The sequence below is a fragment of the Gavia stellata genome, chromosome 5 (assembly GCF_030936135.1).
Source record: "Gavia stellata isolate bGavSte3 chromosome 5, bGavSte3.hap2, whole genome shotgun sequence".
Taxonomy (NCBI): domain Eukaryota; kingdom Metazoa; phylum Chordata; class Aves; order Gaviiformes; family Gaviidae; genus Gavia; species Gavia stellata.
The window spans coordinates 17,362,364-17,467,968 of record NC_082598.1 but is presented as its reverse complement, the minus strand read 5'-3'; the positions used below and the strand labels follow the sequence as shown (position 1 = coordinate 17,467,968).

The window sequence follows — 105,605 nt, the reverse complement described above, 5'->3', positions numbered from 1 at the left end:
AACTGCTCTGATCCTGCTGCCCTTAAACATATAAAACTCCCGCTTTAATCAATGGGAGCTGTGCATACTTAAGAGCTACTGGGTCGGGCTCATAAATGTCTGTCACTGATTGTATGACACATTGGCACTCTTACGGCTGATTAAAGGAACAGACGTGTCAACAGCAGATGAGACCTTTGCACAAATAGGATAATGACACCATGTCAATATTTTCCTAATGTGTGAATAAGTGCTGTGAGGGACAGGGCACACAATAGTCAAGAAACTGAAGTGTGGGAGATGATTGAGAAAGCTTGCTGAATTCTTGTCTAAACACAAAAAGGAAATATTAAATATTAAATCAAATTATTAATATTAGAATATGATATGTTAACATGACACTTCACCTTCTCTAAAGCAGCCTGTTACCACTTGCCCTTGATATATAATCATGAACTAAACAAATTATTTTCTGTTACTGCTTTCCAGTATGGAATAAATGGGGTGGAAAAGCTTTCTTTTTTGTCAGAGAGATAGAAATTTCCAGACAAGATTGCACGATGTGGTAACTGGAGGTGGCAGTAGCAGGCGTACATATGGAGGGCTTGGCCTTCGCAGTGTGTGGGGACAGAGGTATGAAATGGTGTTAAGCCACCCTGAAGCCCTCCAGTCCTCAGGCTCTCCAGCTCCAGGATAAGTCCTGTGCAAGAAGCAAAGCAGTGCTATTTTTCTTCTGTCTTATGCCTCGTTAAAGATGTCTTGGAAACAGCTAATTGTGTAAGCATAATTCTGCATTTTTAAGATCACAAATTGATCTAAGTCTAATTGATTTGGTATATTTATTTACTTACTTCAAGCTTAAACAGAAACGTCATCATTTAGGTGTACGAATGCTTCTGAGGAGGCTTGTCTGGTGTCTGGGACTACGCGGGGATCCTACAAACATTTTATCCTTATCCTTCCAGTACCAAAGTCAGTGTTAGAGTTTATAGGACTGATTCAGAGGAGAAAGAAGGTGGTCAGCCATGTACACAGATGAGGGCTTCCCTTCTCTGGAAAAGCTTCTCCTTGCCAGTTGTCTTGACTTAAGACTGCTTTGTAGCATCTCACAGGGCAAGAGATCTTGCCTGCTTTCTCACTAACAAAAATGTTACATGTTTATTAACTTTTTTTTGTATTGCTATTTTATTGAGGACGCTCACAGGGCACGTGCAGGACAACCAAGGGATCAGGCCCAGCCAGCACCGGTTCATGAAAGGCAGGTCCTGCTTGACCAACCTGATCTCCTTCTATGACCAGGTGACCTGCCTGGTGGGTGAGGGAAAGGCTGCGGGTGTTGTCTACCTGGACTTCAGCAAAGCCTTCGACGCTGTCTCCCACAGTATCCTCCTGGAGAAGCTGGTGGCTCGTGGCTTAGACAGGTGCACTCTTCGCTGGGTGAAAAACTGGCTGGATGGCCGAGCCCAGAGAGTTGTAGTGAATGGGGCAAAATCCAGTTGGCGGCCGGTCACAAGCAGAGTCCCCCAGCGCTCAGTTTTGGGGCCGGTCTTGTTTAATATCTTTATCGATGATCTGGATGAGGGGATTGAGTGCTCCCTCAGCAAGTTTGCAGACGACACCAAGTTGGGCAGGAGTGTTGATCTGCTTGAGGGTAGGAAGGCTCTGCAGAGGGATCTGGACAGGCTGGATCGATGGGCCCAGGCCAATTGGATGAGGTTCAACAAGGCCAAGTGCCGGGTCCTGCACTTGGGTCACAACAACCCCAGGCAACGCTACAGGCTTGGGGACGAGTGGCTGGAAAGCTCCCCCGCAGAAAAGGACCTGGGGGTGTTGATCAACAGCCGGCTGAATATGAGCCAGCAGTGTGCCCAGGTGGCCAAGAAGGCCAATGGCATCCTGGCCTGTATCAGAAATAGTGTGGCCAGCAGGAGTAGGGAGGTGATCATGCCCCTGTACTCGGCTCTGGTGAGGCCGCACCTCGAATACTGTGTTCAGTTTTGGGCCCCTCACTACAAGAAGGACATTGAGGTGCTGGAGCGTGTCCAGAGAAGGGCGACGAAGCTGGTGAGGGGTCTGGAGCACAAGTCTTATGAGGAGCGGCTGAGGGAACTGGGGTTGTTCAGTCTGGAGAAGAGGAGGCTGAGGGGAGACCTTATCACTCTCTACAGTTACCTGAAAGGGGGTTGCACAGAGGTGGGTGTTGGCCTCTTCTCCCAAGTGACTAGTGACAGGACAAGAGGAAATGGCCTCAAGTTGTGCCAGGGGAGGTTCAGGCTGGATATTAGGAAAAATTTCTTTACTGAGAGAGTGGTGACACACTGGAATAAGCTGCCCAGGGAAGTGGTGGAGTCACCATCCCTGGAGGTGTTCAAGGAACGTGTGGACGTGGCATTGTGGGACATGGTTCAGTGGGCATGGTGGTGTTAGTTGATGGTTGGACTTGATGATCTTACAGGTCTTTTCCAACCTTAATGATTCTGTGATTCTCCAGCCCAACAGAGTGAGAGTGGCTCTGGCTTACCTCATTTTTCCCCTTTGCTTGAGATGGATACACAATGCAGGAATATGAATTCATCACCAACTCAGTGTTGCCATTTGTCTTTCCTCCCTGCCAGCCCTGAGTCCTCACAGTCTTTTTTCTGACACCTCTTGTGTAAGCCATTCTCAGAGTATATAGGCTCTCTAAAGACATAAGCGGATAGCAGTGCCAGTTACCTGAGTTACCTGCTCTCTCAGTTATGACCAGTTGAGATGCTAGTCCATTTCTGTCCACAGGAAGTTTTTAAGAAGTCTTTTTATAAACTGTGTACTAGCAACCGAAAAATGAAACTAGACAAAGTGAACAAAACTAGTATTTAAGCTAGACTCCCAGGAAAAATAGAAGGGAAGCCTTATGGTTGGACCCACTCTGAGCGGGGCCTGGACCAGAGGACCTTCAGAGGTCCTGTCCAACCCGCCGGAGTCTGAGTGTGGAAGGAGGGATGAAAATGCATCAACATGCTTTTGCAATGGACAGGCCCAGCTCAGATCTTGGCTGTTCATAAGGAAAAGGAATGAGAGGCTTCATGGTGCAGAAAAGGACCCCAGACCTCCCAGAAGACTGGGTACTACTTGGCAGACTTGGATGAGCTGCATTAGTTTCAGGACATAAGCATATAGGATCAATCATTAAGTGAAAATAAAGAAGGCCTTCAAAGTGCTTGAAGTGAGCACCCGGTGTCTTAAACTCAGGCCCAAGAAGCTCTGGGGAATTTGGAAGTCCCCAGCAATCATGCAGGGGGAGCTCAGTCATTCCCATGCCAAATTAGTGATGATTACTGACAATTTCTGGGTCCTACAAGAAAACTGGTCACATGTCAGCAGTGTCTATAACAACGGGACTTTCACATCTGTGTTTTTACAGTAGAATTTGTAATTCTGTAAAGTACTTCAGTGCTTGTGAAACCCATTGCATGAATTAAAAATAATAACAGTTTGGAAACTGCAAGACATTCTGCTTCATAGCTAAGAGGACTCTAATCCTTTCATACTATGAGGACATCTTTTCTGTATTCCCTTTCTTGGGATGTTAAAGATATATTTTTCCAAAGCATTTGAACAATTTGACTGAAACCCAAGGGGAAATTCTGGATGCTTTGTGGTAGAGTAATGAGTCAGAAAGTTTTCTTGCCAGGGATTGAGAAATGCCTGACCTCATTTCTGAGAACACTGCATGCAAGGGAAAGATTTTGCCCTTAGTGGAATTCTAAATGTTTAGTGTAGACCTCTGAGCATAAGGCAACAGCATCCCTGTTCAAAAAAAATAAAGAATTTGTGATTATCTTTGTATTTACTTATAGGGAAATACAAGTTTTAGGTGAAATTTAAACCTGAACAGTACCATTAAAATCTTTGTTTTGGACTAATTTTAGGTGTCAAGAGAATACAATAGTGAAGAATTTCTGATTATTGTTTACTGAATATATAGCGTTGACGTAAACTGTAGCTTTGTATACATAGCTTTGTCTTTTAAGCCGTAAGTCCTGGAAAGCTGCTGGGGGTCCAGCCATTTGCACGAAGGCTGGGTTAGCCATATCTGTTGCATTTCTGACAAATATTTATCTGATTCCTTCTTACAGACCTCCAGCATCGAAGATGCCCCAGGCAATCTATTCCCAATGTCTAATCTGAGTTGTCCTTGCTCCAAATGTAAACCCAGTGTCTCTCAGCTGCTGTGCTATAGTTGTACAGAACAACAAGCACATATTAGCCCTGTGGCTATGCGGAACAAATTTTACTGCACTACTGGCAATTAAAATTTGGGGCATTTTTGTTTTGTTTTTATAGTCCCTGGGTCTATAATCAACATCATACATGCTCCACAAGAAGAATTACTACTGAACCTAAGTAAAATCGCATATATAATTGCCTATTTTGTATCATTTTCTTCTGCAAAGGATGCCTAATTCTTTAGGCACAGAGCAAAGCCCCTGTGGCTGGCAGCTATTCTTTGGGTGGCAGGCTGGATGAAATCCCCAGTGGATGCATGCAGCTCTCTGCTTTGCTTTATTGTTTTGCTTTGCTTTGCTTTAAGATTTACCTCACTAAGTCCATAAACAATATTATTCACTGAATTCCATTTATTTGCCACAAAACTGTCTGAACTGAGTACATCAGGGTTTGACTGCCACCTTATCTTTGTATGTCATCATCAGACAAACACACACAAGTGTGTATAAAAATCTATAGAAAAGTTACCAATGCTGAAAGCTTACAAAAGATTTTTTTATGGTAATTGTTCCAACTTATGATGTTCTACAAAGGAAGCTCCTGAATCCACAAAACTTTTTTTTAAGGTGTTTTGGGTTTTTTTTTTTTGTTGTTGTTGTTTTCTTTTCTTTTTTTTTTTTTTTAAGGCAGTGGGTACCACTGTCTTTAATGAAAATCAGTCTTTTTATCCTGGAGACTAACATAACTCCTGGCCCTGGAGTTTGAACCCTATCTCCCTAGACTGCCAGAGCATTCTCATTTTACATCCCCACTGAGAACACAGCTACAGCACATTTCCTAATTTCTATCATATGTTAGTGTGTTTCGTAAAATGCAATTCCCTTTTTTAAAATAAAAATAATCAAATAAACCACATTGCAAAGAATAGATGTTTTCCACTTTTTTACCTTACTTGATCAACTCATTTGAGAAGGCAGTAGTTATTTTCACCAGAGCTAGAATTTGTAAGACTTCAGTCAAAAATGTGACTTTTTTATATCTTATTAAATTTCATGTGGGTTATGCAGAAAATAAATTACATGCAACTGTACTACATAAGTACCATTGCTGTATTTTTTTTCACTGAGCAATTTCTGAAAGCAGTATAAATCATAGGCTAAATTCTGCTGCCCTTCCTCCAACCTCGCTGAGCCAAAATCCCATTAAAGTTAACTTCGAGATTTGGCCCCATGGCTGGATGAGTATGGGAAAGCCTGTAATTTATAAGGCCATATCCAGTCTATTATACTTCTGGAAAATGTGCAGAAATATATTTTTAAGAGACTTTTCTCTCCAAGTTCCTAAAAAAGCCTGAGTAATTTCAGGGAGGCAATCTGATAGACAGATTTGTATGAATATTTATACAACTAATAACAGAGCCAATACTTCTAAATATTTTCTAAGAATATTCAGTGAAGTAAAACAGTGAATGCATTTTGGCTGTTTGTCTTCTTTCTATTTACTTTCTTTGAATATTCCCACAGATGAGTTCACAGGCAGGAGTGTTGAAGAATAATGACACTATTCACAAAGTGGGTTTAAACTTGTAGCTCAGAGCAGTTTCATCAGAAATCTCTCCTAATTTGTGAATAGAAATAATGATACTTGGCAAGTGATGTTTGGAAGGATCTTACATTTTTAATTTTGAACAGTAAGTCTTTCAAATGTAAACAATCTACAGGTGATCTTCAGAGAACCTATTGAAAGAGCGATTTCAACTAATCCAAGAAAATTATGAAGTATCTTCAGAAAATATGCAAACAGAGAAAGGTTAAATCAATTAAGTAGGTTATTTACTACAAAATACTCATTCAGCCATGGAAACTAACCCTGAACAGATGTACACAGCTCTGATGTACACTTGTGGTCTATTTGAAGATAAATTAAAATGCTTCTCTTAATATCAAATAAATATTCTTCAAAATGCTTCTTCAGATCTTCAGTCATTACCACCAACATGTGCAGTGCAGAATTAAACACTGCAAATTTATGCATCATAAAGGTCAGGACCTGAACAGAGAAGTCTGTATTTCCACCATAGGAATTAATAAATTCCCACATATCCTATATGCTTAAGCTCAAGTTCTTCATTAAATAGCTTCAATTTTGATGACCGGGATGAAAACAGCCCAATAAAAAGTTGAGAACTGCCCTGGAAGCTATTTCAATTGTAGGCAGGGTCCCTGCTCCAAAGTCCTGCCAGGCTCTTCTCCAGAGCAACATCTTACACCTGGTTGAGTCCCCACTGCCGGGCAGACTCTAAACAAGTGAGAGGCCCCAGTTTACCTCCTCCTTACAGTTTTGAGTAAGTAATGAAACAAAATCCAGGAAAATGTACCAGTTGAGTCCATTTTTCTCCCTACTTACTGCCCACCAGCAAGGGGGAAGAGACTAAAGCTTTCCTGTCTGAACGGGCAGTATGGACACATTTGTAGGACATGCAGAAAAGCTGGCATTGACTCAGAGAGTCTCTTGGATCCACTAACAATAAAGCACAGTACAGATTTTAGAAATCATAGGCTGTTCAAGCAACGGACATTTAGTACAAGGTAACTATTTTATTCATGGAAGTTTTACATTCTTATGTGTTTAAACTGCTTGCACGAGTATGTGTAAACCATATACTTAAATGTGCACATGGTCTGCAATTGTTTCAATACCCATAACTTGTCAGACGTAGCTGGTTATTATATTTTACAAGCACTACTATGTTTGATTTATGTTGATACGTTCTGATTAAATTTACTGCTGATTAGGTGATCATCGCTTTGAACAACAAGAAATTATATTTCAGTGGTTTTATTGCACTGATTGGCATTCAGTTTATCAACCATGGCACCAATGGGAATTATCAGAACTAATTGATTTCTAATGAGGATATATTAATTAGATAGATGTGAAGAAATTCAACCATTTTTAGTCTGTTTTATTTAAAGAAAAGCAAACAAGAAACTAAGAAAAGGAAACATCCAGATCCTACAGTAATCCTTAAATTCTACACAAGTGCATTGACCTTATACTTTAGATTGATCTGCCTGTATAATGGATCTTTACTTCTGAGGGCTTTTCCTCTGATTCTGACTGAAGATTTGAAGAACTGTGTCTTTTTTCTTTTAAGTTTAACATACTGCTTTTTTCATCAAAAAATAATTCCTAATGGGAGAAATAATTGTTTTGGTTTTATGTTGTACAGCTTCATATCTTCTGGGGTAAGAAAAAATGATTTTAAATAACACTGTTATTAGTTTTAAATACATGAGTAAAAAGGAAACAAGGACATAAAATATAAAAGAAAAAAAAAATTAAAGCAATTAAAAACCTCTTCAGAGTTCTTACTTAAAATCTCATATATCTGCCTTCCCCTGCCTGTGGGTGCCAGATGAAATGTTCAACTAATTTTGCAGTTTTTAATACTAGCTTACTGGGTTTTGGTTCAAGATTCTATTACAGCCCTACTATCTGGTTCTCACATACTGATATCATCAGTGCCATTGGCCCTAATTCAACAAAGCACTTACGTATGTGTGTAAATCCCACTGACATCCATAGAGGGTTGCACTTTGTTGAATTGGGGGCTGCTGTCATCACAAAATTAAACATGGGAAAAAACCTATAGTCAAGACTTTCATACGTAACCTGAAAACTAGCAGCCACACGTGTAGACTTCTGCTTGCATTTTTCACAGTACTCTCCCAGCTAGCCTGCAGGTCTCTGCCGCACGCTTAAGCTGACCTGAAGTATGGGAATGCAACGTCCTCGCACCAATGAACTTCCCTGCCTTTGCTTCACATGTTCATTCTCCCTTTCTCTCTCTCTTTCTCTTTGTCAGATGAATTTGGTGTTTTGCAAGCCCCAGTCTCAATCCTGCCTTAATGCTTTCTGAAAGCCGCTTGTTGCAGGCTCACAATCGTATCTAAATTGTGTGCCAATATTTTCTTTAATGCTCTTGCTCACTTTTAGGCCCACTAATGAAGGCTGAAATATTTCTATGTAATATACTCCGAAGGATCTTTTTGAATGTGCTCTGGTTTGAGAGTAAGTTGAGGGTTTCTTACAAGCACATGCTCCAAGAAGAAAGCACATACACTCCATCTTTAGGGAATTGCTGGCTGTCTTAACACCTCTCCAACATGATTCATGCTAAAGCACTTAGGAATATCAGTCTGTCCATGTGTTGTTCACCAACTTCCCCAGCCTGTGTAGGAGCAGCAGGAGTGGCCTATTGGTATGAATAATTTATGGCTGGGGGTAAAGCATTTTTTCATCTTCATATGTTCACCCATTAAGTGCAATTCAAAACCCACAGGAATGCACAGAATGTGGGGACTTCACCCAGCTCCAAGAGCCTTAAAGGAAAAGAAACTCATCCTCATGTGCCAATGCTTCAAGTAAAAATAACTCAGGAAAACTGTTTCTAATGTAGCATTTCAAATGGAGGATCTTAAGACACTTAATATTTCTTAATTATTTTAGCGCCATAGTGCTGCCCATAAGATAGATGCCAAACTGACAGCACAGTTATTACCTGGATGCTAAAGTTCAGCTTTACAGATGGATGTGCTTGCAGCATGCACTCATTAAAGCACACATTTCCAAACATATTTTATTTCAGGTTCTCCTCCTTATAGTATTACAAGACTCATTATGAATAAAATCAGTTTATTATACATCGATAAGATGCTTATAAAGCACAGAGTAATGTTTATTTTTATGAATCCTTACCTCAACTCATACAGATTAATTTATCTTTACAGTAAAATAGGAACCTGACTGTCCTATTTTCAAACATGTGCAGTTTATTAAAACACTCAAATTCCATATTTAAATATGCTCCTGGTTTTTTACGGTTGAAATTCAAGTAATGGTACTTAGCCATCAGCAAACACCACATAAGTGATGTGAAAATTTAAAAGTACTCTCCCAGTATGCTGATGGGGCCTGTGACACGTTTCCAGGTGGGCTGTGTTGTTCCATGGTATGGGGAAGGTTAGGTACTTACATGCATAGCTTGGCTATTTTAAAAGTGACTAGCCAGAGCTTAAGCATCAGGTAAACAAAACCAAACCCATAAATTCAAGAAAGAGGTTCAGAGTTGACAGTCCTCACCAAACTGCTGGAAGATGCACAATCGCTATAGACCAAGAGGTCTTTCAGAAGTGGCACGTTGCTGGTATCAAAACTGCCAACATTCTCGCTGCGCAAATGCTTTCCACAGAGCTGCTGTGTTGCTGGGAAGTCTGAGCAGCCTGTAGCTCACATATTTTGGTTATCATGCTGGGGGATGGCTCAGGCACAGAGTGGTCTAACTGGCAGACAGGAGCTGTAAGAAGATGGAGCCTGCTCAGTTTAGATGAAATCTTCTGACAGTTAGCCACAAAACTCTGATGTGTCTCAACAGGGCAAGAAGAAAACACGGATGAATTTTCATACGCTTGAAAAAAAGGAATGTCATTGACACCAAAGCAACCCTCTTGGACAGATTTCAAATTCTGCTATAACTATGAGCATGATAAGAGACTTTTTTAAAAGGTAGTGTTATAACTCTAGAAAAAAATAATTTTTTTCTTAATCGTAACTCTGGAAAATCTAAAATCTGTCTTAACTCTGGAAAAGCCATCTGAAATACTGCCTCCCAAGCTCTCCAAAAAGTATCACCCTGGGGCAGAAATGAAGCACAGAAATTTCAGCCTAGCTGCTTTATATTTGGCAAAGTCATAAGATCTCATAACAGGAGTGGCCAAACAAATCATTAATGATGGAGACAGGCCTGAAGAACTCACGGTTGCGAAGCCAAACACTGAGCAGTCAGAAAACTCTGGAATTAATGTTAGATGATGAACTTTAATTTGCCATACATGGTCTTTAAACATGTTATGACATGCTTCTCTTGTTCCCTCCTGTTGAACGACTGCCTTGTCCAGTGCCCAGAATGAGCAGGGTTCAATTGATGAGCAGATCTTCTCAGGGAAAATGCGAGTTCAATGTGAGAAAGAGAAGTTTTCCCCTTGCCTTGTCTTTTGAAACGGTGCACTTGTGTTCGCTGACATAAAAAACAAGTTTTTAAAACATTCTACTTAGCCAAACATCAATGATATCAAACTGGTAATGTACAGCAATCTTAAAGGCATTGAGAAGCAGGTATTAAGTAGGAAAGTCTGAGGAACTATAACAGCAGTGAAATTAGTATTAAAAAAGAAAATGCTTTTAAAAATAACCTGAAAAACAGAAACCTACTTATTAAGAAGTACACATGCACTTTCTGACTTGCAGGTTCTTTGGTGGTAAAGAAAGCTTTTCTTACTGTTTTAATAGTCACATGAAATATGTTTATAGCTAAAAATAACATTTTGTAAACACTGTTTAAAAAAGTGAAAAAAACATTTTTCATAAAACAAAACATGTTTGACAATGTCAGCAATTTTTCAGACAATATTTTGGTTTTAAAAAGAAAGAAAATTGGTTGATAATTTTTCAACAGCTTCTTTAAACCCATTAGCCTCGGCTGCCATTCTTAAAGGAATTCATGTATTTAGAGAGGTATAGACCAGTTGTTAAATCTGGTACTTTGTGAGGTTAATGACCATACACAGTATGTCAATAGAATGGATGCTACCACGTTACTTTCTGACTTTATTGAAAAAAATACACTGGAGAATATGTTTGAAGGTAGGCAGCCCTTACGACTGAAAAGGGAATATACATCTTGGAAGATAAGCTTTGCATCAAAACAGCTTTATGAACAAAAGCTGTTTCTCTGCAGAGGTATTTCTGATTCTGGATCATTTATTGTGAAGGTCTTTGTTGCTCTCTGGTGACACTGAAATGGTTAACAGCAAACTTTTGAAATCACATTTGAAAAGCGTGATGAAAGAGCCTGATGTTTTGCCTGATTTTTCTTTTCTTTTCCTCTGTGGACAAAGGCCTTGAATGCTGAAGGCTGAAAAGCCTATTATCACCAGAAAGAAATGTAAGTAAACAAGGCATTACAATAATGAATTCTACAGTACATGACACGAAGGCAAGAACCAGTTCTGTGCAGCAAGCAGTGAAAGATTTGGCTGTATCTTGGCAATTTTTCAAAAATGATAACAATAAGAGGTTTTGTCGCTTCAGACATGTAAATCAAAAGGATATTTCAGCACTAAAAATGATACTGAGGGTTTCTAACCGTTGACCCCAAACCAGCATTCAAAAATAGACATTAAAACTAAGAAGCTATAATCCTACACGCCACGCACAATCAAACCTAAAGTGCTAAAAAGATTGAATTTTTAAAGTCCATTTGAAATCAGGTTGGCAATAACTACCCTTATCCACAGGCGAAGGAGTTCTGATATTCAAAGTTAAGATGTGCTAAAAAGGAATAATCAAAAAATTATACCAGGAGTATATTTCAAAAGCAGCATTTGAAATGGTCTGAAATTCCCCAATCTTGTTCCTAAATAAACAGCAAATACAGAGGCCATGCACACAGTTAGTTTGGACTATAAGGACTCTGAGATCTTTATTTGTAGGAAGTGAAAGTATGTGTAAGTGAAACGTGAAGATGGTGAAATTTGATATTTAGGCTTTTTATAGTGCATTAAGAAACTGTGCAAATGTGCCTAAAAGCAAATAAAACCAACAGCTTGGCCAAACTGGTGCAGTAGAGGTTTGGCAGAGCAGAAAGGACCCATTCAAAACCTCATCTACTGATACAGCTGCCTGTTAAAACTCCCACAGCAGGAGAGAGTGCCCCTATGCGTGAGCAATACCTTACAAATTCTAAATGAACGGAGAAATGAAGGCATAGTAAAGTAACCTGTTAATGGTGAATTGTGTCTTTTGCGCTGTCTGCCTCATCTGTGAGGGAGGACAGGAGCCCTTGCTGCGTCGGTGAGGTGTAGCTCTTAATGCCACTGACAGCAGAGTATTGCTGACTTATCTGGGGCGTGCTATGGGAATGAGCAGTGTCGCTTCAAGAGTCATATCCAAATAGCAGGCAGGATTGGACTGGGCACTTCTTCCTTTCCTTACCTAAGCCCTAACTACACACTCATACAAAAAAAAAGCAAACAAAGGAGAAAAAGAGGGCTATAAACAAGACACATACTCAGGTGAAGCGAAATTTCAGCACAGATGGGGTGCAGGTTGAATTCATGTATTGTCACCAACCTAACTGAGGTCAGCACCGTGCCTGGCAATCCCCAGTGCTGCGATAGTAGGGCCCCTTTTCTCCCACATTAAACTGAACAAGTGTGACAGATTCTCAGCCACTGAACGACCTTCCCTTTGGGATTTGCCCCTTGAGAAGTTTGTCAGAGCCGGCTCTCTTCTGTGCAAAAGCACAGGAAGTTCAGGCAGCAAAAACAGCACAAATCTCAGTTCCTGACTTTGTGTTCTTCTGCATCAAACTGCCCCACAAAGACAAACCCAAAAGACTCTTCTTGACAAGCCCGATGCCTGAAAGGACAGTACAGAAAAGACAGAACTGCCTCTGAGGTTGTTTTAGGGTATGACCTAGAATGGGAAGAGTAGCTCAGATGATTTGATTTGGGTGAAGATGACCTTTGGGGTAGATTGCAATACAGAGTGTGATGGGGATCAGTAACATTTTTCTAATGAGGAGTGGAAAGCAGTACCACTCCATGTGGAGGCAAGAAAAACATCTTTCTTGCATAGATTGTCACCAAAGGGTCAGCACCCAGACTGTAATGTGAAGTAGGCAATGTTAAAGAAAGGACTTGGGGCATGGGAAAAACTTTCCCTCTTGGCAGGATCAGATCGGGCTTTGATCCAAGCTTGGATCGATCCCTGGCTACCAGCATTTCTGCACAGCTCAGCTGAGTCCAGCACAAATAACCCCCAAAGCAGTGACAGTCCAAGCCTGCTCTAGGACCAGAAGCAGTAATAACACATTACAAACACAGTAAGTTCCACCACAAGTTCAGAAATTTCTGTATGGTGTTTCATTACGTAACATGGCATGCTCTTATACAGCTGTGGGTAGTTTTGAATAGAGCAGAACAGCCTGAGCATGTTCTGGATTACTGCTTACCGTTATTCCCTAAAGAGCCAAGACCTTTCAGTAACAGGAGCACATATAGCGCAAAAAAAGGAAAAAAACCCAAAACCTCCTTTGACCTCTTTAAGATCTACAGTAATCACACAAATTTATATGAATCGTGACGTTAGTAAACTGTGAAACCTTTGTTAAGGTTTCTACAAATGGGCCAGAGTGGAGCTGAAACCTGGACTCTCCAGGGAAATCTCCACTTTCCTAAAGGTCTGCCCCAGCTTCAGTGTGTGGAGCTGAACAACTGAAAAAGCAGCTCTCGGTTTCAGCTAGCACCAAAATTAGAATAAAGATCAAAGATTTGGTTCATGATCTGTCCCTGCTAGCCCAGCTTCACTGAAGGCAACAAAAGTTCATTTCAGTTAAAGCTCTGGCTCAGGGTATATAAATGAACTAAATAAAGTGTCACAAACTACAACCTTTTTCAGTGATGAACAGTCCACTTTGGGTTTTTTTTACTGATTCCATTTTGTAAATAATTTTAATGTGCATGTGAGGTAATACTTTCATGCCAATTTGAGTTGCAGAAATGAGAAAGAACTATGAAGCCAAATTAAATGGTATAAACATTTGCACTGTGAAACAAAACTTGATTATTTGATAAAACATGTAATTAGGTATTAATACTTCATAACATGTAAACATTTATCTAAAAATCAGCAAATAATAGTTCTCCCATTATTATTATAGAGACCTAATCATATAGCCCTTTCACAGGCAAAAATTACTGCCATGAATGTGTATACTCTTGTTTGAATATATGTGCCAGGCATAAAAACCATAGTTTTCCACATGGACTTGTTTATTCAGAAGCATTCAGTACCCAGTACACTTACTGGAAGCAGTGGGATTACAGGCAATCAAGCAACTTTCAGCAGTGCAAGTTACTAAACTTTCTGCTTTATCAGCATATCTCATGCAGGCAGAAAATTTATTGCTGTTATATTACAAAAGTTGTTGCACTAGCCATTGGGCTGGTATATTTTTTCTCAACTTTAAATATTTCCTCTAGAGTTTGCTACTTTCCACATACATAATTAATTCCCAATGGATTTAAGTGATTGCAGTAACACATTGACAACATCAAAATACTTTATGTATCTAGAAGTTGAACCCAATATTTTTATTAAATTACTGCATTTGGATTAAAGTATAGGTAGTGAACTACAGGTCCCAGACACATTCCACAACGTTCATGCTTAGTAGGTCACGAAACCATTAAAGCGTTATTGTAAAACTCAGAAAGGCTGGGGAGTGGGAAGGGGGGGGGTGGGGAAGGGGACAAAGCAGAGTGAGAACAACCAGACCAACCTAGACAAATTGCACTAAATTCCATAAGCCATACAAACTTAATACATGTTATTTATCCAGAGAAGACAATATTATGCAGGAATGAGGAATAACACAGTATGATATGAAGAGGAATTGCATGGCAAATTCATTTATTTTTTGTGAAAAGGAAGGAAGCTGTAAAAAGTTATCATTGGACAATTTAGTCCTAATAGGAGAGTGTAGGTTTTAGGCTCAGTATTACATGTGGCAGGATGTTTACCTGTAAAAGCTATTGAGTGAGTTGCAAGAGGAAAGCATGAAATATCCATAATATTCGTGTTTTGGTGGCTATAATTGTATTTAATTTCCAGCCTGGCAACAGACACATGAAACATGGGAGCTTTGTTGAGCATTATGCCGAAATTAAAAAATTATAATGATCTTTTTTTCACTATAAACCTGTTCCTAGAAATATTTTCCCATTGTGGGAACCCCTTTTGGCTCACAGTGAACACTCCCCTTCTGACAGAAGCTTCATCTGGTGCCTGTTTAGGTAGCACCCAGGGCTCTAAGCTTCCTGGCACTGTCAGGATATATTTCATGCTTAATGTGAACACATGTGATGGGTACGCTCCCTGTTCACCGCATGTCCAGTGCCTGGTCTAATAGCTAATTCTGACTACCTCAGATAGTAGTGGTGTTTGTTCTACTTTTGCTCAGCTTTTCTTTCCATTGGCCAGGGCCTTAAATTACACCTGTCTACTTCATATACCCTACTGGGTTACTGCTATGTGCAGCTGCACCTGAGAGACCAAAACCCTATTAGACTACGTGCTGTACCAACATCAGTTTAAAAAAAAGAAGATTGATTGAGCCTGACATAAAGAATAAGGCAGAAATGGAGAAAGAGTATGCCTGAGGAGATGTAGTAATGCTAACAGGTGTTTGCACATTTTATAAGACCTCCTCATAGAGCTTTTTGAAAGTAAGTCTATTTGCCAAAGTTAGGTCAGAAGAGATGACAAGAAAAGAAAAATCAAGACAAAAAAAAGGAACGAACCGGTGCAGATGGGACTGACCACAAAATGAAATCAGGCTGGTTTAGCTAATCCAAGAATACACACTAATGCACTTAGATCTAGTCTGCCTGGGAATACATCCACTTGCGTTATTTGTAACAACGCAGCCTCTATTAATGTTTAGATAATAAGGTATTAATGATTAGCTAATAAAGTTCTACATGCCCTACAGCAGCAGTCCTCTGCAGCTGAACATCTGTGATTGTCGAGGTCCTCACCTACAGGGCAGAAAGGTCCTCACTCTCTCATACCTTAACAGCAAAAGCTTGGACAAGATTTACTCCCAATTGGCTAGCCATCTATTAATGGGGTTTACGTCCTTTAAGAAGAATTTTGGTGTTAGGCTTCTTTCTGTTACATTTATAAAATTACGCTGCTCTTTTACCTCTTCTATTCAGTATTTTTGTTACACAAATTGATTTACAGCAGTCCATTATTAATATTTTCAGTGAACTACTTCTAAAATCAGTGCTCTGCAGCACTTTTATTTTTTCAGACACTGGTTGCTGGAAAGCCACCTGTGATTCCCAGCTCAGGTCTGGAAGTCTTCTGTCCCTTCTGGGAACATGTGTTTAGTGACTGACTCTTCCAGTACATAATCCTGTACCTCAGGTCTCTGAGACGGCAGGGTAGCAAGGTTAGGTGCTGCAACCTTCAGCACTACAGCACTGAAGGTCTCACCATGTAAACACCGACTAACCACAGCAAAGGTCCTTGAACGAATCCTACTACCCAGGCAAGCTGGGATAGCTGAGGGTCTCTCTAAAGACTGGATGCTGCCAGCTTTCTGGATGTCAGATAACTCAAACATCAGGGGACCTTATGTTCTACATCCCAATAGTCTTTTTTTCCCCTGCTATTCCTCAGGCTTACTCAAAAATTCTCTGCAGACATTTTTTACTTATATAATCAATTTATGGGTCAAACTCAGCAAGAAATAAAGAATAGGTATCGTATCAACAATTCACTTTTGCAGTAAATTACATTTGTTAAAATTAGAAACTTGTTGAATAAGGCCTTGATGATAATTGCTAAAGTTGAGTATTTACGGTAAAGTGACACAGACTTAGTCATTAGAAAAGCAAAATTCAGCATTTTCAAAGCACTGGTTTTCACTGACTATTGAAATTCAATATGCTATCACTGGAATTATTTATTGATCTATTTAACAGTTTTACAGACCATTGCCATATACTTGTTAACATTTGAAAAGCAAAACCAAACCAGCTATCTTTTATGTTCAGTCCGCCTTGTACTATGGCACATTTCCTGCATGAACTATGAGCAATAAAGTCCATGTTTGCTACGTGTTTTTGCAAAACTATAAAATCTACAGAGGCATCAAAAATAAAATTTAATAACACAGATGATGCCCAGACATTCCTTTCCCATTGAAACTCCTAAGGACTGACTTGCAGAGGAATCTAGATGTGCATTTCCCACTGATTTTAGTAAAAGCTATGAATAAATCCTCAAAGTAACTTAGTCACTGAAATACCTTGCTCATAGATGATTGCCATCTAATACCATCTCCATTTCTGATTTAGGAGCCTGTGGGAGCAGAGAGCACTTCTGGAAGAAGAGAGAGCTGCTTTACCAGATACAATTGCAGTTCAGATGAGAGGACAAGCCCCGGGAGCCAAAGCAGCCGACTCAGTGCTCTCCCAGCAGGATCCTGAGGAGTGAGACACATCCTGCAACCATGCTCTGCTCTTGGTCACAGCAAGAACTTTAACCAACATTTTTCAACATTTTCCATCCCCTTGGTCAGTTTAGGATGAAACTTCCCCTCTGTCCCACTGGTGCTGTTCCACTTCATATAGTTACCACAGGAATAAAAAGAGGCAGTACACACAGAATACTGGTTAATTAACATGAACAGAATATCCCTGCTCCAAGGGATATCTTTTATTTATTCGTAACAGAATATCTCTAAGAAGAAACATTTGGACAGAGCAGAGTAACCAAATAACTTGGCCATTGGGGATCTGGTACAGCTGAGTTTAAGCAAGTTTCTCGGATCATACAGAAGAATATGAGCCTTGGTCCTTCATCTTCCTAATGGATGCTCTAACTGCTTAACTCCTCTGGACATATGCACGCAGTCTCTCCTCCGCTCACTCCTTCTCCCTCCTTCTGTTTCATGCTTCAAGCCCACCCGCTGGCTGTCCTCCTGTTTCTTTGCACAGATTGAGATGTTGGCTTTGGTGCTGGGCAGCAGTAATAGCAAACCATATGTAAGTTTCTATATGCTAAAGAATGGAAACATTTTCTTCTTAGTGTACCTGGTTCAAGAAGGAATGAAATCAGAATGCACTGAATATAGCTCTATGATACAATTTGCACCCTAAAACTACTAACAGTTAAGTCTTGTCCTAAAAACTGTTCATCAAATACAATTCTGTTATTTCTGAAAGAATTGCTAGAGTTTCCCCATGATATTTTTTGCAAATCTTAATAGAAACACTAAAAAAAAGTTGAAAGATGTAGATGCAACTAAAAATGTTTTGAGAAGATGAAGTTTTACAGTCCAGTACCTAAATTCAGCTAAGACATACTTGGACTGTGACAATTAAATTGCCACACTGTCTGACTTCAAAAAAAGATATTATTCAGGACAAAAGCTAGGATAAGTAGAAAAGGAAAGCTTTATGTTTAGAACTATAAATTTTGGAACAAAAGGACACAGTTTCATTTGCTTAGTTTTTCATACTTATTCAACCATATATTTTTTCAAAGGTGTGATACCATGTAAAAATAACTGTTTGTGTACAGTATCTACGTATGTATCTCCATTGTAATATTAAATGACCAAATTAGGGAAAAAAAAAGAGTTTAGATGTAAAAAAATGTTCTTTTACCCACGCTGGCTAATGATGGATAACACACCATCAGTATTAGACTTGCTTGGAATTGAAGAACAAGATCTTCGGACGTGTGTAAAAGAGAGGTTAAGCATTTTACCTTTAGATCTGGTACTAAAAGCTAAAGAGAAAATCTTGCAGAAGAAAATGAGAGATGAGTCACTGTTACCCATGCGGGCAGGTTTTCACCATCATCTGCTTTTCCTCAGTCCTGGTGCTCAGTGAGGACCAGGAAAGCAAGACCGGCGACACTTACATCCACTCGTGGGGCTTTATGTTGGGACTGTGCTTAGCAGCTGGGCCGGGCAAAACAGTCAGCTAGGCTATGGCCAAAGTAGCTTACCCTGAAATCTGAAGCAGGAACAGCCAGGTACATGCCGAGCTGTCCTCTAAACCTGAAAATACATGACCATTTGCCACAGCCTCCAGGGAAGTATAGCTATAAGCAGCTATATGATCTTTTACTTGCAACACTTGACAATCCTTTGGTAACCTTATAAGTGCACTGACACCTCACTGTTTTTCTGTCGGTACACCCAGCTACAAACTGACCAGAATTTAGTCCTCAATATTTTAAGGTACCACAGTTAACGGCAAATCTTTTCCAATAACAAAAAAAAACCATTTTCACCCTTTGGTCAATAAACATTTTCAAGTGCTGCAAAAGCTAAACAAGAGAGCTCTAAAGGTTTGGGAATACTAAGCCCTGATTGATTAAAATTAATCATTTATAATGAAGGAAGCAATTGCTTCATTCATGCCTCAGAGTCTTGCAGGATTTCACGAGGTATTTGAGGGATGCAGGTTTTAAACAAAACTATGACATTTTAAAATGTAAAATTCAACAGAGTAGTTGCAGCTAAGAAGTCCGAATTAGCCAAGTAGGCATTCTCCCATTCTGTCATTTTATTTGTAAAGCTATCTTCTCTTTGGTGGGTCAGGTTTTGTGTTAACGAATTTGAATATTGTGGCACATCACAAATATTGTAAGACTGGGCTTAACTGCTAGAATGGAAGAGTGTTGATTTTATGCCATGCCTTGTGATAGATGCGCCTTTGTGTAAAGCACTAAAAATTGGTAGAGATGGGATACAAGTAGCAGTAAAAAGAAAAATGTTGAGACTTTTTCTTTTAAAATACATCCTGCAGTTTAGCTATAAAGCTCCTTATTTTTAGAAAACCAGTAGAATTGTTCAGGCTCTGCCCCTGCAGTTTCAATAGCAGTCTAGTGCTTTAAAACCCTGACCTTGAAAAGAAAGCGTTTACATTGTAAATGTACTGGCAGTATGTAGACTATTCTATGACTGAGTATCCAACTGCGGCAAAAAGTTCAGAAGCAGGTTTTCTTTATTCTGAAAGGCCTAATCCGTGGGGCTTTTTTAGAGTAAAAGCACTTGGCACTAATTGTGACTTAGTTCTAGCAGTGAACCTGTATAATTCTCAAATTTCACACAGCCAATTAATTCCCATGAATACCAGAAATCACAGACTCTGATAGGTGTTGATATGCAGCATTTTTTGATGCTTAGATATTCTGCAAACATAGGGGACATCTCAAAACTGGTTCTTGTGTCTAAAATGCAGGACGGTTTCATAGCTTGGGATCGTACACTGGTTTTTGATGACCAGAGTTCTTAAAGGATAAGCAGAAAACAATCTGTGAAGTTAACACAGGGATGAAGTGTGGCACTAGAGGGATGTGCTCTTGGGGCTGCCTGCCGGAGGCAGTATGATGGAGAAGAGGCAAAGCACAACTGCACAGACACCCTGCATTGGGTCCAATTCACAGCAAATCTTTTGTAAAAAGTCTCACCTTCAAGAATCTCTTTGAAAAAGGCTCACTTCCCCCACCTCACCACAAAGTTATCGGATTCTCTGTTCTGGTACGGAGGCCCCGGTCACAACCCTACAGTTTAGGGAGACCTCTCTTGCTTCTGAAGCAGAGATTCACCATTTTTATGATATATGAAAAATGAGCATACCTTCTCCAGACTTACAGTTTTCAGCCTTTAAAAACAGGTTGAGTGTTCTGAGCATTAATAAACAAATCTGTTAATTTGTGCTAAAATTAAACTGGTCATTTAAAGAATTTAGCATCTGTTCTTTGTCCTGAATAATCTTAAAACAACAGACTCTCTCAACTCTCCATGTAGTTAAAATTAATTGAAAACTTGTGCACAAGCTGTACTTTATAAAAATAGGTTGTAATTAAGATAAGTTACTAATTATTGTTTGATTTAGTTGTAATTATACAGGATCCAAAGAGGGTCTGGTCAATAGTTCAGTTAACTCTGAAGTGGAGCTACATCAGAGATGTAGCTGGTCACCATCCTCCTCTACAGCTGGTCTTGACCAAACAAGTCTGCTAGATATGACAGTGATTCAGTGGTAGGAGGTAGACTGGGCATGTCAAGAGTCCCCAGTATTAGTAGGTTTTTTGGCACAAGTACCACTGGCTGAAGCTGGCATAAATGAATCCTCATGTCATAGTTGCCTGAACTCAACAGCAGGTTGAAAAAGCCCTATCAGGGAAACTGAGGCACCAGTAGAAGGGGATCCCTTCAGTTGCACTGGCACCACGACTGTGCTAAATAAGTCTAATGAAGGCCATTAGTGGGCAAGACCTAGATATTTCATTAGCTGATCATACCCTGCTACATTGGATGAAGTAACTGACGAAAATATTAAGAATAAAAACCCTCCAATTGTGGGCATGTTCCATTAATTTGCACTAAAGTTGATATAAACATGACCCTCTAGAGCAGTCTTGTGAAAATTTGAGGTTGGGACACCTTCAGAAAGGCTACCTAGGCAGCAGTTACTGCTATACAGGCTCTCAGGTCTTTCAAACATCCTCAGCACCGTATGTTATGCTGCTTAAGTAAATAATTGCTGCAGTCTCCACATCACAGCTGGACAGTTTAATACAGAGCTGGTTATACTCCAGTGTCAATGGCAGCTTGATAGTTATGTCCAGGGACTCCATTTGACAAGATAAATAATCAGGTCAGTGTACACTGCTTGTTACACATCCGATTGAATCCCACCTGCAAGATTTCATCAAATGGAGCCAACAAGACAATATCTTTCTAGCATTTGATATCCTGAAGTAAAACGGTGTCAACTCAAAGGTCCTGGTTCTTCTTCAGCATATCCATCAAACAATCAATGAAGACCTCAAACAAATTATTGTAGAAGGTCATGGCCTTGCCAAATATAACCACCTTGTTAACACGGAAAGCACAAAATAGCTATACATTTTTAGGGTTTTATAAATAAACCAGGGTAGTCAGTTTGGGAGTTAATTTTAATTTAAAAGTGTATCTTGAATAAAAGTAATACTCTTTTCCTCTGATTATGTGATCTTATTAAAATAGGTGATTCTTTACACTCTTCAAGTAGTTAAAACCATGGAAGTCTGTGTCCTAAACTTCAAGACAGTGTTGTAGGATTAACAACCATTTCCCCTCTTAAATACTGTTATTTTTAGAAGTTCTTCTGCAGAAAATCTCATGGAGAATGTAGGAAGCTTGTCTTTCAAAATGGTTGCTTTCTCCTAAGTGGAAGTGAAGTCCCAATACGATGCTGCATCTATACTCTGCTTGCATTAAGTGGTCATATGAGCAGAATACAGCCCACCATACTCCCTGACCTGGCTCTCTGAGGGCATATTTATGGAGACAGGATGATTACAGCTGAGCTCCCAGTGTCCACAGTATGCAAATCTTAGGCTGCCCATCAGTTCCAGCTACCTTTGTAGCATATGGTATGAGATAGGGGATGAGTGCCCTTCTAGGAAAGATGCCAAGAAATCTGGTCTACAGGCTGTCGGCCAGACCATGGCACCAGCGTGGCAAAAGCAATGCAGAACAGCAGCCTAGTCATCCTGCAGCTCAGCCTGCAGACACCATGAGCGCATACCCAGCCTGCGCCAAGTGACGGAGGTACCCAGAAATCCAGTCTGACCTCGCTCTTCCCTGGCTGCTTTGAGGCTTGCGGCGCTGGTGTGAAGAGAGTTTATGATGAAAAAGCAGAGCAGAAGAAGCCTATATCCACAGGAGCATTTTGAGAAGAACAGCATGTTTCCATTGTTCTTCCTGAGGCTGAGATCACAGGCTTCTCTTAACGAAAGTAGCTGCTGGCTATATTCTTAATGGGAACACTATGATGACACAAAAAAAAAAAAAAAAAAAAGATAATTTCTATTTTTAGGCAATAATTTGAATCTGGAACTAGAAACACAAAAATGCCCCTCATTGGATAATTTTATTTCGTAATGTTGTTATACAGCAGAGCTGAGGTTCCTTGGATGCCAGTTCTGAGCATTTCTCATGCTATATTCTATGCATTTTCTTAAAATTTCACCTTCCCTTGGCGTTTTAGATATTATTCATGTTTTATTTTTGATAATTACATGATTCCTATAGATTTCTTGTTTAGCTTTAGGTTAAGTTGAACTTTATTTCAACACAGTTGGTCTTTTTATTTTGACACAGAATATTTTCTGCATTTAAGCACCTATAGCTAGTCTCACACAAGTCCTAGAAAACAGAGTAAATAGGTCATCTCCTCTATTCCTCTGCCTCAAGGGAGAATCAACTATACCTATGTCATCCCTGACAGATATTTGTCCAACTTGTTCTAAACAGCTCTAATGATCAAATTTCCATGTTCTCCTTATCTATTCCAACGCTTAAATTTCTTCACAAAATTGAAATACTTATGAGATTATTAAGAATGAAACTATTCCATCACATTTTGCAGTAGAGTCCTTTAAATTAATGTGAAATGACATCTTAATGTAAAAATGAACAACTGTGTCTAGCGGTTTGTTCAAGATGGGTGCCCTCCCACTCACGCAGTAAGAGATAAAGAATGATCACTAACCTTCCAGCTCTACAAGCAATGGCAAATCCCTTCTCTTCATTTCAGTTTTCCTAATTCTAGGAGCAGACATTGCATATCTGAACTACCCGCACATCTTCCGAGGTACTTCAGAAGGTCTTTGCTGGAGAGATGTTGGGTGTTTATGCAGGAGACAATCTGGTGCTATGATTATAATTATACTGTAAGCATCTAGATAGCGTATCATGAACACAGATCTTCCAATTTTATGTACTTGCTGTTTCAAGCATGTTCTCTAACTGAGCTATAGTTGAGATTTGAAACCTTAGCAGTAATCTCTTGTATCTGGGACTTACTCCACTATTGCATGCAGTATATAGCTTACAAGTGAGGGACAGCTTTCCATAGACTGACTTAGTCTGCTTTCTGTCATCTTTCCTGCATGACCATACTCTGACTGTGAGGTCCTAGAGAAAAGCTGTCTTCTCGCCACACGTTGCTATGCCTTGTTGAGAAACGCCTTGATCCTTTCACAGTGCTGGTAATAAATACTAACAAAGCATAACTAAATTCAAAATAATGACAGTATATCATCAAAAGCTGTTTCAGTAATAACAGTAACAAACGGTGGTGGGTATTTCATGTAAATAGGCAATCTCTTAAATTACACTGCTCTTCAGAAGCATATTGCATTTCTTCAGAGATTCACAAAACAGTGCTTCCATTTAAGAAATCTCTGGTCCATATTACACAGGTTCTGAGGCAATTTCAACGTAGACATATCAAAGTTTCACCGTTGTTGTTTTTTTCCACAATAGGCGCAATAGCTGGCATGGTCCCTTCATTCATCCTCCTGCCAGCTGCTTTATTAGCCATTTTAACTGTCGCGGCGCAGGACAAACAAGCCACCAGAGAGACTGGTTGAAAGGTAGGTTAAACAGCTGAATGAAAGAGGGCTGGAGGAACAGGGGAGCATAAAGCAAATACCTAAAAAAATTATTTTAAACATTTTAATCTGCTTTTCTTTAAAGTAAAAAACACTGTGGGAATTACTGCAGCACTCTGATTTTCTGAAAGGCTGGAGACTGAAGAAATCACCCGCACTTGTGGCCCGAGCAAAGACTGCCCCTGTCCTAGGAATATTTTTCTCTACAAGTTTTAACAACCAAAGCTTGTATCGGTTTGTTATTATTGTGCAGGCACAAAGTAAGTGAATGAGGGAGGAAAAATAAGAGATCTTTTCCTGCTGCCATTATTGCTGGCTGCTGGGTCACCTTCTCCAGTCCCCTGCAAGACAGTGGCGGGTCTGCAGCACTCCCCCTGCTCCAGCCAGCGCTGCCTGGGGTCCCGCGTCGGGTTTCCCTCGGGCACCCCGGGAACCGCTGCAACTCCGCACAGCTAAAATCGCTGCCGTCTTTACTTGCAGAGCACAGTGAGAAGTCCAAAGGGACTTCTGCTGCTTCAGAAAAAGGGCCCGACCCTTTATGGAGTACATGAAGCCAAGCGTCCCAACTGGTATTGAAACCCACTTTATAAAGAGAGGCTTTAGAAAAGCGGACTCAGCTCTCCGAAGAATGAGTCCTATTAGAGTTCTCCTGAATCTCCGACACAGTAAGGCACCTCCTCGTCCCGGCAGAGTGGCTCAGAGGCAGATTACTCTGCTGCTACACTCGCACAGCCGAGCACGACTCCAACATATGTTTTTTGCTTTCTTGGCTGAAGTTACGGTTGTCTTTCCTTTCCTCTCTTTCTCTCCCCCCCTACTCACCCTCGCTCTGACTCTCACAGGAGCAATAAATGCCAGCAGTAAATATTCTCAGCCTTACAAGGATTTCAGTAAATTAAGGTTCACATCCAAGCTTTGGGCAACTTCCCGTATTCTAAATGGGATCCAAATGAAGGTTTTCCAAAGTCTATACAGTATAATAATAATAAAAAACATATCTAAATCATTAAAATGAGTGACAGCATTCCCTATACCAGTTCTGGGCTCTATAAATAATGTATAAAACCAATCTGCATTATATTAGCAAAAGATAAAAATTAGAAAAGGGTGAGAGTAAAAACATTTCATTTTTCGATAACACAAAGAAGATCCTCCCTGCTCCTGAGCTGAGAGCTCCATCTTGTGGGTGACGGTGGATGAGGAGTCACTTTCTGCTTAATGCAGTATTTTTTTAAAAAATTTTCACTCATTTAAAAAAACATTATGGGAATATAAGCTCTTTATTGACAAATAACAGAAAACCCAAAGAGGTAAAGCAAACCAGCACCACCACCCTCTGCAGCCCCTCTGAAGTTCTGCCTCATCTCATGTTTTCTCCCAAACTGTCATTAGGAATGGGCTGATAATTTGTTCTCATCACTTACGGTGGTTATAGCCTAAATAATTAACGTACACTGACATCCGCGGTCTGCTTTGCGTCCCCGCTCACGAGCCGAGCGTTGCCCACCGTGCACGCCAGGGTCAGTGCGTGGTGCCTCCCCTGCCCTCCCTGCCGCTGGCGTGATGCCCGTGGAAGCGGTGACAGGCTCCCATGGAGCCAGCTGGGCCTTGGACCAAGTGCTTCATGGAGACATCTGCGCCAAACCCTGTTCCTGGTCCTACCCTGGGGGTTTTTTTGCCAGTATGAGGTGGAGCCTTGTAATAGCTTTTGGGCTCAGCTCGGCTTTACAGGGGTCAGGGCTTCCAGCAGGTTCCTTGGGGAGTGACGCCCCATGGCACGCAGCCCGACCCGCTCCGGGGTGGCAGAGGGCTGTGCAGGAGCCAGTGCTGTGCCAGCTGGGGCAAGGGTGCCATTCAGCCCCCCCTTCCACCTTCCCCTCCCCGCCTAGCCAGCCCACACCTGGCAGATCTCGCTGGTAGGAATCCTCCCCAAAAAACGTTTGCAATCGCTACTGCATTTATGAACATTTGCAACATACTTCCAGGATGGAAGACTGCTTATCTGGTTAGCATCATTGCCTAATTTCATCCCATTATGGCTCGTTATACACCCTTTGATGCCAGGAGTTCCTGTAGGGCAGCGCTATCTCTTCAAGTTACCCTTCAAATATTTGTGAATACATCCCTCATTCTCTTACCAAGAGAGGTGAAATAAAGCATTAAAAACCCTAGCTTTTCTAGCAGTTGGCTTTTTCTTTTTTTGTTCTTAATGCACTCTTCAGAATTTGAGATGCTTTAAATCTCACCATTATTTTCTAGACACCATTAACCAACAAAGAGTGCTTGTTACAAGCAATGGTGAATAGCGTGTTACAGTTTACAAAGCAATATCCTCCTAAACGCTACTGAATACAGCAATCTGCTGCACTGCCATAGGTTTGTGATTAATAGAAATTTGGACGTAACCTTGGCTTTTAAAAGTTGCAGACCAGAGCACAGAGGGGGCTTAAGGAATGAGACAACATCGAGAAAGGGAGGACACAGATATTTCATCAAAAATGGGCAGAATTCCCCAGGAGAGCAGACCGCAAGAGAAAACCCCCAGAGAGTGAGCGCATTCACGAAGCGTGCGGGTTTCCCTCGCCGCCGTGTCACCGCAGGTGCGTACCCATAGGGAGCCTCTTCCTGCCACACACTGGTGAGACTGGAGCCCGATGCCTTTGGACTCAAGACTCGCTCCTTGTTTCTAAGGGCAGGGCTGAGGAGGGACATCTCTTTGACCCCCAGGTGTTTCTACATGATGGTTCAAGCTGAGTATCCCACCTCTCAGGCACCTGCTAAAGAACAAAATGCAAATCTAGTCCCCTTCCTTTTTCTTCCTAAGCGACTATGTGAAGTAGAGTTTGGCCATACTGGGGACTCATGCCCAAAAGAATCTGCATCAGGTCTTGAAATCCCAAATTTCACGTGAAACTCATGGGACGAGAGGAAAACTACTGAGAGAAGAAGGAAAATAGTCTTGAGGACCGTGCCGTTTCTTGCTCAGCTGGGACAGGCGCTCACCCTGATAGTACTGGAAGGTAGAAGTGTGCTGATCCTGCTCCAGCAAAGCCCAGAATTTTAAGCAAGGTGGTGAGCTGGGGGTCTGAGGTCAGCAATGCATTTTCTGATGGAGGAGGAAAGAGTGAGACATGAAAACCAGACCAAAGAGTGGCGAAAATGAGGGAGCTTACAAAATTAACCTTGTACGTATTAGATGGAATATAATGTCAGTGTTCTGTAACATTTATACTCAAGGCAGAAGGAAGTAGAACATACTGTTTGGTGGATTGCTGCAGTTCAATGGCCATCAGCTGTTCATAAATCAAGTACACAGACAGACTGCAAACTGCCTTGCTGCCATGACAAAGACACAGTGATTAATGCTTCCATTATGGATTAGGGAGGCACTGAGGTAATATTATATTTAACTCTAAGATGTTACCTTTTTTTTACTTCTCAGCTGAAGGCCAAGCAAAGTTTAGTCAATATTACTCAGAATTAAACTGCTAAGAGAGTGCCGTATGTTTTATTTTATAACATACACACATGTGTCCTTGCAAGTGGCTCTTTGAATTTTCTTGTAAATTCAATAGCTATTGCACAGTAACTTTGTCAGTATTTTCTTACACTTGTTTCCCTATTTTGTGCTATGTAAGTTTCTGTAAAGGCTGTATTTTAGCATATATGTATATGTAATTCTCTTCTTTTTGCTGAGGCGGTTTTTCAGTCTCTGCAGTGTGGCATCAATCCAGTATCTACAAATCATCTAGTCTCCTCAGCCAGCAGAAGAAAGGAATCACTAGAAACTCCCCAAATTCCTCAGGAAGAACAAGAAAAAGAGAGTCCGAAGACTCTCCGCAGGAAGAATCGCGGGGCCCCAGTCTGCATGGAACCAGATCCTCCACTGCCAGGAGGATCAGGATGGATCTGGGACACGGTGGGTATTGCACACACGGCTCTCCTGCATCATCTGTCCCCTCCAGACCATAAGGCTATCTCCTCTCATATTCCTCTTGTATACAAACTCCTGCTAGTAAACTCAGATTAGCTCAGCTGTCGGACAGGGAATACATGGGTGTAGCTGGACTGTTTTTCCACGATAGATAAGTTCTGAAAACCCTCAAGGAACTGTAAGGCCTGTAAGAACCCCTCCTCCCCAACGCCTTTCTGTGCTCCCTGCTATTTTCTCTGCCTATGTGCAAAGACACAGAGGATTCATTAATGGGATTTACTAATCTCATTAATTGACCAAGTGTGGGGAAAAAAAGTCACAAACAGTGATAAAGCTAATATGTGACTCTGGATTCCCACATTTGAAATTAGACCTATGTTTTTGGTTTTCTTATGCAGCTGACCTGCAGCACTGGCTATTCTGTTTCTACCCATAGCATCTGTCTAACACTCATGCTTGTGTGATTCCAGTGTTTTTAGCTGAATGCACTGCCTGACGGATGGCAGTATTCTAACCTAAATTGAAATATATTTGTTGGAATCACTGTTAGGAAAAATGTCTAACTCAATTAAAAAATATACTCCTCTATGGTTTCATTTGCCAATGAAAGAAATAAGTGAAATGAAATGAGCCAAAATGCAAAACACATCCCTACATTCATAGAAAAAGTAATTTGCTGCTATTTTAGCAAAATGCTCATGAACAGAACTCATACAACACATTTCCTCAGTTTCTTGTTATTATAGGGCAATTGTTCCACATTTATCGAAATACTTAGAGACACATAATGTTCTTGTCTGAGAAAAGTGTAATGTTAGTGGACAAACTGTTCACTTGATTTTATTTGGCTTCACAAAAAAAGAAGCTGTTGTATTTTGATTAACAAAAGATACCCACCATGCTTCCAATACATTGCTGTATGCACATCTCACTATTTGCCTGCTTCATTCTGTCAGTAGATATTTTATGAAGGGTACGGACTGGTGCAAAGGACACACCACCAAATACTTTGAAATATATTCACCCCTTTGTTTTCGTCATTATTCATTAAGAATGCACGGACACTTGTCTTCCAAATCTTTTACTAGACTTTCATAGTTCAGATTTTATGAAGCACAGTTTCCATGAGAAAGGCTCATCAAAGTCATTCATATTGTATATTTATTTGCATTGATCAATCATCAATTAGCCTTTTAAATGTATGAAATTCTTCTTCATGTTCCTCTATTATTTATTTCTCCCTTATACAACTGACGAGTCTTTTTGTTTAACCTTTCAAGGCAAAACCAAGACTTTTCATAATCTTACAGAGGCTCAAAATTAAAAACAACATTAATGATTCTGGTTTTTCCCCCAGTAAAATATTAAGAGATATTTTATTCACATTGATCTTCCTTTGCATACATTTTCTGGTTCAGTAGGTTTCAGCTATTTGCGTTATGATTCTAAATAAAGCTTTTCAGTACAAATATTTCTTTCAGACTATTCAAATCTTTTAGCGTGATAAACAGGCATTGCAATTTGACTGAATTGCTGTATAGGTAAACAGTTCTTTATTCCACAAAAATTACAGAAAGTGTTGTGACAAGTATTTTCATTCTTCATATACATTTCTAGCTCTTTCAGGCACCAGAAAAAGTATTTATACTAAAAGCCTTGCAGTTAAGTCATAGTAAAGGCTCTTTGCTAGGCATGAGTCTCATTTCAGAATGTCTCTCATTTGGGAATAACTCTATCACATTAGGTTAGTTAATCAGATAGGTCTGATTTTAAGTAACTTCAGAGCCTAAGAAGACAAAATAGTCAGGTTTTGCACTGGCTGTGGATGCACGAAAATCTGCCTCAGGCTTCTCATATGACCTTTAAGTACCTGTTCATGGCCTGCGGGGGTGCATGGAGGTGCAGGGTTTGGAAGCATGCCTCAAATCCTGCTTTTGTGGGTCTTAGCATTGTGCTTGGGATCCTTAAGCTCTAATTCCTACCTTAGAAACTGTGGTAATCAACGGTTCTGTCCAGTTTCCGATAGGCAGAAAGTGTCAGTGTACATTTGCAGGGTGTGGATACGGCCAGCTGTTACCCACTGGCTCGTTGCTGCAGAGCTTGGAGGTCTGGCTGCATGGCACGGCTTTAAATGGACACTCAGCTTTCCAAGGGTATAGGATTCTCTGCTTACACGGTAACAGTCACTCAGTCCATCAAACTAGGCACAGCAAACACTAAATAGGGGTAGGAAGGATGTTGAGTGTTTTTTTGTTGTTCTTACCACCACCTAGTTAACTAGTGGTTTATTGCAAGACGAATATACAGTGAATAAAAGTGGTTCCTAAAAATGTGATGGATATGAGGTAGCAAGTGCAAAAAAATGAACAATAATATTTCTCAGTTGGCTTTTTCCAGGGGAAGAGGAGCTTCCCCTTGGAAGTTTCTTTTCCTGAATTAAAGATGGTGCTCTGCTGGCTGGGGTCTCGCTGGCCTTTGCCTTTTTAAATTTTCCTTTGGCAAAGATGTGCCCTTGAATCTGTGTGCCTTGACTAATGTGAGGGGTGTGGACTATGGATCTTCTTCCTTCTTCAAGAGGTGGAACTTCTGATGTGGTTTAAAACTACAAGTATGAAAATCTGATGAGCAAATCTTAGCAGCTACACATTTTGATTATTGTGACTCAAAGTCTGGTGATATCTTACATCAAAGAATAAAGACATTTACAAAACCCCAGGTCTTTATGGTAATGATCAATGAATGATCAATGAATGATCAATAAATACAGAAAACAGTTCCCCCTGATGTAAAAACAATGGCCCAGAGGAGACCAATAGTTCAGTGACATTAAACTGCAGCTTTCCTCATTAGAGCTCTTGGTAAGGTGTGCCCTGTGATTAATGACAGATCATTTATACAGCATTACCAGCAGGCAAATAATTCTAATTACCAATAACATTAAATCATAATCACTATGCAAATAATTTACATAATGTAATGGAATATCTGGTCATTACAGGGCAAACAAATCACAATGTTAACTGAGGTTAGTCAGTTATCGCAGAGTAAATAACATTAGAAATTAAACAAAGCCAAGCTAATGTCAGGTTTTATCCAGTTAATAACCAGTGAGCGTATCCCTAGCAAAACACATCAGATCATGTAAAGATGTTAAGTACTAACTTCAGTGTCTAATACAATGCAAATTGGATAAAACATGTAAGCGGGATGTTACTGGCTACCCAGAGGTGTGTGAATGAGTGGTTGGGGGGGATTCACGGTTGAAGCTTACTGATTTTTATTGCTTCATCGATGATATTTTTCTGTCTTTGAAGGGTTAAGTCTTCAGAAGCTGGCCACAAGGATCCTGCTTACAAAGTGGAGGATAAAGCACTGTGGCAGTCAAAACCAGCCCAGATGAGGCCAGTCGGTGTTCACACACTTGAAAGATAGCTGTAGAAGTATCATTATTCTAAATCTGGCATTAATCTAAATCTATTAACAGAGATATTTACAACCATGGAATCAGATAATGCTCTCATCCAGCACACAGGGCGTGCAATGTGCCTGAAATATGGTGGGAAGGAAGAGAGCATGACATACAGGAGGTAATAATATACCTTGGAAAAAAGCAAATGGCAGCCCAGAGAATGCTGGATTACCACAGCTGTGAAAACATGGATGCGATGCCTGAGTTATATACTTGACTAAGGAGATGAAAACATTAGATGTTGGGGAGAGGTAACAAGAACAGTTGTTTTTTCAGCTTTTCATTTTCCTATTGAGAGAAAAATCTAAAAGGCAGACATTGCTGCTGCGAATAATGCCTGAAAGCTAACAGATGTATTTGTGAACTTTAATACAGATGATTTTTTACTGAAGAGAGATTACATTTCATTTGCTTGTTCTCATTTTCTTTTGTCTTCTGAAATCATAAAGCAGAAGAGGGTACTTGGGTTACAAAGCTGGACACTCAGGCACTGTTGTTAATTTTAGGGGCATTAAAGACTTTTTCATGAGGGACTAGTCTCCTTGTGATGCTGAAGGACATTTGGACATCAGCAGTGAATTCTAGTTGAAATCGCCATCCATGGTAAATAAATCAGAGACAAACCCTTGATTTGGACTCTATCCTTATTCAGGGTTACTCTTGTGACTTATTTTTGTTTTCCCAGTGTCTCAGATAACTCCACGTTAGGCCATGGACAGACGTCCTCCTCAAGATCACAAGTGTCTGTTCAACCATTCTACCCCCAGCTGTTTGCACAGCCAGCAGCTGGAAGCTGCCCCCACGGCTCTGCTCCTGGAAGGGATCTTGGGCGGATTTGCTAAAATGCTTCAGGCAAACTTAGCCCTGCTAGCCCACACCACTTTCATCAGCTGTTTAAATTAACCCAACTGTGGTTGTCTGAAGCAGATTAGCAACTGCTGACAAGATTCCTCCTGGGGACAGTAATCTGTAGCATAAGCAAGTAGCATACAGCTGGGGGAGGGAGAGTATTTCCAATGGGCAGAGCTGTGTGAATGTTCATGCCTGATCTTGGGTGGCTGTAATGACGAGCTGGACAGTAACTGAGTGTATTGAAGGCAGGTTAGCCCCACCGAGGACACTCAAAGGGATGGGAAGTGTGGGGCACAGTCTCAGGTTTTGGCATGTTCAAGTACCTACATAGAGCTTAGTTTTCACACGTGCTGCCTGGTTTCTGCTCTTATGGAAGTTAACGTTAGTGGCAGATGCTCAGCACCTGTGGGATCACCGATTTATTCAGGTACCTCACTCTTTATTAAAGTACCAACTTTAATCTTAGCTTTGGAAGTTTTTCTCCTGTACATAGACCTTCTGGGTTTTTCATAAATTCTCTTTAAAGCAATCCTAATCTTGGTTCCTTCAGTTCTTCTATTACCAGGAACAATATTTAGAGTATGAAGGAGGCTGGGAGAGAGATTGGCCAGTCCTGTAACAGGTAACCAAAGTGGTTTTGCTGTAGTTCTCTAGTAAAGCATCAAACTAATATCACATGTTGTGACTATGCAGTACAGATGTGTGTTTGCCAGTCAACTGCTTTGCCTGTGTATGCACAAAAAGGAATTCTTTAAGTGACATGAGGAACTGTTCAAGCCTTTGTAAATCCAGACATCATAAGAAAAGTGAGTAAGATGGTATTGAATGAACTATTTTGATATTAAGACTGTAGAACATTATGGTGTGATAGGGCTTAAATTGAGAGAAGGGCAATAAATTAGTCTTATCCTATTTGAAATACTAAAATTAGATATAATAATAGATAATACAGAGGTTTCAAATGTAGTTGTGCAGTGATGAATTCTGCCCATGGTTGGTTTATTGGAAGTTAGATATAATGTATTGCTGAAGAGTGGGTTGTGAGAGTCACCTTCAACTTGTTAGCCCTAATCAGGAGTGCAGATGTGACCCTTCCAGCTTAGAAAGATGAGGAATAGCCTTCTGTCAAGGCAGAGGCATGAGATCCAGGCAAGCAATGCCGTAACTGTCCCCCAAATTACTCTGTGAACCAGCAAAGGAGATTTCTTCCTGCTGCAGTTCTGGTGAATTCAAAGTCCTTAGCTTATGCTTTTTTACTTTTAATGCTTACTTCTGCCCTGCTCTTCACCACGTGGCTTGCTCTTTTCTAACTGTGTACCTGCATCACTTGCTACCTCTGCAGTGAGTTACTTCAGTGAAACAACTGGGGCATCAGTAGGTAGTCCTTGATCACCATGGTTATTAAAACAAATTCATTTCTTCATCGAGATTAATGAATCCATGTTATTCCAGGCTCCTTAACTTCTCAAAATTTTTTTCCTTGGTAGTGAAATATCTCCTGATCACACTGATTTAACCTCTAATATGCCTAGCATCAGAGCCTGCGTGCATCAGTGGTTCATGCAGGGGGTTCAGATCCTGTGGCCCAGGTCAGCCCGGGTGGGGCACAGCTGTGCGCCCCTGGCTCAGGCTGCTGTGAAAACAGCTACCTGTGAGAAAGAGCTGCAACAAGTCTTGCCTGGGATAACCCCTACGTACTTTCTGCCCAGGGTCTGGCACCTGCATTTAAGCTCTGGGGTGGTGGGACTGAGCGCATGCTGGCGAGGCCCCTGCCCTGATGCCTGGCTGGTGCCCGCAGCTCCGGAGCACAAAGGCTTGCTGGTCCCTGATGCCTAATGTAGCAGAGTATCTGACAGCAACCTGCTACCTGCTCCAGGGCCAGATCAAGCAGCTCGTGCTGGATGTATTTTCAAAACACTTAGGTTATATCTGATTTTATTTGAAAGAATTGCTTCCTATTTCACTTGAAAGGGATTTTTAATCTCACATGCAGATTTATGTCCCTTCAGAGGAATAAAATGGTACTTGAGAGATTAGGTCTTTGTGTCTCAACTAGATGAGAAAATAAGAGCAAATCCTCCTTCTCTACCTGAGAGGAATGAATGAAACAGAGCTATTCAAGTTTGATACTCATGCTTGGCCACACTGCTATATCAGAATTCATTTTTCATCAGTGGGCATAGCAAAACCCTGTTCTGAGGCTAGATGGTCCTTCCTTAATTTGGGTTGTTAATAAGGTTAGAGGCATGGTCACTGGATTTACCTGAATTTACTGAATATTCTGTTAGGTACACTAGCTGAGTGCATTTAAACTCAACATTCTACACTAGTGCAGGCTGTAACAGTGATAGGATGTAACATGCTGTTGTATGCAACCAAGTATTTCTCCACCTTTAGTCCATGTTCCAGCATCACCTAAGATGACAAAATATGTACGGTCCTTGGAGGCTTAGAGAATTTACCAAGTAGCTGACTGGCCCAAAACCTTCCTGGTGACATTCCCCCCTCTCTGAGTACAGTAGGTACCTTGGTATAGTGATGAATTAGCCTCATTGCAGCTTACTTGGACAAGATATGTTTCCCAGGTGCTGTTATGGTTCTACAGTGAGAAGGCTCTATTCCCCACCTGTCACTGGAGCACTGCCACTCCAACTGGACCTTTACTTCTGTTTAGATAGACCTGCTGACAGGTTCCATGCTGGCAACCCACTGGTATTTTCCTTCATTTCCACTTTCTTATTCTGGAAAGTTGCTCTCCTCCTGGGTATTGTGGGTTGAACTCAAAAGCTGCCCTTGTCTGCTCTGGTTTCTTCATATTATTCCCACAGGCAAAAGAAAAAGTCTCTCTCCCTGGTGGTCCCAAGGAAAGATCACTTACAGTGGGTGACGCAAAACTTTGTAACATGCTTGTCTTTTTTCTTACACACATTGCAGGATAGCTAACACCTCTTGGAAATGATTTACGGAAACATTGCTGCATTATGTCTGACCTGCCCATGTTGTATTCAGGCAACATAATCTAAACTGGGAAAGAATAATTCTGGGTGAATGAAAACACATTTGTATAGTATTACTGTATCAACATGCTTACTATATGACCATACTTAGCTGGTCACCAGAGAAGAGTTCTTGGACTTCATTCATATTCACATACTCCTCTTCTTAACCCTAATGTTGAGGGAATTACCTCTTTAGTTTTAATGAAAGTTGAGCAGAAGATGGAACTCTCACAAAAAGTATTTATTTGCTGACCTCCCTGAATCTGGGCAGAGGAGATAGTGCGTGATGGATTGTATGGAGTAAAAAAAATAACATTATTTGCCTCTTGCAAACTGATATGGCAAAGAGAACATAAATGAAGCAGCATTAAGGCAGCAAAGGAGAAAGGAAAGTGATAACTGACTTTAAAAGATGACTTTAGAAAGGAGAAGAAATATATAGACTGGCTATCCTTATAAAAAGGGGATGAAAGCTCTGAGCTATGGAGAAGGGAGCTGGAGTAAGAAGTGATAGAAGACTTTAGGCAAACTTCAGGTTATGGAAGTAAGCTTTACAGAAAGGCAAACACAAGCAGAAATGGAAACTCTTACCAACTTTTTATCTTGACAGAGGTATAAAAAGCAGAGCAGAGTCCTCTGTTAAATGTGCCGCTGATCAGTATTGCAAGCATTGCAAGCTTTCAGAAAACTTGAGAGAAAAGATAATTTTAACAAATAATACTCGTTTTGTGAAGTCAAGAGAATGGAAACAGTGGGACAGAAAAGACTGTGTGACCCAATCACATCATTCTGATTGAACTCGCAGGTCTTTTACCAGAATGTTGTCAGCCTTAACTATGGGTATTTAACCCACTATTAAGCAGTATCATCAATGTTTGTGGTCTTTAAAAACTGGAATAAGCTTAACCACTCCACTCTAACAACAGATTGTAATACATTAGAAAACCCTCAATTTATTTGCAACTTCATGACTGATAAAGAGTATATTACTTTGCCAAGGCTGTCCCGTTTTGGTGACTGAATTAGTCACAAAGTCCCACAGCCAAAAATCAGCCCTGCATGATTTTATTTTTCTAAAGCCAGCAGTTGCACTGAGTAAGTCAATCACAGGCCAGCTTTTCTACTGCAAGTTCAAGCTGTTATGGAAGTAGCAGAGGTAGAAGCTTCCCAGTTCTTCCAAGGTGTAGCACATCCAGCAAAAGCACAGTCTTGTTTTGCCAAAGATGCAAGGAACTCCAGTGGCAGATGTAGAGAAGCTGGGATTCTGGAGGTGGCTGCAACTTGTATGTCACCTTTCAGCACTACTGGACTCTTGAGGTACCTATAAGGTGCAGAATGAAGGAGGTGTGCAGAGCTCCCTGGCGAACGGTACAGGGTGAAGGAGAGGTTTTAGGGCCATGAGGCCTTATTAAGTGGCACCCAATCCAGTTTTCTTACCACATGGTTTTGCCTTCTAACCATAAAGTAGGTTTAGAAAAGGATGTAGATGTAGATGGTATATGGACCATGTATTTCACCACTAGCTCGCTGCTGTTCAGAGAAAGCAGGTTATGCTGGCAGCATTTGTCAAAGCAAACCTTGAGAAAGCAGGAACATCATGGCACATACAGGTTCAAGAGATTAATTTCCCACCTCTGACACCCCTCTTCAGTCTCCACCCTGCTGTTTTCTTTCTGACCACCTGTAAATGGCAGTGTATTTATTTTTACTTTGCTACATCCAGTGGAATATTCAAAAGATCTGCTAAATGCCACACCTCTCCTACACTAAACTTATATATTCTTGTGCTACAACTCAATAATTTCAAAATATCTGTTATTGCAATATCTGGCTCCTTTTAAGACTTTCCTCACCAGTCAATCTCCAATGCAGTCTCCATCTCTGCCACTCACTTAACTAGTTGCTACTGCCTTCTGCAAGCTGTCTGAAAATACCTTCTAACATAAAAAGAAATGTCACTCTGTAAATGTATACTATGTGCACAGTACATCAGCTCACAGAATCATCATGAAATGTATCATTGCATCCATTGAATTTTATCAAATGTATGCATCATGAAATAGGGGTGATACATGCACCATTTGTGTACATAAACCATGCAGTTTATTCTACACAGAGAGTGCAACATATCAAACCCGCTGCATGTGCTAAACAAACAGCTCCACCTAGTTTCTACATAATGTTATTTCTTAATTCACAGTGATCATGTACTCTTTGAACAAAACTGAAGGTGAACAACAAATTAAAATAGAAAATACTTAAAGCATTTCAATAACATGGAGTAGTCTCAGCTGGACTTCTCACCCTTCCCTATGCAAACTTCCAAACTGGAGCTACACACCGCAAATTCTTTTGACCATCAGTTCCTCCTCCTCACTACATGTGCACTTCCCTGGGAAAGAGTGAATCTGCCAGGCTTCATCAGTGTTAGAGATAAATTTAGACATACTTAGGCCCAATGATCTTGAACTAACCTTTGAATCTGCCAGTTTCAACTCAGCATGGGTAAAACAGAGGTCTCTGTTTTCTATTCAGGTCTTCCATCTCTCTTTCATTTCCTTTCCTGATAGGAAGTGGTTTCCTCTCTGTGCACATAACCCTACATCCTTCAAGCTCTCCCCTACTCCAATTCAGGCTACAACTAAATCTCTCAAGTTTTGGGGCTTTTTGGTGGTTGGTTTTTTTTTTTTTTTTACATTATTTTGTTAAGATACAGCACTTTCCGTTTGTTCATGGAACTACAATTTTTATCTGAGCTTTCAAAAGTTGGTGTCTCGTTAACTGCAGCAACCGCTGGACTGGACTGGAAGCAATCTCCTGAATTCTGGCCAGCAACCTGTCTTAAAAACATTTTCAACAACTTCAACAAGATTCATCCCATTACTAGCCAGGTAACCTTTGCTCTCCCAGATGGCCCTTTCAGAATACTGCTGATTGAGTAGTCAGAAACTTTTCTCTAAATTCTAGGCTAAATTCACTGCTGGACAATTTATGCCCTGTAATCTATTGGATGATATTTGCATAACAAATTAGGTCTTCCACCCTCAGATTTTTTTGCGTTATTGTTATTCAGTATGTCCTCTAGCTTTGAAAGTTGGTTTCTACACTACAGTGCATTGGAAGTGTTAGACATGAACATCTACTCTATCATCTACCCATTACTGTAAAGTTAGTGTGCCTTCATGTGCAAAACTTCAACCTGAGTAGCATCACCAAAATATGAGGCTTTCCAGACCGGCTCTGCTTTGTGCTGGTGATACACTGCATGGTATTGCCTATCTTACTGAGTGTTTAGCAGTTAAGAGCCGCCTCCTCTACTGGCTCTCACTCACTTGTCTTCAATAAGCTCCCCAAAGCCAAGCTGTGGGAACAGCAGAATACAATGTCCTGCAACATCTACTTATTCAACCTTGAATTCCATCCCAAGCTAAATGTCTGTTCCTCTATGTTACGGAGAGGAGAGGGAACTCACAAGCCAGCTGTTATTTCATGTTGCTTTCCCATAGTGATAGAGAAGCTAACTTGGTATTTTCTTCAGGGAGTTTTGAAGAAGGGCTGCCTGGTGGATCTGTTTACCCACAGGCAGGAATTGATTTAATGGATGCTTTCAGAAGTTACCTTCTCAGAAATGTTCATGGACAGTGACTTCACTGCGTAACCATCCTACGCGCAACGGCTGAGCCTGGGACTCCTCACTGATGACTGCATTAGCAGAAATATTGACGAAGTATTTTCTCTGTTCTTTCCCTGCTATTCGTTCAGTATGTACTGATGATGTAAGAACAGAAAGAGCACGTCCTTACCGAACTGTACAGGTGGTATTTAAAGGGCTTGGTATTCTAGCTATTATATGCCAGCAGGTCACATTTACAGTCACAAGATGGCAGCATAAAATAAGAGATTACTGGTACGTTGTATTTGTTGCTTATGTGTATTGGTTGAATTTCAGTTTGATTCTATACTATTAATGCTGAGTTTAGCAGTGCCAAAAACATTTACCTTCGGTGCTAAATTTAGTAACTATTTTCCAGAAGCATAGTCACCTTTTTATTTCACATTTTCCTACAGAATCCCAGGCCTTTCTTTCAAAATCTGCTTATCTTTGGATTTTCTTCATAGTGAGTCTTTCAAAGAGAAACTGCACTTATAAGCAGACAAGCGCAAACAATTTATATCCATGTCAGAATTATACCACAGAGCGTGATAGTTCAGCTACTGGCAAGAACTCTTCACTGGCAACTATATAGATCTGATAGACATCCACATTAAAAATAAAAATTACAGTGCAGTGAAAGATGCATTTTTAAAAAATCAAGGGATTGCTCACAAATACAAACCTGGAGGCATCAGTAAGACAGAGTAGTGAACAGAGCTCTGATCCGAAGGTCCCTGAGGTCAACAGAAAGCTAAGAAATGCCATAATTAAAAAGGATATATCCTAGCACAGGCATGTGCAGCCCCTGGAGTACACTGGCCTAGTCTAAATGTCTCCCATAACTTGTCCTGTCTGCTCGTTGTCCCCCAGAATTTGCAGGAGTCGAGCCATAGGCAGGATGACAGACTACCCAGAGCATATTTTTATCCTACTCCAAATATTCACCCAAGAACGCTTTGACACGTCCGGCAGAGACCTCTGCAAGCGGTGGGCAGACTTGGTCTGTCAATACGACTAGCTGCACCCAGGTATTTTGGGGAGCCTTTTGGTTTTGCCTTGCTGTCGTTCTTCGTTAACCTAGCTGGGGCAAGTCTCTAGAATAAAAAATATATTTAATTGCTGATTGTTTCCACAGTTCACAATGCTTTGTATTATTACTAAAGAGGTTAATCACTTAATGTCAACATAGATTGCTGGCTTGTTATCATTATTACAGGTATGCAGATTCATTAGGCTACGTCACTAATATTTCCACAATACCCATATAGAGAATGTATACTCAAACCTAATGGAATTTCTTCATCAAAGAAGTGATCAGTCTCTACACTTTTTTCTCCTTCAAAATGGCATAAATTCAGAATTTACAAATTAGGAAGGGGTGAGTGGCTGGGTGAGAGACCCAGAAGCAAAGAAAGCCACTGAGACCATGTGGAAGCAGAAGCCCAGGTGAAGTCAGATGCACTGGTGCTGCCTCCAGTTTGGACTGGGTTATGACAGCAGAGTGAGGTAGAGACCGGTGTCCACCAATAAACGAGACATGAATGATCTCTGTCAGCTTGCAATCCTTTTGTGCCAATTTTGTCAAAGCTGCAAAAGGAGGTGAAAGCATAATATAGCAGAGGGCTGAGGTGTGCCAGAGCTAGTCCTCTACTTCACCTAGCTCATTCACGGGAGTGCAAACATGGAAAGGCAGCACACAGCCACTTTGGGGTCCCTTTTGTGTTTAAGTGGATAATTCTTCTCAATTACTGGTAATTGCTCATTGTGTGGTCTTTTAAAAGACCTATCATACTGGAATCCATAAAATCTACGCATGTTTTGGATAAACAGGTAACCATGGCCACAGCCGATGAGACCTCTACTTACTATGAGGCAGTAACCTGTCTCCAGCATCCCATCTTCAACTCCAATGGATTTCTTAGGAGGAAAGAACAAGAAATCCTGAAGCGTACCAGGCTGGAATAAAAAGTGTTCCTATAGGCAGATTTTTCTAACTCCCATCAGTTAAAATTTGGTACATGTCCAAAAGAATGAAGCTTAATCCTTACCACAGAACTGAATCTTTACCAACGCAATTCTGAATATTATACCTTCATTTTCTATTTGAAGCTGTTGTGTAGCATAGCTATATGCTATTAAAAGAGCTTTTCTTTACCCCTATATTGACTGAATTTCAGTTGTGGAGATAGTCCTATGCTTTTCACCAGATTTTTTATATATAGTTATTTCCAGCAGGCATGATTACACAATCCCTAGAGGACAAAGTGAACCCTTACTAGCTTATTTCTGAGTGCTTATCCAACCAACACTGACATGAATGATCTTAGATATCACCATTCTATTTAATTAGGCTAGGATTTAGTGGTTCTTGTCAATTTATTGTAGCTATTTATATGATTCTAGGAAAAACACAAAAATAAAATTTTCATGTGGGGCCTATATATTTTAAATACAAGCTTGTGTTGATAAAAAGATTAAAAACCGCTATCATTTTCAAGAATAACTGAAAGTCATTGTGCTTTGGACAATTTAAATAATCCTACACTTACCTGTTACATCAGCAACCTTCGCATCCATCTTGTAGTGAGAAAGAAAACCTCCTTGCTTGTAGAAAGCACCTTGTCCTTTCCCTTTGTTACCTGGATGAGCTAACAAAATATGTCTATAATAGTAACTGTTTTGTTACCTCTCACAGCTATGTTCTTCATTGCCTTCTAGCTCATTCTTTTTTCATTGTTATCACTTGATTTGTTATTATTATAATCTCCAGTTTAGATAGGAAAATTCTTGGAACAAAATCTTGTTGTGCTTTATTTGTGGGGGAGATGCTATGAGTTTATATGACAGTACATAAACAACTGCAACAATCAAGCAAAGGAAATCCAGATGTAAATCAAAGTTATGGAATTTGCCTTCCTGTTGTATTTCCTGTTTGAGGATTTCAGAGATATTAACAGATGTCACTGAGTCAAGCATCACAGTTCTGTGAAAAGGTGGCATATGTAATAGTATCCTCATTTTATATATAAGGAAAAAATGCTATAGAAATAATGATTCTACTCCTGGAATAACAAAAGAGGCATGTTGATTGCCCATGCTTTAATCATAAACTGTTCTATTCTGCTCAGGTTTTAAATGGTCATTTGTAAGTCTTCTACTGCAGAGAAATCCCTTACTTAGCCCCTCTGGCTGAGAAGCAGGCATGCTTTTCATTTGTTCCAAATTGATGAGATGGCTTTTTACTAAAATAGTCTACTTTTTGTTCTGTGCATTTCATTTCTAGTTGGATTCAAATGTCAACAAATTGATCCTTGGCAAACCAAGCTTTCCACTATATAATGTCATTTCCTGATGAACTAATTACTTCACTGTATCAGTTGAAATACTGCTTTTAAAGTAATTGGGGACTTACATATCCATGTTCTTTATGCAAATTAAAATGAATAGCTATACTTAGTAAATGGGAAAACTGCCTAAGTGTTAGAGCTGTTCCCAACCTGGAAATCTATGCCCCAGAAGAGAAATTCAGTTGTTAATCCACTCCTGAATTTAAGTTACAATTTTTAAACCTGTGTGCCTAAATTGACACTCCTCAACCCAGATGTAAAATTCTAAATAACAAGTGGCTCCCTTAGAAAACTGTTTGTCACCTCCAACTGCTCTAACCCAGTAAGACTTGTCAGTGCTCTCACTTTCTCAGTGCTGAATTATCTGCTCAATTACTTCCTTGAAAGCCCACAGAAATCAGGCTTTGTTGCACAGAAAGAGCTGGCTCAGGATCAGTCTATTACTTAACTTCCCAAAACAGGCGGCTTCTAGCACCACAGTGTTTAAGCAGTCATTGCAAACAAATGGGGGGGTGGTCCTCTCTCCCAGGACACCAGTTATTTTCCAGAGTGAAACACTCAACTCCTGGCCAGACCTTCAGGACACTATTATGCTGATTGTGTGGCTGATTCAGCCAGGCATTACACCCGCTCGCTCAAGTTGGGCTAGAGGTCTAAAAGATCAACAACAATATTCAGGCAAAGTTTTAAAAATTTGGCTACTGAGGACATGAACCAAGCACAGCTAAGGAGGTGAGAACAAGATCTGCCATGGAGACACACTGTGGGAAAAAAGGGTGAATTGGCACCATGAGCAATCTTAACTCACAGCATCGGAAGCCAGGAGCCTGCTGTGAGTAGGAAAGAGTAAATCAGAAGACATAGTAGTTCTGTGAACATTATTACCTTTTTTCTGTTAATTCTCAGGTATTGCTTTATTACTTTTGCTTGTCCATATCATGGAGTCCGATTTAAATGTATGCTTGTGCTCTGCAGACACATCAGGACATATAATTGAACCATCTTACTGGAAGTGTGAAATACTTCTATTAAACAAGGTGTGCTTTGTATATTACCATAAAGTATGCTGCTTGCAATTAAGATGATAGTTCTGCATTTCATCCAAGGGGCAACACTCTGACATTCTTCTTATTTTAATTGATAATTCTCCTGATTTCATTTCACACAATCTCACTTAAGGAAAGGGGAGAACAATTGTTACGGATTGTGAAATATAGGAGTATTGGGAGGGAACTGAATGTGCCAGCTGGGAATATACAAAGGAGGGAATGAGTCATGTAACTTCCAGTCATTCGGAAAGGGGTCGTCCTGACTGGGCAGGACTGCAATTATTGAAATTTATATATCAAGCATTTATTCTTGGGTTGAATGAATAAATGATCTGCTAGCAGATCATAATGATCATAAATGATCTGCTAGCAATGCTGTGATAAAGGTTCTGTCAGCAATTATATTATAGGGATTTATAATACAGAACTAAAATAGTGCATCCTGGTCACTGAAATACCTCCAGAGTCAGACTTTGGCTCAAGTTATCATAACCAAGCAGCTGACTAATGCCCACAAAAATATCCGTATGCATAGGAATCATCTTTGTGCAAGCTGGTTGGGTAATTGCTTGTCTAGGGTTCTTTTTGCTTATAAACATCTCTATAGAATGTATGGGTACTTCATTACGTGAACACCATTTCTGTGTGCAGGTGCTCTAAACAAACACATGAACGTCAATGCATACCTGTGCAAGTTTTTTAGGCCAAAACAAGCCATTAGATTGTAAAGAAGCATATATTCTTAAGGCTGAGTTAGAAGTTACTCTAGTACTCCCCAGTAAATCCCAGTTACAGAAATGCTGACAGTACTTTAAACATAATAGTGTGAAGAGACATCATTTACAGGACTTTTTCTTAGTCAGCTGTCTGTGTTTGAAAATATCCTTTCATAAGATTTTCCAGAAAGGAATATATTTCATATTGTTTTAATTAAATTGCTGGATTCTTTAACCAGTTGACAGTTTCCCCAATACCTGTGTTCTGATATTCCAAATGTGAACTCAGCAGCTGACAGATGGAATGTCAGCTTTTACTCTTGATGACCCTCCGTGAGTTCTGTCAACTCTTAATGTGGCTTTGGTGCATATAACTTGTAAATTACAGGATCTCACAACAATAATAATTTGAAAATGGAAAGGAAAAACATGTTTAGTTAATGCTTTGCTAGTTGATGCAAATGTAGGGCAGGTAGGGTTACTTTGCAGGAATATCAAGCATTTTCACTGTAAGTGCCTTTCTTTATGATCTGCCAGGGCTGAAAGAGCAATCCCAAACGCATTCCAGTGCATCTTGTTACTCATCAAGGTAGAGCAATCCTCCTGGAGTTCCAAATGGTAATTGGATTTGTACAGAGCCTGCCAAATTAAAATTGCCTGCTTCAAAATATAAAACTTGAGCAAAAAAAGGATGGGAAATTTTGAGTTCCAGTTGACAATGTATTCTTATCTCATCATGCTACTATACAGGGTCTTTGGTGTGTGACATGAGAAATCACTCCCTTGATGCAGTAACTGTGCTATCGATAGACACAATTTGCTATCAATAGACACAGTTTGATATATTGATAGACACAGTTTGTGAATACATCAAAAATCTGCGTCTGCACACTAACATATAAAAGATCATGCAGACTACATTGGCATTACTGGAATTAAATCAGAGTTGAATTTGATCCAAATGCTGCTGTCATGTTTGTAGGAGTTAATAACAAAAACAATAACTAAAGCAAAAAACAACCTCAAGGGAAGACAGTTATTAAAAAATGTAGCACTGAACCCTTGCCTGAAAGAGACTGGCTGATTTTAGAACATTTCTAATGTTAAAACAATACTTAGCTCCTACAGTTGATCTTGATTTCAATATTCTGTTGTCATGTGTATGTAAATAAACATTTGCATGTGTTTATATATAAAAACAACATCTGTGTTCATGAAGAGCAGTTCTGTGTAAGGTTTTTCACTTTCATTATACTGTGCACAGTGGATTAGGTGATCCGTACCTATTATAGCATTGTTCAAATAGCAAATAACAATTAAATTAAACAATGAAAGATCTCTTCTTTCAAACTTCAAATAATTCAAAAGCAGTCCCAACCTCATGAAAACTGAAGTCAACTGAAGGTCATGACTTTATTTCAACTTACAATGACTGAAGGTTTGGCTCAGAGCCATTAGTTGTACATTTATAAGCAATACATCTCCTTTTCTATGTATGCTACAGTTCATGTTTTTCATGTGCAACTGTAATTACAAAATGAGCCATGATTTTCAGAAATAGGAATCTAAACTAGAGGTCCCAGACCCTCTTAACTGATTCAGTTGGTCCTACAGGAGGCTCAACATTTCTGAAGAACACATTTTTACTGCCTAAAATAAGAAAAGCACTTACCCTTATGTTTAAATTTAACACATTTGAATTCTCTCCTGAGTAGAGATGCTTTCCAGAAGTGAGAGACTTAAGATCCTATCTAGAGATCTCACAATCTAATTTTAGGCACAAAGCTTGTATGTATGTATATATCTGCATACTTTATCATAATAGAAATGCTCTTGCTGATCTGAGATTTTCAACTTATTAAAATCAATACAGCTGTTTACAGCAACTCTGATTGCTAATGATTCTTATAACAGAGATTTCCATCGCCACTTGGGTTTGGCATGACTGAAAACTCATATTGTAAAGTCAGGCACAAAACCCAGGCCTCTCTAAATTTGGAATTTCACCTATGCTCCCTGGACCTGAAAAATACGAAGAAATGGTAGACTGAAACTTACACATTAAGAAACCAATTTTTAGAGCTAACTTACTTTCTGACACCTAAACAAAGCACCAACCACCTTCTGTCTGCGGCTGGGAATTTCATTCTTAGGTACAGGAAACTCACATTTAGGTGCTGAGACCCTCTTCTGCAGGTGCCCTTCTCTTCCCAGTTCATGACTTTTGGAGCTCTTATAAACGTTTTTCCATCTGCATTTTCTCCACCGATTTCCTCCCACCTATTCCCCTCACACCTCATGTCTGGCTTAGCTCTGCTGAGGAAGCAGCTGAGGATGGAGTCAAAGGCAGCTGCACTCTTACTTTGTAACACTTAAAACCACCTTGTCATGTATAGAGCCATCTTTAAATGTTATGTAGTATAGCTACAGGTATGTAACAAGAGAAAAAGAGGAAAGAAGAGATTACAAAACCTTTCTTCCAGCACGTCAGGATGAAGATTGTGATAAAGTATCTTGAAATCAAAGAGATTTAGGAATCTCCCTGCTACTTTACTTTCCAATGTGTGAATCTTATGGGGAAATGCCCCATATATCCCTGAGTTCAGTTATGTTGATGTTGAAAAGACCATTTGCTGCTTTTCTTACACAATAGGTGTCAGAGGTTCAGGTATCTGGGCTCCAACAGAGGCAGCAGTTTAAGTATTAGTTGTGGCATTTTGCTCAAGATATAAATCCTGAAGAAATCTTGACACTGAGAAAAGGAGATCAGACCATGGGCAGGAAAAAACTGTCACTGATGGTCACAGAAAAAGTATTGACTTGATAAAAACATTCAAGATATCTGACAGGGAAAGAGCTATAAAAATATTACACTAGAGAAGTCCTAGGAGTCTTCATAAAAATGAAAGAATATTATGAAATCTATTTTTAAGGTAACGTGAGCATGTTTTTAAAAACCTGTAATACTGAACTAACCTTCTGTACCACTGCCCTTCAGTCCTCCTTGAACTATGGTCCCAGGATAAGATGCCACATAAAAGTATCTCAAAAGAATTATTTCTTCCAAAAATTTCAAAGATAGCAGGTGTGGAAAATCAGGCTGTCACTGGAAAGCACCATTGATTTTAACTGTGCAGCAGCTCCTGTGCTATATAATACAGTATCCAAAGCAAACAAATAATGGAAATGTACTAGTGAGAAGTCAAACCCGACTTTCAGGTACTGTAGTATTGCATAACATGATTTGTACTTGCATTATTCAAGGACATGCTGATGTTGAGTAATGCCCTTAGCTTACCTAGGAGTCAACCTAATCTTCAGTGAGCCTACAGCTCAGGAAAAAATATGGTAAACTCTAGCATTGTAAATTTTATACTGAGATAAGAAAAAAAATTAGTAAGTGAAACACATAGGGTGCTAGTGTCTATACAACAATTTCTTATACCAGTTATTTTTCATATGTGATGATTATTCCATGCAAAAATTCATGTGCTGCTTAGATGTTGAACATAAAATGGAGGAAAGAATCTTTACATGATTTTTCTTCTGTGGGCGTAAACAGATATTTTTAACTTCAGCTACCAAACAGAACTGACTGAGACAGAATTAGATTATACTTCCAACCAATACTTTTGTACCTTGCAAATATATGACAGCTGCAATTCTGAAAGATCTAGAACTAAGTTTGTTAATATCAGTTGTTGCTAAGAGATGCATTGCCTTTAGTAGAAGAATGAATATGCACCCACATACTAAGTGGATCGATGAACTACAAGTCCCAAACTCAATACAAAACAACTTGTTTATATTACAAAAGGGCTGGAAAATATTTTATTGTGGAAAAAAATCAGCATTATTGCACTTTGAATTCATCATGAGTTTTGTTGACTTGCCTTCTCACGGAAGGTGTATGCAGTGATGACATTTTTAAAAATGAAGAAGGATTGACAATCACATTGAAGACTGTAACTCAATATAATTCTTGCAGGAGACTCAAGAAATTAAACCATTACAGCATACATTTTTAGTATCTAGTCTTTTTTGAATGATATTGCAATGTCTAAAGAAGTTTGAGCCTCACTGACAAAAAGCTTACAATGGAAGATAGATACCAGATGTTTTCATATAGTTATGAGTATTGCAGTTACTCATAACTGTTTCCTGTTATTATAATAATTTTAACACCTGCCTCTTCTTTATTGCTAGTTAATATATTCTCCAGTTTCACTTACCTCTGCTTGGTACAGTACACTGAGTTTTCACACTTCTCTATAGAGACTTTTTCGTATTTCCTAACCTATGTCCATAATTTACTTCTCATATGGAATATAATTTTGTTGACAGATTTTTTCCATGTTTGTATTGCTCTCTAAAAAGAAGATGTTACCTGACCTCTTTTTAGCACACTTCACTGATAGACCATCTATGTCAAGAGAGGATATTTGAGTGGGTGTGGGTAAGCGACATAGATGGCAAGGTCTGAAAAGACAACAAAGTTCTGCCAGCAAAAAGCGCTACGAAAAATTATTATCCATTTTCTGAGCCTTCTTCTTAATGTCCTTTTGTTGGGTCTTGTGGGGAAAAAAATCCATTACAAAAAAGGAGTTTTAGACTGTGTAAAAATGTTCTTTAGAAAAAGACCATCCTCACTAGGAGACAGAGTAGTTGCAGCAATGAGTACTCAGGGAACTGAACTGGACACACTATAAAAGTTTTAATACTTGACAGTGCCAGAATAAACTTTCCTGATATCAAATTAGCAAAAATCCCTCTGTGATGATTATGTATAAGACACATTATAGGTCAATAAACTTTACTCCAGTATATGTATGGAAAATTTAAGGCAAAAAATGAAGCAGCTTGCGCAAGGTCCCAAAGATCAGCAGTGCTGACAGTTCTTATAAAAGTAACTCTTAATTCCCAGTCTGTATTCACTGTACGACCATCCTAATGGTTTTTGCTATTGTATGAATGAAACTGCTTTTTCTCCTTGGAGACAGTCATTACTTTGAAACAATCCTCCCTTCCCCCCCCACCTGCTAATTATCTCTTGGGGGAAAAAAGTGAAACTCCAGCTCTGGGAACATAGATAGGGCTGTGTCTTGTTCTAAGAAAATCGCTTCAGGAAAAAGATTGGTGAATGGTTATGAAACTGCAAAGTGGATTCTGACCTGCTGCAGAGTCACTTCGTAGCATGTCTCATAGCAGATAAGCTATGGAAAGCAACAAAATGCAGCTTCTCGTGCCCAAACAGCAGATGGTCCTAGATAACTCCCAACAGCAGATATCGTAATGAGCCACTATTTCCTGTATGAACACTGCTAAAATTTTTCACTAAACAGCTTTTCCCCTCTGACTTGGCTAGTTCAAGGACTCAAATATCTGAAGACTGGATTTTGCTGCAGTTGGGTTGACCTTCTGAAAGTGGCCACCGTGCCAAAATATCACATGTAATAGTTGAAATACACACATCTTTGCATGTGGAAAAGAACACATTAAAATTCTGGCCAATGATGGCTTACAAACTGGAAGTACAGAAAAAACATACAGAAAGACTCTATGGGTAGAAACTTGAGGGTAGCCACTCAATGTGCTTTTGAAGCATCAAAAATATAAGCGAATTCTTAGCTGAACTCTATTGCAGTCATACTATTATGGTGCCTTCAGCTGAACCACTTCAAGGGAAAAACTGGAAGACCTTGTAAACTACGCAAGGTTATCTTGGGTCAATGCCTGAACAGAAAATGTATGCACTGTCACAACTGGTGCTGGCAATTCATTAGATAGCTTCTCAGTGGGCCTGAAGGAAGAAGAACATAGCTGGTTGTTAGATGATGCTTGGTGCTGCAAACACCATCATTTTGGTAAGACTGATAACAAGGCTGTGACTATTTGTTGTCCTTAAATATGCAACGCATCTTGTGGATGGATATAGCTTTTATATACAGTTGGAAGGAGGGAAACAGAATATCTCTCAGGGTGTCATGTAACTTTGGATGGACTGCAACAGCACTCCTGCTGAGGGAATTTTTCAGCTCTTTTTAGAGCTCTTTGTTCTGCATCCTATTTTTCCAACTGCTTTTTACATCTGCAGAGAAAAGATGGGAGAAGAAAGCCCAAACTGATAACGTGTAGTAGCTATCACTGTTAGCTCCCTGTATGATACCCTTATTACACATTATGAGCGCCTGTAAAAAGTGCTCCACTGCCTGAAAATATCAAGACTTGGATTAATCCTACCAGATTTTAGGCATTTAGAACCACTAATGCCGATGGAAATGGGCACCTCTAGTCTATCCAAAGCCTGAAATGCTCTTTGAGACAACTGTACAATTAACTTAGAGTCATTGAAGAAGACCACTATGGGCTTCCAAAGAAAGAATAAAGCACTCTTTGTTTTCCCAGGACGAGTGGCTAAATATTAAACTGACTGAATCTGGCCTCTGAATGCATGATAAGAACATGAGAACTGAATGTGAAGGAGATCTTGTACTTGAAATTCAGGCCAGGTATTTTGTCCTCGTGCCCGTGTGAATTCCCCCTGCAAACAAGTGCTTCGCTGTTACCTTTAGCTCCCTGCTTCTTATATTCATGTTTACTCTTGTATAAATTATAAGCACTTTGAGACAGAAACAATTATTTTTCCTTAATATGGCCTCTGACAAGCCCTATCACCGCCAGTATCATGCTGCCAGTAACTAACAGCGTTGCCAGCATCAGCATTTCATGAAGGACGAGATTTCAGACCCTGGCTCCTGAGCTGGCGGGGCTGGTTGACCTTTTCAGGCTCCTCGAGCACGGCACCTGCCCTCGGGTGCCCGCCGGGGCATTGTGAGCTCCACGCGAGCCAGGTGACTACAACAGCACCCATCCCTCAGGCAGGTGGGCTCGTCCCTCGGGCAGGTGGGCTCGGCAGCAGCGACTCCTTCCAGAGGCCTCTTGCGGGAAGAGCTACACACGCCCGGGGAGCGCAAGTCTGAGACCTCAAGTGCCCGGTCTAGGCCAACACGTGTTGCGCAGTTCATTGAAATGCTGTTGGCTTTAGAGTTAATAATTCATCTCTCACTTTCCATTTCCAAACAAGGTCTTTATTTGCATTGCGCGGGGTAGATTAATCACGTTATTTGCAACTGCTTTGAACCACTGACCCCAGCCCGAGTGGCGGGTGCAACTATGGCCATTACACACTTGTTTCTTACGACAACTGCGCAGGGCCCACTAGATCTCTCCCCTAACACAGATATATTTATTTGCGCCCAGCAGTGTCTATAAAACCAGAGTACGCTTCGAGGCCGGGCAGAGGCTTCAGAAGACGCTGAAAAGAGGAGAGACTCGAGCGCGGGGGTCCCGGCACCTAAACGGTTAACGGCGGCGCTGCCGCGGCAAGATGGCGCCGCGCCGGCTTCGCCCCCGCCCCCGCCCCCCGCGCCGGGCACTCGCGCGGCGACCGGGCCTCGCCGCTGTCGCGCGGTGATGAGTCACCGCCAGGGGCGCGGCGCGGCGCGCGGCTTGGGGGCGGCGGGCGCGGAGCGGGCGGCGCTGCTGGCGGCGAACATGGCCGGTGTTGCCGAAGCCGCTGCCTCCGCCGCCGCGCCGGGCAGCGGCGGGGACGGGCGGCGCGGCGGCGCCCCGGAGCAGCAGGATAGCGGCCGAGGAGAGCCGAAAACTCTCTGGGGGAGCAGCGAGCCGCGGCCGCCTCCCGCCGGCTCGGGGCAGTCGTCCCCGCAGCAGCGAACGGAGACGCTGGGCTTCTACGAGAGCGACCGGGGCAGGAAGAAGAAGCGGAGCCTCTCGGGTGAGGGGCGGCGGCGGGGCGGGAGGCCTCCTCCCGCAGGCCGGGGCGGGTGGAGGGCAGCGAGGGCCCCCGGGCTGGGTTGCCCTCCACGGGAGACCGGGGTGGCCGCGGCGGTGTTGCCCGGGACGGGCGGCGCCTCCGGCGCGCGTCGCCAGCGCTGGCTCCTCGCAGCGCCGCCCGGCCCGGCCCGGCCCGGCCCGCTGAGGGGCCGGGGTGGGTGCCTGAGGCGGGGCTGAGGGCGCGGCGGCCGCCTGCCTGTGCAAACTCCGGCGAGCGACTTCAGAAAGTGCGCCGGGACCTCGCGGGCCTGGGGAGCGGCGCCGTTCGGCCGCCCCGGTAGCGGGGCCGGGCGGGGAGCTTCTCCGCCGGCTGCGCTGCCTCTTCGCTTCCTGTCCTCAAGTTTAGTCAGCGAACTCGCCCGTCAGTGAAGTAAAGCCCCTCGGCGTGACTGGTTGTGTCCCCGCTTTCCACACGAGCGTGTTCTGGAAGGGGAGCGGGGGCAGTGAGCCCCTGTGCCCTGGCATGCAGCATGTTAATTGGTAATTGTCAGGAGGTTATTAAGCAACAAAGGCATCATCCATCGAAGTGTCAGACGCTGAAGTTGAAACTCGGGTTGTTAGGCTTGATGCCTGCCGAGGAGTGACTGCAGGGAGTGCGTTGCACGGCGGTTTTTGACAGGAGCAGGAGCAGGGCGGTTCAGACCTGGCTCCTGCGTTTCCGGAGCCCCACGGGCCGGGAGGGCTGCGGGCTCGCTTAACTTTCTTGCCGAAGTACGAGAAATGCTTCGTCGTCTTAACTTTTCTTCTTATGTACACGTAGCTATGAGTCCAATAGGCTTTGATTCTGCGACTGAAATAACGGTGCTGTTAGAGCCTTGAAGCGGTATGCGGATTATTAGAAGTCTTTTAAACTAACTGTAGTTTACTAACTGAGGATTTTATAGGGAAAAATAAGGGAAAATGTCATGGCCTTTGCTATCAATCTGCACCTATATTTACATTTACACTTGAACTGGTTATTTCAGGTATCTACAGAGTAATTTTTGAAAATAGCCCTGCCTTTTTCGTAAAAATTGTCACTCAGTGTGGCAGGGTTGATTTAGTGTTGGTGAAGTTATAAATAACTTTATTAGCAACATGTTCTTAATTGAGTGGTTTGCTGAAAAACTGGAAAATGCTCAAAGTGCTGTTCAAATTTCCAGGCTTTCTGCCTCAGTGTTGGCTTGAATGTGATACCGCAGGTTTTATACAAAAAAAAACAAGAAAAAAAAGAAAAAAATAGGAATCGGGATTTAACTTAAATAATCTGCCAGCAATTCAGTGCTTTCCTTCTAAGCTTGACGGGTGCTATGTCCATTTCTGACATATGTCATAGGACATGCAGCATCATTGGCTGCACTTCTCTGGTATTGATCAAACTGATGTAATTTCCATAGTTGTAAGGAATTGACTTGATTATAATATTATGAATTGCTTTGTGGAGAAAAAAAGAATGGTCAAGATAAATCCTGATGTGCCTGAAAGGGAGCTGAACAAATAACTTCATGAAAAGTAAAGAAATTGTTACTTATGTGTGTGTGATTTCCTAATGATCTTCCAGCAATTGATTTTAAATTTAAAAATAGTTAAAAATCATTGGCGCTCTCTGACTCTTCAGACCAAGAAAACATTAGAAGAGCAGGCTACTTGATAGAGCAACTAAAAAGTCTAACTCATCTAATGGTAGCAATATGTTAAATAGTAGATAGAAGTAGGGTTTTTTCAAGATGGTAAAGCAGGACCACTACTGTACAGAGAAGTTGTTTAGAGGGAAGGGAATACTTGTTTTTTAAAAAAATATTGAGCTGTTCTAGTCTTGATTGATTTATTTGAGTGTTTATGGAAGAAGTGTGTATTTAGGAAGTGAAGTGAGTGCCTGGAATTGTTGCATTTAGGATTAAAGCTATGATTATATAACAATAGAAGATTATTGAGGTGCAGTGCATTTCACATTTGCACAAATTTTCCTCTCCATTTCTGGTTAATGGTTATCCTTTGTGTAGCTATGCATTGAAGTATAACTTAGGTAAATCATTATCTTTTTACCTTGAAGGAATTAGTGGCCTTTTATGTTTTGAAGATGCTAGTGCTTTTCTATCCTGAGGTGGGGAAATAAATGAGAATACTTCAAGCATTAAGAGTATGCTGTTTGAACAGTTTAAACATAGGCCACAGTCTGAAACTTTCTGACTATAAAGGAGGGAAACTTGAAGCAGGTAAGGAATTTGAAGTAGGAATTAGCGTGTTTACTTACTTTTAAAAGAAAATTATGCTTTGATAGCAGAATTAAGCTGTTTTTCAGATGATTTATTACTCTGTCCTGCCTTGGTGTCTCATCCTGTTCTTTTGCTTACCCTGTTTTTCCTACAGGGTCAGCCGCTGATCTGTTTCACAGCTGGCACAGAACTAGGGCTGATTCTGGGTGGCAGTAAGTTCTCAGAAAGGAGCTGTCTGAGCGACTGTGTGCTTCAGTGCATCCCCTGTCACTGGAGAGACTGTTTTGCAGTCACAGTCTGGAGCTTGTGTATTGATCAACCTCAGTCATAAGGAGTGATTATCTCTTAATGTCTAGGGCATTAAGGTGGAGGAAACTTAAAATCATTTGGTTTTCAACAATAGGCCCATGAACCAGTTTGTGTGAGGTAAGGAGGAGTGGGAACAAATAGCTTATTAGAATATCTCAAGTTGGAGGGGGCCCGTGAGGGACCCATATGTTACTCCAGTATGGTTGCCCATATGCGTATATTTACTTCGCAGGAAACTTCAGTTGTTTGAGATGCATTATCTTTAAGTTAGAGAAGGCTGGTTATCTGAGGTGAAAGAAAATACACCTGGGCAGTTAACAGAGTAGTTAATTCATGTGTTTATACCTAAAGTTAACTCTTTTAACTTTTTAAACAAGAAAGAATTGGGAAAACCAAAAAAAGTTACAAGTGATAGTGTTACAAAGGAAGACTCTAGAAAACAAGTTTGCAAGAGATCTGAACAATGATTTAGTGGTATGAACTTCTGCCTTATTTCACTGGAATGACCTTTGATTGAAACTTTACATGTCAATATTAGTTTTTTACTACTCATTAAACTACGTGTTGGTTTTTTTGTTTTAAAATAAATACCTTTAAGGCTTACAGTAGCTTTGGCCGACTTACCAGAAGTGGATCAGGAATATATAAATCATCAAAATCACTATCCAAACAAGCTCATACAGGGAAAAACTGTTCAGTTCACTTAGTTTAAAGCAAATTATGATTTAAATGATTTATTAACAATACATGATTAACCAGCAGTCAGTGAATTATATAGCTGTGATCAGTATCAGCAACATGATACATCACAATTCTAGACATACACAGAATGTTATTACAGCACCACAAAATGCCTGTTTGTAATCTCCAGAAGTTCTAATCACACTCAGTACATGTGCCACCCCACCCCCGCCCGGCAGTTTAGGTTGTAAGAACACCCTGCCTCTAGTTCTTTTATACTTCTGTTTGAGCTGATTCCTTCTTTGTTTTAAAACTTTGTCATTTTCTGGCTACTCTTCCAGCTAATGGTCATCATCTTCAGTGTGATGAATATCGAGAAGCCACTATATCAGACAGTTTTGGATGAACTCTTCACACGTAGCATCTATACTTGCATTCCTCTCTTAACAGCTGTTATCTAGGCTGATTTACTAAGGGTGTATTATACAGCCTCTTTCTCCCCCCGAAAATGTGGAACATTGTACCATGTAAGGTCCATCCCTGCCCCCCCCCCCCCTCCCCCCCCCCCCCCCCCCCCAGCTAGTAGTCACTAAGACTTTGGCTAAAATCTGAATTTACTGTTTATGAGCATGTTCTTGTGTCATCATAAATGTACTGTAGCTTTTCATCTGTCTGTCTAGATAAGTGATTTCCATCTTGTGGATGCTGTGTAAACATGGAGAGTTTCTATTTTTAAATGTCAATAATAACCAGAAATGTTGAACTTTATTGTCAGTTCTGAAGTGTTACCAGGAGGTAGTAATGTCAGACCTTGTCAGTGAGTGTTGAAGCTTGAGCTCAACCTCTTTGTACTGACAGCCTGAATTTTCATAATTTAATTTCGTATTTTATTTCCTTTTTGCAAGACCACTCTGCACAAGGTATTTTTTTAGAAGCCATATGAGTTGACTAAACGTAGGTCAGTCAGCTTTTGGCTTATTTACCTACAGCTATTAAAATGCAGAAGACCTGTACATGCTTGATGGCTTTTCGGTCTTGAAAGACTTTGGTCTGATGATCAGATGATCAGCATGCTTGTACTGTTTGTGCACTGAATCACTTGGGATCATGTATCCATGAACATTTTGATCTTACAAAAAGTTGTTCTGTAAAATAAAGAACAAGTTGCTAGTGTTGCTGAGTGAGAAAATAGCTTTTAAAAAGTCTAAAGTAGAGCTTAATAGATTTAGGAGGACTGTCAGTACGTTAAGGTTTAGATCCACTCAGCATATTGCATTCAGCATAGCTGCTTTGAGTAATGTTTTGGACAAGTTGGATGTCTGATGAAAATGATTGGCTGGGAAAAGTAGCTTGTTTGTTTGTTGGGAGGCAACAGGGGAATGGGAGAGCATAGGACTTGCTTCTCATATAGCTCCTTCCATACCAAATTATTTGACAGTCTGGTTACTACCAGCAGAAACCTTCTGGGTTAGATGTGATGTAAATGAAGCATGTAGCAAGTAACAAAAGCATAGCAGTCTTCTCACTCTTTTGGAGGTCATGCCTGAAGTGTCTTCTGCTTATGTGTGTTCCTGAATGTAGATCTTTCATTGCTGAGATTCATCAGTGCTGAGCTAACAAGAGGCTACTTCCTTGAACACAATGAAGCAAAATACACAGAGCGGAGAGAGAGAGTATACACGTGCATGCGGATACCAAAAGAACTGGAAAAGGTGAAGTATTCTTTAAGATTTGTTTTAATTTAGAGGTGAAACCTGTTGCATTAAATTATTTAAAGAAATACTTATTTTTCAAACACCTTTGCTACTAAAAAAGATTTAAACATTTATAATGATTAATTTTCAGTGTCAGTAACTTAAACATTTGTGTTCCAGGCTTTTTTGCCTATGCTTGCTTGTCGCTGCTGGCAACTCATGGCCACTTGTTGATGTTATTAGCAGAGATGGACATGACTAACTTTCAAGTACAGATGATGACAAATTAATTCAGATATAAAGATGTCACTGATCCTCAAAGGAACAGTCAAGCAAAAGAAAACTTTTTACTGCAAAATGTAATTTTACATTAAAAAAAATAATTGTTTTAAAATCTTTCCAGTCTAAAACGTTTTGAGGGTGGGAAGATTTCAGTCCTTTAAAAATATGGTGATGGATGAGTTTCTGTCTAAGGTTTTTGACTTAATTTTCATAGCTTTCTATTTTGCTTCTGGCCACTGTTTACTGCATCATCCCTCTCTATCCCAGTGCTATGGCCCTTCCTGAGGCATTCCTGCCACCTCCTTTATGTCTGCTTGGATATAATTTTGGCCCTGCAGTAAGTCAATTCCAGTGCTGTAATGTAGAAGAGTTTTATTCTGGCTTAACCGTTTTGAAACCCTGTAGGAGAGGGTTTCAGATTTGGGAGGTAGCAGGAATATGCTCAAGGATGAGGAGTAAGGCAACATTGGTAATAAGATTTGGTTAGGCTGCAGTGTAATGATAACATTAAGAGTAATGTTGCTAAAATTCTCAAAACATTTAGTGATGAAGTTGCATGGTAGGGCTAAATCAGTTTAACTTATGTTGAGGGAAGAGTCCTGTTTCACTTTTCCTTCCATTTCAGTCTCCTGTTTTATGCATGCTGCCTGTTTTGCATGAGCTGTGCTGCTTGTTGGAACCTTCTCAGAGTTAAATCAGCTCATAATTCAGCAGTCAATGCTTCACTTTTCTTGCTGTTTGTTCTTTGCTAGGATAGTGAGCTGAATTGCTCAGCCAATATTCCTGAGAATCCAGAGCCTACACAATGGCAGAAGGAGAGCTGTATAGCTTGGAGTAGGTGTAGAAAGATGAAAGAGCAGTGGAGGGGGGAGGGAGAGTAGGATACCCTTTGTCAGCAGCACTCAGGTTCCCCCTTCAGTATCATTAAATTCATCCTTGGACCACGATGAGACCTGGTTTTACAAAACTAAATTCCCAGTCGGCTCCTGCAGAAAAACACAGTATGGATGAGATTGGGATGGACCTCTGGAGATGATGTAGTCCAAGCCCTTGCTTAAAGCTGCGTCACTCACAACAGGTTGCTCAGGACCAGATCCTGCTGGGCTTTGAACATCTCCAGGGATGGTGTCTTCACAGCCTCACTGTTTACCCATTCCAGATTATAGTAGAATATTCCAGTTATGATACTCAGCTGAACAGTATAGCAGTTCTACATCATCTCCATTGTAATTATGTAGACTATTATGTGCCGTCTCCAAGCCACAGAAATTATTCTGAAGGATCATCACCATAGATTCCCAATAAAACTTTCAGTATGTAAGAACAAGTAAAGGCCAGCAGTCTTTTATAAATAAGGTTGATGCTGTAAGTGGTAAAATTGATGGTTTTTGCATAGTAAATCAAACTTCAGCCTGTACTTTGAATATGAAAGAATATGAAACTGAATAATAAGCATATAGATTTAAAAAGTGATAGTTACCTTTTTACAGAGAGATTATGAAATAAATTTGTTACTTCTTTGCTTAGTCCAGGTTAGTATACATACTAGCTACATCAAATTGAATCATACTCATTGAAAAAATTCAAAAAGTATGATGATGAGCAGCTAGAAAGCAAACTAAGTAGTGTACAGATCATCACCTACTGCAGGAATCACTTGATTGTGTGATTCAAAAGTCTGCTTAATTGAAATAAAGTATGTGAGACATGAGAAAAGGAAGAGAAGAGCTTTCTTAAAGGCTTGTATTGTTTGCCACCTAATTGTATAATTACAGACTAGGAATGAAAATCGTAATCAGGTGGAGTGAGAATAAACTGAAATAAATTTATCAAAGCCTAGTCTCAGGACGTATTCTGTAACATGTACTTACTACATGCACATAATTTTAGAGAGCGCTGTGATGTTAAAAGGTAGTATTTTTTTGTTTTTCTGAATACTCCTTTTTTATTTAGAAATGCTAGATAATTTCTAATATAAACGCTACTTCCACTCGAGCTTTTTGTGCAGTCTCAGTGGAAGCTCTTCATTGTAATACGTTATTTATAGTAAATGAAAAGGTGGTCTCTCTTCCTGCTGCCTAAGGGAACGCTTGTCAATTGATCTCAAAATTAAACTTCGTGCTCTTTTGCTAGAATATAGTTATGATGACTGAAAAGCTCTGTAAGCTTTTCTGTTAGCTCCTCAGTATCTGGAATGTGGCAGCAAAAATAAGATTTACAGAAATGAGTGGAAGGTTCAGTGCTGATTATAATTCAATGGGTGCATGGAAGTGTGCAAGTGCAACGTAAAAAATTAGGAAAATGAGGATATTAAACACCAAATTGCAGATATTAACATGAGCTTATAGAATGGGAGAAACAGTGATTACACTTGGGCAGAGTAAAGGTCTGTCTGAATCAAAAAGAAAATGCAGAATTGTCTTCTAGATTATAAAGATGCCCTCAAAGAATACAGGGGCAAAATGACAGGCTATCTTTCTATTTGGTTGGGTTAAGGAGTTTAAAAAAAAAAAAAAGGAAGATGCACGTTCAGCTCAGTGCTTGGATAAGTTTGAAAGTTAGCAAAGAAATAGGTAACTTGATGGTATATTAAAATGCAATGCATAAATTCGTCCATTATTTGTAATGACTGCTCCTGATAATTTTGAATGATTAATCTGAAATTTTAGAAAATGGTACCAGAGGTGAATGAATGAATATCAGGGGAGAGACCTTAATGTCATGATGGTATTGAAGTACAGACTGTAGAATTGGTAGAAATAGTGTTATAAGGGAAAGCAACAGCTCAGAGATGATAGCAGTGCTCTTACGCCTGAGTCAGTCGTCTTACGTGGCTTGCAGGTAGATGTACTGGAGTGTGGTCTGTAGGATTGCTTTCAAAGTTACAAGGATGCATGAGGAGTAAGAGAGAAAGGTACCTATCAGTGACATTAGCTCATTGGATGTTGAACTGGCTGTTGCAGGCTGACAAAGGTGTTTTGAAAGGGAAAGAGATTGTGGGAGATAAAAGTAATTTACTTGTGCTTTGGTTGACTTTTTTTTTTTCCCCCCAAGCCAGTGTCTTCCTTTCCCATCAGCAATACATACAACTTTCATATGTAAATGCGTATCTGTCATGCATATCTAGTCCTGCTTAGATGTTGCTAGTCTTAATTGTGTAGCTAGGGAAGTTTGCCTTTTTACATGATTTTCCTTGCAGGAAAAACCTCTAGCTTCTGATCTGACAGTGGCATAAAAGCATATGCCCAGAGTCCCATTCAGGTAAATCTTAGCTGCATTCAAAGAGCAGGTAAAGAAGGAATGTCATGTGGGGAGAGTCTGGTATATAAGAGCTTTCTAATTGCAGAGTTTAGGTCTAGTTTAATTATCATAGAGTTGCTTGGCTTGTGGCTATGATGAAATGGCTTTAACTGTTTCTGTAAATTAAGGATAAACCATTTAAATTGAGGGCAACTGGAAGTTTACTTTTTCATATTTTATATTCTTCTTTGTATGAAAAAGGTGGATATTCTCTGGAGGAGTACTACCACAGCTGTAATTAGCTGTGCAATAGAAAACTAATAAGGTGAAAAAAAAAATTTGTGGAAAAAAGTATGTTAAAAAGGATGTAGGCAGAAAATGGCTGTGCATGTGTACACACGGCTCTACATTCTTTTTCTAAGGTTAAAAACATTAACTTTTGTAACCTTAGAGGAAAGTCACCATTGGAAAATGAGCTACAGTTATATCCAAGTGCAGTTCATCTATTCAATAAAGACTGAATTTGGTGATCCATGGAAGTCTGCAAAAGCCTTGATGCTTGGAGCTTGTGGTGCAGAATTTTTGCTGAATAGTCTTCCAAGTGCATAGCATATTATTTTTCTTACAGTTCAGCTGATTGAACAAGTGAGAGTATTGTGCTTACTTGGTTAATTAATCTTATGTAAATGTATTTTTCATAAAATAATATAATTCTTTATAAACTTTTTGTAACTCTTTATAAACTACTAACATACTTCTGTTTTATTTTTGTAATTTAGTTGATGTTTTTTGGAATCTTTTTGTGCCTGGATGCTTTTCTGTATGTATTCACCCTACTTCCTTTGAGAGTTTTTCTGGCAATGTTCCGGTTCATCACTTTGCCTTGCTATGGCTTACGGTAAGTTGATGCAAGAGAAAGATGTTGGTACCCTTAAATAATGTTTCTCTATTTATCTGTGTTCTTAATTTTATGGCCTTTCAGTGCCATTTGAACTACTAATGACTTCTTCCACTGTAAAATAGAAATTTTGGTCTAAACTAGCCAAAGCAAAGATGCGTATGTGACCTTTAAGCTTTGCCACCAGTCACTAACTGTCGTCATTTCCTTCAGACACAACAGTTTGATAACAGCACCACTTAGGTATATTCAGGTTAGTAAAGGACAGAGATGTAGTTTTGTTTTTTTAACTAACATCTCTTTGAACAGTATTTTAAGATTTGTTAGACTTGAGTTAATGACTTGGCTCATGTCTTTGATAGACTCTTTGATATTGAAACAAAAGTTTGATTATTTTTTTTTACAACAAAAGTTTTCTTTATTTCCATTTGCCCAAAGGATCCGTGTATAAAATGTGTAATTTTCTTTCCTTCAAAGAACCTTAGAGAGTAACTGGATGGGCCTAACCAATCAGAACAATATTAAGAAATTTTAGATCTTAACCCCTTGCTTTTTTGTTCAGATCAATACTAAGAAGAAGTTGCTGATACGTAGGATTTCTGGTTTGCCTTTCTGGTGTGGGAATAAAAAATTGGATAGAATTAATTTCCTTGATAAAAGTTGCTACTTCATGGTAAAGCTGATTATGTAAGCTCTAAGTGTAGCCTAAAAGAAAAGGAGTATTTGTATTGATGTTGTAATTTCTCCTTGAATAAGTAGGGACTTCAGGGTTTTCATTCTGGATTTCCCCAAACTTTAAGTTAATTTACGGTAGCTGATTTTTTTTTTTTTTTAAATTGAGTTGCTTGCATTTACATTATTTATAGTCTTATATGTGAAGTGCTTTTAGATGCATAGTTTAGAATGTATGTTCTGATTAGAGCAAATGCTAGTCTAGTTGCATAAGAAATAATACTTTAGTCTTAAGCTGAAACGTTTGTACTTGGGTGATGCTTAACATAGGCACTAGGTGGCAGTCTCTAATGTTTTATTGTGCTGTTTATTTTGAGCTGAATCTCAGACATTCCTTATGTTAAGAGTTTTCCTAGCTGTGTAAAAAATATGACAGCTGTTTAGTTTCAACCTGATGACAAGTCAAATTCTGTGTCTATTGTAAATACCTGTACAGATGCTATTGCTAAAATATTAAAATTCAGGTAAATGTAATGGATTTTAACCTATCATTTGGGTCTTACTACTTTTTTTTTTTCTGTTTAAAAAGTGTTCTTCCCTTTTTATCAACTCAGCTTTGCTTTTGACAAACAACTTTTTTGCTCTTCTAAAATTACGATTAAAAATGTGGAAGACCACTTGCTAGGTTTGGGTATTCTTCAATATACTGAAGAAGGCAACATTGAAAATACCATATACACTCACACATGGCTGTGTGGGGGGGTGTGTGTGTATTAATATGTACACACACCTGCAATGTTAAAAGTTAGTCTGCTTGCTTGACAGTATTTTTAGTGTGTAAGGCAGGATAGAATCCAGCTTAATCTATTCAACTTGACTATGTTAACTTTAAAGTGTCATCAGGTAAGATGCAGTGAAACTGAGATCATCTTGAGTGAAGAAGGCTTTGTTTTTGTAACAATTCCTGAAGCAATTTCTTTTGTCACGGTTTCCTCAAATGTTTATGGAATTAATTTCCCTAGAATCTCTTGTTCACTACTTGAGGCTTTGTCTAATTCATTAATGCTTTAAAGTTGGTGGCTTTTTCTTGAACAGTTCACAATTCATGTTTATAGTATGTAATGGAACTTTTTCAGATGTAATGATTCATATTCCCAAATATTCAGAGCCTGCACTTTGCTTTTCGGGATTTTTTGTTGTTTTTCTAGTTATGCTGATTTGATTTATTATGGCAAAATAATGATTTTTTTTTTCTAGCTCAGGAAATACATTTTTATGTGTTTCTAAGGAAATAAGAGTTAAATAGGTAAAACACATCTGTAATTACAAAAGGTACTTATGAAGCAGGTGGCTGTTTATCTTTTAGCTTGCTCTTCCTCACAAACATCAAGTAAATGTTGAGAGACATGACTACTTGTTATTTGAACCTGACACATCATATTCCATTCTGTGTAGTAAATAAAAGTGCTCCTCCCTTCATCTTGACTTTTTTTCTCAACATATCAGTGAAGTGATTGAGCAGTGAGTGTTCTGTCTCCCTCCCAGTTTACTCTTCAGTTCGTTTATTTCCTCATAACTCTTTCTGCTCTTTTCAGTGTAGAAAAAGATTATGTTACCCATTATTTCTTTAAAACAATAAAACCACATCCTATGTAAGGTGGGCTAATTGCTGTCTATGGTATTGTGTGCAGTGCTTAAATGTAGGGGCAGCGCTTTATAGCCTCTTCTACATGTTTTAATATTCCATTTTACAGAGCTCTGAAAGGGAACAGAAAGAAATTTATTTCCTTTTTCAGCCTGGATAGTGTAAGTGCCTCGGTTTGACTGCTGAGTCGTCATTACTCCTCACTTGATCTTTCCTTTTGAGCAAACTTAGTTCTGTGTATTTGTCAGAGCTATATTGCTGTTAACTTAGCTATTTTAGAGAGACTCTAAAACTTTGAAAACTTCATTCAGAAGAATCCAAGATTCTGTTAGTAAGTAAACTAAACTGCTGGTTAAATTACTGTGGTCAAACTGGCAGAGGCTGAATCATCAGATTGTGGTGCTCTGTAAATAGTAGGGTGCTCTTAAAAAATTAACAAACACTTCACAAAATTAAATTACATCTTCTGAAATTACAAAAAAAAAAAAAGCTCTGCTATATTTTCTTCCCAGTCAAGGAAGGAAGTTTCCTAAATTATTCTCTCCGAATCTTATAAACTACTCTCATTTTATGACAGTATCCTTTGACAGCATAAAAGCACACACTTTGCTGGAACAACAAATCTAAGGTAGAGAGAGAAGTGGACCTGGTGGAGTTCTCTTCAGAATTACAGTCCTTGATGATAGGTTCCTAAAACTAACTCTACCTGTGGTTGAAAGGTACAGTTTCCTTTTACAATTCAGATACATTTTTTTTTTATTAATACCTCAGACTCAGAGATTAATATCTTTGCTTGTTTTGAAACACTTTTGTAGAGAACTTTTTGTTTTTCTTGAAAATATGTTGCACACTAATAAAAGCTCTTGTGGGAATGTGGAAAAGCTCTTCTATAGTGTTTGAAAAACACCATGATATGAAAGCTAAAATTGTATGTTAGTGAAACTCTGATGGGACTCCCAATTTAATTACGCTTAAAGGCATTTTACATCTTGTCCACAAAGCAAGTAAGGAATTATTACAGAAAGTGAGACTTTTTTCATTCCAAATTCTAGCTTTCTCAAGAAAATAATGAGTAGATTATGAATTTTCTTACATGTGAAGATTGGTTGACAAGATCTTTACATTTCTTCCATGTGGAAATAGATATAGATTATAAATGTGTTCTGTGCTCTGCTCTCTTCTCCCTGAAATACATGAAATAAGTGAATTTAGGTCCTGTCAGCAATAACATCATTAAATTCAGTTGTATTATATGTACCTCTTAAAATTCCCATTGCCCTCCTGTGAAATCAGATTCACGCTTTTCAGTAGGAAATAAATAGAACAGCATTACTTCAAGAAAACTGTAGAAAGAAAGCATCTCAGGGGAAAAAAACCAACCAAAACAAATAAATATACTGGCATTCTTATTATGGACATTATTTCTTTGTTCATATTATCAGTTTATTAAATAAATTTGAATCTTTTGCATACTTATTCCCAAGCCTAATTTTTTTTTTTGCTAAGGGCTATAGCTGTTAAATATATAAACTTCCTATTGTCTGGTTAAGTTCATTGAGAAAGTAGTGCACCTGTTGACCAAAATGTGTAGCTTTCTACCAACCAAAAAAAGGCAGGTGCATTCAGTATTTTCTCTAGTAAACTCTCAGATCAAGTACTCCTTTCTCCTTTCCATAACAGTGCATAGTGTAGCAACATTACAACCTTCTCTTTCTTTCTTTCTTGTAAATCAGACGGAAGGGAAGAGCACTTTCACTTCCTTTATAGGATGGAATGTGGTGTCACAGGGATTCCTCCTTGGTGAGTAAATCCTGATTTTCTTTTTCCTTCTATGCTGTCAGCCAAATTCACACATCTACATGTAATCAGTAAGAAGACTGATTACAAATTAATAGTATAGCTAAATTAACATACTTCAAAGGAGAGACCAACACTTAGTTTTAATAACCAGCACATGAAATTGATTCAGTGCTGTTCATGGTAGGTATATTTTCATATGTAACTTTGCATCATTGTGGAAATAGGTTGTGATCTTAATAGATTTAAAACAGTTTTTACATAAAGTGCCTGTGGACCAGTTCGGCCCAATTTAAAATAAGGTATCTTGGAAAAACTATAGCCCCTGCTGTACGTAGTTTATAGTGCCTTAAGCTTTTTTGCGTTTATTCTAGGTAACACTTCAGTTAGGTTCATAGCTATACTTTTGTGTGTACTTCAAGCAGTTTTTTGTAATGTTTAACATAAATTTTGGGGAGTTCTGAAAGTTCATTACCAGGTATATTGGTATTAGACTTGAAATTGGATCTCTGCATAATAAAATACAGCACTTTAGCATATGTTCATTTACTGACTTCAGTTATAGTTGATTCTGTTATTAAAAAAGTAAAAGCTTAATGAAAGCTAATTCTAGTTGTCACTTATTTGAAACCTTTTTTTTTTATTTATTTTGAGACAGCTCTCATCGGGGCCTAACAGCAAGGTTGGTTTCGTTTCATTCTTAGCATGGTCTCGTGCTGTCTTGTGTGCATGTAGAGGCTTTTTATTGTTTGAGAAATGAAATGCCATCTAATCTTGGCAAACTCAGCTCTCTGTATCTTAGAATTCTTCATTTGGGACATATTTTTATGAGCACTTAGTCTGTATTATCTCACAATTTTACAACAGTGAAGTCTTGCATACTGTAAGCTGTATCTCTTAAAGTCTCAAACTGAATATTAGATTTGATCAAAATAGCTTTTCTTCCTGAAGCCAAACTTAATTCCAAACTTGAGCATAATTCGAAGAAAATATTTCCAATAGATCACTTTGCACATTTTGAAAATTCTTAGCATGTAGCTATATGGGCAAGTATGCCCTTCAGACAAACTTCCTTGGGTTTTGGTTTCCCTGACATCTTTGCTTAGTGTGCTAACAGGAAAATATCCCCTTACGTGTTAATCTGATCATTCTTGTTAATACTTCATATAAGATTAGAAATTTACGATACTATAATTCATTAATGAAGGATACACTGAAGGATTAAGACTTTGATCAAGACTAAATGTCTACATGTAAAACAAAATCCCACAGTTCAGTTTTCATACAAGTATCTGTGATGTAAAAATGGAGAAAGAAAAGCTATCTAAACAGAACTTTAATTAGACCACCATTTCAATAACTGAAATACATTATTAATTAATATATAAACCTCAGTGGTTGGCTTTTTTCGAAGTGTTAATATTGAATAAATAATACAGTTAGAAAAGGTTTGCCGTAAAATACTTGCTGAAACTTGTAACCTCAGTGCTAAAACGCTTCTTCAATGCATTATTAGCCAAACAATAAACCTATATAAATGAAAAGTTTTTTTAATAGTGTAAAGTACAGTAACATTTATAGAAATAATAGTGTTATCTTAGGAGTTTATAAATGTATAAGTATGCGGGTGGTTAAGTTCATTATTTTATTAAGGTTAAAATATCCATCTAAGGCATTATTCATATCTTTAAATTACTGTATCTATGACATCAGTGTTGGAAATTCTGTCTGTGCTAACTATGAAGGAGTAATTGTTCAGAGTAATCTGAATTATTTGGAAGAGACTGTACTAAAGGAACGGATTAAAAATGCAGTCATCCTGTTGGACATCTTTAAACTGTAAACTTAAACAAGAAAACGGTGTTGAATTCCTGTTGCTTTAAAAAAACAAAAAAAAAATCCAACAAAAAAACCCCAAAACAAAACCAAACAACTCTACAAGGTGACTGGAAAACTGTATCTAATCAGACTAGTGAAGATTTGAGGAACACCAAAAAGCCTGAAAGACAAAAGTAAAGGATTCCTCTGATAGCATATGACAGTTTGTGCAGAGTTAAGTTTAAAATAATATATGCAGAGTGCTTAAGCATCAGATGCCAAGTAATTAAGTACTCAGACAAGTATACTCGTCAACAGATTACTTGTATACAATATAGTGAAAACATTGTTCATTTGGCAATGACAGTTGCTGAAAAGCGTACTATAGACTATAGTGAGATTTTTTTAGTTTTTTTATTTACAGTAAGAACAAATTCCTGTTTGTCTTGGGGTGCATTTTATGTTCCAAATGGTTTAACCACTTTACATTCAGTAAGTAAGGCTTATTAAACCACTTAACGCCCAATTTTGTTTTTTTGGCAGTCAGTCACTTAAGCAAACTTGTGCATTAGCTACTTGTGATTTGTAACATGTTAAAGCCAAATATCAGTAAACTGCGATTTATTTTTAATAATGCTCTACTTAATGCTAAGTAACTGTAATTGTACAGCTGTTGGAATAAAAAAGGGATTGGTGGGATAAATGCCAATACGCTGAAAGTCTTGAGCTGTTTTGCTTCTTTAATAACTTAAAAATACTGCGAAATCCAACATGCTGTTCAGTTGACACAGTCACAAACAACATATATTGGTAGTATGACCATTTGTATGGTCATAGCCTTTATGAATGATTCAACCTAATGTTTTTCAACCAGTAGATGGAGACAGAACTCTTACTACTGTATAAAATGTGGATCAAAAGTGGTATGGTATCAAATAGACATACCAGGAAAATGACAGTCAGGTAACTAGTTCCTTAAACTTTCACTTGTCTAAGGAGAGTGCTTATGATTAACACTGTTTTTCACACCAAATTTTTCTTCACTGGGTAGCTGGTTTACGTATATCTTGAAATAAGTTTGACTCTTAATTTTGTAATGCTTAGAGTGTATTTTCTTATGAAGGTTACAAGTAATCATGAAAAAAATTTACATTTTTTTTGTTGCTGTTCCTAAAATGTATAGAACAAATTTGTGGGTAGTCAGAATATTTGGTAGTATTCTAATTTGATAGTATTTTAATTTGATTTTATAGACTAGCAAAGTAATTATTCCTAACTGTTTATAAGGGAAGTTGCTTGTTTTTAGCTTTCTAAAGGGGGAAGACATACACAGATCCAGTGGTTTTCTAAACAGAGAAAAGACTTGGATTCCCACTTTTTCTAAATGTCTCTCAAGGTGGACAAACCATAAACTGGGAAGTTTAAAGAATGAGTATTAAACCTTGATCTTATTGTTGAAAAAAGTAATTTTTTCTGTAACAAACTGTCTTTCTGAATTCCTAGTTCTCGGCTGATGTCAGTCAGCGCACTGCATAAATATTGCCGTAGCTTCACTTTCAACTGCCTCAAACACTGTGTGATAAACATTGAGCTTGGCATGCTCCTTTTGTTAATTGACTGGGCTGAAACAGAAGCATGCTGTGGTGGAATAGGGAGGTATAATAGTAACGCTTGCACATCACTTTCTTATATTAAAATGAATAATAAGCTTGTATATCCCCTTAAGCATGCATTTGTATAATTATATTATTTGGAGACATAAGGGTTTGTTTCAGTGGAGATATTCTGTCAATTAGTAGATAGAGATATATATATAGATAGAGATAGAGATAGATATATATACACCCAAAGGCTGAGAAGTTTGAACATCTTATTCAGTACGTGCTGTAGAATATTGAAGTCCCTCCGTGTGTTTTTTCTGTGTTGTCTTAATTTGCTAGTTAGTGTTACGGTGTGAGAGAGTTACCTGTAGAGGAATACTTGGATTTTCACTCTGAATTCATGCAGGTTGAAGGATCATCTCGTGTTTAAACAGCTCGGTGTATTCAGTGGTAGTAATAGTAAAGCAATACAAGATTTTATGTAGCAGATAATAGAAAGGATGGATAAGCCTTACTCTTCACTATTAAGGTACTTTGTTTGAAGAATTCTAATTTAAAAATTTGGTTCCTTGTTAGTCTAGTCTGTACAGCTAAACGTGGGAACTCGAGGCTTAGCATAACAAAACCACTTGTAAAATTCTGTAAAGAGCATCTTGGAGAGCGTGACTTACAGCAAAAATGTTAGAAGTAATAATGGAATAATGGCAGAAAATAATTAGGTGAAAAGACAGCAATCATGTATCTTAATAAGGCGCATTTGAAGGACAGTCTAAATGCCCTGAATCAGCATATTTACTGGTTTATGAGCTGTGAAAATTGTAATTTAAATTATATTCAGCTGTGTAATTAGCCAAATTATGAAACAATTCACATAACAACATTTCTGGAATCCAGTAGGCTATTAGAGGAACTGCATCTTGGACAAAGGTTCTCATGATACTGTCTCTTAAGAGCAGAGTTCACTAAAGCTGGCAAAGTGTTAGTATTTAATTCACTTCTGCAGCATCACTGTATGCCTGGAATAGGAAGGAAAAGACCAACTGATTTTTATAGAAAGATTCTATTGCTTGCTGTTTTGTAACCGGAATGATTAAATATAAAATAAAATAGTTGTTACGCTCTTTATTTATTGTTCTTCTTTTCTCACTCATGAGAAAAACCACCCATAACTAATTTCTTGTGAAATCTTTCCTTCTGTATTCTGTCACACTTCATGCATAACTGTAAAAATACAAAGTCTTTTGAAATGAGCTAAGCTGTTTCAACTTCTCCTATCTCTGTTCAATGGTTTCTAAAGTTAGAGTTGTACAGTAGCTTAGTACCGTCTAGTTCTTACATCTTGGCTCCCTACTTTCAAATGAGATATCAAAAGTATTATCAGCACTATGCTATGGATTTCTTGTTTGTTTCTTGACCTTTGTATAGTTGTCATAGCTTGACCGATACCGGCTTTTTTCTTTGGTTTTTTGAGATTCTGTAGTACTCGTGGTGCGGATGAATACAGCATTATGAATTTGTATGTGATATTAATCACAAGGTCTGATTATTTAGTGCTTAAGATTGTTCTGAAAGTACTTCCCGGTGTTGGCACTGAGCAGTTACTGGAGACAATAAGTAGAAACACTATTGAGAAAAATGAATGCAGAGAATGTAATGTGTGTAATGGGTGGGCTAAGACTTTTTATGACAGGCATAAAATCACATCAGCCTCTGTGTGTTTATATGTATTAAACAGTTTAATGCGAATGATAGGAATGATTTGTGACAAATACAGATTGAACCTGAGCCTGATCATATACTAAAACTGTGATGTTTAGTTCTCACTGAACGCTGACTACATCATTTCGTAACTGCAGGCTTTGTAGTTAGTTCTGTGTATTTGCCAAAAGGTGACAAATCATTAGACTTAATCAGTTTACTTGATTTCCTTGTCTCTGTAGGAAATAATTATCCCTATCTCAGAGTATATTCAGAGCCACATCTCAAAATCCTTTTGTAAATGTTATTAACCAGAGCGGAAAAGGATTCTGCTGCAATAGAAGTGCTTTTGTGGATTTATGCAGTAGTCATGGTTAATCTCTCTCAATCGGGAACATGTTACTTGTAGACTATAGATTACTTGCCTAGTCAATATGAAGGTGTCTTTCTTAGTGTACAATGAAAGAACTGTGGAATATATTTTAAATACTAGGATCTTCTTACTCTTTTTACTTTCTAGAAAGCAGTTTTCTGTACTCAGCCTTTGCAGTAATCCCTTTTACTGAATAAGGGTTGGAGATTCTGTCATCAAACTGAGTAAATTGAAACTGTGAGGATATTTTTGCGACTTCTTTTAAAGATGTGTTTTCACAGAATCACTAAGGTTGGAAAAGACCTGTAAGATCATCAAGTCCAACTATCAACTAACACCACCGTGCCCATTAAACCATGTCCCACAATGCCTCGTCCACGTGTTCCTTGAACACCTCCAGGGATGGCGACTCCACCACTTCCCTGGGCAGCCCATTCCAGTGTCTCACCACTCTCTCAGTAAAGAAATTTTTCCTAATATCCAATCTGAACCTCCCCTGGTGCAACTTGAGGCCATTTCCTCTTGTCCTGTCACTCTTCACTTGGGAGAAGAGGCCAACACCCACCTCTCTGCAACCCCCTTTCAGGTAGTTGTAGAGAGCGATAAGGTCTCCCCTCAGCCTCCTCTTCTCCAGACTGAACAACCCCAGTTCCCTCAGCCACTCCTCATAAGACTTGTGCTCCAGACCCCTCACCAGCTTTGTTGCCCTTCTCTGGACACGCTCCAGCACCTCAATGTCCTTCTTGTAGTGAGGGGCCCAAAACTGAACACAGGGTTTGAGGGGCAGCCTCACCAGTGCCGAGTACAGAGGCATGATCACCTCCCTACTCCTGCTGGCCACACTGTTTCTGATACAGGCCAGGATGCCGTTGGCCTTCTTGGCCACCTGGGCACACTGCTGGCTCATATTCAGCCGGCTGTTGATCAACACCCCCAGGTCCTTTTCTGCAGGGGAGCTTTCCAGCCACTCGTCCCCAAGTGCAGGGACGAAGAACTTTTGAAGAAGTTGTCGCAGCATTACTGTTGGTTCTGCTTCTCATGTGGATAAGAAGCACAAGAAGTTAGTGCACAACTTTTAACTAAAAATACACTCTATTAATATTCTGTTAAAATGTCCAAAAAAATGGATAGAGTGTTTACTGCAGTTTTTTCCAGATATACAGACTACTGAGAAACTAAATCCAAGCCACTTTGAGAGGTAAAATTATCTAAAAACTTTATTTGAATGTACTGTCTTCTACAAAAGCTTAATTCCTGTAAGGCACAGCAGTCAAGTGTAGTTGATCGGACCCTTTTGGGCAGCCTTTGAATTGAATCATAGTGATACCCAGTTTGTCCTGTACACAGCACATTCTCAAAATATCTTCATCTTTTCAGTGTATAGGATGCTATGTGCAAGTTTGGATGCACCTTCATATTGCTTTAGTTTCCTGAGTTAGTTTTCACGGTTGAGACCACCTTTAGGAGATCAGTTGTGATCTTCATTGTGTGTAGTTTGTTCTTAGAATTTGTATTCCCCTGTGATGGTTGCTATCTGCTTTTACATTGGCTTCTCCTGAGTTGGTTTTACTGAAGTGAATGTAATCATACTGATGAAAATCAACACCAGCAGAAGAGTGATAGGGTTAACAGAATAACTGCGACTTGTGACTGTACTGGTGGTTGAGCATCTTTGATGTTATTTGTAAGCCAGAAAACCTTTAACATGATAATATTTAGTCTGTATTGATTGTGGACATCAAAGCATTTTCCTGTGAGAATTTTTCTGGACTGCTTCAGAAACTTCATAAAGAGGTTATGCTTACTAGTGCATTTCACCAAGAGACCATACCATGATAAAAATTGGTACCTTGCCAAACTTTTAAAACATAGATTTTTGAAGTGGGTGTCTCTTTTGCTAGTCAGGTTTTCTCTACCAGCTACTCACTAATTCTCTAATGATAAGGAGGGTGTTGGCTGGAAGAAAGAAAACGCTAATTTTGTAACAAATTCTGATTCTCTTTTTCAAATGCTAAGACCTGGCATTACTGTGTGGAGTAATAATACCTTTACCACTTTATCCCAATCTGTATTGCGGAGTATGGGTGTTGGCTGGGGGACTAGTACTGAAATGACTCCGAGCACACTTCCAAAATTGAAGTAGTTTGGAGAAAAAGGAACATGCTGTGTTACTCAGCATGCACGTGGTAATCATAGTCGTGGGCTTGGTTAAATCTTATAAATGTTTCAATATATGCCAAAATATTTAAATAACTATAGTCCTTTAAGTCAGATGTTGCTAGATAGGGCAATAAACTTTCAAAATGTAATTCTGCAGGTTAGAGAGGGTGCACTTTTTTGTGTGTCATGCAAAGGCATAGTCATAGGTCCTTTAAGCAGCAGGCAAATACTAGATGTGCTGGAAAATGGACACTTTCAGTTTTAAGTTCTTAAATTGGTGTTTTCGGTTAAAATGCAATGGGGGGGGGGGGACGACGGACAAAAAAGGAAGAAAATTCACTGAGGCTTTTTGTCAAGGACTTAATCTGAAATAAAATGTGGCATGGTTACTGTTACCGGATGTCTTGTGAGAGCAAGAAAATGTCTCTTAGGGTGAGAAAGCCACTCTAAGCAGTTCTGGTGTGCTGGACCAGGTTGAGTTCTATTATTCAGAATATAATTCATTTTAATACAGATTATGCAGTAAAAAGTATATAATGAAAGGAGCGGTTGCTCTCTGTTCAAAGAGTAACGCTGTAAATCTGAGTTCTGGAAACTTCCTTGCTCGTACTCATAGAATGAGCATCATCTATTTGCCCATTGTAGAACGACACTGTGTGGTTCCGTGAGTGTTATAATGCATGAATGCTCTCTTTAGGACTTTCTTCTTTTGAATGGAAGACAACAGAGAAACCCAAAGTGTAACACTCTAGCTCAGATGTTGTATTTAAATAGAATGAGTCAGGTAGCTGGGATTTTTGACTTGTCTGTAGAATGTCTTGACTCCCAGAGGTCGTAAGTAACTGGATGTTTTTTAAAAACAGCATGAATTTTTCTCAACTTACTCTAATTTTTTTTCTAAACATGTTATCAGTTTATGGGAACATGGTCTAATCTCTGGATAACCTAATAATTTAAGAATACAGTGAATGAAAATTCATAAATTAGTCCTGACTTTTGTGAAATGTTAACTTCTGCAAGAACCTTTCAGTGTATATTAAAAATAAATACATGTAATAAAAATTATTTCTCTATTTTTTGATATTTAACTCTCAAATTAAATCAGAAGGTTATCTGAAGGCTTTTAAAATGCTTTGCATGCTATTAATACCAAATTAAATAAATAGACAAGTAAATACTGCCTTGCAATTTCATTATGCTTATGGCTGCTATTGTGGCAATTGAGGTAAAGCTATTTTCTTCCTGTAGTTTTAGTTTATAGGATGAAATTGTGAAATTATTCATTTAGTCGTCTAGGTTACTTGTGGGACTGTAGATTATAGATAGAAAAGTTCTGCATTGGTTCAAGGTCGACCTCAAGCTTTGATGTCAAATTGGTTGCATTTACTGCCGCAGAGCTTAGAGCTATAAGAAGATAAGGCTTGGGGACGAGTGGCTGGAAAGCTGCCCTGCAGAAAAGGACCTGGGGGTGCTGCTTGACAGCCAGCTGAATATGAGCCAGCAGTGTGCCCAGGTGGCCAAGAAGGCCAACGGCATCCTGGCCTGTATCAGAAACAGTGTGGCCAGCAGGAGTAGGGAGGTGATCATGCCCCTGTACTCGGTGCTGGTGAGGCTGCACCTCGAATACTGTGTTCAATTTTTGGGCCCCTCACTACAAGAAGGACATTGAGGTGCTGGAGCGTGTCCAGAGAAGGGCAATGAAGCTGGTGAGGGGTCTGGAGCCCAAGTCTTACAAGGAGCGGCTGAGGGAACTGGGGTTGTTCAGTCTGGAGAAGAGGAGGCTGAGGGGAGACCTTATCGCTCTCTACAGCTACCTGAAAGGGGGTTGCAGAGAGGTGGGTGTTGGCCTCTTCTCCCAAGTGAAGAGTGACAGGACAAGAGGAAATGGCCTCAAGTTGCACCAGGGGAGGTTCAGATTGGATATTAGGAAAAATTTCTTTACTGAGAGAGTGGTGAGACACTGGAATGGGCTGCCCAGGGAAGTGGTGGAGTCACCCTCCCTGGAGGTGTTCAAGGAGCGTGTGGATGTGGCATTGTGGGACGTGGCTTGATGGGCATGGTGGTGTTTGTTGGTTGATGGTTGGACTTGATGATCTTACAGGTCTTTTCCAACCTTACTGATTCTGTGATTCTGTGATAAGGAATTGCGTTTAGAACCTGTTCCTCAGCATCTGGTTCATTATACTGAAATTGAAGATGACTGCTTCATTTCTTTTTCTTTTGGTTATAGCAAATACAGTTTCTATAACTGAGGAAGGCAAAATGATAAGTAGAATTGGCTGGAAGAGGGAAGGTAAATTAAAACCCAAAGGGCATGCATGCGGAAGGTTCTTAACAAGTGGGAGCTCTTACCCAACAAATACAGTATTTTAACTAAATGGTTGTGGCAGGTAAGAAAATGTGATTCTGTTCAGGAGTGTGATCTATAAATGCATATCTCGGTCATGGTGTTCATTATGTGTTGGAGTGAGGGGCAGGGGAAGGGGCAGTAATAAACTACATTAAAATATATCCTTGATTAACAGCTTTGTGGATATATGACATTTAGTGGAACTTTTTGCTCTTTGTATTTCAGTGATAGACGTTTGCTACAACCTGCTCAGGTATGTGACATTCTCAAAGGAGTTATACTGGTCATCTGCTACTTCATGATGCACTATGTTGACTACTCTATGATGTATCATCTGATAAGGGGACAGTCTGTCATAAAGCTCTACATCATCTATAACATGCTTGAGGTAAGAATGTTGGCATCAGGATATCAAGCATGCTTTTTTCAGACTATCTAAAATATTGTTGTATTACAGTATTTGTACTTTGAATATGGTGCATCTTGTTTTCTCACAAATGTGTATACACCCACGATAATAAGCCTAGGTGCAGTGAAACAGACAAGTTTGTGAAAAATTGTAGCTACCGTTTCATATTGCCTAGTTTCTGAAGCTTATTAATCAGTTTAGTTGAATGAAAATTGAGAACTGGAAATGGAAGAAGAAATGTCTTAAACTGAAATGCCAGAATGAACTCGTTGAGAAAGTAGAAACTATTGATTTGAAAGAGTGAGAAGATCCTGAGAGAGGGCAGAGAAGGAAGATGGTAGAAGACATGGACTTTTGGTGTTAGTTCTTCATTATGGAAATATGCAAGGACACATGCTACTGCTTAACCTTTCTCAGTCCTGGCTAGCAGACAAAAGCCTGAGTGCATAAACACTAAGTTGAATGAATATAGTGAAACAAGAAAAGGAAATTTGTTTTGGGAAGTAAGATAAAGAGAAAATCTGGGGAAGAAAATTGTTTCTCTTTTGTTATTAATGTAAAGCATGAGATATTTAATTGCACTTCTGTGATCAGTGACTCAAAGTAATGTTTTCATAGCTACAATCTTATCTCCATCCTGCAGATATAGGACATATTAGGAATACAACCTCTTAAAAGGACTCTATCAGAGCTTTGTACACAAGAGTTACTCTGCTAGGATTCTGGGATCTCTGAGTAACATATTAATCCTTGTTTGAACATCTGTTGTACCTTTGCTTGAAGACTGCTGAAGTGGGGCTACACTTTGTGCAAAATCTGAATATTTTATCTGAAAACATTTGTTCTTTCCTTATAAAATATGAAAATATTGCATAAGGAACACACTTCATTATCCTGAGTGAAATAAATATCATACAAGCCACCTCAGTTGTTTATTCATGGGGTTTTGTTTCCTTTAATTGTAGATTTGCTGAAAAACATGTACAAATATTAAATTGGTACTGAGTTACTATGTGGATTTTGGTTGTGTTGGGAAGTATTTCATATCTAGTTCCATGGTCTGTGAGAGATTATCACTTAATGAATAAATCCATGTGCTCAAAATAGTGATTTCTCTTTCAAGTCAATTCTCTTAAAGATGAGAAAGTACAGTACTACGTGCTTACGTAATTTGAAGAGAGACTGTGAATTGGAAGCCATGTGCCATTCCATTTTGAATGAAGAGGAGATGAGTTGAGTTTCTTTGCCACATTTGGCAGAACCAAAAGTGTGTGTCTCAGCTAAGTGCTGCTCGAGTTTCTTTTTTTTTAGGAAAGGGGGAAGTCTGTTACCACTTATAGTTATTAGAAAAATTACATTAGACTTTGAAGTTGGAAATAGTATTTAATTTCCATGGTATCTCATGACACCCAACATGCCAAGCAGAAGGGGCTTTTTTACCATGTAGGTTGCAGACACAGTTTTGGCAGAAAATGTCACGGGATCCCACTGAAAGACTTGGTTTGCTTAGACTACTTTGGTGAATTTTGTTATAAGTCTTTGCTACTAATGCAGACAGTGCTTTTTAAGGAACTGTTAAATACACTTTTTTTAAGTAGTAAACTTTACATTTTCACAAGTTTCAAAATGAGAAAATCAGCTTAATTTAGTTAAATCACTGAGCAACAGAGATGTTTACAATGTCCTAATGTTTTCGGCTGTTGACAAGTCCAGGGAATATTGTCCTGGACAGATAGGAGGAATGCAAAATCATCAAATTATGTGCTGAATGCTCCAGATAGACAGCCTAATAGGAGCATTCAGCACATTTGGCTTAAATGACACTTTTCTTTTTTAGATTCAGACTCACCGGCTCCTGCTCCTTGTGAAGCCCCAATGTGCGTTATGCTGGTGACAGCACTCACCATGGAATTCTGCTGGAGCCTGGAGCCGGCATGTAGGGTTTAGGTAAGTCATATTTGGAAAAGCAAGCAACAATATTGTGTGGTGGGTTTTAATATTTTCTATCCTGTCAGCTAAGAAGCAAGGACTGCTTAAATAAAAAAGGAAAGCAAAGCCATCATTTTATCTATTAAAACCCTCACAATATTGTGAACAAAAACTTACCAAACTCTAAGCATTCTGTAGTTGGTGTTACTACACCAGGTGTAATTACTCAATGGGTCATCACAATGAGCAGGAACCAAATAATGCAGACCACCTTAATTTACAAAATTTAAAAGCCGAAAACAATACCACTGTAAATATCTCTCAAGCAGATGGATTTTTGAACTTCAGATTTATAACTCATCAGCTCACGCTTTTGTTCATTTTATTTCATAGGTGATGCTCAAAGAGTAGCATATAGTATGGTTTACTTGAGACATCCAGTAAAAATTGTATTAATTCAGCCTTCATATTTTATGGAGCTTCAATAAATGTGGGCTTGAATAAGTTAAAGTATGTGACTTCTCTGCCTTCAGTATCTTTACGTTTAGAACTCTTAATTAACAAAGCCATGAAATGATCCCAAATCTAGGTTTACTTATGTTGTCCCAAGAACTTATTTTCTAGTTAATAGGTATGGTTCAGTATTTTGTAGGTACATCATGCACCTAGTTCTATATTGCTACATGTTGTTCTAACATGTCCAAAATTGTTGTCTTACAGAAAGACAGTAAAAGGAAGTATCAGTTGTATTTATTAAGTAGAGATAATCAGTTTTTCATATTTAACTATTTCCATTTGATTGACTTAGTAAGCAATGAGATATGTCTTTTTTTTTTTAGCCAGACATGTGCTTTGTGATACCAAATTTAATTTTTGAAGTGCCATTTTTGTTGTCCTGTGCAGCTTAGTTTTAAAATTACTGAACTGTAGTGTATAGGCAGAAAAAAGTATTTCCTTGTCATGATCTTCAGTTTTACATGCTTGCTGACAATGAAGTGTTGAGAACTGGTGGAACTCTGTGACCTTTCTTGCTGTGGGATTGAATTACAAGCTCAGATTGCTATCTATGTTTTTCCTATCTTTAGAGTTACTGCTAGGTTTTTTTCCTACTTGTACATACATTCTTTGGGTTACACTTCAGATGTTTTTAGGTTTTTTTCAAACTAATTTTCCCTTTTTGTCAGAATTTCTAGTCTCTCTTGATCACTTGCTGTTGTGTTATTTTAATTTTGAATTCTGCTTTATGCAGAGATTTGTATTGAGTATGTACTTCATTCCAAGATGTAAGGAAACAGTACAGCCAAATCTAATTTCAGTCCTTTTTGTACCTGTAAGCTTATGTTTTTCCCTATCACACATTTGAAATTCACTTTTTATTATTTTTTTCCCCGTTAAACCCAGAGGCATGGGGAAAAACCATTTACGATAGTTTGACACAACATACATATTGCTTTTTCAAAGGCTGAAGTTTGAACTGTACTTGGATGTCTTCCAAGGAAGCGTCTAAGGTTACACTACATGGTTATATATTGTAAATACTGTTGAAAAGGGGATAGTAAATTTCAGAGGGAAAGTAAGCTGCTGCATATACAAAAGGAACAATGTCACTGTGAAGTCCAGAGAGGAAATGGAATGAACAAGAGATGGAAAGTGATAAATTTGTGACACTTCTTTTAGTTTGAGCCGTACTTACGGTGGTATATTCAAGTCTTGGAGAGAAGAATACTGCTTTAAGACAGTAAAAAGTTTTTCTTGTTTAGGTGGCTGATCGTCTGTTTTCTTCATTTGGACAAGATATTTTGGATGCTCTTTATTGGACAGCTACAGAACCTAAGGAAAGAAAAAGAGCTCACATAGGTGTGATTCCTCACTTCTTCATGGCAGTGCTGTATGTCTGTATCCTTTTTCTTCAATAAATTGCAAAATTTTCTAAACTAAATTACACAGTAATTGCTCTGCATTATTTTATTTTAATATATTTGGAAAATTGATAGTATTCCTAAATCAGTGTTCCTTTACTTTCAAAGTAAGATTGCCTGTACTACAGGTCTTTAAAATGAGTGAAAAAAACCTTTTAATTTACTTTAAAAAAAACCTTCATAATGGTATACCACTGCAGTAGTAGACAGCTTTTTTAATACCTAATATGTAGCAAAATGAAAAACAGTAATTGGATAGTTCATGGAAGCTTTGATTTCTGATTTGTATTTGAGTATTTTGCGTCACAGCGTCTTGAAGACAGTAGGGTTTTGGTTTTTAGTGGAAAGTTACAAACGCCTATCTTGAAAACATTTTCTTGAAATGAAGGGATAAACTCATCCATATTCAGGATGCAAATGAGTTTAGTGTGACGTAACCTTACAGACCGTTTTCATCAGTTCACTGTAAAGAGATACGTAGTCCAATAGATGTGGTGATGAATTTAGAATTCTTGTACTTTTCCCCTGTTCTTTCTGAAATCTTTAGGCTAATTCCTAATCTTTATCTCAAATATTTTTCCTTCAGGTTGTATTGCTGTTTCTCCTGACTAATGTCATTTGGCTCTTTTAGAACAAGAAAAATTAACATGATTATTACACGCTACAAAGCACTGTGGGTACACTATGTAGTTTTAAGTACTGTCTTGCTGTAATTCTAGTTGACAGGGAGCTAGAAACTTTCTTGTTACACTTTGGAAACAAAATAGGAAATTTGAGGTTTGGTGCTGTTCAGTACTGTTGTGCAGAAAAATTATTTCCAAATATGCTTCCTTAACCGTGCTTTCTAGTCCTGCATGCTATTCTTATAATGGTTCAAGCAACAACCCTTAATGTGGCCTTCAACTCCCACAATAAATCACTGCTTACTATCATGATGTCCAATAATGTAAGTATGTAGCTTTATTTTATGGCTGCCCTAATTTTTTTATCATCCTTCATCTTTGTGTATCATATGTCTATTTGCATATTATTTGATTGTCTGATTTGTTTATATCTGGTTTTATCAATAAAAACTAATTAACTGTTTTTAAAAATTGCAGTTCGTTGAAATAAAAGGAAGTGTTTTCAAGAAGTTTGAGAAGAACAATCTTTTTCAAATGTCAAATAGCGGTATGTATAGCTGTGCTAATCAGGAGAAAATGTGAAGTGAGAGGCTGATTTTTAAAAATTTATTAATTTATTTGATATTATTGTTAACAGCTTTACCTTGGTGAATTTGAGTGTTCTGACTTGAATTCCTCATCTCCCCTATTACTGTTTGCTTCAGTAGGACAAAATTGGGATTCCACTTCCAGGAACACTGTTTTTCCTTAAATGGCTAGTTTTTGTTTGAGGTGCTAAAACAACCTGTGTGCTAAAGTTATTATTAAGTCTTCTATGTTTTCAAAAAGTTGACTTTGTAGTGTGCTGTGTTGGCAGTGATCTCAGATTGCCTGTTTGGCAGTTGTGAGGATGGATCTTGAAATACTTCCCCCCCTCCCCAAAAGAATGTAATGATGAAATAGCTGGCTTATGAAGGAAATACCGGAGATGACTGTAACTTTTGACATGCTAGCAAGATAATAGTAGAGGGTGCTTAGGAAACATGTGATGCTTCTGGCAGTTCTTAATTGTGTTGCTGCTTAGTATGAAATTTGGGAACTTTTGTTCAGTGTGTCTCATGAAGAAAAGCTGTTAGAGCTGTTATTCTTTGATGGAGGTTCTTTTAATACTGATTATCAGCCATCTGAAATACTTGTTGAATTATTGGTTTCAAAGCTAATAGGAGAGATTGCACTTTTAAGTTTGTACTAGAGCTTCTTTGCTTGTAGTATTTTCTGATCTTTGAATACGTTTTTTTCTGTTCTTTTGTGCATATGACTTCTTTGGTCAAAGCTATTTATACAGATAAGCAAACAAAATAAAATCTATTTCTTCATTCCAGCTCCTAGTTTTTTAAACCAGAGAACTCAAATGCTCAATAGGTTAAAAATAAAAAAAAATGTAGCTGCTTATTTAAAAACAGATGAATCGGATTTTTTATTGAGAGTTAAGTTTTCAGCAGGCTTGCTTCAGATTTTGAATTCTGGCTATAGATGTGATTTTTTTTGTCTAATTCATCTGCAAACTACAATGATACTACATGCAAATGCTAAATAACAATTGTTTTGTGATGCTTTGGATGAAAGACTATTTACATAAAATCTTAAATATGTAACAGAAAAATTAGTACAAAATTTTAATCTACCTTATAGAAGTTCTTAACACCCCCCCCAAAATAATCTTCCCAGCTGGGTTGATAAGGTGTTTATTCTGTGCTATTAGTATGTATTTTTGGTTCCAAGATTTAAATACTTACATTTTTTAAATTAAATGTATTTAACTTTACAGTGAGAACCTCTGAAAGTGATGCTTACTAAAATATTGACAGAAAACATAGATGAGTTTTTTTCTTAAATTTTCTCTCATCACAATATTCGCAGAAAATAGTTACAAGTATGCACGTAGCTCTCCTGCTGAAAGGCGAGGCTTCTTTCTTGATTTAAATGTTGAAATAAATGAGGAACTGCTATTAGAAATGGCTAGTAATTTCCTCCATAAAAAGCACCTGCAATAGTATGCTAAAAGAAACTTTGATCAATATTTTATTGCTAGACATTATTATTGAAGACCCATAATAGCAGTATCAGGTCTCCCTTTATCACTTGGTGGAAAAAGTGATGCCATTCATTATACCATATGGGGATAGAAGCAGGTGAGTACGTACATAGAGTGCACAAAACAGGCTAATTTATTCCCTTCAAACAGATAACTTTTCCCGGAACCTCCTCTCGGTATTGTTATAAACAGCAGTGTTTTTCTTATAGATAGGTAATGTAGAGGGGTTTTTAGGAGAGATTTTCACCTCTTTTGAATTTGAACAGATTTACTGCATCACAGCTTCAGTAAAGGTGGATCGGTATTGCTTCAGTTCATGTATTCTGATAACTTTGTTATCTTTTAATGTTTTATTTCCTGCAGCTGAAATGGTAGCGCATCTTGCGTTGGCATGCTATGCCAATGCTAAATACTACCCCTAGAACTAAGGCTAGTCTGGTCCTGTGGACTGAGCTTCCAGTTAGCCTTTGGAGTGCCTTGTGCATCCTAGAACACAATATGCTTCAACTGCATGCCTGGACTGAACTAAACTGCTAAAATAAAGCACTGAATATAGGTTCCACCATATATTTCCCACCTTTCAGTTTCTTCCAGCTGTTTTCTCAGGTCTGCAGTCTCTGCTGTAGGGCAATGTGCTGGTTTTGGCTGGGGAAGAGTTAACTTTCTTCATAGCAGCTAGTATGGGGCTGTGTTTTGGATTTGTGCTGGAAACAACGTTGATACACAGGGATGTTTTAGTTACTGCTGAGCAGTGCTTACACAGAGTCCAGGCCTTTTCTGCTCCTCACCCCACCCCACCAGCGAGTAGGCTGGGGGTGCACGAGAAGTTGGGAGGGGACACAGCCGGGACAGCTGACCCCAACTGACCAAAGGGATATTCCATACCATATGATGTCATGCTCAGTATATAAAGCTGGGAGAAGAAGGAAAGGGGGGATGTTTGGAGTGATGGGATTTGTCTTCCCAAGTAGCCGTTACGCGTGATGGAGCCCTGCTTTCCTGGAGATGGCTGAACACCTGCTTGCCGATGGGAAGTGGTGAATTAATTCCTTGTTTTGCTTTGCTTGCCTGTGTGGCTTTTGCTTTACCTATTAAACTGTCTTTACGTCCACCCACGAGTTTTCTCACTTTTACTCTTCTGATTCTCTCCCCCATCCCACCAGGGGGAGTGAGCAAGTGGCTGTGTGGGGCTTAGTTGCTGGCTGGGCAGGCAACAATGGCAACAGTAGCTGATTAAGTTTAGACAGAGTGAATGGATGCCCTCTTGCCCCGCCTTTTCTGGGCCTCTGCTCAAAAATATTACCGTTGTCTCAAACACATGGTTTAAATTCAGTGGAAAGGTACTGATTAGTACGCAGAAGCTAAATATACTAATTCGGGGGTGGGGGGGGGCGGGTGGAATAAGGTCAATTTTTTGAGACATCTGAGGAACTTGTCATGAATAGGTGAGACTCCCTTTTTATTTAACATGTTAATCAAATGAAAAATATGAACTAGCAGAAAAGTTAAGATGTCAGTGACCTCAAGAGTAGACATTGTGATCAAGGGAAGTTGCTACAAATAGAATTCAAAAGCAAGTAATCTTGTGAATAGAGGCATGAAAACAGAAATGAACTGTTTCAGTTGTACTTTCTGAGACATGTCCTGTATCGTGCATTGAAATACCTTGCTAAACTCTGCATGGTATTGAAGATGCTGTGTAGTAAGACACCAGGATATAAAGTGCCACCAAGCTACCAGTTTAGATCTGGAAATCATGAAATCATTTTCACTTGGCATTGTGCTCAGCACTGGCTTGTGGATAGCAAGCTGATGTGTGGCTGTACATTTTTCCCAGTATTTCCAGTTCTGGACTTGGTGTCAGTGGAGTCAGTGATCCTTCTCACCTTTGTATGGCCATTTAAAATTCTGCTGTAACAGCGAATTCATTAAAACTTCAGGACTGAAAGAACTGAATCATCTACATAAAAACTAATTGAACAGACCATGAATACACATTGGTTACACAGTTATCTAATAAAACCAAACCTGTTATCTTTCAGGTGCGGAAGGTCAATAAAGATCTTGGGGTTTGTATAGCTGCTTGAGATTGCAGCTACAGAATCTGTGATTTCAACCATATCTGCTCCTGCAGCTTTGATTTGTCGGCTGCGCCAAAACTACTTTCATGTTGTCACCCTGACTTTTACTAGGAAATTTAAGTACATCCATGCAATCTAAACACTATGGCTGTTGGAAAAGCATTCTATACAGAAGACGTAAAACCTTATATTTGTTGTAGCAGGAAGGAATATTTCCCTAAATTTAAATAGTTTATTCCCTTTTTTAAATAGAAATCTGTAAGCTAATTTTGTAGGGTTCAGGATTAGTGAATGAGGAGACCAAAATTATGAAGAGAAGCTCTTTCATCATTGTTGAAAGACCAGCATGCTGCCTTCCTTTATGCTTTTAAATGTCTCATTTTAATTTCAAGCTGTGGTCTAAACTAAATTTTTCACAAAACACAATTGTACCTCATATGAAGTAGTACATTAGGTGCACTGCAGTACATTATTTGCTTCAGCTGGCTGTTTGGCCAGATTATTCCTTGTTTTTTAAATATCTTGTCTCAAAAATTTAACATATTTATTCTGAAGCTTTAAGGAACTTCAGTTTTTTTCTTTATAACTTCTTCCTCTTTTTTGTTTTTTAAATTTTGTTCTTTCTGCTTTGTTCCTGATTTATCAGTTTCTTTGGCCTTTATTTTTACCTTTGGTCTCTGGAATTCAGACTGCTTTCTCATGTGGCTTTAGGGGTTTTTTAATACCATTATTCTAATCCAGTTGTTCATTTTAAGGATGAGGCATTTGGGGGCAGGAGTACATTTAAGATAGATCGGTGTCTCCTTGATGATTCCTTGTTCAATCTTTGATCCTTTCTTGTGCTCTGGTCATTTGTTAAAGAGGTAGTTGTCACTAGACCTACTTAGGATTTGCTGAGATGTAAACCAAAAGATCTTGTTTCACTTTTTACACACTATGATTTATAACCAGCTTTTGATCTGAACATACAGACAGTGGGATTAACATGATCAAAACTATTTTTTCCTTCCTGATCAAGGATTCCTGTGTGATGTGTCAAGGAATCTGAAAGGAAATAACTAGGTGTTCTAAAGACTATTTTCTACAGAGGTGAGCAGAAGTGCCACTTCTGGATCTCTGTTCCTGGGATCTCACTGCCCTTCTTGTTAATTACCACTGCTAAGTACCTAAATTCTTCAGAGTTCAGGTTCTTCCTGAATGAGTTCAGTAATCAGTTGTTTGGCACATTGGCTAATTAATTACACTAATCCATACTAGATGCAGGGCTGCCCTAGGAACATTCTTTATTTCCAATCACATCCATTTCTGTAGTCTTTTACGTGTGGTTTTTTTTTAAAGTGATGCTACCCTCTGACACATTGGCAATTAAACTTCAGGTCTCTGTTGCTATCGGTCCTTTAAATGTCTCCGTTTTCCAGAAGGATTTATAGAAGGGCAGAATGTGTTATTAATATGGGCATAGAATTCCATTCAAATTGGAATGGCAGGGTTGATGTAAGTGGGGCGAAAGTATTTAAAATCTGATTTGGCTATGTGCAATCCTTTTTTGGGCTTTACTTCACAGAACCAATAGAAAAAAGTACATCTTGCTTTTTTCCCCTGTTGCATTTCTGGCAGTATGCACATTACTGGCTTTGAAATAAATGTTTACCGCCTCTAGTCATATGACAACCCTAATAGGCACACATGACTTATCTTCATGGGAAAAGGTATGTTGTGGTTAGGTTTTGACACATGACCACTAAGTTCTGATGTATTAAGCCTTGGAATGTCTGATTCTTCCTTTCCCTTTTCAATATACTAAAATACATATTTTAAAGGAGACTGAAAAGATTTAATCATATGTAGTCATTTGCACCACCAGTGGATGCATGGAAGCACAAGCAAATTCAGTGTCATCTTTCATAATAGCCTAGAGAGTGTGTACGTGGGGAGAATATAGTATGATGTGTGGCCAGGCTTCAGGGCCAGCCCTATTAAGAGCAGAATTTAAGCACGGTATTAGAATGCAGTCTGTGCACGGTATGTGCTGACAAGAGACCAGTTGGGGGATAAGTATATCTGAATTAGTGGTGGGTGCCAGTTCTTCAACACTTAAAAGCGTAAACAGTGAGGAAGTAAACTTCTTAATCGTATGCTTGTAGAGGTAGTTGAAGACCATTTAAAATGTCCTCAGCCTGTTGTTTTGGCTGTCATTTAACCGTCTCTTATAATGAAAGGGTTATTAAACTTATACTGTATACTAACTGAAAAACAGTTTGTGATAGGCTTATCACCAACACTTTGTGGGATATGTTCGAAACTGAGTTGAAATGGCTTATAGCAATGTTACTGAGGATTATCATGATGGAGAATGAAGAACAGAGATCGCTTTTTCTTCCCACTTTACTCTTTGTCACACGGAAGCAGAAAAGAGACATTGCCTTTTGCCAGTACCTGCGCTCTCTATAACTGAACACTAACACTGGTGGCTTGTCACTGTTTTCCCAGATTCACAGATATAGTAATTTACTTTCCCTTTGTTCTTCTTGAAGAGCATGATATCCTTAAGTGTGAATCTAGGGATGTAGCCTCACTTGTTCTGTAGTTTACCACATCATCTAAGGAGTGGCAATACATGGTACAGGAAATTCCCCTCACCTGTTTAAAAAGAAGGGTACATACACAACATAAAATAAGTTCATAATAAATGATGAAACATTATTGGTGCATATTTTGTAGTCTGAATTTTAATTGGGACTTGGGACTGATTACCATTGGTTGTTTTGATATCCTGAAGCCCTTTTTGTCCTTGTCCATGAGGGTGAGAAATGAAACGAATTTCTGAATCATTTAGGTTCACTTGTTGAAGCTGCTGTATAATGCCCTTTCTCCCTTACTTGTGTCTCTGACAATCAGTTGATGAGAGGGACAAGGATGAAGAGCAGTCGCACTCATTCCTCTTGCTCTGAGCAGCCTTCAACAGCTGGGGCAGCAAAGATAACAAATTAGAAGGGAGGCCAGTGAGAACAGGAGAAATAAGCAGAGGAGAAAAAGAGGTGTCAGCCTGTCATCCAATCTCAAAAATTGGTGGGGGAAAAATGTTCATTATTACAGCATAAGAGGAAATTTAAGGCCATAGATGTCCCTTCTCAATTTAATCCTGTTGACTAGTGAATTAACATATGCTGAGCAGGTAATAAATGTCTGAAGGATTGGCTTGAGACATGCTTTAATGTTTAGGCCTGAATTAAGGTCCTTACTTCCCAGTTGAGAATTTCTGTCTGTACAGGCTTCCCTGGGATCTGAAGCACTGAAGATGGGATCTGTGTGTTGTCTTACACATTGCTGATCAATGATGTGTCATGGCAGTGTGCAAGTATGCAATGTGGGAAATACAAGATGAAACTTTTTTGAGATTTTGGGAAAAACTCTGGAAACTCAGTGATTACGTTCAAGTCGCTAATGGGTGTGATAGAGAATATAGATCAAGGAATGCTAGACTGCACATTAATCCATTGGTGACAGCACCAAGTGATATCTCACTTTTATCAGAAAGTGCTGTGTCCTGGTAATTTGGGCAGTATTTGGTGAATTCAGAGGCATAGAAGAACATACTTGACTTGGAGTGTTATTGGCAGAAAACCAAGAAGTTAGGGTTAGGACTTCACCTATGTCCTGTTTTTTCTGGTATTTAAATTTATTTTAGTGAAGAATTTCCTTGTTTCTTCCCCCATACATATGCCACTTCTGTTTGGAAACTTGTGCTTCCTCTGAGCCCTCCTGAGCCCATACTGAGATATGAGTTTACGTACCCCAAAATGTGCCTTTTTACATGTGTGCCTGCAACCTCATTCTTGAATTCTGTGTGCTTTTTGTCCCTCTCTCCTGGAGGAGTTGTTCTTTTCTTTTAGCTCTCTTCCTTCAGGCTTGCCAGTATTTTGAAACTTCTTTTTTAAAATGAGGGGTATTGTTATACTAGAACATAGTATCTGCAGCCATGAACATTGTCATTGGTCTGTAGCTAGTTAGAGATGATGGAAGCTGCTGACACAAAGTCAAAGTCAAATATTTTTTTGGCCAGCTTGATCCTTGTATATTCTTCTGAACATTTCTATTTCTTGTGTCCTAAAACCAGTAGGTAGAACCCTACAGAATATTCGAGGTGCTTAAGGAAATTAACCCTTTGGATTTGGAGATGACTTGCCCACAAAGAAATTACTGTCATGGTTATTAGCAGGTGTTACAAGCAATAACAGTATCTTCACAGATTTTCACAGTAGTTATGTCTTCTAAAAAGACTTATTGGACTTGCTAATTTGTGGTGACATTATGTATTAGGCTTTACCCCATTTTTCAATAATACAATTTCAGGGAGGTTTTTTTAATATGTTAAAAAATGTGATGCTTCCTGAAGCAAGCTGTATGGGTCATTTATGGAGATAGGGCACCAAAGTAGAAAAAAGACCCTACCTAGTCTGGGAGGGCAGGTCATAGGACTCCATCTCAAGTCTGGCTGCTTTTGTGTTATAGTGCTTATGGTTTTGATAACTGAGCTGATGTATCCTGCTGTTCCCTTTCAAGGTGGGAGTGTGAAAGACTAGTAGGAACCTTCTAAATAAGGTGTAATAGTTGTCTTGAAACACTTTTTTTTATTTTATTTTTTTATTACTGGACCCATTATATAGCAATTTGGATATCCATGATTGTAGGAAATGAAATTTGCCTTGCTGATAACTTGAAATGACAGAGGTGTATTGTCTCCATTTTTGCACCAGGAGGTGCTGGTTCTTTCTGAATCCCACAAGAAATGCACAAGCTTTATCAAGAAAGATGAGTATTTTATTAACGTAGTAGAAAAGGTGATAGCAAGTCACAACTTAAGTCCTTTCTGATGCTGGGAACCCCGAGTTGATGCAATATCAGACAGACCTCCAGTCAGGCCACAGCATACTCCAGAGATCCTGTCCGTGGTAAGGTTCCCAGCATCCCCTCCCCTCAAATCTGATCAAATAATTTGTGGAAAAGATTTGTCTAATCCAAGACTTAATAAATGGTAGAACCTCAGAACGAGTAGATATCTGTGTATGCAAATAAATGATTCTTTGGAGTTGACAGCTTTTTTTTTTAACTAGATATAAAGGAGAGGTTCACCAATTATGTGCTGCTACTAATTGTATGTCTAAGAAATATGGAACAGTTCTCATGGAATCCAGGTGAGTAAACTAGTAGAAAAATTAAATACAAAATGACAAATTCCTGTGCTATATACTATATTGAATAAATATTGAGTAAAATTTGGATATTATTTTATTAAAACAAAGTTTTAATAATTTTAAGCCCCAATCTGTGTGGTGTATTTTGGTTGAATGTTACCAGTCTACCTAAATTTTACTTTAAGCATCTAAAACCACAGGTGCTCTGTCTATTCCTCATACATACTGAACATCTATCTAGTATGCGCAAAGGTAAAGCTAAAGCCTTTACTTCATAAAGCTTTGTAACCTTATTCTAATTGTGGTGTGATTGTATGGTACTGATAAGTTTCTAGAACAGCAACGGAGTAAGTGAGAAGTTGCACTCAACATGCTGAGTGGTGATGTAAAGTAACAGACTCTTCAGACTCCTCAGGATTTTTCACTGTTGAGCAAAAGTGTTCTCATTTTTGTTTTGTATACTGGCATCAAATTAAATGGCCTAACTTGTTTTTTCCCAACCTTCAGATCATCTTTGGGTGTTATTCCCAGACGTTTGCATGGTGGTTGCTTCAGAAATCGCAGTGGATATTGTGAAACATGCCTTTATAACAAAATTCAATGACATCACAGCAGATGTAGGTATCCTGGTTGGAATGCTGAGTGCTATTTTAAGTTGTAGTTTATTTTGCTAATATTTTTTTAAATATTAAAATGTAATTTTTACATTTTCTGCACTGGAATATTTTCATATATAGGATATCATTTGGGAAAGCTTGGTAATTTCCTGATACAATATGCTTCTGAGGTTCTTTATAATGCAGAACAAACACCTTTGCTTCTAAATCAGTAGTTCCAGATCCATAAATTATTGAAAGTGTTGTGTAACAGTTTTCATAATAACTACAATGCAGGTAACTGGCAGATCTTTCTGTGAAGTGATCACTAGTTAAATTGACAGAAGGTTACTTGTTCTGCAGTCTAGACAGAGCTTGTACCTTTTCCTAACAGAATGGATTGTAGGTTAAAATTCAGGCTTTAGAAAAAACAGATACTGTGAGGCTGCTGAATCTCTGTTCTTACATGTGTGTTAAAGGTGGAATCTGAAATCAGAGATATATTTTTCCACTGTCCCTGGAGCTCTAATATGAAGTAGGTGATGTTAGTTTCCCACTCCTGAAATTTCTTAGGCCATATATATTATGCAGTCCTTCTTTTAAAGTAGTAGATGAGGTTACTTCTTGCGTGTTGTGGCATGATACATTGGCCATTTGTCTTGCATGTTGTGTGAATTCAAATGCACTTGGTAAATTTGTGAAGAGATGAGTTAGCGTTTTTTTCACTATTAAAACCACTTTTCAGGAAATGAGATCAGAACTTGGAAGTGCTATCTTTTTCAGCATCTCTAAACTAACTACATCATGCGGTGTAGAAACAAGTTTAATAGATGTACTTAATAAGCTCCCTTATGCCAGAGGCATTTATGCATGCCCTACTTTCATATAGAGAGTGTGGAAAAGAGCAATAATGAAGTATGATAGCAAAAAATGTAGCATGCTTCAGTGTACTGAAACAGCTGGAGGATGGGGGTAGTGAGTGACAATTTTGCAAGGTTTATTTAACAAACTTTGTATTTTTTTATATGAAGTTCTAAAGAATTATGGTTGCTAGGTCAGACTTTTTCAGACATTTTGAACATCTGCAGTGCAAGTTGCTCTGCCACTTAGCCTTAAAATAGATGCTTTTCTGTTTCATTATGCAGAACTATTTTAAAGAGAAAGAAAAGCTTCATTAATTTTCTGATACAATTTGCTTTTTTCTTGGGATCACTTGCTTAGTATATAAGTAAGCGCTCTCATTTGTTTAATTTGATCCCAGTGCTACCTTTCATGTAGCTTAAAACAAATTATGAACTGTAGGAAAAAAGTAAACATGATTTCTCTTACTTTGTGTTTCTGATGATCTTCAAATTCAGTAAATGCTTTATAAAGTCTCACTCAATTCGTAAAACATAGCATAGTGTTGTTTGTTGTATGTATATGCAAGTTAGTTTATCGCAGAAATATAGGCTCATCTGTTGAAGGGTGCTCAGAAATACTGGCTTTGACTTCTTCAGCCTGTGCATAAGTATTTATAATATTTTACAGAAATAATATCTCTGTTCCTTCTACAAAGTGTGATAACAAATTAATCACACATCCAATGTGCTGGATTTTTTCCAGGTCTACAGTGAATATAGAGCCAGTCTTGCATTTGACCTTGTTAGCAGTCGACAGAAAAACGTAAGGCTGAAAATAAAGGCATTTTCTTGTATTAACTAACATAATTGTTATGGGGGGGATATTGGAACAAATATTTAAAGAAATACATACAGAATTGTTATACTCCTACAGCACTGAAATTCTACTCTGCTTTTTTTAATAAGAGATAACAGGAGTATTTCCTTGTGGTTTATATTCTTACTTTAGTCAGGTCAGTTTGGGCTTTGTTTAATAGATTGTTGAGAAGCCTCTTCCAAATACGCTTATAGTCAGGGGGCAAGTAAGCAAGCTTAGCAAGATGTTCTTGAGATAATTTTAAATTACTGTTCTTTTTGCTTTATTTTAGCTGTGTTGGATCAAAATACAGTATTCATTAGGAATGCATATTATTTCTTCACAGACAGTGTGCACAGATGTATAGGGATGTTTGTACCATCCTTGTTACTGTTGTGGCATGGGTATTTACAGAACACACAGACTGCTTGTGGTTTTCATTAGTTTTTTGGAAGACTATTTACAGCACACCTTTCCTGGAAGAGTCTCTTAACTATTAGTGAGTGCTCTGGATGAGTGCTGTAACTATTAAATCAACTTTATTATAATAATTTATGTAGTTTTCTTGAGCATGTTTAATAGCTATTGCTGGGAATGCAGTAGCTATAGCTCATAAAGAAGTTAGCTTAAATTACAAATAATTGATTATTAATAATTTTTTAGTTAAAAAAACAAGTTTGTTAGTTCTGAAAACTCCATCACTTTTCCTAAGGATCCTCTGTGGAAAATGAGGTAGCATCATATAGGCACTAACTTTGGCATGATGTTCAATATGCATGAAAGCTGTCATGCAACGTAGTTGTGTTTTGAGAGTTCACATGTAAACATATTTTCAAAATTATTTTAACACAATTATCCCGAGGCTAATTATAGGTGTTTGTAAATGATATAAAATAGCTAGTGTGATGGATAATTGTTCTTTTATCCCTGTTACGGGCTTTTCTGCACAGTATTTGAGGATCAAAGTCATATTAATACAAAAAGGTCTCTAAGCTAGTAATACAATACAGATGAAATATCATAGTGCATTTGGATTCAGTGTCCTAATTGCTCTCGATTTAGAGATTTGTATTGTACTCCAGTTGCTCTTGATTTAGAGCACTGAAGCTAATCTTGCTGGTCATGGTGGTATTACATTTCCGTCTGAGATACAGCAATCTTCATTTGAATTTCAAAATGTGAATAGGTACACTTTATACCAGTATAATGTTTGTTAGCAGAGATTGATTCTTATCTAGAGGGTGTGCCAAGCTATAATGAGCTCATTCCTTTGCATAAATAGTTCATTATTCTTCCTCTTTTTTTCCTAGGCATATACAGATTATAGTGATTCAGTTTCCAGAAGAATGGGTTTCATTCCTCTTCCACTGGCTGTTTTAGTAAGTTGTATCTTTCCTATCAGTTTTCTGTCAATAAGATCTCACTTGGAGAATATATGCCTGTGATATAGCTAGCTCATTTTGATGTTTTGAGGATGAAATGATCACCTTAAGTAACTGAAATGATGCTGCAAGGTTGAGTTACCATTCAGTGTAACCTATATCACATACTAATTATGACTTCATGAATGTGTTACTGTTTATCAGCCTTTCATAGAAAATTGAATAGATACTAATTTTATAGAATTTATAAGCACTTGAATTGTAGCAGTGGAATTAAACTACATCTGTGCTTATTAAACATTTCGTCCTTTTGGCAATTATCCTGTTCATTCATTTGGAATAGTCAAAGCAGCTGGTTGCCAGAAGGTTAGCAGTAGTGTATTAGTTGGGTTTTTTTAGGTTTTTCATAGGAGTTCTTGTGGTTGTCCCTGTAACGGTATGCTTAATGACTAAGTTTTCTTTTATATGGGGCACTGAGCTTCTGTGCTGTTGTAGAATACATGATTCTGAAATAGTTGACCCTTTTACATGGACATGCTGCTATAAAAATGAATCACTTCGTTATTGGAATTGTGTTCACATGCTGTCTGTTCTGAATTAAATATTGCATAATGTTTTCTGTAAATAGCTGCTCTGACTTTCCCCATACACACATGTAGACAAGCAGTAGTTATAATACTGGGAATGTGTCCTTGCTTTGCCAGCGAAGATGCCAATTCATAATTTTCCTGGAAGAATATCAATATTAATTAACTTTTAAATGTAATGTTCTCCCATAGAGATGGGGAGAAATACTATTGACAGCCTTTGCCTAATTTTGATCCAGGATTTAAAAAAAACCAACCAAACAAACAAACAAAAAACCCCAACCCCAAAAAAACCCAAAAAAAAGCCAAGAAAACCCACACAACTATGATCATAATCGTGATTTCTTTTATAACTAATTAAAGTACATCCAGTGAGAATTTGATTGAAAGGCTTTTTTCAAGTTGTATTCTGATATGATATCCTAGATACTAATAGGTTTAAAACACACTGAAGTGCTTTGCTGACTTGGAACCCTAACTGTGAAATACTGAAGTAAAACTGGGATTTCACGATCATTTGTAACCGAAATTTGGGATTCATATGCCTAGTCCACAAAGCAATTTTGTATTCAAAATGTTAGCACAGTGTGAAACACTGATTCTGTTTTACTGCATCAGCATCTCTTGACATTTTCCTCAAAAATTGTTAACTCAGCTTCCAGCCCTTGACTTTTGGGGAGGTTTTTTTCGCTTGTTATTTTACTCGGAAGTCAGTGTTGAAGGAAACATTATCAGACTGTACTTTTGGCAAAGTTGCAGCTAGATGCTAGTATAATACTTACTCAAGCCAAACTCTTGACTAGTTAGCGCTACCAAGGAGAACATTAGAATAAATTTCTATTAATGTAAATGTTTCTACTTGTTGTCTTAAATTTACCAAATAAGAAATGTCTGTTAAAATGCTCTATTAATAATAGTGTGCTATGTTTTAACTGCTTAACTTTTATCCTTAAAACAGCTCATCAGAGTCGTAACAAGCTCAATAAAAGTACAAGGAATCTTAGCTTATGTTTGTGTTGTGCTGTTCTACTGTGGGTAAGTAAATGCGCACAATTGAAAAGTATTTACCATTATTTGATCACATATGTGAAAAAAGCTTCTGTTGAGACTTCTAGGTATAAGTGTAAACACAGTTTATGTTCGGTAGAACATAAATGTAAAACATTTATGCTCATAAACTGAAATTGAGAGTGCAGATTGGTCCTTAAGTACTGTAACTGCATTGGGGGATTATAGCCCTCAATAGCTAACTTCAGTAATGAAAATAACTAATGGAAAAATGATTGAAAGAATTTATGATGGACAAGCACCACACCTCTGCATAAAAGGGGAAACTGAATTCTAAGAACAAAACTTTCTGTGAAAAGAACGAAAGATTCAATATGCCAAGAAAAATAAGCAGTTTAAGTGCTCTGAGCAGACTTGAATTCTTCTCTCTGGTAGTTAAATGCAAGGTTTCTTCATGTTGGGAAAATGCTATATGACAAGAAAGTAAATGCAAGGCTCACCTTTCTGGGAAGCGTGGGGTCAGTAAGTAATCTTAGTTAAGGTATATAATGTCCTATGGCAATTCGTTTTCCAAAACCAATGATGTGTAAGTGTCCCTTCACTGCCAAGTCAGTTTATACTTGTGTTAGTCTTAACTTCTCACCAGTTGGTACATACTTCTGAGATACGTTTAGCTGTACTTTAAATCCAGTCTAGTTTGCCTGTCTTGAGGCACTTGCTGTAGACTATATGGGGATGACCAGTTCCTAGGAAAGCTGCATACTGAACTATGTCAGTTTTTGTTTTCTCTCAGTACTGATTGATATTGGAGTCCTCCTAAAATTGATCATAAAGAATTAAGTGATTCAAATTGCTGCAGCACAGAGAACCTGCCTACAGTATTGTGGGAGTATCTCTTCCAATGCCCTACCAAGTTGTGTTTGTAACTGAAGGCAGGAAGAAAAGAATGGGATTACGACACATTTTTTATTAATAGGTAGACTCTTATCTCTAATCAGACCTTGATCTGCAAAAAAAGTAGAACTTGGTCTGATGCGTCTATTCCACATCAATGTAGAGATACATCTCTTTAGTATTGGATAACTAGGACTTCGAGATATTGCATATAGGTCAAATATTAAAATGTTAGCCATATTCCTCTGCACTTTGATTTCTTCCCCAGCATACCACATGCTGTGCCCATGTTCTCCCTGAACCCAGCTCTGCATAATTAAAAGCACTAGGCCCCAGTAGTCACGTTCAAGCTGTGATATACCAAGCTCAGCACCTTCATTCTGCTTAGTGGTTTTTCCTTTTTCCCAATGTATGTAATATTTCCCTACATCTACCATTCCACTGCTGCAGCCCAGTCCTGGATATTTCCCTGTCTCTGTGGCTTGGAGGACGGAGGGCAGGAAGTAGTAATGTGATTAACATGAAGAATTAAATGCTGCTTTTTGAAGGCATAGGTCACAAGAGTAAATGCATTTTGGTTTATTTTCCCCTTATTGAAAAGTGAGAACAGAATTTTACTTCTGCCATGATCTCAGATTTGGAGCTAACTCATCTCTTACATCTTTCAAGTAATTTGTGTTCTGAACATAAATTTCAACTTTTCATCAGATTAGTATAGCATAGGTATGTGAGAAACAATGTGATAAAATCTGAAACAGTTACCTGGGCAAAGGATTGAGACTATAATGTGGAGACAGTGTTTTGTATTAATATTTAACAACTGTAATACTCTTAAGTTATACTATTAAAAAGTCTTGCCCAGCATATGAAACCTGAGTTTTCTTTTTCTAGGATTTTGAACAACTGCAAACGTACATTGTTAGAAATTTGAGTCTGGGGTGGACTGGCAGAAAAGAATAAAGGAGAATAACTAGAAACTCTTGCATAATTTTCCATGAGAAGCTGGAACTGATGCAATAAAGTGTTGATTTATGGCATTTTCAACTTCTGATCTCATTAAATCAGAGTCATATCATCCTGTAAACACCTACTCTCTCAGAACAAAAGCATGTTACATAAAAAATGTAGGAAAAACACCTCTAAAACTTATTAAGAATGGAGGAGAGCTTCCCAGCTCTCAGAAACAAAATCTGTCCTGATAACCTAATAAAATTGTAGAGGAACATGGCTTTCAACTTGTGTAAAATTATACCTTCTTTGTGATTGCTTGAATACTAAAACATCAGTTTCTTCTGAGTACTGAAAATGGTCTGCTCTGCTCATTCTTCCATTCTCTAAATTTCTTCTACAAGTAAATGTATTGCATAAAATTCCCTTAAAAGTGCAGTGTACTTTGGTTTTCTGTTTGACAAGTTCTGATTACATTAATGCAGTGAGAGATAGTGAAGCTGCTGCTGAAGTGTGCTTGGGTCACTTTATGGTTAAGCAGTTAGACCCGCTCCACGGATCTGTGAATGTTCATTTCAAGTCGTCTTTTTAGTCTGTTAGCGATGTACATAATAAACAGATTTTCAGAGAGTGGAGAATGAATTTAGTCTGCGTTTGGTTCACTTTTGTTACATAGGTTGATTTGCGTAGAGAATATTTACATTCATCCTACAGAGACTAGATCACTATTTCCTTGTTCTGTAGTGAGCCTTCACCTGCTTCACCTCTGCTTTCACCTCTGGAGTGGACATTGGTCTGCGTGTCATGTAATAGTAGTAACAGAGCTTAGATTTTACAAAGCTCATTTGAGTTGTAAATCTAAAAGCACTTGATGGTAGATGAGACCTTCCTGTTCTTCAAATGAGAAGACAGGTATAAAAGGGACTTCAGTGATTTGCTGAAGTTTGTGCTGCAAATTAGTGATAATAGAAAAGGAATCTGCCATCAACTGGACTGTTCTGTGATTGTAATGCAGTGCTGCCTTTTTGCATTTGTTGACTTTTATGAACTGTCTTTTGTGATGTGAAAAAGGACTTTTTATGATTAGCCTGTAATTTGTGAAAGCTAGATATTTGCTTTCTTGTGGTTCAAAGTCCACTAGTGATTCTTGGCTGGGCACACTTAAGACTACAGGTTTAACAGTAGTGCATTTAATTTGGGCTTGCACTGTTGAGGGCCCTTTTTGGTTCTGTGTTTAAATATTTGACGTATTAAAAGGCTGCTTAACTGTCCTTATAGTCCTTTTGTTAAACTATGATAAAACTCAATGTTTTTCTCTAGATGGCTTCAAAAAGAAAAAAGAAAATTAAGCATTGAATCTGAAACAAATTGCTAGGAAAAGGAAATTACCATTTGATCTTGCTGTTGAAGGGATTTAATTTGTTAGCTAATCCTTCTAAGACAGCAGTAACCATATGCAATTACTTTAATATGAATAATTGCAGTATGAATAATATGCACTTTAATATGCTAATGTAAATATGTAAACAAATCCTTTTTTTCAGGCTAATATCTCTGAAAGTCCTTAACAGTATTGTATTGCTGGGGAAATCATGTCAATATGTAAAGGAGGCAAAAATGGAGGAGAAATTACTCAATCCTGTCCTGACTGCCACCCCAGGGAAGCCAGCTGGCAAACAGCAGAGTGTGTTTAAATCTACCCAAGGTAAGGCTAACTGCCTTGTTTTGTTTTCAACTGTAATGAAAATTGCGTTCAGACTAAAAGGAATATTAAACCAGATGTATGATGTTGTTTGCTGCACAGTAAGCCTGTTGCTGGACCTTAATTGTACCATATCACAGGTGTGAACACGAGTCTGTAAATGTAATAGAATTTATTGCTTTTAGTTCATGCATCTTCTTTTGGTTATAAATACTCATGTCTCTGATAAGATCCCACCCTGATATGTGGAGGTGATAGAAACATCACGCTTTTGTTTGAAAATCATAATCATAGAATGGTTTGGGTTGGAAGGGACCTTTAAAGATCATCTAGTCCAACCCCTTCTGCTATGTCACTACATGAGTAAGTAAATATTTACATATAATCTCTGGCAGTCCTGAAGTTTAATAAGCAAGCAATCTATGCATTTCTTACAGAAATTAATGTAAAGCATGGCACATAATAGATATAATTACTTATAATTGTCATGAACACATGAATGAAAAGCTTTATGAAATCCAAATAGGAATTTCAGCTGGTCTCTAACTTGCTTCATTTCAAGTCTGTGCAGTGTGGTTTTCTTATATGGGTCCTCAGCATTAGTGGTTAATATATAATTGGAATGGGGCATTATTAAATTCCTGTGACACGTTATAGAAGGAAACAGAAACCTTCCTTGTTCAGTCAACTGAATTGGATTGTGTATCTTCCTCTGTGAGGAGCTCAATGAGAGCCCTAGAGAACTCAACAGTGAGGCTTTTATTGTGTTCACTCAGTTGCTTGGCAAGGACTTGAACAGCTTGAAATACAAGGTGCTTATTAGTCGTCATAGTGTCTTGCCAGCAACAGTAGAGTTAAGAATTTGTAAGTGTTTCAGTCGCAAATCTCTGTATCTCACCTGTGTCAAATCACATCATGCAGAAACTTGGTGCAGACGTTTATTTTTAAATAGCTGACATTCATAGAGTTGCTTTAGTTTCATCATGAAAGAATGTAATATGAATTGGTCTGAATGCCTTTGCTTTTCATTAGACGACTATCATAATGATAATGTTATAATAAAAGATTCTAGTACTACACTTGGATATGAGACTTAATAAGCTATACTTACTTAGATTGACCTTTAAACTTACTCACAGTAAATAAATCTTGAAGATTATTTTTAGCTGAAGCAGCAGAAATTTTACCAGGTCAGTCAGCAGAGATGCTTATTTCCTCAGATGGAAAGATTTTGGTTAAAAAGTGGCAATCAAAAAGGTTTTGCTCATTTTATTTAGAATATTCTAAGTTCTAAATATTCTAAGCTCAATTTTTAACAGTTTTTCAGGGGTTTTATACCTTTTAACAGCTCTTTATTTACTAGAAAACTCAATTATGTGAAAGAATTATTTTTTTACCTTCCCTAGCTTCTGTGTATCTGCATTATTACTGCTGGGCTCTGCAGTATTGATTAATCCCTGTGCCCCATTCACAGCTTTTTTTTTTCAATACAGTCTCTCAACCCATCTCTTACTAGGATGAGGGTGAGGGAGTTAATCTGGTCTGCTTTCTATCAGCTTATAATGTAAGTCAATTTATTTTCTTAAGAGTTTCCACCTTGTCCACAGAAACAGTTTAAAATTTTGAAGGATAAAATTTTATACTTGCTCTTGAAGGTGGAAGTTCTAATTACTGGTAATCATTTATAGGCTGACCAGCTTTCTCTGGAAGCTGCTGGGTTAGAAAATACTTACCTTTGTCATGAAGTTCTACAATTAGCAATACTTGTCTCCTTTCTTGATGCATGTTTAGTACCTTTAACTTGCATAACACTATAGAGAGTAATCCATCTACCTTCAAGTAGTAGATAGTATACTGTGAAGAGATGCTGTACAGAAAGAAGTTTTTGCAGTAGTTTGGATAGTGCTGCTATTCTGACAAATAATGTTCCCTTGGGCTGGTCTGCAGTACTCTCCACATTAGTCAGATTTTTTCCAGATTCCTTTAGAAATAATTACTCAGTCTTTATGAGGAGATGGAAATAAATTTTTCTTACTTTGTCATTTGCTTGTGCATTTTAATTCTTTAAATGTTTTAACAAAATGTGGAAATGATACATGGATATTACTTACAAATATCTTAGGTTAATGGAGCCAGTGTTCAATTTCACTGAAGTAAGAGGCAGGAATAAAAAATAGACATCTTTAATAGAACAGCTTTAGGAGCCAGTGCTATTAAAGTGCATAGCAGTGCATGAGTCATTTATTGGTTATCCCTAGAGAAGCCAGGCTTATTGTACATATGTAGAGGATTAGGCACCTCTAGTTCCCTCTACAGAGATTCCTTTTCTTCATTTTAGTAGAAAATATTTGTGTAACTGTGTCAAAAATCTTTTTGCCTAAGCCAACAAAAATGAATATGTAAACCAGAAGAATGTAGTGTATGTCTTAACGTCTGCTGCTTATGCTCTTGCTCCTTATCTGAACTTCTGTAGAATGCATTTTCTATCCTTTTACCAAATTAGAAAAGGAACTCTCTTACAGTAAAACTAAGAAGAGGTAGTGGCTTCCACAAAGCATTCTTCTGTTGCTTCTGCTGATTTGATGCAGCACACTTTTTCAGGACAGCTTTGGATGAATCTGGATTTTATAGATGCATTAGTATGTCTGTGCTAAATTCATTATTATCTTTGTAATTGTATTCTCTTCCAACAGGAACTTCCACAGATGAAAATGGATCTGCATCAGTTACCAATCAACCTGTGCATCAGAAGGAGAATACCCCGTCTTTACTTGTAACAAGCAATTCTGATCAATTTCTGACAACTCCTGATGGAGAAGAAAAAGATATAAGTCAAGACAGTTCAGAATTAAAACACAGGTCTTCAAAGAAAGACTTGTTGGAGATAGACAGGTTTACTATTTGTGGAAACAGAATTGACTAAGGTTGTAGGTTTTTTAATCAATGTGCTAAGGATACTGAGCTGTTGGGACAGCAGATGCTACCAGAATGGACAGTTGCCAAAAAAGGCACATAAATATTTATTTAAAAACTTAAATTATTAATGGCAAAAAATATTAATTTCTTTCTACAAGTAACTTGGCTTGGTATCTGGTCAGGTCGAGTAAGTGATCTTTAACTTGCCTCTTGGAAAATGTGGTGGATCGTGAGGCTCTAGCCTGGTGGCAGAGCTGCAGTATCACTTTTCTGGAAAATAGACTGGGAAAAAAGCATGATCCTGTTCTGCGTTATGAAACCGTGCTTCCAGAAGATACTATGTTTCATGAAGGTTCCTCCAGTGTAAGGATATTCCTGGAAATGTATGACAACTTGACCGGAAGCTTGCCTTTCCAGTTACCTGTTTTATTAAACATCTGCAAGCAGAATTCAAAACTTGTGCTTATATCAACGAACGCGTAAAGCATTGGTACATAAAACAGTAAGTCAAGATAGTTATTCTTGTCAACAAAAATATTTTCAAGATGTATCTTGAAAATCTTGTAATCAGAATAAAATTTTGCCTTTAAATGAAAGACTTACTGTATATTATTTTATCTAAACATCAAGGAAAGATCACAGTAATGAAGGTTCTGCTTAACTGGGCAAATATGAAGCATAATCATTTCTTGTGTTAAGTTGTGTGGCCTGCAAGGCAAATTATTTATAAAAGTATTTTTAAAAGCTGAGGACTTTTTGTTGCTGTAGGAAAAAATAATATAGGGGCACTTCTATATGTTGAGGAAAGGCAGTGTTAATTGCAGCAGGCAACTGTCATGTTGGAACTGTATGTATGGCATTAATGCAGCAGAAGAGAATATTACACTGCATTTTGGGCTTAACTCTGGTAAGAATGACATCTGTGTATTAACTTGCCTGAGAAAGTTAATACTGACAATCAAATCAGAATTATCCATTTTAATTGATTGGTTTTAGCCAAACGTAAGTAGATGGACTAGATCTATAAAGAGCATTTAAGCTTTACAATGCATCTTAATTTCTACCATGAGATGCAGATGTGAGAGAATTGATGAAAGGTGGTTTGGAATCATCAGACCAAGAATGGAATAAATTTGAGCTCAAAACTTAGGCTGGAGACTTGTATCAGAAGAGAACCTTTAGTTAATGATAAATTCTTCATATATTGTTGTTAAAAGAGAGCATTAACTTCAAATGCCTTTCAGATATTTAAGTAAGCACCAGTTTCACGTTCCAAGGGAAGGTATCATTAAAGTACTTCACTGCTGAACAAATGAAGACAAAATTTGCTCTTTGCTAATTTCATAATTTGTCACAGTGGGAAAGCCAGTGTTTATTTGGTTTATGAACATGTGAAAGTTCAATGTACATGCTAATCCCTGAAACTTGCAGAACTACAGTAATATAACAAATGGAGATAGTTGGACAGAGTTACCGCATATCTGAGCAGACTTGGTAATGAGATAGCTTTGCCATACAGGTTAGCATGGTCTGCTCTGGTGTGAATTTCTTGCTGCAGTCTTTCAGCCTCTCCTCTCCCATCAAGAGTAGCTGGAGTAATGGCCAAAATCTGTGGTTACTTTTCAGGGATGTGAGTAAAAAAAAAAAAGGGGGACTTGTGCTGGGGAAAGATCTGTAATTCTTTAATTTTTGATGTATTTTATACTAATTGGAGATGTTCACACATTGAAATTCAGATTATCTGTCAATTTGCTGTATCTTATTTTTGAATTATTTAGCAGTTGCTAAAGGAAGCTTGGAATTGCTTTCTTTTTTTTTTTCTGTTGAATGACCTTCTGTATCAATTTTATAAGTGCATCTTGTGTGAAACTCAATAAAATTCAATTTTGTAATATTTGTTTAAAAAAGGAAAAGTACAGCGTCAACATTTCTTTCTTAGTATTCAGGGTTGGTGAACTTGCAGTGTATTTACTGTTTTAAATTCCGATTTCCATAAAGTAAGATTCTTGCAAATGTGGGGCACGAATGTGCATAAGAACTGGGTTATCAATGGCTTTACTTCTGATTTATTTGTATAGCAGTTGGTTATTGCCACTTGTAGGAAGAAGGTATTGATGCCAACCTACTATTAATTTGGGTTTTAAAGGCAAAACCCGTGTAAATTAAAAAATACTGTGTCTTAAGGGAGTTGTACACAGCAAAGCCAAATGTAACTGCAGTGTAAGCTTAGGCAAATCCTTCCCTGAGCACATGACAGTAACAGTGACAGGGTAATGGCCAGGTGCTCTTGAGTCCAAGTCCTGGCCCAGGTCCTTGTCTTGAGGCTGGGAGTCTTTGTTGGTTTGTTTTTACACTTGAATTGTGATAACTAGATCTAAAGCAGTGTAGCTGGGCTTTGGCATATAGCTGTTACATCTTCGTTTGTTGTGTAGGCATAACTTTGTTGACTTATGGATCAAAATAATTCAAAGGTACACTTGAGGCATTGCAAATGCAACACTTCCCGTTAAACACTCTGAAAGTCTGGTAGGGGCCCAGCTGGGCATGAGATGTCATTGTTTTGTCTTGCTCCAAGCTCTCTAATTGTTCTTGTGTTCTTGTTTGTGATTAATAGGGATTCCTTGAGTATCTAGTAGTGCATCTTTGATGAAAGGTCACAGCTGCTTCTCTGACCCTGGGTGGCCCTCTCGGAACTCTAGAGGTGGCTGGAGTTGGGGGGGAACAAACCACAAAACGAAAAAAACCCCAGCAAGACCAAATTTCTCATCTATAGATGTAGTTCTTTATTTCTTTAGGTTTTCTTGAAAAGCTCCCATCTTAACAGTGAAGTAAATAAGAGCATCAGAGGTTAAGCAGTAAATAAATTGAGAATTTATCCCTCCAAAAACAAAATCTAGGCAGTTCTGATGCAAGCAGTGATATTTCAACTAAAGTCACAGTTGCCAAATTAATTCCAAAAGCATACACTGAGTACAGTGTATGTTCATAATTAGTATTTTTCATTATGGGAGCATTAAGGAACAAGCATGTTTTCCATAGGATTATCTAATTAATCTTTTGAAGCCTTTCAGATGTTCATCAGCCGAGCAGAATTTCCCCTCAAGCAAAGTAGTTTCACAATCACAAGTACACTGTTAATTTACTTGCCTCTTAATTTAGAGTGAGTTTGTTGAAACTTTTCAACTTTGTCTTGTGGGTTTTTTTGTAGTGCAAGATTTTCTATATTCTAAATATTCATTTAGAAGTCAGTTTTTGTAAGTCAGCATAGATCTTAAGGTCTATGCTGTTAAAGCCAGTATTTGCCCAGTTGTGGCTGCTACGCCAGCTCAGCTGTTGGGCTACAATTCTGTATGTATTTGGTGGTGGTAAGCAAGGATGAGTGCAACTTAATTAGAGCACAAATGTAATCAAACTCTGTGAAACTCCTGAAACATTGCAACATTTTGTCTTAAAACTGGGCTATTCCATTGTGAGTAAACTAGGAGTTGTACCAACTGTGTCAGCTTTGAGTAATCATGACTTCAGAAATGCTCTTCACAACTACTAAACAAAGTTTGCTCTTAAAACTTCTTCGGACTAATTGCTCTTTCTTAGAAATTTGGGATATATTAATTTTGCTAACTCCAAGGAAGCGAGTAGTTTTGTGTGAGTACTAAGCAGCTAGCAAAGGGGGCAGTAAAAACTGTGGGGACTCTGAAAGCGGTGCAATGAGACCATCTTTATCTCAAGGAAGTTTTTCTGTATATGGTGGTATGAGATGCTTAGACAATTGAAGACTGTCAACAATACTGAACATACCATTTCTGTATGTCCTTTTCCCTAGGAGAATAGTATCTTTCATCAGCCATGCCAACTAGGCCAGAGTCTAGCTAGACTTTTAGGACTTCAGTATCTGTTATACTCCGATTTAGAAAAAACACTGCAACAGGAGTTGTAAGAGGGATCATGAATAAGTAATACCAAAGAACTTCAGTAAGCTCGCAGCTCTAATAACAGAAAAATCCAAAATGATAATAGGTTTTTAAAATATTTCTCAATTTTGACCAGAACACTATTATCATGTTTGTG

The 105,605-nt window shown here is 38.5% G+C and overlaps 1 protein-coding gene across 1 annotated transcript; it reads left to right on the top strand.

Moving 5' to 3' along the window:
* Positions 1-51,863: 51,863 nt before the first annotated feature.
* TAPT1 (transmembrane anterior posterior transformation 1) lies at positions 51,864-102,040 on the top strand. The gene is made up of 14 exons (XM_059817748.1): positions 51,864-52,104; positions 56,930-57,060; positions 61,344-61,462; positions 75,802-75,964; positions 79,675-79,810; positions 80,682-80,779; positions 80,934-81,003; positions 89,726-89,806; positions 90,314-90,423; positions 92,008-92,067; positions 93,411-93,479; positions 95,028-95,104; positions 98,464-98,624; positions 101,315-102,040. Exons 1-14 carry the CDS (start codon positions 51,864-51,866, stop codon positions 101,542-101,544), a joined length of 1,746 nt encoding a protein of 581 aa, XP_059673731.1. The 3' UTR covers positions 101,545-102,040.
* Positions 102,041-105,605: the final 3,565 nt, after the last annotated feature.

What these genes read in the sequence shown, in the direction of transcription:
- TAPT1 (XM_059817748.1), top strand. Translation starts at nt 51,864, where the DNA reads ATGGCCGGTGTTGCCGAAGCCGCTGCCTCCGCCGCCGCGCCGGGCAGC. An exon ending in TTTTCAAATGTCAAATAGCG is followed by an intron (nt 81,004 to 89,725) that starts GTATGTATAGCT and finishes TTTTTTAACTAG; the next exon opens with ATATAAAGGAGAGGTTCACC. An exon ending in GTTGTGCTGTTCTACTGTGG is followed by an intron (nt 95,105 to 98,463) that starts GTAAGTAAATGC and finishes CCTTTTTTTCAG; the next exon opens with GCTAATATCTCTGAAAGTCC.